The 122,300-nt window shown below is 45.4% G+C and overlaps 2 protein-coding genes across 5 annotated transcripts; both read right to left on the bottom strand.

Moving 5' to 3' along the window:
• Nucleotides 1-4,284: 4,284 nt before the first annotated feature.
• Nucleotides 4,285-45,238, bottom strand: PPP1R21 (protein phosphatase 1 regulatory subunit 21). 2 transcript variants are annotated; one of them, XM_035111081.2, is made up of 22 exons: nucleotides 44,851-45,238; nucleotides 40,392-40,460; nucleotides 38,406-38,552; nucleotides 36,587-36,685; nucleotides 32,830-32,994; nucleotides 32,416-32,474; nucleotides 31,956-32,050; nucleotides 29,590-29,642; nucleotides 27,680-27,829; nucleotides 26,831-26,932; nucleotides 26,652-26,740; nucleotides 24,750-24,886; nucleotides 23,656-23,748; nucleotides 22,378-22,505; nucleotides 19,485-19,637; nucleotides 17,967-18,059; nucleotides 15,834-16,082; nucleotides 14,684-14,716; nucleotides 13,598-13,714; nucleotides 12,895-12,993; nucleotides 11,481-11,609; nucleotides 4,285-7,205 (listed from the first exon to the last, which is right to left on the bottom strand). In XM_035111081.2, exons 1-22 carry the CDS (start codon nucleotides 44,908-44,910, stop codon nucleotides 7,176-7,178), a joined length of 2,349 nt encoding a protein of 782 aa, XP_034966972.1. In that variant the 5' UTR covers nucleotides 44,911-45,238; the 3' UTR covers nucleotides 4,285-7,175. The 2 variants fall into 2 exon arrangements, with proteins under 2 accessions (XP_034966972.1, XP_034966971.1); XM_035111080.2 differs by having other exon boundaries at nucleotides 4,289-7,205; nucleotides 36,587-36,688; nucleotides 44,851-45,235.
• A 16,465-nt stretch (nucleotides 45,239-61,703) lies between these two features.
• Nucleotides 61,704-109,234, bottom strand: FOXN2 (forkhead box N2). Of its 3 annotated transcripts, none has more exons than XM_035111073.2 (6): nucleotides 109,087-109,234; nucleotides 86,085-86,635; nucleotides 74,069-74,190; nucleotides 67,761-67,825; nucleotides 65,118-65,186; nucleotides 61,704-62,272 (listed from the first exon to the last, which is right to left on the bottom strand). In XM_035111073.2, the coding sequence occupies exons 2-6, from the start codon at nucleotides 86,619-86,621 to the stop codon at nucleotides 61,728-61,730; spliced, it is 1,338 nt and encodes a 445-aa protein (XP_034966964.2). In that variant the 5' UTR covers nucleotides 86,622-86,635; nucleotides 109,087-109,234; the 3' UTR covers nucleotides 61,704-61,727. The 3 variants fall into 3 exon arrangements, with proteins under 3 accessions (XP_034966964.2, XP_034966965.2, XP_034966966.2); XM_035111074.2 differs by lacking the exon at nucleotides 109,087-109,234 and adding an exon at nucleotides 87,946-98,062; XM_035111075.2 differs by lacking the exon at nucleotides 109,087-109,234 and adding an exon at nucleotides 90,520-98,062.
• Nucleotides 109,235-122,300: the final 13,066 nt, after the last annotated feature.

Here is a 122,300-nt window from a genome sequence, read left to right as displayed (position 1 = left end):
GAACCTAGTGAGTGTTGAACAAGCTTCTCTTCTAAACCAGCAAAGTGAATGGACTGTACATAGGGTCAATAAACCCTGCTGGGAAAAGATAATATTGAGGCTGCATTTTTCTAATTTGAGTTTCCACATGAAGCTTCTTATGCCTCAGAGAATTGTGCAGTATACATATATCACACACACACACACACACACACACACACACACACACACACACACAATTGGCCCTGCTTCCACAGGAGCAGGAATTGCAATGACATTTAGACACAAATCTTCAACTCTGCACAAAATGCTTCAAGATTCAAGAATGTGCGCTTCCCCCACAAACAGATATGGAACGCTGCTTCACTATGCTGAAAATGCCTTTATGGTCTCTACAAAACTGTCTGGATTATCTCGAGAAAAAAAGTTAAGCCACATGACATCCCATAATTTCTGAGTCCTGAGAGACAGACAAAGATTGAGTGGACAACACCAAGACAGAAGAAAGCCCAAGGACACACACTCTCTCTCACACACACACACACACACACACATAAAATGTAATGCAGGTGTTTGAATCCAAGGATGCTGGCTCTACAAGTGAAAGCCCAGGAGTCTACAAGTTCACCATAAGATGAACAATTAGGTAAATTATACTGATTTATGCAAATAATAAATCAGTTAATGGATCTAAGATCAATAACTTGAACAATTAGATCCATTAAAACCATTAACTGATTGACTACTTACCGTAGACCTTGGTCTATGTTCAAGATATTGGTACTAATGTACAGACGTAAAGGATCCTTTTCATCACTTTTATACCCGGCCAATCACTGCACTCTGCAGAAGTGCTCCTGCAGGTGCCTCTTCATGAGTGCTTTTCTGTCTGAGATAGGAACAAGGCCCCTTTTCTGGCAGAACCTGCCCTTTAGAATGCCCCCCCCATCTCAGAGAGCTGCCATCCCTAATGTCTTTTCAGCACCTTCCTTTTTCAACAAGCCTTTTACCTGGAGAATTTTATCCCAATCTGTATTTCTATTGGATTTGAAATTATATATATATTGCTGTTTTTTATTCTTAATAAAAAAATTCCTTCAGTAGCACCTTAAAGACCAACTAAGTTTTTATTTTGGTATGAGCTTTCGTGTGCATGCACACTTCTTCAGAACGCTTATTCTTAAAACGCTTTGGGATATTTCATACATACCAGCCCCACAGAGTTTTTGCTTTTTCAAACTTTCTATCGATAGCAATCCTTTTTCACAACAACTTTCCTGATAAGGAATTCCTGCATACTGGAGTTTTAGCTACTAAAATTACAGTAGTACTGAAGCCAGGACCTTCAAATGTGCATTTTTTGCAGGGCAGGTAGACATGCAGAGCCTCAATGCATGGATAAGATAGTGGTGTTGGGATGAGGGGTTTGGATTTGTTAGGCAAGATGGGTATATCTGGGGACAAGCTGGCCCTGTGCAAAATGATGAGCCATACTTGAACGTGGATGGAATCAGACAGTTGAAGTTTAAAATAAAAAATGTGGTAGAGCATCTTTTAGACCAATTGCAGAGGTGAAGTTGACAGGAGTTGAAGAGTGCCTAGTTTGGAATCAGAAAATATGTAAGAATATGACCTGGGATAGCTCAGTCAGTAGAGCACAAGACTCTTAATCTCAGGGTCATGGATTCAAGCCCCATGTTGGACAAAACATTCTAGCATCACAGGAGGTTGGACTAGATGACCCTTGTGGTCCCTTCCAACTCTACAATTCTATGATTCAGTTGTGGAAGAGCTATAACTAGGCACTGAGAGTGCAGTGGCACAGCCCTAGTAATTCAAAGAGGCCAACAATGCAGGGAAAATGCATGTGCTAGACACATTTGGAGAGAGACTCCACATAAAGATGTTCATATGCTAATGCTAGATGCATCTGAGCCAAGTTGGGGAAGCTGGAGTGCTTGGCCTTACTGCAGAGACATAGTGGGCACAACAGAAACTTGATTGTAACCACAAGGGCTGCTGCACTCAGGTCCTGCTTGCAGGCTTCTTCTCATAGGAATCTGGTTGGTCACTGTGAAAACAGGATCCTGAATTATGATGGCCACTGGCCTGATTCAGTAAGACTCTTATATTCTCATTCTCTCTCTCTCTCTCTCTCTCTCTCTCTCTCTCTCTCTCTCTCTCTCTCTCTCTCTCTCTCTCTCTCTCACACACACACACACACACACACACACACACACAAATATATTCCTTATATTCTTAATAAATCATATTAAAAGTACATAAGAGTTCTATATGGTTGCCCCTTTAGGAAGATGAAATGTTCATATGTACCTGGGCGTAGACAAATATTTTTTCCTATCAGGTGAGAGAGAAGATGCCGCCACACCCCACCCAGTTCAAAATACAAAAACTGATGAGACTGGCAGTTTAATCTTATAGCAATAGTTGCAATGAGACATCTTCCTCCACTGTACAGGAGGGCAGCTGGCTAACTTAAGAGGACACAGGGTAGGCTGTGTGGCTGCTACTCCCTGCCCTGTCCCCTACCCTCAGCTTTGTCACCTGAGGTGACCACCTGCCCAATAGTGGGGCCAGTCCTGAAATATGTCTTTAGGTTTTCATGATCTACTGTACATCTTAATGATTCATCAACTGATGGTTTTGTTGATTAATCTACCCTTAAGACTTGCAGACCTAATTTCTCTCACCTGGCCATAATAATTTCAAAATAAAATCACCAAGCACAAACCATTCTGCAAGCACCCATTTCTTACTTCCCAATTCCGAGCTATTTTCTAGACAAACAACTGATTTCTAATAACATTCCAAGCACACAGCTGAAGAATTCAGCCACTTTGCCTCTACTGGCCCAGATAAGAGGAGCACAAACAGTTCTGAGCACTTGCAGGGCAGCCAATTTGACAACAGTAGTTTCACAAAAGAGTAAGAAGAAACACTAATGCTAAAGTAAATGGATTAGGAAACAATTTAGGGCTCAGATTTTATCCCAGTACAGTACACAAGAGGTACACAAGTGGAGTACATGAAGGGGAAAAGGGGTCATTCCAGCAAGCTTAGGTCTTTTATCTAAGTAGCATTAAAGTTGTTTGAAATCCATGTGGTGGCTTAAATAATTCCAGAATTGCTAACCAACATCAGACTTATTGGATTGTACCAACAATGGTCAGTATACATCAATACATGTGTGTGACAGAGAATGGTAGAAAATTTGGACACTGACAAGGCTCAAGGCCAGTTAATTGCCCTCTGTACAATTCCATCCTAATTTCCATCTTTCACAAGCAGTATTTATCATGACCTCAAACTAAAGTTCAAGCACAATTACTCTGTTTCTGATCAGTTAATTTCAAGAATCACAAAGCGCTTTCATTAATGAATAAGCAAGAAAAGTGTGTATTCACGTATGTTGCAGCTTTAAAAAGTTAGAAACTAAAACAAGGGACATCTCAGGTCAGACAATTGGTCCATCTAGCTCAGTATTATCTGCACTGACTGGCAGCATTCTCCAGTCAGGGGTCTGTCCTAACTCTACGGTGGAGCTTGAGCCTACAACCAATGAGCACCAAGACCTTCTTTTACACTCACCCACCCCTATTTGCTTCCACCTAGCACTTCTTAGTGGCTACTTTTGCCTCTGGCCACATTGACTCCTGACATGTGGCCCTGCACACTTTCCCTTGAAAGGGATGTAGCTCTCAGGCTGAAAAAAAATCCCACAACCTGGCATAAGGAGGTTGTAAGACAGAGGCTGCAGGAGGCTCAGGGCCATGGCAACAAGGGGGAATACCCCTTTCCTTGAATCTTTCACTTTAAAGGCCTTTAGTACTTTCACCAACAGGGGCAAGTGACCTGAAACCTTCAGCCTCATTTTATGCAGCTCTCCTTTACGCTACTGCCCACTGTGCATCAATTTGCATAAACACAAATATATGCAAGAGCTTTTGGTGTGCCCATGTAAGAGAATTTGTGTGTGTGTGAACAAGGGCATGCAGCAGTAGAAGATGTAGAATGGATTGCTGGTGTGCTGCAAACAGAACTGTTGCTTCATTGCTGCTGTTTGTTAAGATTGCATGACTTTATTCATTCCTTATCATCTTGATAGCTCTGGCTAGACATATAAGAAATCCAGGAAAAAATAACATAGCACTCCTTATTTATCCACTGCATTTGTATATCACTTTTCAACCAAGGCAGGGACACAAAGAGGTGCCCTGTAAGTGTGCACCTTTAAAAGGGGGGGGGATCCTATATCTGCATGGAATTTTGCAAATTTTTGCAGCCAACTGCAACACTTCCTCCCTCCTCCCTTATGGTTTTGATTGGGGCCATTTTAAAATGAGGCTGCATTTTTTATATATATAAAAATTAAATCTGGATTGTATTTTAATCTGCATTTTAATTTATTTTCTTTCTTTTACGTTTTGTTGTGATCTTGTTGATGTCAGCCGCCCTGAGTCCGACTCTCACTGGGGAGGACGGGGTATAAATAAAATTTTATTATTATTATTATTATTATTATTATTATTATTATTATTATTATTATTAAAAGAGCTGTGTTCCAGGGTTTGGACACCATAACTCATAATGAAAGCTGAACTGGAAAAGGGGGGAAACAGGTATGTAACAGGAAATGAAAGAGGTCCCAACATTGCAGGTTCTGATAATGACTTAACATCATGCTGCCCAAATGGTCTGTACTTTTTACAAGTGCCACCTGGAGAGTGATGGACAAGGAGAGGTGGAGGACCTTCCAGAGATGAAGCTGCTGGCAACATCCGGTCTGTCCCTTCAAAAACCACCAGCTGACCCTGGAAACATTCCAATTATACTTCCTTTTCTAACGTAGATCAGCATATATCCAAAACTAAATAAATCCACACATAATGCATTCTTCATTAATTCTCCTCCACCAATTTTTTCTTTTAGCTCTGTCCTATCTTGATCTCTGAGCAGAGATGAGATGAGGAATTAGAAATGTAATATGAACAGTTACACAAATTGGAGTGTCAGTTGTAAAACTATCATTACCTTACAGTAGCTTGTATTTTTAATCACTTTTGAAATCAAATAAATCTAATGAATTTTCTTACATGCAACACCTTTATGCTTTTGAGTGGTTTGAGACTGGATTCTGCCTTTAAAAGATGTGGTTTAAAATTAACCATTGAGTGCAGTAATCTTTTTGAAAACACTGCATTTCAACATTCAGTCTTCCATTCTCCCACTAACCAGTGCTTAGTCATACAGTGGAACCTCTACTTACCACCATAATCTATTCCAGCGGCCTGTCCTTTAGGCAAAACGGGTTGCTGGTAGAAGCACTGTTATGCACATGTGCAGACGGTGGCAGCCGCTTCTGCGTGTACACAAATGGCAGAAGCCACTTCTGCATGTGCATGAATCTCGGCAAACCCGGTATTTACTTCTGGGTTTGCCGCAGTCGCGATTTGGATCGTGCCCAAGTAGAGGCGGTCATAAGTAGAGGTTCTACTGTATTATCTTAAACACTGCAGCTATAAATATTAAAAACCATTAAAAGTCAGGACACACAGACATGTCCAAAGGCAGTTTTGCTCAAAACCACATATAACGCAGGAGCACACAAACATAAAAGTCTGACAGCGAAAGTTTTGACTTGGCGGTATATTTATTCTATGCTCGTAATACACATTGACATGGTTGATACAATGAAGTAACCCTTGAACATAGGACAGCTACTATCCCTTACGGGGGTACAGAAATAGTTCATTGTGAAATATTCAGTAGTGGAGTTTCTTGTGAATGGCGAGGAACTCCCATGGAATACTGTGTTGAAAAGACCTCAGGTTAGTGTCAAAAATCTTCCCAAGGAAGAAAACTTGGAATGGGAATAATTTTTTAGAACACCAAGACATCATTTGGGCGATTCCAAAATGACACAGAACAATCTTCAGGAAGGGACTGGCTCAGACTTTGAAAGTGCCAAGATAAGCTTCAAGCAGCAAGGCATTGCTGCATTTCAGGAATTAAGAGCCTACATTGCCACATGGAAGTTGTAATGTGAAACTTGGGTGAGCGTGCGAAAGCATCTCCACTCCACCCCTCTAGAGAAAAAAGGAAGTTTTAAAAACGGTCAAATTACTATGTGGTTGAAGATGGGGAAGGCAGGCAGGCTTCCAAAGAACAGCACCACAGACCCATGTGAAGGTTTACATCAGTATTTGAACCAGGCCCTCTCTGCACAGCTTTGCTGATTCAGTGATTTCTTAGCCTGCTTCAATGCAACAAGCTGCGTTTGAAACAGAAATACTGATGGCCCATCATGCGTACTGTCCCACTCCTATTGAAATGAAAGGTCTTCGCAAGAAGCCACTTGTCAGCACTGTTTGTTATTCTCACATCTTCCTCCAGCTGTAGGCAGTCATTTCTCTATCACCGGCTTATGAGAAAAGTAACAAACAGAAACAGACAAAATATCACCCTTCAGCACAATTCAAGAACACCTTCTTTGGCCCACTTTCTGCACTTGATTAAAAAAAAAAAGACCACTACTGTACACTTTTAATAGTTCATTACAGTTAATATGAATAGTCACAGCCGCATTGAATGCTTCAATATAAATGTACTGAGATTGCCTCTCTAAGGCAATCTAAGCTAGTCTAGAAGAGAAGACCGGAATCAGTAGTATTTTTTTTTTACAATAACTGCACAGGTGGACATCACTGAAAAACACTGATAGCTCTGGGCTTTTCTTCTGCTTTTTAGTTCACAGAAAGGAATGGACGGGTAGGAATGACAACCTCTTAGGCAGAAAGAGACAAGTACCACACTGGTGTCAGATTTGTTCATCTCAATATGCACTCAAATATACAAAATCTTGGAAGTTTGTACAAGGAAACTAAAAGCAGTTACAAAGTGGTATGGTAAAAAGTTATGGTTCATTCCTATGCAAGTTATCCATGGAGTGCCTATTTTCCCCATCTGCTCTACTGAACACGCCAAGTCCAGTTTGCATTACACCGGCTGGTGAAATCTGGTGCTGTCTCAAATCCAAATGCAACACCAAATCAAACACTGGTAATCCCACCACTGCAGCCATGTCCAGTCCAAGAGGCATTTTGCCAGCTGAACATCAGTTTCAGCATCCGTGTTTCTGTGCATCAGCAACATCCAAGACAGTTGGACAACCAATACTATCGACTTTTGTTCTTCTTGGAATTTCCCTAGATCAGAAAGAGAACACAGGAGATCAGCAGAACATAGGATGCTGCCTGTTGCGGTCAGGCAATTTGCCCATCTAGCACAATTCTGACTACCGTAGTAGTCTTACTGACTGCAGCTCTTCAGGACCAAGCAGAGATCTTTCCCATTTCCCCATTACTTCATCTGTAAAAAAACAATAGATGTCCCTAGGACTGAAGGTGGATCACATTACCGTAAATAAGTCCCTCAAAGTAACAACTAAAATGCCAACGCCTCACACAAGAGACTTAGATCCTGAGTTCTCTTCCAATGAAGGGTGCATCCTGTGAGCAGCAGAATTCTACTTTCCCCCTGAAACAGCTTGTGCTGCTCCACCCAAAAGTTGGGGAACACTCAAACTTTCAAAGGAGGTACAGTACTACAAAGGGATTAGGAATTTGGGGGGTGGGGGGTGGGGTATTACAAACGGCCACACACATCCTACCACCAACCAGAATCCTCTGCTGGATTGTAGGCCCTTCTGAGAAGAGAAGGGGTCATTCCATTTATTAGATTTTCAAAGAATTTCAAAATACTTGTTTCTAACAGATTGCCTAATGCTTGTGGGTCACTGGGGTTCCTGTGAATAATTCCCTGGCCTGATCCAACAGCACCTGCATGCAGTGCATTCATTCAGTCCTACTTCCATTTCATATACCATTTGATTTTTAAAAATATCAAGGTGGTTTACAAAAAGGATCATGCATCACAGATAAGTTGGACATTAGTATTTTAGAGACCCTTAGTATGGACTCCTGCTTTGTACATTGTACACATTGTACATTGTGCTTTGTACACACATTGGTGAAATTCTAGTAAAACAGAATCTTATCTCTTCATGGAAAAAATGTCAGTTTTAAAAAGAAGAAAAGGCTTCTAACCAAGCCTCATGCAGGATAAGACAATCAAGGGTACCTGCACTGATGGAACGATCTGTTTAACACTACACTTAATACAACCCCAGGGTCCTACAATAGTAGTCAAGTGAAAAAGGGTAAACATAGGGGCTGCAGTAATGTAAAATATTTTGGTTCAGGGGGCAAAGCCAATCACGCCCTGCATCCCATGAGCCATAAACTGGGATGATAACAAACACATGCATGAACAAATCTGAGTTACTACAGATCAGAGAAGGGCAACTAATATAGAATGCTTTCTTGTAGTCAATAAACTCTTTCCGATCTGCAAATGCCCAGAGATCTACCAGTTGATTCTCCGCTCTACAGTCTGTCTGCCCTTAGTTTACAGTGCTTTGGCTGCATTTCAGTTTTGGGATGGGGGGGGGATTACAGGGGTAAAGACAAAGATTTCATGGAACAGAGGTGACGTTTGAGGAGGGGATTGAAGCTGGAAAGTGAATATTCTATCATGTAGGTAATGCACTCGCTGGCCATTTGTTATCAGGCAAGGTCCAAGATTTTTGTATTCATTTACAAGGTACTTCACTACTTGGGCCCAGGGTATCTGATCCCTTATATCCCAGCCCAATCACTGAGATTTGTGGGTGTTCCGCAAGGGAAGGGCTTTAGCTCAGTAGCAGAGCATCTGTTTTGCTTGCAGAAGGTCCCAGGTTGTATCTCTAGCTAGGCCTGAGAGAGTCTCCTGCCTAAAACCCCGGAGAGCTGCTGCCTGTCTGTGTAGGCAATATTAAGGCATGCTCCTGTATCTTGTTTCTATGTATGGGGCTCAAACCTTTTCCTGCATAGGCTCATCCATTGCTTCTTCCCCCAAGAATCTGATTTCCCACTGATCCGCCTGCAATCTGTTTCTGAGTGCTCTCCAACTGGTTGTGCTAGCCAAGGGCAAGGTCTTTTAACAACAGTCTGTCTCTCTCCCCCTCCACTCCATGTAAAAACTCATGACTCATGAATTGATTGCTCTATACAACAAGCTTCCTGCTCGTCATCAACAAGGCTTCAGCATTTCAGGAGGAGTCAGAGGGATAAAACAAATGCTTGTGTGGGCATTTGTGTGGGCTAGTTGAAACAAAATTTAAAAAATTCCTTCCAGTAGCACCTTAGAGACCAACTAAGTTTGTCATTGGTATGAGCTTTCGTGTGCATGCACACTTCTCCAGATACACGAAAGCTCATACCAATGACAAACTTAGCTGGTCTCTAAGGTGCTACTAGAAGGATTTTTTAAATTTTTGTTTCAACTACAGCAGACCAACACGGCTACCTACCTGTAACTTGTGTGGGCTAGAACAGCCTCCCGTCCATTAAGCCATTTCTGTTGCTTCGTCCAGATTTACTTCATCTGGAAAGCTTCCCTTGACCCTGAAAAGCCTATTCCATACCCTCTAACATCAGTTCCCATCCTATTGCCATAACGTCTGGCAATACTGTATCAAGTACTTGGGAAAGGGCAGCCTATAAATGTGTTTTTAAAACCTTTTAAAAAACCCAAAACCAAACTCTCATCCTTTCCATTTGCCTTTGGAGACTGAGGGGGCAGTCTCTGACTAAGTCTCTTCCACTAGCATATCGCTGCTGCATTCTAAGTGGCATCCAGAACAGTGCTGATACTAAACAGAAGCATCAAGCAGAAATACTGTTAGTGCATGCATGTGCAAAAACACTATACTTCACAAAGCCTGTACGAACTACTACTAATAGTAAACTGCTCCTTCCTAATATGGCACATAGGCCGAGTGAGGAAAGTGCACATGCCCCAAGGCTGTACTGCGAAGTATCAAGATGTGACTTCTATATCAAAAGGCCTTAAGAAGGGCCATAGCTAACCGGCAGAGCATCTGCTGGGAAAGCAGAAGGCCCCAAGTTCAATGTCCAGCACCCCCAGATAAGGCCAGGAGAGAACCCTGCCTGAAATCCTGGAGAACCTCTGCCAAGTCAGAGCAAGATGGACCAAAGGCCTGACTCAATATAAGGCAGCTTCCTATGCTCCTATGGCACTCTGCCTGCAGAAGGGTAAACTCAAAACCAGCAAAATCCATATTGGGCCGTGCCATCTCATTTCACACTTAGTTCCAATTGTGTGTATATCTTGCTGCAAAAAGTCACTACATGCTAGGAAAACTGGTTGTCAGAATCTAAATGAAGGAGGGGGGAAAGAGAAAAAGCTGGCAGGACAATCAGCATTTCCACTAACTGGATCGTGTGAATGTTTCCCTATTTGTGTCCCACTGTAAATCCACATGAACATACAAAGCTGCCATACCAGGCCAGGCCATTGGTCTATTTGCCCTTGTACAGTCTGGCTAACTGTGGCCTCTGCCCAAATGCTATGACTCACAACTGCAATACTCAATCAAAGCCATTTATCTATGCATTCCTCATTCAGTCCTCTTCCACTGCCAGCTCCAGTTCTCAACTTCTCCATCTCCTATGGTTTGATCTTTGCCAAGCCACTTCCCTCTCGGTACTCATGTGAATTCTCAAGGTCCAGCAACTTCTTTACCATTCATCCTTTTTTTATTCTTTATCCTAGATATCATTTCTTAACCTGTCCCCCCACAATCGCTGCCTTGTCTTCTAATAAAAACTGTATGACTTCTGAGTAGGGGACCTTCAATGTTCTGTATAACACTTTGGACACAGCTAGATATTAAGCAACAGCAGAGATGGACAGAGAATCCTTATTCTACAGACATCCCTCCACTCCCCAGGAGGAGTATTTTCCTCAGTCCACCAACAAAGAGCTCATACTTTGCTCTCCTCTCCCCAGCCCTTCTCTAAAAAGGGATTTAGTTAATTAGGCAGCATGTAGCTCTTAGTGTGATATTATACCAGAAATTGGCAAGCATGTTTGAAAGAACCTGTGAACAAACTACAAAAAAGAAGACATTTGTTGTATACGGCTTCATTGATTCAGAAACCCGTCTGATATAATCTCGCATTTGTTCCTTTTGGAAGCAATCCTTCAGAGGACATAGCCCAACACCCGGCACACCCAGTAATTATTTAAAATATATATAATATTATTATACTTTATAGCCAAGACCGTTTGCTTGTCAGGAAAAAAGAAAACAAGGAGTGAGGAAAGGAAAGGAAAAGGAAAATGGCATATGAGGGAGAAAAGAGGCAGCATAGCGCAAGAAAAGAATAGATTAAAAGGGAAAATATCATCGTTTACATTGTTATTCCAAAAATGTAAAAACAAGATTGGCATGGCCCCTGCACACACTCAGGAGTGTGTGTGTGTAAGTGTCCTATCCTAAGTGACCAAGAAAGGATAGGAAATACTAGCAACTTGCAGGAAACCTGGCCTGCAGCCCATGCAACAAGATTACTTACCTTACTAGCCAGCTTTAGTGTATCTATTTCCTCCCGTTGTTTGGATAATGTTTCGTTCATACTGCAGAGGTGGTCGCTCATCATGCTTAACTGATCCTCATAACTTCTCTTGGTCGTCGTCAACTCATCCTGAAAGGTCACAGACATAGTCTGTTTATTTATATCCCACAACTTCCACAAATACATTTGTAAATAAGCAAGTATAAATACAATAATAGTGCGTAATAAAAGTTAATAGCATGAGGTTTTCTCCGGTTTATTCAGACCTAGTTAGGAAGTTTCTTCCAAGGAGAACTCTGCAGAATGAAGGTCATCAGAGATATCTGGGAATGACATATCCAAAAGCACACCTTGGCCTTTAACTGAGTTGGCTCCTTTAATGCTTGGAACCATTCTAGTGGACATAGAAAATAACTACTCTGCAACATTATTATTATTATTATTATTATTATTATTATTATTATTTTGGGGGGGGGGGTTCCACGTAAATTTACTCACAGGTTCTCATAATATATACAGTGGTACCTTGGTTCTCAGATGCCTTGGTACTCAAGCAACATGGAACCCAAACACTGCAAACCCGGAAGTAACTGTTCCGGTTTGCAAACCATTTTCAGAAGCCAAATGTGCTCCATTTTGAGTGTTATACTTCTGATTAGAGTGCCACTCTTCCGTTTTGAGTGTTACGCTGAGGTCTGTCTGTTTCTGCTATTTTGTGTTTTTGTTTTTGTGGCTTTTTTGTTTTGTTTTTGTGACTGTGTGGAACCCAGTCCAGCTACTGATTGATTGATTGTGTGACTGTAGTACAGTACATTGTTTATTACTTTCATTTTATGGATCAAAGGTCTTGTTAGTAAAATTCATGTTAAATTGCTGTTTTAGGGGTTGTTTTAAGAAGTCTGGAATGGGTTAATCCATTTTGCATTACTTTCTATGGGAAAGCTCGCCTTGGTTCTGGAATGCTTTGGTTTTGGAACAGACTTCTGGAACGGATTTTAAAACCAAGATACCACTGAACACACTGGGGCTAACCATTCTGGCAGAATCCTGGATTCTGAACCAGGCAGCTTTGGGTTAACCCACAATTATGCCAGAGTGGGTTGAGGCAGGCCCAGACTGGATCAGGTCCACCCAGAGTGATCCAGGAATGTCAAAATGGGGTCATTCAGGCAACGATTAAGGGGGAAGAAGGAGATGTATAGGCAAGTGCCTGTGTCTCCTTCTCACCCCATCTTCCCATATATTTAGTCAGGGTCTTAAAAGTCTAATAAAACACTGTGAAATCTCCAGGGATTCAGTTCAAGTCCCAGATCTGGTGAGCCCTAGGATGTTCCAGGTTGGTTCAGGCCCCAGATCAAGGTGGCCGTGCACAACTCTAATGCACACACAGAGCCATGTGGTTAAACAAACTTACCTGCAACCTGGTGATGCTCTGTCTAGCTTGTCTCACCTCTTCCAGTGAGGATTCTTTAGATTTCTCAGTCAGAGCAAGTCGCTTTGCAAGTGCCCGGCACTGCCAATGCACACAAATAAGCAATGTTAGTTTATTTAGGCCGTCTTTTATGCTGGCAATTATTATTTCAAAATCAATAGCACCTTCACTCATACAGTGGGGGCTTTACTGCCCTTCACTCATTCATCACATTAGCCCGGTGCGGTAGGTTGTTTCCCCCATTTTACATATGGGACTCAGCGCTCCTCAAGGCCACATGGCAAATTTATGTCTGAACTGTTTTCTCTAAACACCTGGTCCAGCTAGCCCAGCAGCTCTTCAGGATTTCAAGCAGTGTCTTCTCCCAGCTCTAGCTGGAGCTGCCAGGTGGACTGAACTTGGGACCTTCTGCATGCAAAACAAGTGAGCTCTATGACTGAGCTGCAGCCATTCCTCAGTAAGATTACAGATCACATTATTGACTGAGCCACAATATCTTTATTCACTGTAGTATTTCCAAAACTAAGAGGGGATTGGCTGCTTGTAAAAGCTGAAGCTTCAAAAAGCCCTGCAGCCACAGATTGGTGGAATGAAGTCGCTTATCATATCCTCCAGTGCAAAAAGGGAACCTTCACTGTAAGACGAAGTTTGCATTTTTGAAGTAGGAAAGCACTCGCACACTCACCTCTGCGTGGAAATGTACAGACTTGCTGTCAGCCAGCTGCAACTGAGATGTAAGCTCCACTATTCTTGCCATGTAGTGGTTCTTTATCAAATCTTCCCGGGTGTCGGCTTCTGGAGCCTACAAAGGGTAACATAAGAATAGTTACTAGCTATTACAACTCATGTGCTGAAGCAGCACACATCTTAGTACTAGATGCAGGAAGCAAACACAAGAAGGTCATCATCTGCCTGCTTTGCCAGTGATATCTGTCTGGCCACTGTTGCAACATGGATACCAGATTAGATGGAGACTGCTCTGATCCATCAGCAGTTGGCCGTAGCGGGAGGAGAGATGGGGCAAGTTCTCCTATTCATAACTGGGACAGTGAACAACATTGCTGTCAAACTGCACTCCACCATTTCCTGGAGTATCACATGTTTCCATAATCATAGCAAGATAAGCTCCTGGCAGAATAGGAAATGTCATAAAATGTATTTATTCATTTCCTCATACATATATCCTGCCTCTTCTCCCAATGGCAGCACAGCAAGGGGACGTTAACAATATCATACAGCGCCAGAAAGAATGCTGATTACATTTCAAAGACTTGGGTAAACAACAAGGTTTTCACTTTGTGTCTAGGTGAGCTCAACATAGGGGATGGGGTGTGGGGAAAGGACCAGTGTAGAGATTTGCAGTTTGCAGTAATGTAATCGCCGCTGCCCCAGATAAACAGCCAGGAAGTGGAATTCTGCACCAAAATGTCAAGAAGCAAAGAAGATTAAGACCAAAAAAAATGGTGGGAAAGGGTACAGTTCATCCGACAAAGTAAACTGAACAGCAGCTACATCAGGGACAGGGAATCTTTGGCTCTGCATATCCTGTTGGACTACAACTCCCATCACTCACTACTCATTCACAATGCTGGCTAAACCTGACAAGAATTGGAAGTCCAAGCTCTGGAAGGCCCCATCCCAGAGGGATATTTTTACATTACAGTGTTTTGACCAGGAGCACACAGGTATAAAGAGGTCACTTTAGCACCACTCCACACAGTTTAGCTTAAAAATTATGCCAGCACGACTGTGTCATATTAAAAAAACATACCTCTTCATTTTCAGTGGTTATCAACATCCCGACCTAGAAAAATATTAGAATGACAGAATCAGCTCAAAGTATTAAATTCATTTTCTGATTCTAAAATTCATTTAAATGAAGTTGGTTTCAATGGCTCCAAAGTAAGTTTAACTGGCTTTTGCCCCAAAGTTTGAAAAAGGTAATCACATCTATTAAGCTCCACTAATCTTAATATGAAAGAGAAGTATATGCTCCCCCTTTCCTCACTGGAATCAATGGGGCTTCAACATGGGCAATTTAAACTTTGCCCATGGCATTTCCCCCTGATAAAAATGAAAACCTATTCAGTGGGATCAGCTTGCAAGTGTGTCAGTTCCAAACAAACACTGAATCCTAAAAGACACTCAGAAATGTCAGCATGCATAATTTCCAACTCTAAGGCCCATGTAAAATTACTTAGGTTTAATATATCAGATTACCAGGTATTTGACATGGGTAAGTTGGCCATAATAAACATTGACTGACTGACTGACTGATTGATTGATTGATTGATTGACGTGGGCAAGATCACAAATCCCACGCCTTAGCACCAAAAAGTTTAGCTCTGCTGCCGCATGGAAGCTTTATCAAGGTGAAATGAAGGTTCAAGATAAAGGGGACCAGGGTGGAATTTACCCTAATGAAGTCCTGGCTGAAAACATCAAACTCTGGGCAGAAAAAACCCCTTTTGAACACTGTCCAAAGTAACAGAGCCAGTGTGGTATCACAAAGGGACACCTGGGATCTGAATCCCTGCCATGAAACTCACTTGGTGACCTTAGGCAAGTGCATATTTCTCAATCTAGAATAAAATGGTGTTACTCCATTCATGTTGTGCTGAGCTTTTCAGTGGAAAGGGGGAAAACAAATCTGAGATAAAATCAAGACACGTTGGCCACATTTAGGTGTTTTGTTCAAGGCATCATGGATGAACATTGTGGCCACTACAGTGGGTTGGGGTGGTTGTTGTTGTTTTTTTAGGAGAGAATGAAGGCCCTGAGAGCTGTGTATATGAATATATGTGGTTTCTAGTGTCACTCACCTGAAAAATGTTAATTACAATGTTATTTTTAGATTTAGCTAGTATTGTAGTCAGTTGCCCAATTTCCAACCCACATCACTGGGAGTAAGGTGCACTTACAAGACTTGCAGTTTGAACTGGTTCCCGCAAAGCCTTCTCTGCAGCATCCTCCTTCTCCTGTTCATCTGCATTCAGTGTGAAGAGGCTTTCCTGGGTTGCCTCAATCCTCTGGTTGCCCACAGAGTTTCTGAGCTTATCGCTTACTCTTTTGTTCTCTTTTTCTAACCTAATTTTGGCCAGCTGGGCCTCCAGCATCCAGTGTTCTTTCTCCTGCTCCAGTTTCGTAATCTTCTCTAAGCTCTGCTGGACCTAGAGAAGAGCAAGAATTAGCACTATGAAGTGAACAAATGGGAAGTTAAAGTGTATCTAAAAGTGTGTGCATAGCAAGTTGAATCATTGCTTGAGCAGGTTGTATCTGGAGCAGAGAAGAGGCAACAAAAGCAACAACCTGTAGCTTTGACATACTTAAATGTGCGCCCTGCAGGCTCACAGCTTGCATTGAAAAGTTTCTGCCATCCGTAATGCCAAAAACTGCAAGCAAGGTTTCCATATGAGCGCTGCATTTCAGGCTATTTAAAAACAGGGAAAAAAACACAGGAGGGAATAGAAAAGAGACAGAGCGCAAGGAACCCATATGAAACTCAGGATGTGACAGGCAGCTCACATTTTTACGAACCTTTAAACAAATAATGTTTCCTTCACTTAAGAATGTAAACTTAAGATAGTGTAATGTGCAAGATGCACAGCTCAATATATGAACCCAACAAATTCATCTGCAGAATGGAGGAAACGGATGCCTGTGGTGACAGACCAGATAAAGTTTTACAAACTAAGGAGATATGGTTTATTTTTAAACACCCAAGAAAAGCATAGCCTTAGTCCATTAGACTGGCTTCCATGCAGCTGTGATAAGTTTGGCTAAATAGAATATTCGTCCTGGATAAGTGTTGTGGTTACATTATTCTCCAAAAGCCAGAGGAAGAAATAAATTTGGGGCTTCACATTATGTATTCCTATCTATTTACTAGCCATTTTATAGAACAGCTTGAATTAAATTCTAGCACAACATGAATTGGAGAGAATTAAGAACTACAAAAGGACCTCTCAGAGATCAACTTTGGGCTTTTAGCCACTAGCTCAACTGGCCATCTAGCTGGAAACCTGGTTCCTGAAGCCAAATTTCCAAGCTGGACAACATGTTTGGCAGCAAATAGACCTGACAACAGCACCATTTGTGTTAGAGGTTCTCTTCACTCACCCCACCAGCAATAAGATGACACAAAATAAACGGAGCATGCATGCCAATAAAAAAACGCTTTATGTTCATTCACCTTTTCTATCTGCTGAGTTCTGGTGGGGGGGAATGTCCAATTTCATACACATTTGACCTTCCTTTTTTTCTTTTTCTTTTTTACAATAAGAGGCCAAAGAAAGATGGAAGTGAAGTAGGACAGCAGATAATCAGAGATTTGATCCAAGCCTTCATGTGTAGAGAAGAAGAACCATATCCGACAGTGCTAGTGAGCTTTATGGCAGACTCACCTTTTCAGAGTCATACTGTCAATATGCCTGCCTGCTCTAGTCCCCTTGGTCTGCACTCAGACCAAGCCTGGATTGCACGTGGAAGTCTAGAGCCAAGCATAACCCTTTCACTAGTTAGACAAGGGATGCTTGAGATATTGAGCCTTTGCAAATTTTAATGCAAACTGAACCCAATGCACACTTTGCAAACTAACATCATTATCCTCCAGATTTCACACATCACAAATCTTGTGATGCATTTTTTGACTTGATAACTTATTCAAATTTGTTTTTAAAAACTCACATGTTTTAAAATAAAATGCATTTAGAAACTAATTTTTTACTAATATTTTGTTTATAGGTGCACACTTTGTGGAAAAAAATACATTAAAAGTAAGTATGTAAATACAAAATAATATTTTTTAAGTGTTGGAAGCTGCCCAGAGTGGCTGGTGAGGTATAATAATAATAATAATAATGTGTGGAACAGGCTTACAAAGGAACAAATGCAAAACTGTCACAGTCTGCAAACACTCACCCCATCAATTCCCTATTTAGAGATACATTGCCATGAGCATTAAATGACGTTAGGACAGTGAGACTATCAAATTTAATACAGTTTCAGCGAGCGCACTAAGCTTAGGAACAGCTACGTGTCGGACGATTGAATACCTGCTGTGCAAGGCCTTCTCTGCTCTCCGTGGAACTCAGAAGAACTCTGCGGTTGGCCAAGGCCTCTTCATAAGGCACTGAATCGCAACATGGCTGGAGCCAAAAGATATACATGACTTCAGTGAGTTGGGTTACATATGGGAAGAGTTAAGCTCCCCCGCCCGCTTGCCCTCCCTCGCTAGCAAAAGTATTTGTTGATGCTTTCCAGGCCCTTGGTGGCAGAGATCTGCGCCTGGTGTATTAAACTTTTGGAGGGGAGGGGGGCAGAGAACAAAGAGAAAACGCACAGCTGCAGCATTGCTCTGAAGTGCCTTGGGCAGAAAGCAACAGAGGAAGGCCACTGTGCATTCCATGCGTGGACCGGATCTCAAACAAAGAATGAAAACAGCTGCATGTCATTCGGATGGCAGGTTTTTCAGCTGGAAACACCATCAGAAGTTCTGTCATATAAGCAACAAAAGAGTTGTGGGAGATGCTGGCAGCATGCAGAAAGAAGGGGTGGGATTAGGATGGTGTGAAGAGTCAACAATAGTAAAAGAGAGGCTGAAACAGGGTGACAAGGGGTCAAATGGGATGCTATGGGAGTCAGCATGCAACAGGTCTGTCCTCAACTGAACTAAAATTTGGGAGCTGCCTCCACTGTCACTTTTCTTCCAGCTATAATCAAAAACTCCACCCACCCACACCCACAAGCAATCAACTAACTTACAACAGCTTGAGTTTTAAAATTTTCACCGCAATTCACATTTCATTAGTCTAGTTTGGGACTGAAAAAACACAAGTCAGCAGACTCATGTGATTTATTTGCCACTGGACCGCACCACTTCAGAGAAGAGGTGGAGTGAACTTTGTACAGTGTTTGAGTGCTCCTCTATATTTTGTTTCAAGTGTGGCGGGGTTCTGTGCAAGAAGGGTTCTAGTCCTACAAGACAAGTCTATGGCTTAGAGAACTACAGAAACTCTGAAGTCCCAAAGTAGCCCAGGTTGATATTTGTGGCATAATAAAAGATGCACTCATATCCCTCCCGCTCTCTGGTACCAGTGAGACAAGGAAGACAATAAGCCTGCAGTGGCCTCATCAAACTTTTCAACAGCTTTAGTTACACTAAACTTCTAATTAGTTCCATCCCCAAACCTTGGCCTATGCAAACATATCGAACCTGTCCAGCTAACAAATGTCCATCATCTCTACTCGACTACTAAGCTGTGAGACCACCCTGCCCAGATTTTTCCACGCAGACTAATAATGACATCCATTCAGCCTGCCCCACCCACCCATATTTCCATAAACAGAGAGCGCAAAGGCTGCTGTATACTGGTCTCCGCTCCACAATCTTTCCTGGAGCTCTGCCCCAAGCAAGTATACAGCTCGGGAACAAAAAATGATTTCATCAGCAACCAAGAACCACTTCCTTCATGGGCGGAGAGAATCCAATCCCACATCAAAAGGATTTTTAGAGCGTGTCCCAGGGATCCAAGTCACTGAGCTACAGCTATTGTTCTTGAACAGGCACAAACCTTCTTCAGCAATCTCATGTAAGCAGCTGCTTTCTTCTTGTACTGAAGCATGCACTCCGCCGAGAGGGGGTTGATAAACTCCATTCCTCCCTTAGGCCCATAGCTCAGCGATGCAGTGAAGCAGTCTAGGTTATTGCTGAAGAATGAAGCAACCTACACATACAAATGCAGAGAGTTAAAATACTTGGCAGAGTTTAGAGCTAGAAGAATTAGATGCAAAGAGAGCCCTGAGCTTATGTGTTCCCCTTCATCCTACTTCAGCAAAACCGTAAGAAGCTTGGAACCATTTGCTTACATTTTAGATCAGGGGTCCCCAAACTAAGGCCTGGGGGCCGGATGCAGCCCAATCGCCTTCTAAATCCGGCCCGCGGGACGGTCCGGGAATCAGCATGTTTTTACATAAGTAGAATGTGTACTTTTATTTAAAATGCATCTCTGGGTTATTTGTGTGGCATAGGAATTTGTTCATATTTTGTTTCAAAATATAATCCGGCCCCCCACAAGGTCTGAGGGACAGTGGACTGGCCCCCTGCTCAGGGGCATCGTAACGGGGGGCGGGCCACCCCGCACTCCACTCTGCAGGGGGCAGCACCCCCTGGCCCTTCCGTACTTCCACCAACGGCAGCCGCCGCAGCCGCCATCGCAAAGAGGCTGCCCCGATGCTGCTGGCGGCCATCCGCCACTCAACAGTGGCTGGCCAGGTGGGGCAGGGCCACACACGGAGGCGGAGCTTGCTGGGCCGGGGCTCCCGCCTCTGGCTCACAGCTGGGTGGCCTCGCCGCCGCTGTGCTGCTCCTGGCAGCAAAGCAATCCAGTGAAGAGCCTGACGGGGCAGCAGGAGCTGGAGAGTTTGTGTTGCCCACACACCATCGTTCCCAGCGAGGAGCCTGAGTGCAGGGCAGCAGGGCGCCTCGCCTAAAGCTTCGCCCGGCAGCTTCCAGCCAGCGCGGAGCACGGGAGCCCTTTCACGTTTCCAGCCCACGCTTAGAAAAAGCCAAGCCGGGGAGAAGAAGGCTTGAAAGACCGGTCAGCGGCGGGAAGGAACGCAATCCGTCTCCTCCATCTCTGATCTACAATGAGTGCCAAACAGAGCCGTCCTTCCCATTGGGTTTACTGGCGCTGGAGGGGGGGGAGCTTCGGTGTGTGAGGTAGAGCTTTGCAGAAACACACTGATGCACTTATGGGCATGAACTACATGCATGAACAAAAGGGTAAGTAGCATCAGTTTCCTTCTCCCACCCCCACCCCAAAATAAAGCAAAAATAAAGCGTATCTGGGTGTGTGTCCTGCACATTGCTCCCACTGTCGCCTCCTGCTTTTGAGAGGGAGAGGGGGCTGAGCTGGGTTCGCTTGGCTTGCCAGGGGTTAAAAGGAACTGAGCTAAGAGTCCTAGAGAGGATAGGAAATGAAATCCCCGGATAGGTCCTCCAGAGCACAAGCCGAGGTCTTTCCTGCAAGGAGAAGGCAGGTGGCTGTTGTCTCTCTGCTCTGCAAGTGCTGCCTCGGCGGCCCCTTCTGGGATCTGGTGAGCCTTCACTTTCTTCTTGATGGGGTGCATTGGGGAGAAGACTATAGCAGGCTATGCAGGGGGGGGACACCTCCAAGTCAGGGAGCAGAGGGTCCTACCCCACCCCTCTGCAAAGCCAGAGAGGGAACGAGTTTTTTAGGTCTGCAACTACTGGTGGAGGCGGACCACAGCTGGCAGCGTCCGTCCGTCGTCGTCCCCCCCCCCGTCAGACCATCCCCTCCAGCGCACCGCCGTAAAAGGACACAGGCTCCCATGTTGCCTTAAAAGGCTCCAACGTGGGAGCCTGTGTCACCTCCGCAGAGCGGAGCTTGCTGGGCTGGGGAGGTGCGGACTCCGTACGGGGTGCCGTGCAGGCTGCGCATGCACCCCGCCCCCTGCGGAAAAAGTTTGCTGACCCCTGTTTTAGATTAACAGCAGGTTGTAGCATTTGTGGCTTTTTACGTTTGTTTTTGTTTTTTTAAAGGTGAGTTGTGGGGACATGACAGAGGTGTGCAAGGTCATGCCTGCAGTGAAGGTTTCCTCCTTCTCATATAATACTAGAAAACTAGACCCATCTGAGTTGTGCGAGATTCGGGGGTGGGGGGGACATTTCAAAGCAGTGATGGTTACATTGGCTCCCAGTACGTTTCCGGGCACAATTCAAAGTGTTGGTGCTGACCTTTAAAGCCCTAAACTGCCTCAGCCCAGTATACCTGAAGGAGCGTCTCCACCCCCATCGTTCTGCCCGGACACTGAGGTCCAGCACTGAGGGCCTTCTGGCGGTTCCCTCACTGTGAGAAGCCAAGTTACCCAGGGAACCAGGCAGAGGGCCTTCTCACTAGTGGCACCCGCCCTGTGGAACGCCCTCCCACCAGATGTCAAAGAGAAAAACAACTACCAGATTTTTAGAAGACATCTGAAGGCAGCCCTGTTTAGGAAAGCTTTTAATGTTTGACGCACTATTGTATTTTAATATTTTGTTGAAATATTGGATGCAGTGTGTCTCTGAATACCAGTTGCTGGGAGTCACAACTGAGTGCTTCTGCACTCATGTCCTGCTTTGGGACTTCCCACAGGCATCTGGTTGGCCACTGTGAGAGGAATAAATGGGACACTGGCCTGATCCTGTGGGGCTCTTATGTCATTGTGTCCTTATGAAAATGCTTTCTGGCTGCATAAATTTATACCACCTAAGCTTTGCCCTCAAGGAATGCATCACAAGAACAACAACTTTCTCCTTTATGAATATTCCCAATTTGTGACAATAAAAGAGAACTTTTGCATGAATTTAGATATATATACATCATAGAGAGGCTGCAAGCTCATGTTAGTTTCACAATGCTGATTTAGGCTGCTGTGACGGCTTTGGGTAAGAAAAGAAGTTACCTTGCCGGCTCCGTTTGTTAATGCCACCACAGATGATAAGAGGCAGTCGTTGGTGTTGATGAGCTTCTGCGTGGCTGTGGGGAGCTCTTGCTCCAAAGCAGCTTTTTGACTATAATGCTTATAAATATCTGAAACCAGAAAAAATTAACTTGCATCAGGTGTGCACATTGCCCTCCGAACCTCTCATTCAGATCCAGCCCGAAAATCCCATTTCTTGCTAAATGTCATCTTTTCTACCTAGAAAAGCACTTTCAAAAGATAGATACGACTATCTGTGGAGACAATTCTACAGAGATTAAACTTTCTTGCATGCAAAGCATGCGCTCTAACTCTGAGCTAGCTATATTTTAAGCAAATCCCGATTGCCTGGCACACCTAGACAGCAGGAAAGAAGACTATAGTAGGAAGTAGCTAGAACCTTTTCATTATTGAGTATTGCCCTTAACGAAAATGGACTTCACACCTTCTGTTTCAGTGTAGTTAGGCAGAACCCTTTACATTATGCTAGCAGTACTTAATTTCACTATAAACCTTGTGCTTCAAACCTTATAGGATATTTTCTTGGAACACTTTCCCCTGATTTCAGTGGAGAGCCAGTACTGAGTAGTGGAGGGATCATTAGTATTCAACGAGAAAGACTCAGGTTCAAATTCACACTCCATGGTAAAAGTCAATGTAGGCCACCTCTGACCCATTTCACGGGGTTATTACAAAGATACATTACCAGTATTTATTGTTATTTTTGTATATACTGTAGTTGAAAACTTGTATCAGTAAAAAACAACACCACTGTATTTGAGTATACTGTAATTTGTTTCTCTCTTTTGCTGATGCACATACAGTGGTGCTTCGATTTACGAATTTAATCCATTCCGAAGGCACCTTCATAGGTTGAAAAATTTGTAAGTCGAAAAGCGCCATTGGAAACGCGATTTCCCATAGGAATGCATTGGAAATGAAAAAATTTGCAAGTTGAAGCAACCCCATCTAAAAATTCGGAAGCCGAAAAAACCCTATCTAAAACCGCCGCGGTTTCCGTTCGGATGTCGAGAAATTCGTAAGCGTGCGGCCATTTGCCCCATTCGTGAGTCAAAAAATTCGGTTGCCAAGTCGTTCGTAAGTCGAGGTACCACTGTACTAGGTAGGCCAACCATGCAAAGGCCATTAAATCTTTATGACATCCACCCACCACCCATAAAGTGTTAAGTGACCAGAGCGCTAATGTGTCTTCTTTTTTTTAATAATAATAAAAGCTATATATCCTTCAGCCAGTCTCACCTTTCATGACATCGTGAAATCCATTAAGGGTTGAAGCAATGTATGTGAGCAGAGAGCTGAAGTTTGTACGAAGCAGACGGTCTGGATTTGTGCCTGGAAGTTGCACAAAGAGCAGAAAATCCAAATGTAATGACAAGTGTCAAGGAGAAAAGGGGGCATTTGCCAAATAGAATAGTTCCCACTAGCAAAACAGTTTATAAGAGGCCTGGTTTCGTTAAAAGGATGGGGGCATTTCTGCATTGCAGTCGGCTGGACTAGATGACCCCTGGGTTCCCTTCCAACTCTACAATTCTATGAAGTTCATAAAGCAGCCTTCACAAACTTGGTGCCCTCCGGATGTTTTGAGCTGCAGCGCTCATCACCCCTAGCCAGAACGACCAACTGCAGGGCACTAGGTTGGCAAAGGCTGCCATAAAAGAGCTATATGTAATCAGCGGTTATCCAGCTTCCTCAGTCCAAAAAAGGGAAGATATCAGAGTCCCTTATTTTACTGAAGTTCACGTGAAGTTCAGATTCCTGATCAAGTGGAGAATTTGGGTGAGGTTGGGGAGGGAATCCTATAAATACTACTACCCATAATCAAATTATGGAGTATTCCAATAAAATCCCTTGAAGCATTTCTCGTCCGCTTTCTGTAAAATACAAGTCTCACTCTTAGTGTTGATTCCAACCTAAGTACACAGATAAAAACACTGTACCTACAATTTAAGGAAGTTTCATTAAAAAGAAATATATATATATATATATATATATATATATATATATATATATATATATATATATACTAGAGTCATATCTGGAAAAGCCCAGGAAAGGTACACGACTGGGGGATTGATCACTGGAGCATAATTCTTAAATATTTAGAGTCATACTACAGTAGTGACAAAAAGCTAACTGCTCACCATGAACTACAAATCCCTAGATACCCCAGATCCTTTCATACAATAAATGCAGGCAATGACATGCATGTAATTTGATGTCGGTGTGGCAAAAACAGAAACACCTACCCACCAGATTTAATACTTAGCCCACTGAATTTTGAAATTATAGATCCTGCAATATTTCAGCTGCCCTGGTCTGCTGCTGATACTTACTAGGTAAGGCAAGAAGATTAATGTAGGTGTGCAACTTCTCAAAGACTGCAGTCAGCTTCTTCATGTCTCTCTGCAGCTCCATGTTCCTGCCTCTTAACGCAGCTGTGCAAAGAGAAGATTCACACTCTTCTTCCAAACTAGGAACATATGAATTTATGTTTTTAAAAGTGAGTATTATGGTGGTAGTGGTTATTTTTTAAAAAATATATATACATGATATTCAGAAAAGATGAGATAAACATTGCGGGGCACTTTTCTGAACAAGCTGTTATTGAGGGTTTGTTCAAAATGTCAAAAAGGAACCCATATCAATGCTTCAATGATACATAAATTTAAGCAACTGGTTGAAATGCTGCTGTTTGCATTCCTTTCTCTTTACTATTTAATTGGTTTTAGGTATCTGAGTTCTTAGCATTGTACATTGCCTTTGACCAGGGGTCAGCAAACTTTTCAGCAGAGGGCCGGTCCACTGTCCCTCAGTCCTTGTGGGGGGCCGGACTATATTTTGGGGGGGAAATATGAATGAATTCCTATGCTCCACAAATAATCCAGAGATGCATTTTAAATAAAAGGACACATTTTACTCATGTAAAAACATGCTGATTCCTGGACCATCCGCGGGCCAGATTTAGAAGGCGATTGGGCCACATCCGGCCCCTGCGCCTTAGTTTGGGGACCCCTGCCTTTGACATTTTGTGTAGGAAAGGTGAGTTATATGTTTATAAATAAAATTTAAAAGGCAGTCAAAGAATCAGTTAAAATTATTAAACTGGCAAACAGTCCTGCTTTTAACTTTGTCAGGCGCCTTTATCACTTTCACCTGGCAGCATCCATTACAGCAGGCTATAGATAGGTAAGGAAGAGAGGAAACAAGGCCATTCTGTTGGCTCAGCTGAGAGACCAACAACTTCTGTTTCTGTCTCTGCTTGAAAAACGTTCTGCTGCAGTTGATTATTTTAAGAACTTCGTAACTACTGGTAAGCACTTGTGCTTGAGGTTTTTTTCCTTCTCCCTTCCAAAATATTTTTCCCCTTGTGCTAGGTATTTTTGATAGTAAGTCTGAGGATAGAGGATAGATCTCTGTAAGTCAGTCTTGCAACTTTTTTGGGTTAAAGAGTAGGGTAGAAAAAGGTAAAGGTAAAGGACCCCTGACAGTTAAGTCCAGTCACAAACGACTCTGGGGTTGCGGCGCTCATCTCACTTTACTGGCCGAGGGAGCCGACGTTTGTCCGCAGACAGTTTTTCCGGGTCATGTGGCCAGCATGACTAAGCCGCTTCTGACGAAACCAGAGCAGTGCATGGAAATGCCATTTACCTTCCCGCCGGAGCAGTACCTATTTATCTACTTGCACTTTGACGTGCTTTCGAACTGCTAGGTTGGCAGCAGCTGGGACCAAACAACAGAGGCTCACCCCATCACAGGGATTCGAACCACCAACCTTCCGATTGGCAAGCCCAAGGCTCAGTGGTTTACACCACAGCGCCAACCATGTCCCAAAAATATACACACAAATAAATATGAAGATGGTTGGCTCTCTAACAAGATGCATGGGGGAGAATGACATTTATACGAAAGCTGCTAAAACTCTGGGTGATATTCAGTGTTAGTCATAGAGTAGATCCATTGTAATCAATGTATGTACAAGAGATCCTGATTCACATTAAGAAATCTAACATTGGAAGCAATGCCCTCTCAGACAGATAATGACAGTTGCTATGATAAAATAAAGAAACTCCCCACCCTCCACTGCCACCTTTGAAACATTCATTGTCAACCATCATTATGAACATTCTCAAGAACCAGAGGTATGTTACCATGCTACTCTCAGACTCTTAACGTAATTTATGAGCAGCACACTGAATTATAGTTCCCATTGTGCGGATCAAAAAGGGGGGAAGTACCTTTTCAATTGATAAGGAAGAATCTTCCTGAGAAAGCAGACATAAGATGCTAAGTAATCAGAAAAGGATTTCAATTTCACAGTTGTCTCCTTTGAAGAGAAAAGAAGAAAATGTGTCTCAGGTATTTATTAGCAACCTGTCTCGGACACGGAATGTGACAATAAAGACAACCATATTACCAGAACTGTGACAGTGTCCTCAGTGATGCTCTCAAACAAGTGTAGCATTCCTTCTTCCAGGGGGCGAATGTAGGATGCGTTTTCATGAAGGTACTGCGAAAACTGAACCAAGAGACACCTGTCAGTGGTTCCAGCAGGCACTGCTTGCAAAGCAAGGGAACTATTTGGCATTAAAACAGATTACCAGCACTGCTTTTGAACTGCCGTATGCCAGGGGTGTGGGGGACAGATTATTTTGGGCTATGGGGCCTGGGAGGGGGAGAAAGTAAGAGGAAAAGGAACGTTCAGAAACCCTGAAGCAAAACTGTGCAGGCATTTTGACCAAGGGAAGATTTCTTTTATTTTATTTACAAAACCACATCCTGTGACTATTTAATTATAACCCACAGCTTCATCACTACAGAGTTCCCGAAGGCACCTTACTGTTAAATATTTTCAAAATAGAACACATATAAAAGCAATGCAGCAGCAAAAGCTCAGAACATTACTGCCCAACATCACATAACAATTTTTTAAAAAAAAGAATCTGGGAATTATTATTCTTATTCTTATTATTATTATTATCATCCTTCAACTGGCTTTCCAGCATCTTGGACAGAGAGAGAAGTGCTCTTTCAGCTGGAGGTGCCAGGGATCGAACCGGAAACCTTTGCATACAAAGCAGCCGTAGTGTTAACTTGGCAGAAATGTGTGGTGAGAAACTTTCACTCCATTCTGTACAATTTTGCATAAACAAAAAAGGAGCTGCATTCCATCCGCTGTAGAAAAATGTAGCAAGCTGGCACATAGCGTGCTTATCGTATGTCCACTTTAATCTCTTTACGTAAAGCTCACCCCAAGCCAGCTTACCTTCTGATTTAATGGCGATATTGCATCTGTGGCAGAATCAACAGGGAAAATCTGGACTCGCTGTTCTGTGTAGGTGTGGAAATTCAGAAGGGCCGTCACCAGATCTTGAACAAAGGCCAGCGCTTGGCCAGCAAGGTCACGCAGCTTCAACTGCAAGGTACAAAAAGCAGTGATGCAGCTCATTTTATTTTGATGGAGAGCAGTCTCTTTTACAAGAGGCCTTTCCCAGCACTGCTCCTAACTGAACAAACAGAAGAATAAAATATGACAGACCTCCTCCCTGCTGCAAAGGTTCTTCTGTTGAAGAAGCAGAATAAGAGCACTGTGATCTGATTGTATCAGGGCAAAATCTTGGTGCTTCTCATTCATTTTTCAGCAACAAAACCAGAATGCATTTTGTGGTGGGAATGAAAACCAATATACTTCACAAGTAGTATTCTACTAGGCATCCTTCTATTGTCTTAATGGTTTAGAAGACCACATGCAAAGACTCGGACAGCAGCAAGTTTTACCATATTAAAATCTGAACCTAGAGAGTTGGAGCAGTGCTGTACTTCCGTCCTCATCTACAGCACTAATGCCAAGTTCTTTTTCAGTCTTGGTGGGTGGGGCTGAGACAAATGAGTTTTTGCCGTCTCCAAGGAGCAGAATTCTGGGAGAGCCCGTTCTACCTCTGAAAACAGGTGGCTGCTCTTTTGACTCTTATGTCAAGTTGCCACCAACAGACCATCTTACACTGCTTTGACCTAAATCCCCCCTTTTGCAGTCATGAATACTTGGGAGGCATTAACCAAGATCTGGCAAGATGGGAAACCCCAGGCAAATGGCGATAAAGGGTGGGCAAGAAGCAAAGGACTTTGAAAAAAATGGGACAGAGCAGGAGTGGGGTGAGTGAGAATTGTACAAATGTTTATGGGCGGATAAAAAATGGTCTGAATTTGGAATGTATTAAGGAGCTGGCTGTAATCTCTCGAGACACCGATTCCAAGGAAAGGGGGTAGATTTAGTTTGGTAAGAGGGAATAAAAAGGGGGTAAAATAATTTTATAATTAAGATAGAGCAATTCTGGGTAAAAGGGCAGAGAACATTGGGTAACAAAGGCATTGTGAAGTATGAAGGGTTAATGGTTAAAAAGAAGTTATATTTGGGGAGAAAGAAAGGGTGGGTAGAAATGGAAACTGCAATAATTAATGAATTATTGAGAACTCAAGAAGGGGGTACGAGGAAGTCCGATGTGTTTAGAATCGAATTGAAGTTGAGAAGTATGATAATAATTTTTTTTCTTTCATATATATTTTTTGCTGTTCTTTTCATATAAGTGAGGAATATTGTTGTATTAATATTGAAGAAATAAGATTGTCGTATTATTTTCCTCTTTGTATTTTTCTTTGTGTAAAACCTAATAAAAATCATTTATATAAAAAAAAGAAAAAAATGCTTAATATCCAACATAAAAAAATTCCTTCAGTAGCACCTTAAAGACCAACTAAGTTTTTATTTAGTTGGTCTTTAAGGTGCTACTGAAGGAATTTTTTTATTTTACTTCGATCCAGACCAACACGGCTACCTACCTGTAACCAATATCCAACATGTTTCAGATCTCTCGGCTTCTTCATCAGGGAGTTTCAAATACAGAAATTTAATCTCTTGTATGATCTTCCACAGTATGAGGAAATTGGACACAGTATAACAAAAGACTAAACTTCAGTCCCTGGTGAGGTGCCTGAGAAGTCCGAAATGCATTGGATATTAAAATGTTCCTCCTCCCACTTTGCTTCTTACTTTTTTCCACCCATAGCTAAGAGAGAACCAGCATTCCAGCTTTCTATTATTTGCTCTGCACTGTCCCAAAGCCTTAAGCCAAAGATGTTGCAAAGTTTTTAGGTTAATAATTTAGGTTTATTACTCACCTGCCGCCTTCTGCTGTGTAATGGCACATTCAAAGCATTATACTGGCTGGACCCTACAAAAAGAATCAAAGTATTACAGCAATTATTTTCCCTCTCCAATCCTCCTGCATTGCCTTAGACTATTAAGCCATTCAAGAACAGAGAAGCGTCATTTTCAAGCTGAATGGCTGACTCCTAGAGCTAGTAAAGGCTAAAAATTCAAATAAATGAATAGGATATTGGCAGGTGCACATGTCATTACGGAATAACACATTTCAACCCTGATCACCTTAGGATTTCTAAGGTTCTTTTTCAACAATATAGTAGCATGATATTGTTAAAACTATATCCCACCTTTCTGTCTCAAATACCAGGTAGGTCAGGAATATCCGTATAAATAAATGGAAGGCCACCTTAAGGCTAGAAAGAACTGAAATTTGAATTGAGAACTTCCTAATTTACAGCTCAGGTTTTTTAGCAAATACAGTGCACTAATCCGTTTATATTAGGCACATGGATTTCTTAGTAAGCAATGCAAATGAGACACCTAAATTAATGGTAGGCATTAATCCGTAAGACAAGCATCTATTTCAGTAGTTCCACTTGGCAAACTTGCAACATTTGCCACACACCTTGTCACCGTAAGCTAATTATGTTTCTGGATGCTCAGGTGGTAACAATAAATTCAAGACAACTTATAAAACGCCCAGCCACGTCAAAACTAAATTGGGGAAATAAAAGACAATTAAACCTAAACACACAACTGGCTTAATTTCCAACAAACTAGCCTTAAAAAATCAACAACCCTACAACAAACAACACCCAAGCTTAGGAACTGCCTACCGCAGGGCTCCCCAAACTTACCTGGCTTTGGGCTGGTGCCCGCCACACTAATGGCGCGATGGGCCGGAGAGCGGGGGAGCACGGGGGAGCGCACACCTGTGTGCATGCGCTATTTCTGGTGCACTTCCGGCTTGAAAAAGCGCCAGAAGTAGCTTGTGTGCATGTCCATGGGCGTCCTCCGACCCGGAAGTGCACCGGAAATGACGCTTGTACATGCGCACAAGCTATTTCCAGCGCTTTTTCTGACCCAGAAGTCGGCAGCTGCGCCGTGCTGGTAAGAGCGGGCAGCAGCAGCGGGCGGTGGGGTCGTCGCGGGCTGGATAAAAGAGGCCTTCGGGCTGTATCCGGCCCCCGGGCCTTAAGTCTGGGGACCCCTGGTCTACCGGGACAGGAGAGTTCCATTGCAGAGGAGCATCTACCGTAAATACCTATCTAGGTGCCATTAACAACCTGAACTTAGAGCACAATAGCCAGTTTACAAGAGCATTCCTGACCCTAAGAGCAAGGGCAGGCAACTATTATGGGAATGGAGACTGCATTCCCTTGAGAAAAGTGATTGGGGGCTGCAAAAGCCAATGTTGACAGGAAAACCCCTTTTTCTCCCCTCTCTCATTCATACACATTCATCCCTCTCTCTCATTCATCCCCTTCCCCCCCCCCCAACCCAGCAGAGAGTCTACCTCTCTCCGGGATGTCTCCAGCCTCTCCCACTTATTTATATGCTCTCATAAACAGGAATACAACAAAGCAGTGGTTAACACAAAGCTGGGAAATACAGGGAAGACCTCTTCACCAAGTGGCCCATAGGTTGTCGGCCTGTGTCTTTAGAGGGTATATAGAAAGTGGCTGAGTCTTAGGTACAAAAAGCCCCAAGCAATGGATGGTTTCAGCTATTCAAGCAAGCCGCAGAGGATAAACAAGTGGCTCAGGACTTCTATCTGATGTGCCACCTGGAACTGCATCTCTTTTGGCATGGGAGGGGGACAGGAACAGGTGGCTCATTCTGTGGCCAGCAATTGTTTGATTATCCCCAGCCACCCTGCCCTAATAACAATGTTCACTGCATCATCCCTCATGTGATTGTATGTAGAATGTTACGGCATTCCCAGAAGACTATGCATGAGAGAGACAGTCTGTTACTAGGAGCACAGGGCAGCTGCCGTAAAGGGCAGCTATCTGTCGCCTTGCCCTGCCCATCACTTAACAGGTACCTGTACCTGTCTTGGTGCAATTACTGCGGACGTTTCACTACCCCTGTTCCATATTTGTTGGCATAGGCATAAAATTTGTGTAACTGCATTCATAGATTGGTTAAGTTGTACTGCACACTACAGAAACGGAGATGGGAATTTAACACAGCACTGCCATTTTCAGTGGCAGCCCTGTGTGCCTTATCAAGCATAATTCCAGCCAAAGTCTGGTTGGCGGACTGGGCAAAACTAAGTTCAATTATTTTTGATGAATTAGGATGGGGAACTCTCAGCTTTTCAGTTTTCTATAGTTTCTTTTTAGCACACAACAAAGGTAATCCATGCAGTACCTACTGGTATCATTGAAAGGAACTTTTTCACTGATGATGTTCAAGGACTCCCCCAATCTGCTGCTCAAGTCCGCATGAAGGTGCTTTAACTGCTGCTGGCTGGATGATAAAAATAAGGCAACAACATGAAGTATTGGGTGCTTACTTGAAGCTGGAAAAACCAAACATGGGTGCATACATGAAGCTTCACCAGTTATGTCAGCTGATGGGCAAGTGGGTATGGGAAAAATCCTGATGGGCCAAACTGGACCCCCTGGTAGGCAAAGATTTCCGCATCCTGGACCTATAGGGTACCTTAATTACTAACACCCGAGAACTGGTCTGACTCCATATAAGGTTGCTCCTTATGCTCATGCCCATGCTAAGATGACAACGAAGCAATAGTTGTTTTACAACACTACATGCCTCAATAAAATGGAATTCCTAATCAAGTCTTTATTTTTTAAAGAGGTCAAGAGCATTACCATTCTTCTGTTCGAACCCTGCAGTCCTTGGCCTCTCTCTCTAGCGTCTGAGATTTGATCTAAAAGGTAAGCAGGGAGAGCAGAGCTGTCAATAGCTATTTGCACAACCAACTCCACACAGAGATTCTGAGTATGCTTTAAGCATTTATGAACCACAGTTCTGCCCCAAAGAGCACATAAATCACTGTTGAATGACAACAAGAACAATCAAACAAAAAATGAGAAGTTACATCAGCACCAAGTAAAAGAATTTAAGAACACAAATATAATTAAAACAGTTACTCAACCTTCAAATAAAACATTGATTGAAAAAGGAAGCATTTTTCCCACTCCCAAAGAGGCCAACAACATGAGGTGGGTGGGCCTTGCTGCTCTGAGATCTAGGACAGGGAGACATACAGCTTTGATACTTACTTCTAACTTGGCTTTATCGCTTTGCAATTTCTCTATTGTATCCATGTACTTCCGAGTGAGGCCATCCACCACGGCTTGGTGCTGCGCAGCCTCCATCTCCAAGACCTCCAGCTTGCTTCTCAGCTCAGTTTCCAAAAGATTGTGTTTCTCATTGGCCTCAAAGAACTGAAACAAGAAGGGAGAGTCTGAAATTGTCACAGAGCATCACCCAGGGGAGGACTGGCGGCTCAGATCCAAGGCTACACTGGAACAAGCACATGCCCCTAGGGCTGCAGCTCATAAGTAATTTCTGGCAACATTGTTTCCAGAAACGTAATAGGCCGAAAACTCTTACTTTGCCAAAGTGGTACACTTCTACTAAACTGGTATTTTGGCTCTTGAATTGGGGGGGGGAACCAAGAGAGCGTCAAACTAGATGTGATGCAGGGCATTTGTGCTCAGATAAGTGACCCAGGCGGGGGGGGGGGGGGAGAAAACAGATAAGGATCAAGGAATTAATAATCCCTCTGAAGCTATATAAACATACATATACCACTACACCCCTGCTGCTTATACCCACTTTTGTAAAAACCACAGGAGCTCCTAATCACAAATTATCTAATGCTGACATCCTTCAAACACTGAATCCAATACTGAATCCTTCAAACACAGATTCTGCAAATTCACACAACTTTAATATCTGGTTTCTCACCTTCTTGGTTTTGTTTTCCACCCCCACCCCCCCAAACAAGTATAATGTTTGAGTACTTCCTCCACAGCTACCCAAAAGTCTAGCCTTGTCTGTCTTCAGAAGCTGGACAGGCACATACACTGAAAACATGGGGAAGCTTTGCTTCTGAATTAGCTCTCCTGCAGACAGGAAAAGTAGATTTTTCAAAATTATTTTTTAATGAAGAAGTTTGAAATACCAGTAATTATTAGAACCAGTGCTGAAAAGGAAAAACAAATCATATTCAGCAAAAAAAATTAATATTAAGAAATGTTTAATGTAAAGGGAGTGTCCTTGTGGTATTGGACATTTAACGGGAGAGCCAGATTCAAATTCAGCTCAACCATGAAGCTTTCTGGGCCAGTCACTACCTCACAGCCTTACAGCACAGGGTTGTTATGAAGAAAAAATGGGGGTATACCCCTCAAAAAGGACAGGGTGGACATTCAAGAAATTTAAACAACGAGGTACTGAGTTTGGGGAAACAGTAGCCATGCCCTTTCCCCCTTTTATTTCTACTTTAAGAGTTCCTAATGCATTTAAGTGCAAATACACATTTACACAAAAATAACTTTTATGTACAGCAGCAAGAGAAGAGTTATCTGGCTCCACTGAGACCACAGGTGCTAGTCTATAGGCACCTGCAACAAACACAGAAACCATCTTCTTGGAAGCCTTTGCTCCCTTTCTGCAGGGGAGAACTTAGCTTTAAGCTGGAAAAAGAGCAACCAAGGAGAAAAAAATACTACAGAAACAATTCTACCAGAATCTGGAAATGAGAAAGAATGAAAGAAGCTGCTGTGTGAATGGAGTAAGCTTAAATGTACATAGCTTTCTGAGCATTAAATTAGGAGGTATTTTGGTTATCACTAGACCAATGATGAGGAAGGAGAGGTAGCATGGCTAGTAAATGTGTCTAGTCAGGAAGACAGGGACCTATGCCAGGTGAAGGGGTTATGGTCATTGCAGATTACATAGGAACAGAAGCTGCCTAGCTTAGAATTGTGTTTTATGACTGGCAGGGGCTCTCCAGGGTTTCAGGCAAGAGTTTTCCCCAGCCCTACCTGAAGATGCCGAGGATTTAACATGGGACCTTTTACATTCAAGGCAGGTGCTCTACTATTAAGCTATGTGTACAGCAAAGGCTAGGGACCCAGGTGGCGCTGTGGGTTAAACCACAGAGTCTAGGGCTTGCTGATCAGAAGGTCAGCGGTTCGAATCCCTGCAATGGGGTGAGCTCCCGTTGCTCGGTCCCAGCTCCTGCCCACCTAGCAGTTCGAAAGCACATCAAAGTGCAAGTAGATAAATAGGGACCGCTCCAGCGGGAAGGTAAACAGCATTTCCGTGCGCTGCTCTGGTTCGCCAGAAGCAGCTTTGTCATGCTGGCCACATGACCCGGAAGCTGTCTGTGGACAAACGCTGGCTCCCTCGGCCTATAGAGCGAGATGAGCGCCGCAACCCCAGAGTCGGACACGACTGGACCTGATGGTCAGGGGCCCCTTTACCTTTACAGCAAAGGCTGGTCAGTGAATGAAAACTGAAAGATGATGTAGCCCAAGCCTCTCTCCAGAAGACAGGAGACCAGCCAGCCACAGATCAATCTATGCATTATCCAAACAGCAGAGACACCAACAGATGCATTTAGGGCAAGCGGCTTCAGTAACGCAGTGAAAGCCACATGTTATACATGCCACTTGTTAGCAACTAGTTTTACCAGTGAGCCTCCCTGCCCTCAAGCCAACATTTCGTCTCTACAAGGAATAGCCGGCAGCAGACAGAAGCGGCTCTGGCACTCATCTCAAGCTTTTCCCTGGGAAACTACTTGGAAAAAGGCAAGAGGGAAAGAGAAACGGGGACAAAACATATCCTTGTAAAATGCTGAGAGGTTTTTGCTTTGTTTTTGTTTTTACAATAAAGCAGTGTATAATTTTTGTTAGTGAAATAAAATGGCAAAATAGCCCCCCCCCCCGCCCCGGTCTTTCCTGCATCTCTTCCCTACCCTCCAAAGCAACAGAGAAATGTTTTATGACTCCAGAGGGGGGGTTGATGACCAGGGCAAGATGTCTCCCCCAGATGAAGCATAATGGGCTAGGGCTAGATCAGAAGTGTGGAATCTTTTTCAGCCAGAGGGTCACATTCTCTAAGAAGGACCTCAGGCAAACGTGGGCAGAGCAATGAATGTAAATTTTCACCTTGGTACAGTAGGCTAGTTTCTGCACACGCTCCTCTCTCTCTGTTCTCCACCCAGGCAACCAAGAGTCACTGTCAGAGTTCGAGAGCATGCAAAAGTGCTGGAGGTGGGTGTAAAGCAGGGTCAGGGAGGAGAGTGGCCTGGGGAGTCCAAGGGGCCAGACAGAGTGGCTTGGAGAGATCCATACGTAACCTCTGGGCCTCAGATTTATCACCCCTACATTAGAGGATACTGGATTTGTTCTGATTCTATGGTGTACCAAGTGTCTTGCATTCGCTTAGTACAAATTTGGCATTTTTTTGGATTCAAAGAAAGCCAGGCATCTTGAAACAGTCAAGTCAGGACACTGTGAGAAACAAAGTTCCAAAATGCAGACCTGGCACAAGACAGATGGGTCATTCTGTTGTTTAATGTTTCTTAGAAGTTATACATTTCTAGAGAGCACTGCTGCTTGTGGACTACCAGAGTACAAACCGAAGTATTTCAAAACACAAGAGAGTCACTGAACAAATTGGCCAATTTTACCTAAAGGACAGCCTTTGGTGATTTCTTCTAAAAGTCTTACCCACCAGGGTTCCTAACCTTTTTGGGTGGACACCTTTTCCAAACTGGGTAAACTGTTGTGGGCAACACACATCCACAAACACCATGGCCAAGTCCACAATGCAACCTATTTTATTTGCTACAATATGTTTCTTTCACGCCTAATTTTAGGGAGGGGGCAGGGGAGGGACTCCTGTGAGTGCCAGAGAAGGCCTCTGTGGGCACATGGGCATCACAATGGCACCCCCTCCTGTACAAGTTGCCATGGAATTTAAATAGCCATAGAATATATTGTGTACTACCAAATTACACACCTGAATATGCAGCCGCTCGTTCTCTTCTATTTTCTTCTGAAGGTCTTCATCAAATACGTTTTTCTGTTCTTGGCTTAACTGGGATGCGGGTTCGCCGGTCTTCTAAGAGAAAGCAAAAGCATTCCTGCTTACTGAATGTTCTTAAAAGACTACTCTATAGTCATAGCTCCTGTGGATAGTTAGTACAGCAAAATATTGGAACTGCTTACAGTTTTCATACATGGGATTTCTTTAGAGTTACTATAGAATGGACTAGAGGGTGAGTTTTCAACTTGGGATTTCCTGATCTGTAGCTCAGCTCCTCAGTCACGACACTAGCTCTTCCCTGAATAGGTTAGGCCAGGTATGGACAGCCTCTGGCCCTCCATATGTTGCGGGGCTACAGCTCCCAGCAGCCCCAGCAAGCATGACCAAAGTTGGGAGTTGTCGTTCAGCAACATCTGGAGGGCCACAGTTTCACGGAAGCAGTGAGCAACATGGACTCATGAACCCAGAGCTCCCCATTCCAGTTCTCTATGGCAGCACATCAACAACCTCTGAGGGCACCCCACTCTCCTAACTTTCCCTTTATCTATTTTGCTGTCTGCCCAGAAGGCCATAATTTTGTGCAATTTCTCACTTCCTCAATTGTACAATGGAGAGAATGCAGGCAATGTTTGGCTTGCTTCCTCCTCTTGCTTTTATTGAAGATCCTGCACCACGGGTTCTATAAAATGTGCTAGTCATAATGATTTAATGAGAAGCAGGAAATGAGCGACGAACTGGCTTCAACTAATCTGGCAACATCTGCTTTCAGAGATTGCATCAAATGGCAAGAAGGCACATTATGCAGTTTAGTTGCTCAAGCTAAGGGGGTCCAGTCCTGGGCACTGCCCAGATAAGTGCCTGGGAATCAAGCATAATATGGTACCTGTGGTTCCTCAGAGGAAGGGCGTGGTATAATTGTAATAAAAAACCAGTCCATTTTAGGACACATCAAATACTAAAATAGATAATACAGCTAGAAAGAAACCTCTTAGACCTCTGCAACCCAATGCACAATTATCTTGGAGCAATACCCAAAGAGCATAGTGGGGCTACCTTCAGAGTAAATATGCATTAAGATTGCATTATCAGTATCTAACAGGAAGAGCAGAGAAGACCAAGCAGTAACCGGGAATGCCAAACAGGGCAGGCGCCAGAGGCACCTGCTGAGGCCTAAATTTCAGCAGGGAGCCCAATGTTCAGAGTCCCTTGAATCTGACCATGGCAGCTCACTTGCTTATCCTCCTTCTCTTTCTGGCCTCAAGATGATAAGGGAGAAAAGGTTGGTGGTAGTAGTGAGGAGGAGCATCAGCTGCTGCTGATTACTTGTCAGATCTTTGCCTGGGAAACTCTGCTTTCAAGAAACACTTACTAGGTGACCTTGGACCAGCCACTTCAGCCTAGTGTACCAAAAGAAACTGATATATTCACAAAGCAATCCTACCCAAATTTACAGTATGTGCAATGGTGCTTACTCAAGCCTCGATAAATACAGACTTCTATGAGCCGACAGAACACATTCATAGAAGAGGTTCCCCGCTGCACCTCTGCATGAGTCATTTCCCTGCCTTGCCCTCCTTCAAACTAGCCCTCCAACTGCTGGAGGTGGGTAATTCTGCCATGTCACAGAGCCGGCCGTGCTCCCTGACGCAAACAACTGCTCATGAAGAAACTTAATTTTTGGATCCAAGAGAAAAGCCTGCTACTTCAGGGGGTTATACCTCAACCAACAGAAGGGGGGGAGAATGCTGCTTCACAAAAATACTTGCACAGGTTGATTCAGCTAGGTACCCACCTTATTCTTCTTGCCTTTAGATTCACTTAGGACAAGTTCATCCTGAAGCAGCTCTACCCTCTTTGCCAGCTGTTGGTTTCGAAAGCTCAGGCTGTCCATTTCCTGCTGCAGCTTTCTGAGCGACTGGTCCTTCATTTTCAGTTGTTCCTACATTTGGGAGAAGCAGTTTTGTCACAATAGATTCCAACAAGATTTTCTCTTTCTTCCTTTTTTACAAAGCAGGAAGCTGCCCTAATTTTTTAAAGAAAGAAAGAACACTTCCCATCCCCTGTCTTTACAGAGCATTCAATTCGCAGAGCACTTTCTCCATCCACCAGGATTTGCTTAGGAAAAGATAGAAGGGGATCTATGAGATCTTTAAGTGCTAATCAATTCCTTTCTGTGCTTTAACAACCCTTTTGCACTAACAATAGTAAAAGCAAATTCTTATCTACTCCTTCCATATAAATCTGTAGACCGTATACAGGGAAGAGATTACACACTGTGTTATGGGTTGGGAGAGGCATAGCAGATGCTATTTTCCTTAGCAATACTGGAATAAAAGACTGAAATTCTGAAATGAAAACCCAGCATAAGATTAGTTTAAAAGAGAAATGAATGAATTTGAATTCTTAACTAGTAGCATCTATTTTAAGCAACCTTAGGTATTTTGCTATTGCTATTTTAAGCAAGTCAGAGGTAGGGCATCTGCCTTGCATGCAGAAGGTTCAAGGTTCAAATTCTTGGTGTCCTCATGTAAAGTTGGGGAAAGCTCCCATCTGAAACTCTGGAAAGCCACTGACAGTCAGTGTAGACAATATTGAGCTAGATGGACTAAAGGCCTGGCAAAGTATAAAGCAGCTTCCTATGTTTCTTAATTCCTATGCTCGCTCCTGGGATTTTCCCAACCCTGTTAATCTGCTATTCAAAATAAAAGCAATCTTTTGGGTAAGCATGTTGATTCTGGCTGTACCATATATACACATTCAACCAGGCTGGCAGTACTGCAGGAGAGTTAGGCAGATGTCAAAAAAAAAATTCAGCCCCTCCAGAAGCTTTCTTGCACAGCTTCAGAGAGGGAGGCACATATACCACTTTACGAAAACCAGGTGGTGAACTATTTATCCACCCTTATAGCAGCAAGAGAAAGGAAGAAATACAATATATTTAACTAGGAGGATTGAATGCATTTCGTTCCTTATTCATATACTTATTGGATTTATACCAGCCTTTCCAACGGCACTTTCAATGAAGCTAACAACATTACCATTGCACAAGCCAGTTACAGTAATCTGGTAGAAAAGAGCGATATCCAACAAAGCAATTCCATTAGTGCAAGGGCTTCCATTTGCACAACTTCCACTCCTGGCACGATCTCCCCAAATCTGTTCTGCAGGGTTGGGGAGACCCCCCCAGAACAGATTTAGGGCACAGATAAAGAGGAGGGGCGGGAATTTCTGTTGCACAGCCAATAGTCCTTGCACTAATGGAACTACTTCAGTGAGTACCACCCAGACAAAAGAAATTGTATGATGATTCTTGAAGTAAACTTGGAGAACAGAATTTGGCAACTCCCTTGGGTGCTGTCAGTTAAGAGTTATGTTGATAACAGTCCTGGAAAGCAGACGTGGGATTCTGCCCCTCCCTCTGCATATGACAGTTAGTGGTTCTCTCTCCAGCAGCTGCAGTGGTGGAAAACAGAAGGCTGGCTTTCATTGGCCTCACCCTCACTTCCCAGCAGAGAGGCGTCTTCTGCAGAAGCAGCAGCAACAGATCTCTGTAAGATTCTATCAATACATGTTGTGGTGTGTGTTCTTCAAAAATCCAAGAGATGTTTGACACCTTATAAGTCAACAAAAAACAGCCTGGCCTTTGAATGTATGCTTGACATGGAGCTAGTGCCAACCATGTACAAACAAGGCAGATCTGCACAGAACTGTGTCATGTAAGCAAGCAGCAAATGCCAGAATCAAGCTCATTTTCACTTCATTATTTTAAAAAGCATACCTTCAGTGATGCTGAATTTGCTTGCTCATCCACCACACCCTTTTTCAGTACATGGTTCTGAGCTCGAAGCTGCAAAAGAGAGACAATGAGAAATCATTAACTCAATGATGAAGCAATGAGGTTGCATCGAGGTGATCATTAGCCAGCTGCAAAATCTTGCCTTTCTCTAGGAAAATATGAAGCACACTCAGAGGACCACAGAAAAAGCATAAACGTCATTTATAAGCTCGTAATATAGAATCTAAATTAAATTTTAGACTTGGGCAAGTCAATTTAGCCACCTAATTTTTTCCCCAAGATGCGAAGGGCATTGCCAAGTTGAAAACAGAGAACTTCCAGTGCAAATCTGATTGTGGTTGCTAAAGTACTTTTAGCTACAAAAGGTCTGGAGATATTGGCTCCATTGAGAATTTAATGGCATTGGTTCACAGTGTGTCTCAGTAGCCCAGTGATTTTTGAAGTAGCAGAATCAGCAGCTTTGAGGGTCTATTGGACTCAGAAGTGACAACCCCACAGAACTATCTGCAAACTATGTTCCAGGGAAGGTCTCCACCTCAGCAGAACACATGCTCTCCATGCAGAAGGTCCCATGTTCAATCCCTGCCATCCCCAGGTGGGGCTGGGCAAGTTTCTCTGTCTGAAACCATGAAGAGCCTTTAGCAGTGAGGATAGACAAAACTGAGCTGGACCGACAGGTCATCTGACTTGGAATAGGTCACTTCAGTTGCCTATCAATGGTTCCAAATCCCCAATTAGATGAATAATAGATTGCCTGCTGCAACTGGTCTTTCTCTTCAATATGAAGGTGCAGGGGAATGTTGTGCGGGGTGTGTTCTAAGTTCACATGTAACTATCACAAAATGCAGCAGGCCTGGGCATTGACACACATGGCGCTGACCTGAAAACTAGAAAATGTCCCTAGAATCCCCATCAACACACAGTGTTCTTCAGCAGACATTTAGGAGTTACTCGTTAACAAAGCTGATGTAGGAAACATTCAACGGCAGCAGTACATGGCACTTGCAATGTTTCATTTAAATTACAGTTTTAAAAATCATACCAACATTAAAACAGACTGTCCTTGCTCTTCAAAAAAATCAAACATTTTCTCCTTGGGGGACGGTGGCTGAAAGAGTCCAAATCCCACTTCACGCTTTTCAGAATGGGAGTGCATTTGATAGCCGATTGGGTAGTGTTTCTTTGTGTGCATATTTACACGACTAGGAAAATGAATGTTAGTGCTTATTTTGATAAAATGTTAATGACACTGGTGAACAGGGCATTTAAACAGTAAGTTACTTTCCCAATTGATGTGGCATGCAAAATATACTTTAAGCCATTAGCTGTGTGGTTTCATATTTCCACACTACAACACATAGTGGTGCTTCTTTACGTATACCAGGCATGTCCAACAGGTTGATCGCGATCTACTAGTCAATCATGTGTGTGTCCCTGGTCGATTGCGCCTGTGGGGTCCTTATTGATCCCAAAAAAAGCTCAAAAAGTTAGTCCTCCCCTAAAAAAACAAAAAAGCTCAACAATTATTCCTGGTAATGACAATGGGTAGATCACAGCCAGTTTTTTTATACTGGGAGTAGATCACAGTCTCCTGGAAACTGGACGAGCCTGATCTATAGGATTACCAGCGTATGTTTTGCTCCAAACAGGTTCATCTCTTCTCTTGGCATCCTTCTTGGGAGACCATGGAGGAGTATGCCTTTGGGGGTGAAATCAAAACTCTTCTAACCCATGTTATCTCTTACAGTGATGTCTCCCTATCACTGAATGGCCATAGTAGTCTCATGTACCTAGTAATTAGGTACAGTACTCAGGATATGGGGTCTTGATTCAGGCAAACCTGAGCTCTGTCTTTTTTCATTAGGGACTGTTAGAATCACTGCCATTATCTCTTCCTCTCAGCTGCTGTAGATAGAAGCCTTAAGGCAGAGTTTTCCAAACTGTGTCCGAGATAAGATAAGATATCTTTATTGTCATTGTCCCCTTGCGGGAACAACGAAATTACTCGGTTGCTACATCCACTCAGATAAAGCATTCCGCATAATCCAAAATTACAAAACCTAATTAAAAACAGTAAATATAATACAAAATAACAAGTAAAATTAAGATGACTTCCAAGTCCAGGCTTTCCATTTAAGGCCAAAATCGCTCTAGAGAAGAAACTGTTCCTGAGACCTACATATGTAGGTGTGTAATGTGAACGTTCCTTGTGCTCCTTCCGGGGCTGGAAAGAAGGGGTTAGTTTAACCTCCGGTTTGCTAGCAAAACTGAATTACTGCATCGCGAAACGATGCATGTCTAAAAAGTGTGTCACCAACATGAAAAGTTTGGAAAGCTCTGCCTATAGGAATATATCAGATGTGCTAGGGGAGGGGGGGGGGAGGGAAGACCAACTGAACATCTCACCAACACTAAAGACAGAGAAATTATGAAGGATAGCAATAATTCAGCAGCAGTGTTAAAAAGAAAAAAGAAAAAGTTGTATCTGGACAGGATAATCAAGAGATCCACATTATCTACAGCTGGTAACTTTCAGCACCAATGAGGGCATCACTATACTAATAAGAGACTGTATTACTCGTAAGTGCAAAGAATCAACTTCAAGTTGTTAGCCCTGTGTGCAGGGGACACTCTGTCTCAATATTAATAACAGAAGATGTTGAAAAGACAGGAAAAACAGATGGCACTTCAAAACTAGCACTATTGAAGTATATATACTTCCTCATGACGGAGAATCTCTATCACTACCAAGAGAGACTGGTAGCAGGAAGTATCTCATAACAAGTATTCATATGTGCATGTCTGCATCTCCTGAGAAACTGAACTATGAAAGCATGTGGCGTACCAATAGTGTAGACCTGCTGGTGTGGAATTAACACACGAATGCTGGTGTCAGAATTAGAAGTTGTCAGTCATATTATAAGAGGGAGATTGTTACATCAAATAGCTTCAGCATCAACCCTGTAAGAAGTGCCAGTATCACACATGAGACTTTTTAACACTTCAGACAATGTAAATTTACATCATAAAAACTGGTTAGTTTTTAAGATGCTACAAACCTTTTAAAATGCTTTTTATTAATATTTTCAAGCACACCCCTGCGTATGAAAGTGCCTAAGGATACAGAAATCACTTTGTTGTTGTTTTGCAGGACAAGCATCTGCTTTGTGAAAGGCAACAGCCCCAGCACTGTAGCAGCACTAAGGGCTAGTATGGACAGCTGCTGCATTAATATTCCCTAAGTCCACAAAACAGAAAACAACAGCCACCATCACAGTGAATGTAAGAAAGCAGCTGTGCAGATAGTATACTCTTTATTCAGCATCTAGCTGTCCCCCTGCAAGGAATGCAAAGATCTCAGGAGCCCATCTAATCCAGCATCCTATTCTCACAGTGGCCAACCGAATGCTTATGGAAAACCCACAGGCAGGACCTGAGTGCAACAGTGCTCTGCTCAGTTGCAATTTTCAGCACCTGCTTTTAAGAAACATACTCACCTCCAACAGTGAAGACAAAACATAGCTTTCCTGGCTAGTGGCTATTGACAGCCACATCATCCCTTTAAAAGTGGGGGGGGGGAGAGATGTGCATCTGCCATCCCCCTACCTACACTCTCCCTTCTGCCCTGGGTTAGTCATTGGGATGGGAAAATACCAACAGGCTGGATTTGATCCAGGAACCTTTAATTGCTGACCCCTGACTTCCCCCACCATGTTGATTTGCAGATACACACTCAGGAACCTCTTATACCCTTTTAAAATGTTGGGGGGGTTGGGGGGGTTATTGGGTTGTTGTTTTTATTTTGATTATATATTTTGTGGTTTTATATTTTGATTTTGCTCTGTGAACTGCCCTGAGACCTCCGGGTATAGGGCAGCGGTATATAAATATAATAATAATAATAATAATAATAATAATAACAACAACAATCTGCCATACTATTTGCCCATCTAGCCCAGTACCGCCTGCTACAATGTGCAGGAGCTCTCAAATACCAGCAGCTCCCGTTAATTAAAACAGCCACCTGGAACTGCCAAGGATTGAAGCCGGGCCCTATTGCACGCCAAGCATGTGCGCTGCAACTGAGCCGTGTTCTTTCACCCCCCAAATAAACAAAGGCACAAGTCATAATCTCTGCTTGCCCGAGGTAGCCCAACACTTCCCACGGGAGGAGAGACCTGTCATTCCGCGCCTGTCTCTGCCGGGCTGCAACAGGACTGAGGCAGGGAGGGAAGAAGCGGCGGACCCTGCCTCAGTCCTGGCTGAGCAAGGGCGGAGGCGAGCGGGGTCCGCGATAACTGACCCTGCGGGGCTCCCGTAACCAGCGAAGGGCACCCTTGCGAGGGTCCCCGCAGAATGAAGGGGGCCGAAGGCGACCTGGGGCGGGGGCGTCGCTACGAGGCGGCCTCCGCGTCGAGGGGGCGGCGGCGCGGCCCAATACCTTAGAATACTCCTGAGCCAGCTTCTGGTACTTCCCTTGCAGCTCGGCAGCCGCCGCCATGGCCGCTCACCACAGGCGCGGCTGAGGGACTGGGAAACCCGCTATCCGGAGAGACGCCCCGCCGCAGCCGCTCAGCCCACAGCGGGAGACGCACTTCCGGGTTCGGGCGGAGCTGGCGCGCTGACGTCACTGCGCAGCCTCGGCCTGGCACCCGCCGGTCCGCCATCTTTGATCCCGTACCCTACGAGCGGCGTTTGAAAAGAAGCAGAGAGAAAAAAAAGGGGAGCGGGGCGGGAGGGGGGAAGCAGGCGACGTGAAAGTGCCACTGCCGCAGTAGGCACTGCCGGGTGAGGGGAGCGGGGTTTGAATCATAAACGGCCGCTCCCCGTTTTCTCGTGGACGGCGGCCGGCCAACGGAAGTCGGGGCGGAACATGTGATCCCGAGCGTCCTCTGCGCGCGCGCCGCTACCGTCGCCATAGTAACCGGCGCCCTGGTTGCCGAGCGCGGGGCCGTCTTCCATGGTGGTTCGGCTCAGTGGCTACGGGGTCTCCCCCACGGGCCGCGGCTTCATCGCGGCTATGGACGACGCCTCCCAGAATGCAGCGGGGCGGCGTTGCCATGGCAGCCGTAGATCCTTTTCCCAGGGCTGGGAATACAAAAGGCCGGAGCTGGGGCTTCGCTGGCTGGGCTGATGCCTGGAGGGGAGGTCCTTTTATCCACGGGCTTAGGCTGCGAGCGACCCTTGAATTTGGCGGGCCTTGCTTCCCAGCAGGGAGGGTTAGGATCGCAGTACCTGTCGCACGAATTAGCCTCTCCATAGGGTTGGACAGTGGGCATCTTGAGAGGACACAAACCATAGAATCCTAGAGTTGGGAGGGACTCCTGAGGGTCATCTAGCCCAACCCCCTGCAATGCAGGCATAGGCAGATGTCCCATACGGGTATGGAACCTGCAGCCTTGGCATTATCAGCACCATGCTCTTACCAACTGGGCTATCCAGGCGCTTTATGGGGTCTTTGCTCCTGAGCACAGCATTATTGAGGACAAAGTGGTTTGGGTGGCCCCCGCCAAAGTGATGGCCAACATTTTGGGCGAATGAGGCAAATGCAGTGAGGTGCCAGTGCCTACCGCTATTCTCCCTGCATTCTTTGAGGCAGCGTACCTCTGAATGCCAATTGCTGAGAATGGCAGGGCTGCTATTCTTATTTATTTAAATAATTTATTTAAAATTTATTCTTATTTGCACACTACCATTTCTTGCAAAAAAGCTCAAGGTGATGACCCTTGGGGTCCCTTCCAACAACCTTGTGAGGTAGGTTGCGTTGGTAACTGGCCTAAGATAACCCAATGGGTTTCATGGCCAAGTCGGGATTTGAATCCTGGTCTCTCACTTCATAGTCCCAATGCTAATTCAGTGGTTCTCAAGTTTTTTTGCTCTGGACCGCAATTTCAAAATAAGAATTTGCTCACTCCACACTGAATTTTTAATTGATAAGAAATACATTGGAAAACAAAAAGAAAACTAGCAGTGGTTGATTTATAACGTAGACAACTACTTTTTCATATGATCATGGGGCAACCAAAAAGTATAAAACAATGCCGCTAAAAAAGAAAATGAATCATTCCCAAGATATATATGAGCCTTGTTACATATGTACCTTAAGTATGCATACAAACTCATGAGTGGTGTGAGCTTGCTGTCGCTGGGTAATCTTATTTATAGTAGGTCTAATCAAAACACTCAAATTAGACCTGTGCAAATAAGCCTTCCCCTTCTTTAATTTTTTTCAGAAAATATATTCTGCAAATAATAATAAAATCCTATACAGTACTACACTACACTTAAATGTTTAAATATTTCTTTGATTGTCCTTGAATCTTCCTGCCACACTGGCCATCCTCTCTTGCACAACAGTGTGGTGCACCACTGCTCTAACCATTACACCACACTGGCTCTGCTTTCAGGCTCCCCACAGTGGTTATCCCCTTGGCCACTGTGAGAAAACCAGGATGCTGGACCAGGTAGTCATTTGGCTGGATCCAGGATCAGGAGTGCTCTTCTAATACGGGTGGTCTCCCAATGACCACCCTGCGATTGGCAGACAACAAAGGCTGTGGCAAACAAGGCCCAGGATTAGTGGGGACTGCCAGGGCCCAATGACGTGCCCAAGGGTACCAGGTGCTAACACCTGCCATGCAGTTACCTGACCCTGTCATTGGAAGTGAGGTGGGTGGTGCCCTGGGACAGTCATTTTCGGATGTGGCACCCCAAGTTCCTAAATGATTCCCCCAGGAGGGCTTGCCTGGCATTGCGTTTGATGCCTTTTTGGCACAAGGTGAAAATCTTTTCAGTTGCTCGGGACTTTAGATCTTTTAATCCTGTTTGGTGGTGGATGTTTCATTTGAATATAATTTCAGTGCTGACATCTGTGCTGCACTACTATTATATTCCTAACTTAGAAGCCTCACTACTGCAGCAGAATGCCAAGTACAACAATGGTATGGAGGCAGAGTATGCAGTAGGAGCAACAGTGGTGTAAACCAAAGTATACAAAGTTTTAAAATCCCAGATAGCACAGAAAAAAATATGATAAAATGCATGTATCAACTAAGTCCAGGTCACAATGGGAATTTGAAGCTGCTGTTAGAGGTAGAAAAGGCTTAAACTTTGATAGACATTCCAGAGCTGCCTGTTAATTTTGAACTGTGCCTACAAAAGTTTCTGAAGATTTCAGTCCCTTCTCTGGATGCCAAAACCCAATTAATGTTTTACACATTCCCTGTGAATATACCAAATTGCTCTTTATATTGAAGTTCACTAGGGGGAGCTTTTTGTCTGTGGTTGGAACGTAAGCTCCACTTTTCTGTACTTTCAGAAATACTGTACTGTAAAACAGAAGCTCCCAATTCAACTTGATTGGTTGTGTGACTAAGGCCGAGACTAGACAAGTCACCACTTGTACAATTAGCAATTGTGTGAATGGCTTTTGAAAAGTAAATAGCAGATGTGTTGAGTGGTCTGTGTCTGGATGGGCACCCAAGTGGGGAAAGGGAGGATGGTTCCTCAATGTGGTCTCAGTTTGGACCCAGGCTCCACTTTGCAAGGAAGAAAACCTTTTATTATTTACTTAAAGTATTTCTACACACCCCTTGTCATCTGAAAAAGGTTCACAGAGCAGATTACAGAATTCTTGCTGGATCAGAGCAAGGGTCTATTCCCCGTACATTGTGTATCACCCAGGGCTGAGTGATGTATTGGTACATAGTCCAAAATTGGCAGGAAGTGATTCATAAATGAAACAATAACCAAAACAAAAATCCCCAAATGTCTCTGGAAACTCACAAGAAGGGGTTGACGCTTATGGTCATAGCCTGTATAGTTGTACCTTGGAAGTCAAATGGAATCCATTCCGGAAGTCCGTTCAACTTCCAAAATGTTTGAAAACCAAAGAGCAGCTTCTGATTGGCTGCAGGAATGTTCAGCTTCCAAAAATAGTTCCCAAACCGGAACAGTCACTTCCAGCTTTGCGGCGTTCGGGAGCCAAAACATTCGAGAACTAGGCTGTTTGAAAACCTAGGTACAACTGTAGGTTGTATCTGGCATCTAGTACTCAGTGCTACCTTGATTCTGTAAAGTGAAGGTTCAAGGTTTATTTTTTTAACCCATCCTAGCTTGGGTCCGTCACCAAATTTTACGATTGCAAACATCACAAGTTAATGCACCATGTAATAAGTTCTTCCTTCTGCCCAGTCATGTTCGTTTTCTGGGTTCAGAGAATTTCACTGCAGTTTTCTGTGAACTGGGGAGGGTGTGGGGAGACAACTAGAAATTGTTGGGAAACGGCCATTGTGAGTCATCCAAAGCCAGCAGCTCTAGCTGAACCCAGCCCCACAGAAATCGATGCTGCAATGTTCCAAACAGCTGTTTTGTTTCTGTTATCATAGCAACAGTAAGGCTGAGCAGCAAAATGTACATGCTTTCCCATGACAGTCTTGACAAATCTCTCTTGTAGGGGCAGTGCCTTTTAAATCTCTCCAAACCCAGTTATTCTTTACTTAGAAAACCAGGCCATGCACTTGGATGCATGAGGGGGAGAGCAGAATGTACAGACAGGTGTGTGCTTGGTTACACTTAAAATCCGTAAAATATTGTGATGCTGGTGAAGCATTATGGGCTGCTGGTGTTGCCACAGCAAGATCCCGTGTAAGGCAAATATAACCCTCTGTTCTGCACTTCTCTCCTAAGCTTATTTTAATCCTCCATACTTGCAAAAAAGCACTTTACTAATATGATATTGGGGTCAAATAAACCACATTACATCATTTTAAAATAGAGAGGGAGATGCATTTGACAATGACTCCAGTTTATTGTACATGTGTATGGTTTTCAGATCCTGTAATAACTTGGTTTAAGGCATCTCCCTTTATTCCTGATACGGGCCAAGTTACAATGACTTTTTGTAGCCACTATTCCAATGATATCTGCAAGCACAACCATTTGCTTGCTTGCATTATAAGCAAAGCATACGATCCAACATTTCTCCAGTGAAAATAGCGACGTCCTATTCAATTACTACTACTGCTACTACTACTACTACTACTAATAATAATAATAATAATAGTTGTTCTTGTTCTTGTTGTACTATTTATACCCCACCCATCTAACTGGCTTGTTCCAGCCAGCCAGAGCAGCTGCCAGCATATATAAAACATAGCAAAACATTAAACATTTTAAAAAAACTTCCCTATACAGTGCTGCCTTCAGATGGCTCAGGGATCGGGTAACTCCATGCCCTTCAACACTTATCCGATGAAAACAGGGACATCCTAAGGAGAAGCCGGACATTCCAGGATCAAATCAGAAACTGGGACGGCTTCTATAAATCCAGGACTGTCCCTGGAAAATAGAGGCACTTGGAGGGTCTGTAAATGGCTGCCTTCATCTCTTAGGAAGAAAAGTATATCACTCCCCTTTTGGGAGCAGATCTGGCCTCTGCCAAGTCTTCACTGACAAGGACATTGTAGAGGGCGGAAATGTGTCTCCATACTGAATTTGCCAGGGCATGTATGCAACAGTGGTTTCAGCCTGACTTCCCAGCCCTCCCAATGTAAGGGTAAATATTTCACTAGTGTACATTATTTAAATACAGAGCAAATGTTCTAATCCTCCCCGAAACCATTTCTTCAATAACAACAACATATCCACAAACAGCCCTCCCAGAAACCACTCTAGGTACGATGAATCTTGGCTCTTCTAGAGTTAAACCCTTTAAAATTAGGTCTTGCCGAAAGCTGGCTCAGTTGCCTAGCAACTGCAGCATGGGATGCTACTGTCATTCACGGGGTACTTCCCCTAGAGAGTCAACCTTCTGCTCACACAAAGCAGGTTATGATTGGGTGGAGATGACATCATACTGCTTGACAAGAGCTCCAAAAAATTTTCTTTTACAAAGAAAGGCAACTACTTTTGAAACAGGTTCCAGGGGAAATTCCCAAGGAAGGACCTTGCAGATTCCTAAGGCAGTTTTTCCAGGGCAAAGGAGACCCACAGATAGTCCTCCAAGCTTCGCTCTCTCTCTCTCTGGTCAGAAGAAGTACAAAGGGCTTCTGCAAGCCATAGACCCCACCAGGCAAAATGGTGCTGCCTCTCCCCACCCCAAGCCTTATTTACCTGGATGGACTCCAGAGATGTGAGGAGAAGCAGCATCAGCAGCAGAAAGGGCTCACAAGAGCTCAGCAAGATCTTGCTGGAAATGGCCACAGGGACACTGTCCCTGAGGATTCCGCCGCCTGAGGCAACTGCCCCAGACCACCTCATGGGCCGGCCAGCCCTGATTTCAGCACACACACAATGGAGAAACTAATGGAGGATACGGCTCTCATGGTTGGAGGCAATATCTTCCTGAAATTCAGTTGCTGCAAACCATGGGAGGAGTGTTAGTGTGCTTGGGTCCTGCTTGGTGTGGTGTAGTGGTTAAGAGCGGTAGACTTGTAATCTGGTGAACCAGGTTCGCTTCTCCGCTCCTCCACATGCAGCTCTGGGTGACCTTGGGCTAGTCACACTTCTTTGAAGTCTCTCAGCCCCACCCACCTTACAGAGTGTTTGCTGTGGAGGAGGAAGGGAAAGGAGAATGTTAGCCGCTTTGAGACTCCTTCGGGTAGTGATAAAGCGGGATATCGAATCCAAACTCGTCCTCTTCTTCTTCTTCTTCTTCCTCTTCTTCTTCTTCTTCTTCTTCTTCTTCTTCTTCTTCTTCTTCTTCTTCTTCTTCTTCTTCTTCTTCTTCTTCTTCTTCTTCTTCTTCTTCTTGCAGACTTTCCAAAGGTATCTAGTTGGCCACTCTGAGAGCAAGACCATAGACCAGATGAATCGTTGGCCTGATCCAGAAAGCTCTTATGTTCTTACTAGGCACCTCTTGACTTTGACATGGCTAAAAGGTAGCATTCTGCACAGATGTTAAGAGTCACATCTCTTCTTGTTCACTTCCTTTTCCCATGTTTGCCTCTGACTCCCGGCATACAGACCTTGGAAGTATACTTACGATGGAATGTGGTGGTCTGGCTGAAAAAAAACGACCCCCACTTCCGCTCTAAAGAGGAACAACTATCTTGTGATGCAACAATAAAACTGCGGGCACGTTTGCAAAGCAAAGCAGGGTCCGGTAGGGTTTCAAATTGGAGGAGGGAACCACGCATTGAGATTCCTGCATTGCAGGGGGTTGGCATACTTCCGTGTGTGACTGAGGATTTACACTAGAATTGTACTGTTCTGGGACAAGCAGATGGCAAGACCATTGAAGGGCAGGGAGCTGCCTGTTCCTTGACTAAGTGGAGATACCAGCATCAGCAGTGGTTTCAGCCTTGATCCCAATGTCATCAGCAAGCACACCAGCCCACATGCTTCCTTGAAGTTAAGCAGATGGCTGCCCCTCCCCTTTTCCTGAGAGGTTTTGAGAACTGAGAGCTAAGGGTTCAGACTGTCTCGCCAGAGTGGTGCATGCTCTAGTTATCTCCCGCTTGGACTACTGCAATGCGCTCTACATGGGGCTATCTTTGAAGGTGACCCGGAAACTACAACTAATCCAGAATGTAGCAGCTAGACTGGTGACTGGGAGCGGCTGCTGAGACCACATAACACCGGTCTTGAAAGATCTACATTGGCTCCCAGTACGTTTCCGAGCACAGTTCAAAGTGTTGGTGCTGACCTTTAAAGCCCTAAATGGCCTCGGTCCAGTATACATGAAGGAGCGTCTCCACCCCCATCGTTCTGAGGTCCAGTTCCGAGGGCCTTCTGGCGGTTCCCTCGTTGCGAGAAGCCAAGTTGCAGGGAACCAGGCAGAGGGCCTTCTCGGTGGTGGCGCCCACCCTGTGGAACGCCCTCCCATCAGATGTCAAAGAGAAAAACAGCTACCAGATTTTTAGAAGACATCTGAAGGCAGCCCTGTTCAGGGAGGCTTTTAATGTTTAATAGATTATTTTATTTCATTTTTCTGTTGGAAGCCGCCCAGAGTGGCTGGGGAAGCCCAGCCAGATGGGTGGGGTATAAATAATAATAATAATAATAATTATTATTATTATTATTATTATTATTATTTGTTCCAACGAAAAGGAGAATTAGGCAGAGGCGCATGGGAAAGAGAACTTTCTCTGAGCCTCTGCCTGATAAACAATGGACAGGCAAGGGGTTCCCCTTAGTTAATCGCTCCCTCGCTTAAATTTCTATCCTGCCTTCCATCCATCCATCCTGGAACCCAAAGCAGAAACCTCCTGCATTGCAGGTTGGACAAGATGTCCCTTGGGGGCCTCTTCCATCTCTGTGATCATATGATTCTGTGGTTCCCAGGACTCCCAGTCCCACACCATGGCCTAGTACAGTGGTACCTTGGAAGTTGAACGGAATCCATTCCGAAAGTCCGTTCAACTTCCAAAACGTTTGGAAACCAAGGTGCAGCTTCCTGCAGGCAAGCTCCTGCAGCCAATCGGAAGCCATAGAGGACGTTTGGGTTCCAAAAAACATTTGCAAACCGGAACAATCACTTTTGCGGCATTCAGGAGCCAAAACGTTCGAGTTGCAAGGCGTTCGTCAACCAAGGTATGACTGTAAATCAAAACGAGCAGCAAAGTGTCAAATATGCAGAATTAACAGGAACGAGTCTTCAAAAGTAGAAAGCTCTGCAATCTTGTCTATCCACAGTGTTATTTTAACTAGAAAAAGAGGTGCTGGAACTCACCATGAAAAACCTCCCTTGTTCTCTTGTAATGGCACCCACAAAATACATCACTCAAGAATGTTATAAAACAAAGTTTATTTTGAAATACTTTTATCATAATGAATTGCATCTCTTTGGTAAAAATAAACTCCATAAACATTTCAATTAATAGAGGTTAGCATACAAAAACTAAAATATCTGTAAAATTGTCTTTAAACCAGGCAAGCTACTCAACTGGGCTCAAGGTATAAAGGGGTTAGAACGGTGTTTTTAATCTACTGGCAGAGTTTTATTCTAAGTAAATTCTAAGAAAACAGGTGAATGGGGATCATTAGAAAGAACTCCAAGTTACTTTGATCCGAAAGCATTCATACAATTTCCACCTCTTCAATAAATAATAGTTACAATGAATTGGCAATTGTAAAGGGTTTCATATATCACTGTAAGATGGCAACATAATACTTTTTAAATTATGCACTTTTAAGTCTGGGGGGAAATGTACATTTCTAAAAACAGAGCTTTTATTGGCACTGGCAGTTAAGCTGTGGAGAATGCGATTTCCCCCCCAATAAATGGCAGGTACAATATTTTAAAAAATACTCTACTCTTCTTTTTCAATAAATATTTTGACTACACCATTATTAGCATGGCGGGGCATTCTTTGCTGTAACCAAAGCGCTTGATTTAGCCAAACAAAGAAGCTGCAAAAACCATACAAGTTCAAAAAGTTGGGCTTTTTTTTTTCTTTCTAGAAAGGATTGCCTGCAATTCTCCTGGAAGCTATAATTTAAGCACTGGAATATGAAAGAGCTAAAGATTTGCACAGCACAGCCGGCAGTTGTTATCTCAAGTAGGGGCGACCCTCTTCCAGAAACCTCTCCAGGGCAATCTTTAGCGGAACGTTTAACATCTCCCCCCTGCTGCTGCTGATTTGAACTCATTTACAAAGTTTAAAAAGCATGAAGGGGGGGGGGGAAGCAACCCGAAACTCCCCAAACCTATTGAACATCAGAACTATACTTGTACACTTGGCACGGAGTTGCCACGGCCAATGGCATTGCCTGTGAACTCCTCACCCCCAAATCATTATGCCACACAAATTTCCCTACTAGTGGCAACAAGGCAGTGGAGTCCAACAGAAGAGTGAGTGGTCCCATACATTGCATGGGAGTAGCTGAAATTGGGAGGCTCCTTTCACACAAACAGCCGGGTGCCACCCCTACTAACACACCATCAACGTACATCTTCATGTATGCTGCCATCGTCACTGTCAACGCTTTCGTGTCCCCACCGGGTAGCAGCTCTTTTCTCCCAAAAGATCTTGCCAATGCTGAACCACAAGATCTACCTGCTCCTGCCCTTACAGTGGCAACCAAACAAAACAAAACAAAACAAAAGGTTTCGTCCATCCTTTTGACTTGATAGGGCTAGATTAGCCTGTCTTATGAACTGACCAATAACAACAACAAAACAACAACAACAATAATAATAATAGCAACAATAAAAAAATCAAGGGTAATTAAAAGCTGAGCTACATGGACAGAAATAGTATATGGCACCATCATTCAGGGACTGCACACTGCAGAACATAAGGGGCGGGGGTGGCAGGATTTATTAATGACCTCTGCACAAACTCCCTGCATGCAGAAGGCTCACATGTCAAGGATAAAGGTTGTAGCCTAGCCTTCTCACAGACGAGCTGGTTTTCTATGAGCCAGATCCACACACATCTGCACTCTAAAGCGGTATAGTCTAAGGAGGACTGTTCCACGTTACTTCTTCTGAAGTCACCAATTAATTCTCATTCAAAACATTTATATTAAAAGGGCATGTCGTGTTGGCAAAATGAAGGCTTGTAAATCCAGGTGCAACCTGGGACTCAACTATTCTTGGAAGAGAAAGAGTAGGTGTAGAGAGGCACTCTGCCGTTGGCAGTATGCAAACCGGCGCCTTTTAATAGGCAGGAAAGGCCAAAATGACAAAGAGGAAGCACCACTGAACAATTAAAAAGGCATTAACATCCTTTCAAGGTGCATTTAGAGAACAACTGCCCTTAGTTTCATGCCCTGGCTAGCAATGTCAGCAGCACCTGCAAACGCACAGGTATGCAACCTGCCACTACAATGAGCGAGGGACCTGTGTCAATACTTTTTTTTTTTTACCAACGTTTGCTTCTGCCTTGTGGCCATTCTAACCTGTGTTGTTGGGAACAGCAGAGGGTCAAAGTCCCAGCCCTGCAGGGAAGGGGCAAATTTTCAAGGAAGGGATGTATGTTCAGAAATACCAGACGTCATTGGGTATTTCCCCGCTACGCCAGAGCTAACCGGATGCAAAGAAAGCGAGGACTTCGCCACAGAAAAGTGAGATGGGAAAGAGCTGAGATAGGGAAATGCTGGAAACTTTTCTCCGTTTTCTGGAACAGAGGTCTGTGTGGAGTCTTGCCATAGGAAGACACACAGGTTGACATCAGCCCACCAAGGGGGAAGGAAATGCACACAATCCCAGCTACAGTGGCAGACCGACAGGGTTCACGGACCCTCCAATGCTGAAAAATTGGGGAGCAAATACTTGTTCACACCACGTTTGCCCCAGGATGGCAGAGCTGTTGTGTACAAGCTGCTGTGGGAATCGGAGGGGTGCGAGTGTGGCAGTTTCTGTGTGTGTGTGTGTGTGTGATTTTTTTCCCCAAACCCCACCCACCCACCCACCAAATGAAAAAAGATTCGTGCGCATAGCATTATCAGGAAGAGGATTGTAAGAAACCTCTCTCTAAGGTGCTGACTTCCTACATGCAGGGAGCGGTGATTGTTTTAACGTGAACAAAACGAAACAAAAAAACCACTACTTCCCATCTGCAGGTTGGATGACACTGGTTGAAGTGATGGAATGCAGAATCCCATCCTTCCAGGGGCAGCATTCGGGTGCACCATGGACCATGGCTTACTGTGAGTAAGCAGAATGCTGAGACAGACTCCCAGTTCCTTGCTGCTACACCTTCCACTAGCTCAGGCAGCCCTGGGTCTTGGCATCCCATGGTGTCGACACCAGCGCCCATAGTATGATACTCCCAAACAAGGCGCTATCAGGAAGACAGCAAGAGCAGACCTTGGCTTCAGGCAATGGTTTGTTTGGAGAGAAACAACCCCTAAACAGCGTTTCAGACACCACACAGTAACAAGGCGGAACAAAACTGGGGAGCCTGCACTAGTCCACTGCTTGACTGCTGTAAAACATGGGTTATGGCATACAGGGTCATCCCAAATGCATCCCATCAGATCCCAAGCACCAGACGACGACATCATTACACTGCCACTAGTTTCAGCCCTTTAATTCGGACTCGCAGCGGAGGTTTTGTTCCTTCAACTTTTGTTCCCATGCCACGGGGACATGTTCCCGTGTTATTGCTCCGCCTTTGTCCGCGGGAAATCAAGAAAACCTAATTAATCAAACGGCTAACAAGTACAGCACATTTCCCGGCACAAAAGTGACACTAGATACTTCACTAATAAAGAGGGAGGGCGCAGGGGGGACAATTCTGCGCACACCAATATCTGGTAGGCAGGGAGGCAGGGGTTAAGGGAAGAAGAGAAAGATGGCAGACAGAAGAGGTCAGGTGTAAGAAGACAACAAGACTGATCCAACAAGTTCTAAGGGGAAAGGAGCCTCATTTGGAAATCTGGTCAATTTTAGCCGGAACTGAATTTAGTTCTTGCCGGCTTTCAAAAGATACACAAGAACGAAAGAAACACGTCCTTTTTATTATTTAAAAAATAAATAAAATCCAGCCCTATCGTTATCTGTATTAGTACAAAAAAACAAATTCCACATCACATAAGTTATTGAACACTTATTTTGGACGAATGTTAATGGGAGGGACACCTCTTTTCAGCACATACGACATACAGGGATTTAAAGATGTGCATTTGCACTTAATTTACAAGCTTGTCCATTTGCAATGAGTTCACATTCAACCCCCCATGTGGCAGGTGCTCAAGACCACTTAGTAGAACATCGTTTTTTCACTCAAGGAGGTGGGCTCACAAGTCACACCTGTGGCAAAAGCCATGACATGGGAAGGGTGTCCGTCTAGAGCCATTTGCAAGTTCAGACATGAGCATTTATTGGCCCCTTTCTTTCTCTGCATTTCTGCCAAATCTACAGCTCCGGTAGTTTCTACTGAGTGTAAAATATTTTGCAAATTACCGGTAATCCCACCCAATGACACATGAACTGATCGCAAAGCTCCCAATTGTTTTAGTTTCCATTCTGCTAAAATCTTCCAACAGACGTTATTCAAAACGACCTGTGGGCACCCTTGAAAGCATGGCAGTCAGAGTCTTCAAGCAGCCTCGGCTCAGCGTATCTGCTGGAAGACCTCCCCCCATATAAGCCACCCAAAGACCGGCAGGCAGGATTCTACTTTGAGTGTTGTTTTCTGGAGGTCAGATCTAGCAAAAGTTAGAGCAGAGCCTTTTTGGTTGTGGCACCACAACCTTAAGAACAGCCTGCACAAAGAGGTCCACTGAACACCTTCTTTGTACAGCGAATAAGAACTTCTAGAGATCACCATGTTGACTTCCCCACCAGAGGCCTTACCAAGCCAGGCTTCTGTTTTCTTTTGTTCTAGTGGATCTCTTAAAGATGTCCTTTGAGAGTATTCAATTTCTTTTTAAAACCTATAAACTTTTTAAAGAAATAAATCACAAAGCATCATGTCTGACTTGCAGGCAGACCCACTTGTAAACCCTTCCCATGTTTGACTTGTTGCGGTGAAGTTCTGGGAAGCAAAACAGCGACACAGGAAACGGCTCTAAAAGGGCTTTTCAGCAAGAAGATTGTTCTGGCCAATCCATCAGAACCTCTGGGGAGAAGAGAAGCAGCAGGCAACATACACGATGGGCACCATTGGTGTTTATAGACTTTTACATCAGGGAAAGTGGTGTACAAACAGGTGAGAGCGTGCAAACACCCATGCATTAGAGACTTTTTTTTTGTCTAGAAACTAGCAACATGATTACAGAGCAGAGCCATTTACAGTTTACTACCATTTGAACGAAAGATTTCCTCCGAAATTCCGGGAGGGGGTGGAATGCTACATAAATCCTTGCAAACGTAAGGCCTACGCTGGGAGAATCTCTTGACAAGATTATGCAGTTGAGAGTAGTTGGGATCCAGCAAACTACGTCAAGGTCTGGAGCTGGGAGAAAGCCTTGCTTTGGGTTCACTGGATTCCAGCCCAGGGCATTGAAAGTCCACAGCAAGGGTAGCCAATGGGATGCTTACTGGATCTTGTTGAGCTCCAGTTCCCATCAGCCACAGCCAATATGGCCAATGGTCAGGAGCAATGGAACTGGTAGCCCAAGACATACGGAAGGCGTGAAGGATGGGGGGGGGGGCGTCTACAGAATGGTTTCAAGAATTATTAAGCTGGCAGAGTTTATACCAGGTGTATAAGGCGGCTTGCGTTCATGAAGAGGCAGTGAAATTCGAACTCTTGACTACCTCTGGCTTAGTCACCAAGGAGCCAGAGAAGCTCTGCGGCATTAATAGAAGTTTAGCTTCCCGCCTTCGTTCTCTGCCAACCTGGAAGCGTTTTGCTAACGGGGGGCAAGGTTTGCTTAACCGGCCGCTCGTGACTGCTCGACACTCGGAAACATGGGAAACAAATTAAAAAATGGCACTTCAAGCTGACCCTCCATGCCAGGCAGAATGAGCTACGCTAATGCTTTGATCGCTGCAAAAGAACGCTCAAGGGGTTCTCGGAACCACAGGGCGCACTTCGCGGAAATGGTTCCTGTACAAGCATCCACCGAAAGGAACGGGAGTGGGGTAAGAGCTTGACTGTGCCTCCCTGGAGAGACTCAGGTGGGACTGACATGGGAGAGCTTTCCAGTGGCACCGTGACAATCCACTTCCAGGCTACCATTTCACTCCAGCCAGGGCCATTTCCCAACAGGACATGGGTGCAGGATCCATGGTGAGTATACATGTGGGTCCTTCCCTCCAACTCCAAAACTCATCATTACAAGTGCCAGGAACAGCAAAAGGTCTAGACAGGACTACACACCTGCCCCTGGATGGCAGACTGGCCACACCATTCAGGCATCGATGCCCCCAAGCTTCCTAACAGCAGCCAAACAAGACAGCAGCCGCCACAGAAGACCCAGGAGGACACAAACATCCCGTGTTATGGTTCGTGGGAATGGTAAAATACACAAAGGGTTCCCGTGGAAATGCATGCACTCAGAGCTTCACAGGCGCATTTTACCATTCCCACGTTACATTTTAAGCATGCGCTAGAATACTGTGTTGGCAGAAGAGCAAGCACAGAGCTCTTGGGCTTCCTTGACACTTGACAAGGGAGGGGATATTATTGCTGCAATAACAGATAAAAAGAAAGGTGCTGTTCTGGCTGCACGGACAGTGGCAAAATTCCCGCCGATTTTAACAGGAGTCGGGATTTCGCTCCAACGGTCACTGCTCCCCAAGGAAGATGGGACGGACCGCAAACCATCAACCGCAGGCATTTCCTAAGCTCCTCTCAGAGTCTTAAGGAGAGAGCGGGACTCTGCGCGCACGTTTAGAAAATGGTGCCCTTTAAGGCTGCGTATTATATACTGTCTTCTTGAGGGATGCTTGGTTAATACAGTGCAAAACTGAAGCACACAGTAGAAGAGAAGGGGGGAAAAGGCTGGTCTTCCAAGTCGAGTAAGAACGCATTCAAGAACCTAGTCCTCATTAAGGCTGCCAGCTCTGTTTGGACGGTTCTGCTTCTGACTGCAGGTGGGGGCTCACACAGTGTAAAGCTGCACCGCGATTTGAATTTGTACATTTAAAAGAACTCGATGTCAGGAAGAAAGCCGGGCTAGAGTCCTTCCCCTGGACATCTAGTTTTTTATTTGAGGTTTTCTGTTTCACGCAGAACAGTAATCAATTGTGTGTGCCCTCACCTGTAACCTAAAATGGTACAGTCCAGAACAAGCTTTTTCTCCTCAGTGAGAAGTAGGCCAGTATCAACCACAGTAACCTTAAAAAGAAAAGAAACCCATTTCATTATGCTTCACCTGAACATGTAACTACAAGTTCTCTGTGCAACAGTCATTTACAATTTTAGCAGTCAACATTTTTCACTCTATCTGGATATCGAGACCAAAAGACAATTGGGTTTGCAAATAAAGTGTGCGCTGAAGATCTAAAATATAATAACAGAAAGAAAGAAAGAAAGAAAGAAAGAAAGAAAGAAAGAAAGAAAGAAAGAAAGAAAGAGAAAGAAAGACAAGAAAGACAAGAAAAGGAACCAGCTCCTCCAGCTCCTTACTTTGTGCTGTTTCAAGGAAGGTGAGGACAAGAGTGGAGATTAACATTTCAAGATTAGAGTCTCAAAAACATCCATGTTTACATGTTGCATTCCCAACACCCTCCTTGTGTTATCATTGCAGAGATCAGTCAATCGATAACTGACCCACAATGGCAGTTGTCTAGTATCCAGGTTATTCCAGACCCTCGACTTGCACATGAGACAATTACGCAACAACGGAAGCCAAGCTGAAAGCTGACAGACCTTATCCTGCATTTTTCAATACTTAAATCAGAACATGTGAAGATGTCAGAACCAGCCACACAGCTTAGCTCAGGTCAGGGATAGTCAACTCCATGCCCTTCCGTTCTTGCTGGACTCCTAAGTCCCATCAGCCCCAACCAGCATGGACTTTGATCAAGGAGGGTGGGAGATGTAGTCCAAAACTGGAAGAGCACCATGTTGGCTCTAGAACCGGCAGAGACAGGAGCCCATGGGCACAGAGAGAGGGGGCAGGATTGCGCCTGCTTATTCTCCTGCTCCCAATGCACCTCCCTCCACTTTCAGCCCCACCTGGGATTTAGAATTGCATGTCAATCTGGAACAGGAGACAGTCCATGTATCCTTTTCCCGCTTGATCTCCACCGACTGATTTTGGAGGGCCAAAAATTATGCAGGCTGAGAACTACTTCTCTAAAAATTAGAGAAGGCTACACATTGGACTTTATGCGCCATAACATACAAACACCAGGCCTCACTGCAGAACAGGCGTGCTAGGAAGCAAGGCACAATTCTTCACTCCCATTGGAGGAAACGGGGAATGCGTGGCCCTCTAGATGCTGTTGGACTACAACTCCCATCAACCCCCTGCCAGTACAGCCAATGGTGAGCTGCAGTGGTGGGCTGCCCTGTTCTCTGCGCAGAGCCCTATGAACTCAGACAGGTCAAATGAACCCCCCAGGTTCCAAAGCCAAAGAGACGTACAAGGTATGAGATGATAGAGATAATGGCACCCACTCCTCCAATAAACTCAAATATTCAACTTTGCTAAAATGATCAGCGGGAAGGAACTGCTGTGTTGGTTGGTTGGTTGATTTGGTTTTCCCCCGCCCCACCTGTTCTGCACAATTGTAATCCGCTCTTCAATGCTTCAAAACCACCCCTTTTGCAATTAGAAAAAGAAACAAATTGCAAAACTATAATCTGTGAAAATAAAAATACATGAACAAAAAGTCCTTTTATGGCTTTGATCTCCCTTGTGAAGGGTAAAAAGTAGAGGAGTATTGCCACGCTAAAAAATAAAATATGCATTTATCTCTATTGATAGACGTATCTTCTCCCCACCCCACCCCACCCCCAAACACACTTCTCAGGCCGTGACGTCATTCTTTCTCCTTCGTTTCTGGCTATGGGTCTTTGCAGTACTTATGAGGGAGCCTAGACAGGGGCTCATCCCGGCTAGATGCAGCAGAGACCCGGCCGCCTCTTTCAGTTCCTCGTCGATTTCAAGGCAGAGCTCCTCCAGGGCTTTCTTGCGAGGCTGGGCCTTGTCCGAGGCGGCGAGGCACGGCTGCGAGGTGTAGCCGCTATCGGCCAGGGGGTCGTCCTCGTCCTCTTCGCGGTCGTCTCCGTCCGTGTCCACCTCGCTGTGGAATCCTTCGCTGCCCTCGCTCCCCACCCGGCTGGCCTCGGAGACAAACTCGTAGACCTCGTCGACGGACGACAGGGAAGACACACTCGAGGGGGACACGCAGCGCTGCGAGGCCACGCTGCTAGCACTGTAGTTATGGTCCTTGTTGGGGTCAATGTTGGGGACGGGGAAATCGCTCCCCCCTGGACTTGCCTTGCCGTGGCTTTGGAACGTGCTGACGTAATTCCTTTTCTTGGATAGCTTGAGTGGCTGCGGCTTCTTACCTGAGGAAAATAAAGTCTTGTCAGAAACGGGAGGGACCAGTGCCTCCCCACCCCACCCCACCCCACCCCACCCCACCCCACCCTGATGCCCTCCAGAGGTTTTGGGCAGGCTTTTCTGCAGCTGGCTATGTTTAGCCTGGAAAAGAGGAGACTGAGAGGAGATAACGAAAGCCACCTTCAAATATCTTAAGGGCTTTCCCATGGAAGAGGGAGCAAGCTTGTTTTCTCCTGCTCTGGAGGGTAGGACTCGAACCAACAGCTTCAAGCTACAAGATAGGAGATTCCGAGTAAACATCTGGAAAAACTATCCGACAGTAAGAGCTGTTCAGCAGTGGAATGGTGGACTCTCCTTTCTTGGAGGTTGGATGGCTGTCTGTCATGGATGCTTTAGCCGAGATTCCTGCATTACGGAGGGTTGGACTAGAGGACCCTTGGGGTCCCTTCCAAGTCTACAATTCTATGATTCCATGAAAGGGGTCAGGTTTCCAATACCAGCGTTTGGCAAGCTCCATCTTTTAGACCTGTGGTTCCCAAAGATTTCCGGGCCACTTAACTCCATTAACTCATCCCTATTGCCCTGTACCCTACAAAATGCATTATTCAGAATAGCGGTTTCCACGACCCACGAAGGAAAATAATAACATGGTAAAATTCAAAACAGTAACCCTTACTGTTGCACATTTATCCAAAATCCAGTTAAAACTATGTGCAGTGGTTTAATTAATTTTTTAAAAAATGGGTGAATTTGATCCAGTGATACCAGCTTTCCAAAGTCTGATAGTTATTTACACCTCCAGTGTCCCCCTGCCGCCTCCGCTGTGACCCCTTAGCACTCCCAGGCAATCCCACTTTGGGAAACACTGATTTAGACCCCTACTGAAAACTTTTCTGTTTTGGCAGGCCTGTCCAGAAACATGATTTTGTTACGATCTGTTGTTTTTAGATGCCACAAACCTTCTTTAAATACATCTTTACTTTATTTCTAATTGTGTTTTTATTTCAGATATGTTTGGTGCCCTCAGCTGCTTTCGAAGGAAGGACCTGCTGTAAGTTTAACAAACAGATATAAAAAGGTAAAGGACCCCTGACAGTTAAGTACAGTCACAGATGGCTCTGGGGTTGTGGCGCTCATCTCGCTTTACTGGCCAAGGGACCCGACGTTTGTCTGCAGACAGTTTTTCCGGGTCATGTGGCCAGCATCACAAAGCCTCTTCTGGTGAACCAGAGCAGCGCATGGAAACGCCGTTTACCTTCCCGTCGGAGCGGTACCTATTTATCTACTTGCACTTTGACGTGCTTTCGAACTGCTAGGTTGGCAGGAGCTGGGACCGAGCAACAGGAGCTCACCCCGTCACGGGGATTCACCCACGACCTTCTGATCAGCAAACCCAGAGGCTCAGTGGTTTAGACCACAGCGCCACCCCCGTCCCATTACAAACAGATATAATAATAAACAAATTTTGTTACTTTTGTAACTTTTATTGTCATTATCTAATTCCTAATATCTTTTTATTGCTGTATATATATTTTTTCTTCTGTTTTGTTGTTGTTGTCCTGATGTATCAATAAAATCATTATAAATAATAAATAAATTTAAAGACACCAGAAACTGGTGCACTTGGAACAGTCTAAGGCAAGAGCTTAATGATTTGTGGTTTTTGAATTTTTATGTTGTGGACTGCTTCGATATCTACAGATGAAAGGTGGTGCAAAAATTTAATAAAGAGATTAATAATAGCCACCACGGTGCCCTTCAGAATTTATTGGACCCTGTTGTTGAGAAATCCCATGCATTGTGTAAGGCATTCCCAACATTTGATTCCGAACGTACATTTATGTGGGAAGTTTTCTGTCTGGTCCGGCGGCAGTTGGTTTAACTGTGGCTGAACAGGGCCTTAACTGACAGCTGTGAGGAAGGGTTGGCGTTCAAATTCTCGGAATGCAAATGAAGGATAGAAGGTGTGCGTCTTTTGATTGGTGGGTGCAGGTTTAGAATTTTCAGTTACACCGCATGATTGGCCGGGGCTGGACCAGAGGAGTGTATATATAGCCGGGCACTGGTCAGCAGAGAGCCAGAAGAAGAAAAAAGCTGAAGGAGAGGATTGGGGAGGAAGGAGGAGGAGGAAGACCTGAGAGGCAGGAGGAGAGGCACAGTGACCAAAGACTTGCTGGGCCTTCTTGAACTAGCCAACCTAAGCTGAAAAGGCAGGGAGAAAAGGCCTGTCTGCAGCGCCAAGAGGAGAAGTGAGGAACATCTTTGAACGTTGACAGGTAGGAGGAGTATTACAGGGAATATTTCCATGGCATTGCTGCAGGACAAAAGCTCAGCAAAGGGTTGGAAAAGAGGCTTCTAGCAGAATCCCCAGTTATAGTGTAGATGAGGCTGAATGGGGGGGTGGGTTGGAGGGAATAAAAGCGTAATTTGGGTAAAGGATTTGAATAGAGTAACCAACTGCTTCGTTAAAACCGTCTTAGTTTAACATGAGCTGTCAGTATTTAAAATTATAGCTACAAATAAATCAGCCATATACGCATTCCAAGATGTGGTACTGTTTTAAAGTAACGAGATTTAGGCTTCTGCTGTAATCCTAAGGACCTTTACCTGCAAGTAAGTCCAACTGGACACAACAGGACTTTCTACCAAGCAAACCGGGTGCACATTATTTCATTTCAATATTCTAAGGGCTTTTTAAAACAAACAAACAAACAAACCAGAAATAAATGGCCTCAAGTGTTTTCTGTGAAACCATCAGCTGCTCTAACTAAAATTTTACGTTTGAAAAGGGATTTAATACAGCAGCAGCACTGAAAAACAGAAAGGCAGCAAAAACTTATTTTTACTTACAATCTAAAATGCCTTCTTCAATGGAAGTATTCAAGAGCATCATGGCAGTAGCAGCATCAATATCAGAGTCTGGAAAAGGAAAAGGAAACTGCCTCCCATTAGGTTTCATCTAGAGGAGCGAAGCATGACCATGCTTTTAAAAACACGCTTAGTTTAGGATAAGAAGTGAGAAAAGTGTCTTCTTGACCAAGGATACCTAGTGAGCTTCAGGGCCTAGCAATTGCCAAGCCCTGTCTGCCCACCCAATGCAGCATCCTGCCCTCGTATTGGCCAACCACATGCCCATGGGAAGCCTGCAATTCCTGCTTGTGATTCCCATCAACTGGCATTCAGAAGTATACTGCCCCTGACAGGGGGGGGGGCAGTGAAACATTGCCATACTGGTTAAGACTTCTCCTACTCTGGAGGGCAGGACTCGAACCAGTGGCTTCAAGTTGCAGGAAAGGAGATTCCGACTAAACATCAGGAAGAGCTTTCTGACAGTAAGAGCTGTTAAACAGTGGAACAGACTCTCTTGGGAGGTGGTGGACTCTCCTTCCTTGGAGGTTTTAAAGCAGAGGTTGGGTGGCCATCTGCCACGGATGCTTTAGCTGACATTCCTGCATTGCAGGGGGTTGGCCTAGATGACCCTTGGGGTCCCTTCCAACTCTACAATTCTATGATTCTATTCTCCCCCTATATAGGGAAGCTTTTTAATGTTTAATTTTTTCTTTTTTTATATATATATGGGAAGCCACCAAGAGTGCCTGGGGCAACCCAGACAGATGGGCAGGGTACAAATAATAAATTATTATTATTATTATTATTATTATTATTATTATTATTATTATTATCCTCCATGCATTTGTGTAATCCTCATTTAAAGCTATCACTGTGTCCTGTAGCAGCAAAGTTTCTCCTTTAACTACACACCATAGCTGCCAAGTTATCCCTTTTTAAAAGGGATTTTCCCTTATGCTGAATAGGCTTTCTCGCAAGAAAAGGGAAAACTTGGCAGCTATGCTACACACTGCAAGAAAAACTACTTTCTTCTGTCTGTCCTGACAAAATTATTATAATTATAATAATCTTCCAACATTCAACGTCATTGCATGCCCATGTGTTCTAGTATTATGAGAGAGGGAGAAAAACTTTTTTCTCCACAGCATAAATCATTTTATATACCTGCACCATGTGGTTGTGGCTTTCCCTGATAGGGCAGTTGCTCAATCCCCTTTGAACATTTTCGGTGCCTTTTCCTGAAACTTCTCAAGCTCTACAATGTCCTTTTTGAGGTGAGGCGACCAGAACTGCACACATTATTCCAAATGTGGTTGCACCATAGATTTCTTTGATACTACTGTGGTATCAGCACTTTAATTTTCAGTCCCATTCCTAAAGATCCCTAGCGTGGAATTTGCCTTTTCCACAGCTGACACAAGCTGGATTCCACCACTTTCATGCTGATAGGTGCCAACCACCCTGGTTCTCTGGATCATATCATTGCAACAACAATCAATTTAAAAATGGATTAACACAGATCTTGTTCAGCACCCCGGTCTCCTCCAAGTGCTTAATCAATTACAAAGTTGGAAGGAATAGCCAGCCAATCACTGAAGCCAAACAAGGGGCTGGGGCTGGCAGGGAGGGGTGAGAATTGAGAAGGAGAAAAGGGAAGACAAGTTGAGATGCTGAAAAACATCTAAATGATAAATGGAAAAGACAATTTAAGATTTAGAGGAGTCCTGATTGCAAATGCAGCTGTTAAAAAAGAAGATGGAATCGAGACTAAAGTTCAAATGAAACTGGTGCTTTAAGGCCCCATCTGCACTATGTATTCAAAACAGTATTGCACCACTCTAAACAGTCATGGCTTCCCCCACATAATTCCAGGTACTGTACTTTGTTGTGGGGATCAGGAGTTGTTAAGAGAGCCCTATTCTCCTCACAGAACTACATTTCCCAGAGTTCCCAGGGAAGAGGGATTTGATTGTTAAACCACTCTGAGAATTGCAGCTCTGTGATAGGAATAGGCATAGCTGCCAAGTTTTCCCTTTTCTCGCGAGGAAGCCTATTCAGCATAAGGGAAAATCCCTTTAAAAAAGGGATAACTTGGCAGCTATGGGAATAGGGCTCTCACAGAAATAGACATCCTCCACAAACTACACTACCCAGGATGCTTTGGGGGAAGAGGTGACTGTTGAAAGTTGTAAAGAGCTGCTTTAAAATGGATAGTGCAGATGAGGCCTTAGACTGGTCCAAGAAACTGGAATGGAAAATCTCAAGAGAGAAGACCTTTAACAGAACTTCTGGAAACAACCAAGCCGCGTTCAGATGCTGCAACTAAACCACATCTACAGATTTAAGCCATGGTTTGGGATGCAAACTGATAGGTTTGTGGTGGCCACAGTTTGCATGATTTGTGATCCAGTACAAATGTTGTGGCCAAATTATAGTTTGGCCATTGTGAACAGCCTTTGGGTTTGTGCGTTCCTGCCTCCCCTCATGTCCTCAAATCCCCAAGTCAGGAAGTGCAGGAAGGAATCTGTTGTTCATGATGACCAAACCATAATTTGGCCACAACACCTGTACCAGGCCACAGACTGAGTCTATAAAGCCACCCAAAGGAGAGCTAAAAGATGGGCAATGGATAGCACAACTTACCTTTGATAGATCGACCCTGATTCTGTTTCAAAACTGAGGTTAAGTAGTGAGGAGAAGGTGAACCACTGGAAGAGAGGAGAAAGAAGGTTTAGAGACCGTGCTGTACCAAGACAGAATTCACTTAGTCTAGCCATATTTGCACCTTCAATGATTTCAAAATGGCAGGATCTCTCCTGTACCAGAAGTGATGTCAACAAGGACTGCTGGCCTGGTGTGGGTCTTAAAGCTGGTGTATTACAGAGCTGACCTAATCTGTGATGTGGCTTTTCTGGAGAAGATTGAATTGGGAGATTTCCCTATGCAAATCCCTAGGGTGCCTTGCCTCTGAACATTTTCTGATGTCCCGCAAAGTGATCTAATCGAACAGGTTTATTTTGTGTGCATTTAGTTAACAAAGTCAAAAACTGCTAAGCTTGCCTATTATATTATATCCGCAACTGGCATTTTTGCGACTGAACTTAAGAAAACTCAGAAATAAAAGGACTGCATCTAAACCTACTGCCACATTTGACAGTTTGCCACAGACTGAGACCCTGTTCAGACTTACTTTTCAAAGATGTGAAACTAATGGGTTGTGGAGGGGAGCTTATATCTAAACCCGGACAGTGCGAACAAGACAGAGGTGTCTGAAAACACACCTCTATCATAATTGCTTGCTCATCAGGAGACTGATGGCAAATCCCTTTGAGAAGACACTTGATTGCAAACCCTGGCTGGCCGCTGTGGAATGTCAGACCATTTCCCCCAAACCACACCCAGCTATAGCACACCTGATGCCCTATACGTGTGGGGCATGCAGAGGCACAGGTAGTACAGAAAACAGGATCAAATCTCCTGCCCATCAACTAGCTCACAGGGACTTCAATCCCACATGGTGGGACCTGTTCAGCACCTGATATCATTATGATATCAGATGATTGACAAGTGAGTTGTCCTGACCACCTGTCAGTGTTAGCTGGTGGGGTGTTGGGATTTAAAGACCAAAACGTTTCTGCGTCCATAGGGGGCAGAGCTCGGTGATGGGCAATACTCTGCCTGCAGAATGTCTTGGGTTCCATCCCTGGCATCTCCTGTTAAAAATTACGTTGCAGGTGATGTGAAAAAACTTCTGCTACTTCCAGTGAGATAATACTGGGCTACGTGGGCAAATAGTTTGAACTGGTCTAAGGCAACTTACTACGTTTCTGGATTCCACCTTCAGGTTTCCATAATTCTGAGGACTTGAACCTCTGGCTAATGAGCAACCGTTTTGTGCTTTTTATCCTGACCCTGCGTCCTCGTGCCCTGCCATTTCTTTCTCAGAAAAAGAGTTTCCCTTGGCATTTCTTCCTGTCTTGTTTTAAACCTCAGTCTCTAGATTTGGCTTTACTCCAGGGCCCCAAACACTGAGCTCCAGCGCAGGCCTAGCAAATCCTGTTCTAAAGTGTGTGGGAAGTCTTCTCATGCCAAACACCACCACATATTTTTTAAGCTGTCTTTGTAAAGACTGCGCTCTCTCTCTCTCTCTCTCTCTCTCTCTCTCTCTCTCTCTCTCTCTCTCTCTCTCTCTCTCTCTCTCTTTCTCTCTCTCTGTGTGTGTGCTCCTTTAAAGATGATTTTCCCTAAGTGAGTTGGAGAATAAAGTCTGTAACAAGCATCTGTTAACAGGAGCCCTCCTGGCGAGAATTTCTACTGTGCTCTGGTCTATTTTGGGAAAGGGGGACTGGAAGTCATGCGTCCTTCCTGCAGTGGTGCACATAATCTACCTCAGGGACAACACTGCAGAACTTTTAGCTGCCCTGATGATTTTAAAAGGACCTCGTCTCCTCAGCAGCAGTATTTGTTAACCTAATGAAGGGCAGCCAGTGTGACACGACAGAACAGCAAATCTGCCCATTTCAGTTCCCCATGTTTCTACAGCAGTGTAGAATTTTCTTTTTGAAGTCCTTGTGAAAATTCATCCACATTTTTAAGGCAAATTTCTCCTAACGCAAACATTTTCATACGCAGTTTTACCACTAACATACACAATTTTTGCAAAGCAATTTTCCTTCAGGTAATGCATCTTTTGTATGTTGTTTTCATTTTTAGCCCAGCCTTGATCCTTGCCCATCCTGGCTTATAAAAGCTAGTCGGGAAGGGCTGGATGATGGGCTCTGTGGGGTGGTGAATGCTTCCCTCTGTGAGGGAGCATTCCCAGACCTGCTGAAAGAGGCAGTCATTAAACTGCTTCTTTAAAAAACATCTTTAGACCCGGCCAGTATGGCCAACTATCGCCCCGTCTCAAATCTTCCATTCTTGGGCAATGTGATTGAGCGAGTGGTTGCTGAAAGAGGTGGTTCTCAAACCGCTTCTTAAAAAAACCATCTTTAGATGCAGCCAATAGGGCCAACTATCGCCCAGTCTCAAATCTTCCATTCTTGGGCAAGGTGATTGAGCGAGTGGTTGCTGAACAACTCAAGGCATGCCTGGAGGATTCAGACCATTTGGATCCCTTCCAGTCGGGATTCAGGCCTGGTCGTGCTGGTCGATGATCTCTGGTGGGCTAGGGACAAAGGTGAGAGCAGTTTCTTAGTTCTGCTGGATCTCTTAGCGGCCCTTGATACAATCGACTATAACATCCTTCTGGACCATCTAGAGGAGCTGGGAGCTGCGGGCACTGTTATACAGTGGTTCCGCTCCTTCCTCCTGGGCCGTGTCCAGGAAGTGGTGGTGGGGATGAGTGTTCAGACCCCTGGGCTCTCACTTGTGGGGTGCCTCAGGTTTCCGTCCTCTCCCCCATGCTTTTTAACATCTACATGAAGCCACTGGGAGAGATCATCAGGGGGTTTGGACTGGGTGTCCATCAATATGTGGATGATACCCAGCTCTACCTCTCTTTTAATTGGAACCAGTGAAGGCAGTGAAGGTCCTGTGTGAGTGCCTAGAGGCGGTTGGAGGATGGATGGCGGCTAATGGATTGATGTTTAATCCTGACAAGACAGAAGTACTGTTCTTGGGGGACAGGAGGCGGGCTGGTGTGGAGGACTCCCTGGTCCTGAATGGGGCAACTGTGCCCCTGAAGGACCAGGTGTGCAGCATGGGAGTCATTTTGGACTCACAGCTGTCCATGGAGGTGCAGGTCAATTCTGTGTCCAAGACAGCTGTCTACCAGCTCCATCTGGTACGCAGGCTGAGACCCTACCTGCCCTCGGACTGTCTCGCCAGAGTGGTGCATGCTCTAGTTATCTCCCGCTTGGACTACAGCATTGTACTCTATGTGGGGCTACCTTTGAAGGTGACCCAGAAACTACAACTAATCCAGAATGCGGCAGCCAGACTGGTGACTGGGGGCGGCCACAGAGACCATATAACACCGGTCCTGAAAGATTCCCAGTACCTTTCCGAGCACAATTCCCTCGCTACGAGAAGCCAAGTTACAGGGAACCAGGCAGAGGGCCTTCTCGGTAGTGGTGCCCACCCTGTGGAACTCCCTCCCATCAGATATCAAAGAGATAAACAATTACCTGACATTTAGAAGACATCTGAAGGAAGCCCTGTCCAGGGAAGCTTTTAATGTGTGACATTTTAATGCATTTTTAATCTTTGTTGGAAGCCGCCCAGAGTGGCTGGGGAAACCCAGCCAGATGGACGGGGTACAAATTATTATTATTATTATTATTATTATTATTATTATTATTATTACTACTATGCATTTTTGTAAACACTGTTTGGTCCTGAAAAATTCAGAGAAGTGCCAATTTTGAAGGATGGCTGCGTGTTCGGATTGTGTCTTGTTTCAAAAGCTACAAGTTACATAGGTTTGCTTTCACATGCGAACTGAATTGAGTTTCTCCTCCACCCCTATCTGACATTCTGTCTGTAACAGGAAGTCCGTCTTGGGCCCTGGGATATCCAAATGAAAACTGACAAGGCATCTTCTAGTTATGACACTGCCGTTCACATTCAAAACACAGGCTGCAGTCCTGCACCCATGTTCAAGTGGAAAGCCTGGCCACAGTTGCTCATGAATAGGTTACTTAAAAGCTGGATTACTGCAATGCACTCTATGTGGGCCCTCCCTTGTGCCTGATCCAGAATCTGCAGTTAGTGCTGAAAGCTGCAGCACAACTGCAAACAGGAGTGAGACCTTGTCAGCGTTTAACACCTGTACCCCACCAACTTCAGTCTACTTGCAACCAGTCAGCGGGAGGCTCTGCTCAAGCGACAGTTGTCCTCTCTGACTTCCACTTTATCAATCCCAAAGGGTCCAGCCACCCTAGGGAGCTACCAAGCTCTGTGCTCCTACATAGGCAATGCTTCTGGCAGAAAGAAAAACAAAAGCAAAGCACGTCAGCTGTTTTTCAGTTCATGCCAGACATGGATACAGGCTCGACGTTTTGTTGTTAAGGGACTCCCAAAAATTTCATTTCAGCCTTGCCAGGAAGGCCTTTCCATCTTGGTTAGGTTAAAGATTTCTCCTAAAGTTGATTAGTTGTGTCGATTTTTACAGCGCATCTAACTCTTTCGTTAATTGGGCAGAGCGTCAGTTTTGCGTAAAACACCAATTGATATTTTCTCCGTTGGATTCATTGCTGGAATGGATTTCTCCTCGTTGCACGTCATTGAGGGGCAGCCTTGGCTGAAAGGCATTCCTGTGTTTGCAACGGGCAAACTGTCCCTACCGTAGGCTGGCGGTGGTGACCTGGGCTAAGAGCCAGCTACGAGCTCCATTTTCTCCCACCACAAGTCCATTTGCTTTCTGTCAGGCACAGTTGGCTCATCTTCTGAACTGGGAGCATAAATACCCCAAATCTCCTCCACTCATAACCCAAATGCGATCAGAAAATTAATTTTAGCTTGCAACTACTGTACTGTACAATCTTCAGAACACTTACTTGGAAGCAAGCCTAGTTGAAATCTATATGATCTCTTTATCAGAGGCAGACAACATGGTGGTCTTCAGATGTTGATAGTCTCCAGCTCCCATCAACTCCAGCCAATGTGCCTTATTGGTCAGGGATGATGGAAGGTGCAATTCAGCAACATCTGAAGACCACCATGTTGACTACCCTTGATCTCTATAATTTGTTATCAGTTCCTTAGTTTTAGTTTTTTGTGGTGGGCCTCCAGAGCTGACCGGGAGGGGATGAGCTGCAGTGGGTGGGGGAAGGAGAAGGAATTGCCAAAAATGACCTCCCACCCATTCTGGCCCTGTATGCTTTCTATCAGAGAAGGGATATCAAATGCAAACTGCCCATAACATTTAATCAATCACTGGGATATACAGATATACAGATTCCAGTAAGTGTCTCTCAGCTAACACAGAATAGCAAGGATAATCTAAAGAAAGTGGTCAACATGTGAAGCTGTCTTAGACCAAGGGATGGGTAAGTCTTATTTTCTCTGTGTGTGTATTTCTCGTTTTTTCTAGTCCTAAGCTCAGTTCTTCGCATGTTCAAATTAGTTTGCACTTTTTTAATATAAAAAAAAGAATTCATGAAAATTCATCAGTGTTTCAGTGCAACATCTCTCCCATTTTTTGTATATACCATAATTTTTGCCTGCTATACACTCTTCTTCTTCTTCTTTACTGTTTCCTCTTATATATGTGCTTGGTCGTTCTTCCCATCAATACGTTCATATTCCTGCAGACACACTTTACCCCAGTATAAGCATTTTTGTACACATTACAGAGGTTGGGTGGTCATCTGTCTTAGTTGAGATTCCTGTCTTGCAGGGGGTTGGACTAAATGGCCCTCAGGGTCCCTTCCCACTCTACAATTCTATGGCTCTACTTGGCTGGAGAAATGCACAGCAAAATTCACAGAAGTGCAAATTTTGAAGGGTGGCTGTTTTTCGCTTCATGCCTTGTCTCACAAAGGGCAGGCTGTGCAAGTTCGCCGTTCAATGAGAACTGAATCGCATTTCTCCTCTGCATCCTGCTCAGATGAACCTAGGGACCTTCTGAACACTAAGCCTGTGCCCTACCACCAGAGCTATGGCTGAGTCTCTCTTCTAGATACAGGAAGGTAGCCGTGTTGGTCTGACGTAGTCGAAACAAAATTTAAAAAATCCTTCCAGTAGCACCTTAGAGACCAACTAAGTTTGTCATTGGTATGAGCTTTCGTGTGCATGCCAATGACAAACTTAGTTGGTCTCTAAGGTGCTACTGGAAGGAATTTTTTTATTCTCTCTTCTAGACTTACCAAAACCAAAACTAATGTTCTTTTTTTTAAAAAAAAAAAAAAGTATCACCACCTGTGGGCAACAGTGATCTAGACGGAAATCTGCATTCCACCACCCACCCACCCCAGATTGCACTGTGTTTAGAGCAACAAGAGTCCTACCTCAGTGGTGATGCTGGTGGGGTATAAAAAAAGGCAGAGGGGAAAGGCTGCTTCTTCAGGGCTTGTATTAGGTTCGGTTTATATTCTGGGTCCACACACCACAAAGAACCTTTTCCATTCACCTAGGAAACAACAAAAGCACCCGTGCTTATTACGAAGAACTTCTCCCGTTTTGCGCATGTCCGCATCAGCCGTTTCAGAGGACAGGACCACCACTTCCACAACCGACTCGTTCCAGGATACCTCCTGTAGGGAACGGTCCTAAGGCAGTAGCATATCCAGTTTGCAAACGTGTGATGATGAGCTGCTAATTTTGGCACTTGAGAGAATGTGGCTCGTAGATGGAAATATGCTCACGGCAGGCTGGAGGCTGCTGAGACAGACTTGCACCCCAAGCCTGACAAATTGCACTTCAGAGTCTGCGCACCATTCCGTACATCAAGCTTCCTCAACTAAGGGGGCCTCCCAATGTTCAGGACTACAACTCCCATCAGCCCCAGTTGGAGGCAGTGTTAGAAACTCAGGTATCTCGGGTATATCAGCTAATCAACAAATGGCACCTTGAACCTGGGTTACGGTTGCCGCAATGGAATGTCTAGGCGCCTTTTTTCCTGTGGAATTTGCAAATATATATATAAATATAGGAATTTGCATATATTCTATGCCACTTAATATTTTAAAGAAAAAAATCTCAATGTGGTTTACAACACATTAAAACATCAAATAACACAATCCAGAATAAAACAAATACAAGCATCAAGGAAAATATTTCAGATCCTTCTCTAGGAGACATTTTGCTTTCCCTATATTTATTTATTTATTTACTTACCTACTTAATTTATAGAGCTGCCCCATAGCAGAAGGATTCTAGGAAGCCAGTGTGGTGTAGCGGTTAGAATGTCGGACTAGGACAGGCATAGGCAAACTCCGGCCCTCCAGATGTTTGGGACTACAATTCCCATCATCCCTAGCTAATAGGACCAGTGATCAGGGATGATGGGAATCGTAGTCCCAAACATCTGGAGGGCCGGAGTTTGCCTATGCATGGACTAGGACCTGGGAGATCAGAGTTCAAATCCCCACTCAGTCATGAAGCTCATTAGGTGACCTTGGGCCAATTGCAGCCTCTTAACCTGCCTCACAGGGTTGTTGTAGGGATTAACTGAGGAGGGGTGTGTGTGAATCATGCTCCTTGGGGGGGAAAGGTGGGCTATAAATGCAAAAAATTGTTGTGGCTGATGAAGAACGACGCAATGAGACAGGATGGTTTCCAACGGGAAGGCGACCTCGAGCCTTTTCGAGCGCTCCCTTTTATTGACAGTTCTACTTGACAGCTAATGATTAACCCATTAGTGCAACTTTTAACCAATGGTGGTAGCGCGACTCCATACAAGGTGATGTTCCTGTGCACGTCACTTCCCGGTGCCACCCCAAAATGTCTCCATTACCTACGTGCAGTTTTGCCATGCCCTCTGTCCATGCTCTTAGCACATGTCACTCAGTACACACCCCCTCCCTGTTGTATCCCATTGTCTTCCCTGACTTGTCCTGGCCCATCTGGTCCATCCCGTTCTATCCAGTTCTGTCCAGATCCAACATGTCCTTCCTTGCTTCTCCTAGTACTGTCATGACCTGTTGCCCTGCTGGCCCATGCCTCCCAACCTGTCCTGTTACACATGTCTTCTTTTCTGACGTTAGCCAGTATGCTGCGTTATTCTTTCTACTTTAGAGGATCGGCGTGGTGTGCCAGCGCCGATCCAATTGCAACCCCTACAAAAAATAAGCCCTCCTGCTTACCTGCTTAAAGCTGCAGGGGGCGGCCAGATGAAGATGCCAGTCAACCTGGCATCCAGAGATCTCCACATGGTAGCAACTGAACCTGCGCCAGTAACAAAATGTGCCTGGTCACCTGTCTTAATTTCTAACACTGCTAGGGGGTCATGGTCCAGCAATGTCTGGAGGGTACCAGGTTGAGCAAGGCTGCCATTCATTCACACACCAAGATTCTACCAAATCTCCTGCGACATCACAGCCATCCTATGTACTTAATGGGGCCAATGTGCAGGTTAACCTTTTAAAACATGGCGGCCACTCACTTCCAAGCACTTAAGACGGGGGTTTTTCAACAGCTTCTGCCTGGCAGAAAAAAAATGATCAGCCATACGCGGTTCCTTGGGACAGGGAAGGCCCTTCAGAAAGGCACAGGGACAGGTGTTGCCCTCCAGGTGTTTTTCTGGCTATGCTGGCGGGGTCTGAGGAAAGCTGCAGTCCCAACAACATCTGCACAGCACCAGATGTTGGGAAATAAGTGCTTGTTTGCAAACTCCAGCCCCAGCCCCCTACCCCAAGCACATTTCCATCAGATCCAGGAAGCAAGTTGAAAAGGCGGGAGGAGAAGGGTCAAGCTGCCAGCGCCGATAAACAAAGAGAACATCTCTCTTGACAGATTGACGGAAAACCTCGTACGTTTCATGGCATACTGAACATCCTATTCAACACCTGCCGCAGTATCAAGGCATGAAACCATCAGCAATCCTAATTCAAACTTTGAGGAAACACGGCTGTTATGAATGCAGTTCGATTTTACAGCAACAGAACCACGACGCTGCCTTACGCCAAGCTAGACAGCTGGTCCCTCTATATCAGTGTTGTCCCCACCTGGTGTAGAGAACCTCAAGCTCTCCAGATCTCTCCACCGGGCCCTCAGGACCCTCCCCAAATCACATACCTCCTCCAACCACTGCCCTCGCCAGAGCTGCTTTGCACCCTCTTCAAAAGCTTTTGCCAGGCTGGAACGTGGCCTTGAGCAGAGGTTGGACGGCCATCTGTCATGGATGCTTTTGCTGAGATCCTTGCATTGCAAGGGGTTGGACTAGGTGACCCCTGGGGCCCCTTCCAATTCTACATTTCTATGAAAGCCTCTTGCTCTCCAGGCTGGAGAATAGAGAAGGTATAGAGACTAGCCTGTGTCACGATGAGAAAACGGGACATCCGTTGCTGCACCCGCTTTTGCACCTGGTCCTGCCCACCATGGAATACGTGCTCCACTGCCCCGAAGCCAGGATAAACGAAAATTCTAACTTCTGTAACAGCAGGCTCTAAAAGAAATTATCTGATAGGTTTGGCATAGAATTTGCCTTTTCTCTCTCACACACACTCCCGGCAAACCCTTGTTAGAACACCATGTTCTTAACAGACATCCTAAACACAGAAAATAGAAAGCGTCAGGCCTGCCGAACTTTTCCATGAGTGAGTACACGGAGAAAGCCTTGCCCTGCCCTTGTTCCCAGACAACCTAAAATCAGGCAAAAATATGGCAAGTCTGCCGGGAGACTGTCCGCCCAAACGCTGGTTTTTCAGGAAGTTGTTCTGGCTGGTTTGGTGCTTATAGGTGGGGTCTGCAACGATGTGTTGCAGCGTGCAGTGCTCCTGTTCAGGGTTCCAGCAGGGATATTCCATCCCATTCCTCGCCCTCCACTTTTGAATCTACCCCTTTCCCCAAGAGACATGCTGCATTCTGCGTGCACCAGAAAAATACCAGTCCCCCTATGTAAAACAATGGTACTTATGGGTGACTTTATAGAGGATCAGACAAACTCATGGAAGCTAAGGCTATCAACAGCCTCTAGCCACGATGGCTGTGTTCCTCCCGCCACTGCTGGGGGATTGTGCCCCTGAACACAATTGCTGGGCATCAGAAGAGGGGAGATGGCTGTTGCCCCAGGTCTTGCTTGCGGGTTTCCCATAGGCATCTGGTTGGCCACTGTGAGAACAGGATGTTGGATGAGATGGGCCTTTGGCCTGATTGAGCGGGGCTTTTTGTACGACGATTCAGGAACCGAATAAATATATGAACCAAGCTTCATCCCCGTGATGAAGTTCAAGGCCGCAAGATAGTCATTTTTGGCTTGCCTGAGGCAGCCTCCTCCTTTTTACACAGGGGTAGAGCAACTACAAATGGAAAGCGCAATGCTGGTGGTCAACAAAAGACTCTCTCAAGGCAAATCTAAAAAAATGTAGTAGAAACACCGACAATTGGGAAACCCTGGCCTGCGAGTGTTCCAATTGGAGAACAGCCTTTACCAAAGGTGTCATGGGCATTGAAGATGTTCAGGACGAAAGGGAGAAAAGTGCTAAGAGGGAAAGCATGCTTGGCAAACCCTCACCATGATCAACTCCTGCCCAGAAACCAATGTCCCCACTGTGGAAGGATGTGTGGATCCAGAATTGGCCTCCACAGTCACTTACGGGCTCACTGTTAATGGAAGACAGTCTTACTCAACTATGAGTGAGCGAAGGAGGAGGAGGAGGAGGAGGAGGAGAAGGAGAAGGAGAAGGAGAAGGAGAAGGAGAAGGAGAAGGAGAAGAAGAAGAAGAAGAAGAAGAAGAAGAAGAAGAAGAAGAAGAAGAAGAAGAAGAAGCGGGGTTTACGTGCATAACTCAACCATTCTGCTTCAAAGCGCCTGCTGGAAGCAAACCATCGCTGAAAAACTAAGAAGGGTTGAAAGCAGTAATGGATACAATTAATAGCGTAATTTCTTAATAGCAGGTTTGCTTGCATTTCTAATGGTATCTCATTTGGAAAAGGGTGCTATGGGCTTCTTTCTCTTCAGGCAACAAATTAACGGAGCCTGTTTCAAAATAAGAAGCATTCGTTCCATTCGCATCTCGGTCTTTCTTCTGGGTGCTCGAGGCAGCTCTTATTTATTTAATTAACTGCATCCGCATCCCAAATTTCTTCTCCAAGGAGATCAAAGTGGTGTCCATTGTTCTTCCACACCTCCTTTAAACCCTGAAACAACCCTTAAAAATCGAAAAAGAGGAAGTCCCAACGAAAGAAGAATGGTGAACGAAGATGATTGAATACAGTGAGATGGCTAGACGTAACTGTGATAATTAAAGAACAAAATGAAGAAAAAATTATTGAAGAATGGAAATATTTTGAAAAAAATATCATGGTTATGCAGAATTTAAAGTATAGCAGCTGATAGTGGTAGTTTAATCATTTATGATTAACATATATAATGGGTAAAAATATAAGTAATATAGCAGCTTTCTAAGCTACGGAAAGAAAACAACGGAAGAGTGGCTGGGAAGTCAACTAATACGAGATACATGTTCTGATGGCTGTTTAAAGGAATTTATAAAGTTTGAAAAGCAACATTTCAATGTTGTTTTTTTAAAAATAAACCCTGCAACAACCCCATGTGCTCAATTAGGCTAGGAGGCAGTGGCTAAGGCCTAGGGCCATCTAGTGAGCTCCGTGGATTTGAACCCTGGTCTACAAGGTCCTAGTCTGACCCTGTAACCACTACCAAACACCAGCCAGCATCCATATTGTGCAATGGGAGTTTCAGCCCCTGGTGAGCACCAGGTTGGCCACCTTGGGATCAGTGGCAGATAATATGGCTTGTTTGCAGAAGATCCCAGGTTCAGACCCTGGGGTATCCAGGTTTTAGGTGGCTGACTAAGAAAGGCTATCACCTAAGACCCCGTCCTACTTGGTATGGAAGGCAACTTCATCTCCTGAAAGTATTATACCTTTATCCGATCGTCCTGGCCAGTCACTTCAGTTCATCATCACCAGAGGTGAAGCTGAAATCACTCCCCTGAATGTACTTCCTGGTGCAACTGGACTTCTCTGCAACCCTTCCCCTCTGCAGGGAGGTGGGACTGATTTGGATGGTCCGCCCCCGCTAATTAATGGATCCAAATGGTTTCCAGAGAGTGGTAGGGGATGTTTTATCCCATGTTGATGGCCTTTCAGCTGATTCCCTGGTGACCCGTTGGTATGTGGAGTTAACCAGGGCTATTGACTGTTTGGCTCCGAAGCGCCCTCTCCGATTGCATGGAGCCCGGACAGCCCTGTGGTTCTCCATGGATCTGTGGGCAATGAAACAATCGCTGAGACGGCTAGAGTGCCGGTAGCAGATAACTCATTCTGAATCTGACCGGACACGGGTTAGAGCTCAATGTCGAGCCTACCAAGTGCCGATAGCGATGGCGGAGAAGACCTTCTTCACCGCCTCTAATGCATCTGCGGAAAACAGCAGCAGGAGACTCTTTCAGGTGGTTCGCAATTAGCGGAACCACCTGCTCCATCGGGGCCCAGTACAGGGCACATGATCTCCTGCAATGATTTTGCAAAGTTTTTTGCAGATTAAGTCGCTCAGATTTGGGAAGAGGTTGACTCCACCGTGGGAGCAGGACCAGGGTGGGAGAGTGCTAGAGCCTTGTCTAGTCAAGCTGCGTGGGATCTATTCCAATCTGTTACCTCCAAGGGTGTGGACAGGCTGCTTGGATGAGTGAAACCAACCACCTGTCTCCTTGATCCTTGCCCATCCTGGCTTATAAAAGCTAGCTGGGAAGGGCTGGGTGATGGGCTTCACGGGGTGATGAATGCTTCTCTCTGTGAGGGAGCCTTCCCAGACCCACTGAAAGAGGTGGTTATCAAACAGCTTCTTAAAAAACCATCTTTAGATGCGGCCAATGTGGCCAACTATCACCCAGTCTCAAATCTTCCATTATTGGGCATGGTGATTGATTGAGTGGTTGCTGAACAACTCCAAGCATGCCTGGAGGATGCGGACCATTTGGATCCCTTCCAGTCAGGGTTCAGGCCTCACCATGGGACTGAAACTGCCTTGGTCGCACTGGTTGATGATCTCCGGCGGGCTAGGGACAAAGGTGAGAGCTGTTTCCTAGTCCTGCTAGGTTCCTAGTTCCTAGTCTCAGAGTCTTTTGACACCATCGACCATAACATCCTTCTGGGCCGTCTAGAGGGGTTGGGAGCTGGGGGCACTGTTATACAGTGGTTCCGCTCCTTCCTCCTGGGCCGTGTTCAGAAAGTGGGGGGGGATGAGTGTTCAGACCCCTGGGCTCTCACTTGTGGGGTGCCTCAGGGTTCTGTCGTCTCCCCCATGCTTTTCAACATCTACATGAAGCCACTGGGAGAGATTATCAGGGGGTTTGGGCTGGGTGTCCGTTAGTATGCGGATGATACCCAGGTCTACCTCTCTTTCAAATCAGAACCAGTGAAGGTAGTGAAGGTCCTGTGTGAGTGCCTGGAGGCGGTTGGAGGATGGATGGCGGCTAACAGATTGAGTTTGAATCCTGATAAGACAAAAGTACTGTTTTGGGGGGAAAGAGGCAGGCAGGTGTGGAGGACTCCCTGGTCCTGAATGGGGCAACTGTGCCCCTGAAGGACCAGGTGCGCAGCATGGGAGTCATTTTGGGCTCACAGCTGTCCATGGAGGCGCAGGTCAATTCTGTGTCCTGGGCAGCTGTTTACCAGCCCCATCTGGTACGCCAGCTGAGATCCTATCTGCCTGTGGACTGTCTTGCCAGAGTGGTGCATGCCCTGGTTATCACTTGCTTGGACTGCTGCAATGCACTCTATGTGGGGCTACCTTTGAAGGTGACCCCAAAACTACAACTAATCCAGAATGTGGCAGCTAGACTGGTGACTGGGAGCAGCTGCTGAGACCACATAACACTGGTCTTGAAAGACCTACATTGGATCCCAGTACGTTTCCGAGCACAATTCAAAGTGTTGGTGCTGACCTTTAAAGCCCTAAACGGCCTCGGTCCAGTATACCTGAAGGAGCGTCTCTTCCCCCATCATTCTGCCCGGACACTGAGGGCCAGCGCCGAGAGCCTCCTGGCGGTTCCCTCGCTACGAGAAGCCAAGTTACAGGGAACCAGGTAGAGGGACTTCTTGGTAGTGGCACCCACCCTGTGGAATGCCCTCCCACCAGAGGTCAAAGAGAACAACAATTACCAGACTTTTAGAAGACATCTGAAGGCAGCCCTGTTCAGGGAAGGTTTTAATGTTTGATGGATTACTGTATTTTAGTATTTTGTTGGAAGCTGCCCAGAGTGGCTGGTGTAAATAAATTGTTGTTGTTATCATCATTATCATTATTACTTCTTAGAACTCAGCTATTTGTTGCTGGACTGCAGCTCCCACAATTGCTAACTATTGGCCATGCTGATGGGGGCTGATGGGAGTTGGAGTCCAACAAACTTTGGAGGGCTGTAGGCTCCCTACCCCTGCTATAAAGGATCTCGCAGGTCAGCTCCTTGCCTAGGCGATCAGAAATAAGTCAGTCTACTTTCAGTGGCCATCATTTCTAAATACTGTATGCTTGGAAATAGCAGACTTTGTCTTGAAGGTAACATCTGTGTGTTACAAGGGAAGCCGACTTTGCAGCAGCTGCAATCCCAATCCCAAAATGTGATGCTTTGTCCAAGCAGACATTTTTGTAGCAGTGATGAGAATATAAACAGGGAGAGAAAACGTTCATGTTGACAAGATGAACTCCAAGGACCCTTCAGCTTCTAAAATTCTATGATTTTGAACAAGGCAGGCTAGCTAAATAAAATGAACTGCAGAAACACACTGCGTTGGGGAGTTCCCGAGTCACCCCTAGCATCTTCACATTGCCAAAAACAGAAAATAAAACCAACTTTTTTTTTCTTAAAGTGAGCATTTCTTGAACATCTGTCATACCCTGCCTCCACTCCATGGGAAAGCAAAATAAGTACCCGTATATTCCGGCGTATAAGACAACTGGGTGTATAAGACGACCCCCAACTTTTCTAGTTAAAATATAGAGTTTTGGATATACTCGCTGTATTAATAAAATGACCCGGCGTATAAGGCGACTCCCGACTTTTGAAAAGATTTTCCTGGGTTAAAAAGTAGTCTTATACGCAGGAATATACGGTACTGTAGGTTTTGCATCACTTGCACTATTTACTACTGGTCTTTTACAAATCATAGTTCCAAAAATGCAAAGACAGGCCTGGCAATTTTTAACCTGGAAGCCAATAGCAGCTCTCACCAGCTCCAAGAATAGCAGGGGAAGCAGAGGGAGCAATAAATAGGCTTGCTTTTAAGTTCAGATCTTGGCCACTTTTGCACCCCTATGTCCACACTTTTTTCTGCATGAGAGAGCAATGGGTCAGTGGTGGTAGTGATGATGATGATGATGATGATGATAGTACCTTGCTATCTGACTGGGTTGCCCCAACCACACTGGTAGGGCACCTGCTCAATCTATAGCATAGAGAGGGAACTCCTGCCTTTAAATACTAAAGAGCTAGACAATACTGAGCTAGATAGACCAACGGCCTGGCTCGTAGAAGGCAGCTTTCTATCTGCAGTTACGTTTGACCTGAAAACTGGGTACAATTTAGCAGAAGCACGGCCCTCAGGTGAGAAACACGCCCTGCTCCAGGCAGCTACCCTGGCTATATAACAAAGCCGAGCTGTGTTATTTCAGCAGATTTGATCTGCGCACGTATCCTGTTTCCATTGCATAAGCAGATCCTCTGTGAGGAACTCCAAAACCGGTTTTGCAGAGCAACTTAGAAAGAACAGCAGTGTTCTTCCCCTTTGATACTCCTGAGTTCGGGTTGCATCAACACGCACACGCGAACACGTGTGCCTTGTACGTGCCTTCGTGCTTGAACTAAATAAAATAAAAAAGACGGAGGAAAGAGAGGTTCCTCCCTCCCCCCCTCCTGCCCACCCCCACCCCCAGCAAATGGCACACCACCGGATCAGCAGGAACGCAACCTCTGCATCGTGGCGGCGGCAGCCTCTCGCAAGCCAGCCAAGCAAGAGGAAATGCTGCCATGGCAACACAAACCAGGCTGCTATTTGAGCCCATACTTCACACGCTAAGCTGTCTCTACCCACCCCCCACCCCCACCCCGCAAACAGCACAACTTTCAAATAACTAATCTCTTCCACTTTAGGAAGCGGGGCTGACACAACATGCAATTTCCAGCTGTTCTGAAACAACCACATCCTTCCCCAGGGCGCACAGGCTCTGAAAGGTACACCCAAAAGATCTGGCAAAGCCTGAGTCACCTGGGCAGGTACCAAAGCAAGGAAAGCAACAAGAGTGGGCAAGCAGGGCACCAATATTAACTTCTGCGGCATGTCTTGCGCTCGTGTGTAATTATTACTGAGTCATCAGTGTTCAGAAAGGGGGGGAGAGGGTGCCTGTCCACACCCTTGGTTACCAATACATAGACGCAGACACTGACGGCACCCGTTCCAATGATCTCAATTTACTAGAGACAGTCCCTTGTATCCTGATACCTGCCGCAGGCAGTGTTAGACACTGAGATATGAAAGCTAGAAGATAAATGGCACTTTCATCCTAGGTTATGGGCGCAACAATGGAATGTCCAGGCATGCTTTCTTTAATAACAAGGATACAAAGCTGAAAATGAATGAACTGCATCTAAAACATTATGTTCCGTTTTTCACAGGGTCTAGTCCTTCCCCTGCCCACCCCCCTAATATTCTTAAGAGGGTCTCTTCTCCAGTCTTCAGAGAGTAGCTGGATGTGGGGAGGCAGGAAAAGGTCCTCCTTTCCTCCCACTCTGCAGTTTTAATCTGGAATCTTAGGTGCAGAGCTCAGAAACGGCTCGCGCTAATGAAATTACGTGTCGCAAAATGCACCTAGGACAATGGGAGCTTCGAACACTGGCTGCGGGTAAGTTATCTTCCTTGCACGATGCTCTTTACCATTCATGGACAGACCTACGAGGGTCTCCGTAGGCCAACAAACTCTTCCAAAGTGGAATCTCTTTTTCTTCCCCTGAACTGCAAGATCCTTCCTTGAAACAAGGACACCTAGCAGAAGTCCTCCTCACGCCCTAGCTACGACAACACTCTTCTCCAACTTGATGCCATTGCACTCCAGCTCCGACCAGCCTCCAGTCAGCACGGCCAATGATCAGGAATGATGGGAGTTGTAGCCCAGAGACATCAAGAGGGCCCCATACTGAGGACGGCTGTGCTATAAAGACTCCCATCTGTTTCTGGGGAGCAAGATGAGCCTGAGTTTTGCTCCCAATACTGCAGCTACAAGCTGTGGAAAGGTGGGCAAAGTTAGGTGGAAGCCCAATTTGTTTTCAATTCTACCACGGCAAACTAAAACAACAGTTGCAAAAACAGACCAAATAAAACTATTGTTGCACATTGCTAACAAATGCTGAGATTCTGAAGCAATGCCTCTCAGCCTTCCTAGCTCTCATCCAGGCTCCCAGGCAAACTAAGATAACCCAACAAAGTCACACAACCAAGAGGATTCTTGCTGACATCAGCCTAGTCCTAGGTGGCTAGGGTGCTAGACGGGGGTCTAGGGGAAGTGATGGGTGGGCCGGATGTGGACCAACAAAATGAAACCAAATTCTGAAAAGACAGAGGTGTTATGTGTTCTAAGTTCTCCAGCCCAGGAGGTGAGAAGAAGGCCTGGTCAGGATGGGGCTGCACTCCCCTGGAAGGAAAGTGTCAGTCTTTTTGGACAGCGTCAAAATACTCTTTGTTGGTTTGACTGCAGGGAACTTGTGAGGGGGAAAGGGTACAGAGAGCCCCCCCCCATCCTGAGGAGTAGCTTCTCCACCAGCAGTAGCGTCATCGGGGAGGGGGAAGAGTCCAGTGAGGAAGGAGGAAGGAGGAGACGGGGCTCTAGCAGCATAGGAGAGCCCCTGCTGCACGTGGGACAGGAAGAGAGAGAGGGGGAAGAGGGGGAGAAGGAAAACATGGAAAGGAGACCCTTTTTCCCTCCGGTTCCGGAATTACGCAGGAGGAAACGCGGGAGGAGATTTGGGGTGCCCAGACTCTTATGTTGGAAGAGGACGCGGAGCGCGCCATTCCAGGGTTCTGGGTCAGACTGAGCGGATGTATCCTGTATAGCTCCAGCACTGTAAATAGCCTGCACTTAATAAAAGCATGAAAAGGCAAAGGTCTGGAGAGTCGTTACTCTAGAGTAGTCGCAACGCATCACCTGTGACAGAACTAAACAGGGCTACCCCCTCTCAAAATTGTAGGGCAGCAAAGACATGTTTTGTGTTTGTGTGTTCCAACAAAACATCTGAATCAAAGGAAGTTCCACCACATCTCCCCTTAAACCAACAAGCAAAGCAAACTGCTTACGGTTTTTGTTTTTTAAAAAAAGAACAAAAGGAAGAGCAATAAGCGCCCAGTTCTCACCTTGCCGTGGCTTCTCTCCACCTTCCGGAAACACTTGTTCAAGGAAAGATTATGCCGGACCGAGTTCTTCCAGCCAGTGGGGGCCGTGGCAAAATACGGGAAGCGCTCCAGGATCCAGCTGTAGATTTCTTTCACCGGCAAGCTCTTATTGGGCGAATGCTCTATCGCCATATAGATGAGGAGACTGAAGGAATAGGGGGGCTTCGATGTGGCAGATTTCTTCTCGGGGTTGGAGTAGCAGGAAGAAGGGTAGGATGGCACACTGTCGCCCTCGATGTCGTACAGGGGGCTAACCACCGGAAGACCCTCACTTCCGAGGCTGAAGTTTGTTAGGAGGTTCGTGCTTTCGTGAAGCCAGTTCAAGTTTGTGAGCTCGTCGTCGGCCAGTTCGCTATCCACGGCTGTGGCCTTTGGCCGAGCCGCGTCTACCGCCTCCGGCAAGCTCCCCATTCTTTGGATGTGCCGCAGCCCCGCGGATTTCTCTGCCCCTGGCGTTTCAGCTTTCTTGTCCGGAGTCATTCCAGTTACTGGACCCATTTAATCTTGTTGGCCTAAAAACAGGAGGAAAAAAAGGTTTTATAGAAGCGTAAGGAGAGCCTGATTATCAGGCCAGGGGCCCACCTGGTCCAGCATTCCGTTCTCACAGTGGCCAACCAGGTGCCTGCGGGAAGCCTGAACGCAGGATCCAATCACAGGAATTAATAGAATCAGAGAGTTGGAGGTGACCCTGAGGATCATATAGTCCAACCACCTGCAATGCAGGTGTCCCCATACGGGGATCGAACCTGCAACCTTGGTGTTATCTCTGCTCTCCTGTGGCTTCCAGCAACTGGCATTCAGAAACATACAGTGGAGACAGAGTATAGCCATCATGGTTTGAAGTAGAAAGCTGCCTTAGATGAAGCAAACTATTGGTCCGCCCAGCTGAGTATTATTTACAACAGCACCAGGGGTCTGGGAGAGAACCTCAGGTCCAGGGGTGGATTGCAGACCTCTTGGCCTCTCCATCTGGACCTCAGGACTCTCCCATGGTCACACTAACCCTGTTTTGTAGCCTCCTTTCTACCTGGGCTGGAACATGTCTTTGATCTCCTATGAGGCCTCTTGCTTGGAGGACAGAGAAGGATCTGATAGGGTATGCAGAAACTAGCCCGCTGTACAAGGTAGAAAATTACATCCCACCCTCTGCCCATTTTTGCGTCTAATTCCCCTGACCACTGCTATGTGGTCCCCAGAAGGCTGCCCAGAAGGGAATGCAGTCCTCAGGCTAAGTCAGGTTCCTCAATCCTAGTCGAAAGTAACTGGCAACAAGTCTCCAAGTGCCATGGACTGGTTGGACGAAGGCACCCGTCAGGGAACCTCCTGGGAAGAAGGCTCAGAGCCAAGGGGTTGGATGACTATGAGTGGTTAGAGGGAGAAGAGAGAGCAGGCTGGGGAGAGGTGGTGTCGGAAGCTGAAAAGGCAACAGGGTTTAGTGAGCAGGAAGAGGCCGTGGCAGAGAGCAGTTCAGACTCCAACTCGGAGGCTGGAGAGGAGGCTGGCCAAGAGGCAGAGTGGAGACAGGCTGCTAAGAATCCAGGGAGTCTCCTTCTTTGAGCAGCTCCCCTCTCCCTGGTTTCCCATAAAATGCAGAGAAATTAAGCAGGCAGAGCAGAGGATGATTGTGCGCAGACAGGGCCTGAGACTGTGTGGGAAAGGCCTTGGCAAGGTGGAGGCCTAGTGGCTACCGGGAAGGCAGGGACCTTCAGTCCTCACAACTGCTTCATTGGGACAAGACCTCCTAAGAAGTGTTGCTGAGACCACTAGGCCAGAGCTGTGGGTTGTTCCCTGGCGTGGAGTGATGCATTGCTTTGTTGCTCACCTACGCCTGATTCCGGCCCCGACACCAAGGTTTCCGGGAGGAGTCTTGAACCCAGAACTTCCTGTGTGCAGAGAGCACTGAGCCAAGGCCCTTTTCCTGAGAGGACAGCTCCGTGTTTTTTGGAGAATTAAAATGCATAATAAACTGCCAACCTGAAATTTAATATTTTTTATTATCACGGTGGGTGCATAAAAGGCGATACTGTTTGGGCCATCTTTGCTTGGCTCCCTTCCACCCACACACCCTTCGGCTTGCTTATTGGCAACTGCGGATTCATTCGCCTGCAGGCGCCAGTTAAGAGGAACAAGTCCTTTGCCGTCCTTTCTGTCCCTTGTATTAATATTTGATATGTTGCATCATAAACTGTTGCTCTCATAAACAGTATTAAAACCGTGGCTTGCTCTTAACCACCCCCCCTTTGGAGGTGGCTGAATCAGAGACGCCATTTCCCACTGGGGGGCATTTTCATGTCAAAAGCTCAACGTGAGCACTTTTGAGCTCATTGGAAGGCAGGAATATACAGAAAGTGTGGTATTGGCTGGCCTGCCATTTCTGAAGGAAATGCAATTTTGGGGTGCTCAGTGGCAACACACTCACTACTAGGGCATTGGCAGGTAAAGATGGACATCGTGGGTTGCGCTTTTTTTAAAATAAAAAAGAGAGGAGGACAAGATTCCAAGAGCTCTCGCTTTGTTTGCCACGTATTCAAGCTCTGGGAAAGAAAAACTCCTGCGAATCTGCAGTAGGGTTGGAAATGAAACGGAGGAGGAAGAAGCGTTCACCTAGCTGTGGAAGGCACCGACTGGATAGCATTCGTGACGTCACAGACACACAAATATCCAGAGCAGTTTTGCACTTGCAGGTGAATAAACCCACTATAATGGCTTCTGCTTCAAATTAACCACTTAAGTATTAAAACAGATAAAAAATATGATTAACAATTGAAAACATCCACACACACACAAATTTAAAACTCAACAGACCAAGAAGTTTTGTATGTAGTTTCAGGTGAAGAGGGGGTCATGAGTCACCAACAGTGCTTGTGGAACCACAATTATGTGCAGCATCCATCGACTCAACAACAACAACAACAACAACAACAACAACATTTAGACACACACTGCCATGAAAATGAAGTTTCTCTGTTGCAAGAGAAATTCTCTGGACTTCCAGTATTCTTCATGTCCTGAAGTCGGAAGACGCCTCCAAGAAAGATGGTTGGATCGCTAGCAACCACAAAGAAACCACCATGCAATTACTGCATTAAGAACGTCAACTAGCAAGGCCCAAATAAAGCTGAACCTTCAATATTGTTCAGACCCATCAAGGATGACTTGGCTTGCCTACACCGAATTATTCTGTAGGCACGAGGACAGATTGCTGCTCCCTGGAGAGATATAAACTCCCTGATATACAAGCTCTCTCTAAATTAAAATATTTCATAAAAAGGTTTACCGCTAATGTGTTAAACTTGCAGATTATGGTCCAAACACATATACACATAGAAAAAAGATACTTCTTTTTTTTACTATTTCCTGCAACTACTTTAATTAAATTCTGCATCAAAAACCACTTAAGCATTTTGTAAGCTATAAAGCAGCAGAATTTATATTCTCTGCGCATATATAAAAAGAAACCTGTCTTCATTTCACAGTGGGAACCCACAGCCATATCAGTGTGAATCAAACAGAGTTATGACATCTAATCAAGGGAAGGTTTCTATAGCAATGGCAAAGCGATTTCTTCAGACCTGGCTAACAGGCAGCTGATACGCAAACAGAGCACACAATGCCTTTACATGCCTTATAATATCTTGGGCATCCACAAAACAAAGCTGAAAACCTGAGAGGTACATTGATGTTTACTTTTATTTCATTTTTTTAAGAAAAAGATGGGGGACCAAGCTGAGGGTACAAGCAACTTTCCCAAAATCAGCCATAACCCACAACAGTGATAGAATTTTAACCCGGGCACCCAGTGCATTCCAATCTTTGCTATGCAGAATGGAGGCTGTGCAACTCGCAATCGCTTCTCCATAGGATTGAGAGAACTGCCTGAAAAGCATGGGGCTGCAGGATGAATGGGTTGAAATAGCATCCCCCTACTTTCTCGAGCAGGATCTTGCATTAGATCTCAGTTCCTCCATGAGGAGGAGGAGGAGCCCATCCATTCATAAAAGGGACACGTTGGGTACAACCCACCGTCCCAAACATCCAGAAATATCACATGCCACAACATCATCACCCCCATATATTGTTAAGGACTTGCATAGAATGTTGTTAAATATTAAGAGTATTTCACACACACTTCAGAAACACATACTGCAGATTTGGGTGGCGGTGGGGGGAGGCAAGATACACTGAGATTAAGAAATAGTGGCCCAGTTAAAACATCTTATTTCAATTTTCCCAACAGCCTTTGTACATTCTGCCCCACAAGTGGGGGTTCCCAACTCATTCCCAGGTTGCCCTACCCATGGTTTGCCATGACGCAAGGCCATTAAACGCTAGACCATGATCTGAAGAGGGCTGACGAACCCTAGTTTGGAGACTGGCTGACTTAGTTGGCACTAACCTCCATACTATGGTTTGCAAACCTGCCTCAAACCAGGATGTGAGTTGGGTGCTGACAGTAGCTTCCCTGGTGGGACAACGTGGTAGACTGTGGCTAGAGCACTTGGAAAAGGATGTGAGCTTCTGAGAACAAGAGGGAAAGAGGGAGCATGAAAGTTTGTGTCACATACCCAAGCTAAACCATTAGATCACATGAAGCTAATTTAGAATGGGCAAGATGACGTGCCTACCTAGCCCTGCCTTCCCGAAACCAGTACCCTCGAGATGTTGTCAGACTACAACTCTCGTCAGCCCAACCAGCATGGCCCCTCTTGAGCTATCAGGTTGAGAGAAGTTGATCAAGTCCTTCCCTTATATAGAGAGAGTGGCTGGGGAAATAATAAATGAATAATAATAGTTGTTGTTGCTATTATTATTATTATTATTATGAAAACAAAAACTGTTAACGTACTAATTTTTAGCACACTAAAAGAGATTTATCATTTATTTGTGCACGCTTGCTAGGGGAAGTCACCTGAAGTCAGGTGTTTGGAACTGCCCAAGCGGATGGATATTGAACCCGTTTACTGAGCTGCAAATTTATTTTATGAAATAAAATTTCACTGTGGAATTTCTCCCCAAAGGGGGGGGGGAAATCCCACTGCACAAGACGGCTCCGAGGACTGGGACCCTCGCAAATCCTTGGCTGTATAGGAGTCAAATCAGCCAGCGAGCGTGTTGGATAAAGGAGGGATAACTGAAGCAAGAGAACCCGCAGCATTCCTAAACAGAGCTTGTTCAGCACTGCACGTTCCAATCGGCCTCTGAACGGCTGGACTGTGGCCTCATTACGCCAGAACTTACAAGCTTTGGCAGTTAATACCAGAGTGCATGATGTTGCAATGCTCTTTAGGGTGTGTATCTGCATGAGAGTGTAGGTGGGGGCAAAGAATCAGGAGACGGAGGAGGGTTATTCCTAGACTTGTCATTATGATCTGACATCCCATAAAACCTGTTTTGCCTCCTGGGCAAAACAAGAGAGGAAGTCTGCGTAAAAACAGACGCTACTATTTTACGCTGCTGAAGAGCATTCAGCTTCAGTGCCATAGTTGGACATGCCCATCCCCTTGTCCCCTGCTTCTGAGTACCAGCGGCTCAAAATCACAGGAGCAGAGAGCGCTCTTTTGCTCGAATCCTGTTTATGGGTATCTTGCTGGCCACTGTGAGAATGGGATACTGGACTAGATGGGCCATTGGCCGGATCCTGCAGGCTCGTCCTATGTTCATGTTAGGTGGTATCATTTCATTTCTATGCCGCTTTATATTTTATAGAACAAACCTCAACACATTAAAACATCAAATAGAACAATCCAGAATAAAACAAATTCAAGCTTCAAGGGAAAATATTGCAGATCCTTCTCTAAGGGCCGTTTTGCACCCAGAGATCTGCTCCACATGGTTGCAATTGGACCAGCGCAAAACACGCCTAGCAACTGTCTAATTTCTAACACTGTTGGGTATGTAAGGGGTGAGACAATCTTTCCCGAGTGATATAACCAACAGACTTACTCAAGAGTAAGGTAACGGGACCCCTGACTGTTAGGTCCAGTCGTGAACGACTCTGGGGTTGCGGAGCTCATCTCGCGTTATTGGCCGAGGGAGATGAACTCCAGAGGTTGTGGGGTTTGCGGGGTAGTGTTTGACTTTGCTTTGTGGGTTGTGTAAAGGTAAAGGGACCTCTGACCATTAGGTCCAGTCGCGGATGACTCTGGGGTTGCGGCGCGCATCTTGCGTTATTGGCCGAGGGAGCCGGCGTACAGCTTCCAGGTCATGTGGCCAGCATGACAAAGCTGCTTCTGGCAAACCAGAGCAGCGCACGGAAACGCCGTTTACCTTCCCGCTGGAGCGGTACCTATTTATCTACTTGCACTTTGACGTGCTTTATAACTGCTAAGTTGGCATGAGTTGGGACCAAGCCCCGTTGCGGGGATTCGAACCACCAACCTTCTGATCGGCAAGTCCTAGGCTCTGTGGTTTAACCCACAGCGCCACCCGCGTCCCTTATTCAGGAATAAAAGGTAAAGGGTAAAGGGGCCCCTGACCATCAGGTCCAGTTGTGTCCGACTCTGGGGTTGCGGCGCTCATCTCGCTCTATAGGCCAAGGGAGCCGGCGTTTGTCCGCAGACAGCTTCTAGGTCATGTGGCCAGCATGACAAAGCTTCTGGCGAACCAGAGCAGCGCATGGAAACGCCGTTTACCTTCCCGCCGGCGCGGCCCCTATTTATCTACTTGCACTTTGATGTGCTTTCGAACTGCTAGGTGGGCAGGAGCTGGGACCGAACAACGGGAGCTCACCCCGTTGCAGGGATTCGAACCACCGACCTTCTGATCAGCAAGCCCTAGGCTCTGTGGTTTAACCCACAGCGCCACCCGCGCCCCTTATTCAAGAGTTGACCCACTCAATTCATGAACATGATTTAGTTTGCTCCATTCTTTTCAATGGGTCGACTCAAAAGTATAACTCGGTGGAATAAACACTTTTGAAACAGACTTTTCTTCCATGAACTTCTCTAAATTTCCTTTAAAGCAGTTGGGCAAACAGGATTGCAGTTTGTTTGTTTGTTTGTTTTAAAGGCTTTAGTATCACAACATTCTTACTCTACTAAATCACAATTATCATCCAAAGACCTTCTGGTATTTCACAACAAGGCATTCTGAATCTTTATTTTCTTCCCCAAGCGTCACAACCTCTAAACCAGGTGTGGGGATTCAGCTGGTGTCTGAACCTGGAACACAGAACAGGGGGCATGCAGATGAAGACCAAATCTCAGTCTGACATTTGACACAGATCTCACTACAACACCTGTGTGCTAGGGGTGAGGAAAGAAATATGTTTCAGTTCTCATTTAAAGATAAATCCATGCTTCTGAAACAACACAAGAAAAACTGAAGCACATCCACCCTTCAAAACTCACCATTCTTTGAATTTTGCAAGGCAGTTCTCTGGAGAAGTAATGCATACAAAAATTCATGCGCTGGGGTAAGGTGTCCAATAAAAGTCACATATTACTGAAAGCAACACCTGAAATTTAGGGGAAATTGCTCCACAAAATGTGTATATTAGGCAAATACACACATGTGTATTGGGAGAAATCTGTATTATAATGCTGATGAAAATATTATTTTTAATGCAAACTGATGGGGAAATGTGAAGAACTGAACTTAAAATCAGGGGGGAAAGGAAACTGGAAACCAAAATGGCCAGATTTGCCCATCCCAATCAAACACATAATTTCCGCTTCCGATTTGACAATGGGTGTAGCCTGTCGGGACGGCTCCTGAACTCAAACGCAGACTCTCCACCTGAACGCGGCACACCGAATTTCAACCCAACGTCTAAACGCTCCGATCGAGGCAGACCAACAAATAGGAGAGATTCGTTTGGCTCCGCCATCAGGCCCCCGAAACACTCATCCATTTAAAGCATATGTTCAAGCAAAACCCAAGAGGCGAGGAGCAAAAAAAGAGTTATCTTTGTTCCTTCTCTCCCTTTCCCTTTGTTCTCAGCAACTTCCACACATGTGCTACATTAGGCTGCCCATCTCACCAGAGCTGCTGTTGAGATCAGAGGTCAGATTTAAATCCCAAAATGCAACTACAGACGGCCTATATTTGATTACAATGCTACATACACCGCCGTGTATCCAAGACAACTGGAGCATTATGTTCTCCTTGGGGATAAAAAAGGAGGTGGGGGGGGGGAGAAGAAACCTGCCTCTTGGTCATAGTTAAGGCAAGCTGGCACATCCCTTAGCAGTCTCATCCCCGCTAGATGAGAAAGTGTGTGCAGCTGTAGTGTTCATAGCACAAACCACCTGCCTTCTCTTTGGCTGCGCTGATGACAGATCTAAGAATTGAATAACCAGTCCATCGCCCAAATAATAGGTGAGTTGCTTAGAGATGCTCTTGAAGACATCGTGGTCACTGGAGGTCCAGGTACCGGTAGCTGCAGCACCTAGAAGCATCTTTTACTAGCTGTGGCTGGTACATCAACGATGACTGTTCCTGGATCGATATATCACATGTCCACAGTGTCGAGATAAGACTGCTGTGATGCACTTTGTGTTGGGCTTCACCTAGGCTGTTTGGGAGCCGCAACTAGGTGCAGCGTACTGGTCCACCCTATCGCCTCTCCTTAAGGAGCCCCCCCCCCCGGTTGCCAATTTGCTACTGAGCAAAGTTTAAGGTTCTGCTGTTGACTTATAAAGCCGCATACACCTTGGGGCCTGGGATACTTGGAAGAACGCCTTCTCCCATACGAAACTGCCTCTGCAGTATGAGCTTCAGAGGTGGCCCTCTTGGTGATGGCATGGCTTCCTCCAGTCCACCAGGGATTAACCAGCAACTGGGGCTTTTTTTGTGCAGTGGTGCCTGCATTGTGGGACAGTCTTCCCACAGAGATCTGGCAGGCACCCTGAGCATGACGGCTCCACCGGTAATATAAAATGTTTCTGCTCATCCAGACAGCTGTAGATTGTGGAACGCATTTACTCTCTGTTCACTGGGTGCATTTTGCGACTTTCCCCCTGTATATTTTAAGTTGATTTTTAATGTAATATTGTTTTAATTATGTGGTGCACTGCGCTTGGGTACTCCGCCAGAATAGCAACATATAGAAATCCTTTTATAAATCAATCAACTGTGTATGCCCAGCTTTGCAACTTGCATTGCAGCAGGTTGAATGCTCTATCAACCACCAGTCTTGCCCTTCTTCTTATGCATCAGGTAGTGGGGATAGATAGATAGATAGATAGATAGATAGATAGATAGATAGATAGATAGATAGATAGATAGAGGGGTGGCCAACTCCGAAGAGACTGCAATCTACTCACAGAGTTAAAAACTGGCAGTGATCTACCCCCTTTTGGGGTGTTCATGTCAAAGTTGTTTAGGGAGGAGGAAAGCCCTGTTTTTTAGGGGTTCAGGTCTAAGTTGTTGAGATTTTTTAGGAAGGAGGAAGGCCCATTTTAGGGGTTCAGGTCATAGTTGTTGAGCTTCTCTGAGGTGGGAAGAAAGCCCTGTTTTTTTTGGGGGGGGGTGAAGGGCTAAAATGTTGAGCATTTTTAGGGGAGCCAAAGTTGTTGAACTTCTTTGGAGGGAGCCAGTGATCTACCAGTGATCTACCACAGACGTCCAGTGATCTACTGGTAGATCACGATCTACCTGTTGGACGTGCCTGATATAGCACATGTATGTTTATATACGTCCTTGCTTCATTGTATTCCACCAGCACTTCCCCCAGAATTAAAACACAATTGCAAAACTGCTCTGGGGATTCCAGGGTGGAAGTGTGAGGATGCTGTTTAGAGCATTAGCAAACTGACATCCTTCACATCTGGTTTTTCTCTAGTTCAAATCAGCCACAATGGAAACACGCAAACCTGTTTTTCTTCACAACTCCCTCCCAGGAAGAGGAAAAAGGGTACATTTTTACCCAACACAGTGTGTTGGCTTGGATTGTGGGGATATCTCCGAGTTAGCTTCAGATTGGCACACTCCCCCCTCCAATGCAGCCATGAAGAGGAGGTTGAAAACATTTGGTTCCTTTTTAGATTAACCACAGCTTGCCATGCCACCTGAACCCGACAACCTGTGATTAATCTTAAGTATGGTTTGTTGAAACAAGCCAAACTATAGTTTTGGAAGTTGGCTTTGTTTCAGCTAACCATACTTAAACTTAATCAGTTTGGGATTGGACGCCAAGCTGTGGTTCATCCGAAACAGAAGCAGAAATTTTCTATCTTGTCCTCATGTCTGTGCCAGAAGGAGAGGAGGGAGAGTTCAAGTCTGGGGTTCACTTTGGCTTGCTCTTGCAACGCTAAACCATGGTTTAGTGCCAGTATAAATCAGGCTACTGAGGACACTGTCCTACAATACACACTGGATATCGAAGACAGTACTCACACCAAATTAAAGGGCAGATTATGCCAAAGTAAAAAGAACACTACTGTGGCAATCAGGGAATTTAAGTTATGAACAGATATGCACAGGGTTGCTCTACAGATTGCACGTTCAGCTTACTGTTGGTCTAAAAATGGAAGCAAGACTTAAGCCCAATTCCATTCTTTTGATAGATACTGTTACGATGGGAGGGACGCTTTATCCACGCTGTGTGCTAGATCTCTCCATAAAAGAGCACATCTATCGCATAATTAGAGCGCAAATAGGAGCAACCAAACACAGGCACAACAATGCCTCTATTAATTAATCTGCCTTTATCCCCTTAAGCATTATTGTTCTCAAGCATTTTCCTAAGGGAAACCAACTGGATTTTCCCATTGTTGAGAACCATCTGTCTGCTACTACCTCCGGCAGGGTGGTTGAACGAGTGAAGCCACCCTGGATTGCCATGGTTTTTGGGAGAGGGGGGCTTTGGGGGGGGTCAGCGAGTCTTGTTTATGCAGCTCAATATCTTATGGGAAATCATCTGTACATCCATACAAACCTGCTCACTGGTTGGAAAGCCGCAAAGGGGTTGGAAGGCTTGGGAATTGGCAATGCCTGTAGCAGGGATCAACTTTTTAATTTAGCTACCTGGGCAAACTCCATATAGAATTGCCATTCACCGTCTGTGCATGCTTCAAGCTCAGAGCTGTACAAAGAGATCCTTTCTGTGCCTGCACCTTATCTCTAATTCCAACCACACTTTCATGTTCAAACTGCAAGGGCGCATGTAGATGGGCACTCAGATAGTCACAGCAGCTTCCCACATCACTGTGGAACATACAGTGTGAGGGGGGAGTATTTGATCCAGTGCTACATTTGCCCGTTTGCCCTCTGATGAAGAAATGACCTGTCCATAATTTTAATGGTAGGCTTATTGTAGCTGTGAGAGACAGAATAACAACAGGAAGTCTGTCTGAGGGACAGTGGACAGCTGGAAAAGTTTGCTGCTGAAAAAGTTTGCTGACCCCTGGCCTAGACGTTCCATTGTGGCGACCATCACTTCGGGTTTAAGGTGCCATCTGGCGATTATATTATATATCTGAGTTTCTAACGCTGCTTAAGAGCCAATCTATAGCTGCAAGGAAGTCATTTGGTGCTGAGCGCCTGGGATCGCACCATTTCATGGTGAGGCAGGTGCATGGCTGGGGGAGAAGCCATGTTGGAAACGCAGGTATGTAAGCCAGGCACCAAACAGCACCTCAAACCTAGGTTACGGTCACCACAACAGAATGTCTATTCGTCAGGGGCTTGAGCTAGACGTCCCTTTCCAGCGCTACAATACTACAGTTTTGTGATTCTATGATCTCAACTACATTGCTTGACTGTAGCTTGCTTGACACCAGCTAGACTGGTGACTGGGAGCGGCCGCCGAGACCACATAACACCGGTCCTGAAAGACCTACATTGGCTCCCAGTACGTTTCCGAGCACAATTCAAAGTGTTGGTGTTGACCTTTAAAGCCCTAAACGGCCTCGGTCCGGTATACCTGAAGGAGCGTCTCCACCCCCATCGTTCTGCCCGGACACTGAGGTCCAGCTCCGAGGGCCTTCTGGCGGTTCCCTCACTACGAGAAGCCAAGTTACAGGGAACCAGGCAGAGGGCCTTCTCGGTAGTGGCACCCACCCTGTGGAATGCCCTCCCACTAGAGGTCAAAGAGAACAACAATTACCAGACCTTTAGAAGGCATCTCAAGGCAGCCCTGTTTAGGGAAGCTTTTAATGTTTGATGGATTTCTGTATTTTAATGTTTGATGGATCTCTGTATTTTAGAATTTCTGTTTTGTTGGAAGCCGCCCAGAGTGGCTGGGGGAACCCGGCCAGATGGGCGGGGTATAAATAATAAATTATTATTATTATTATATGTAAAACAATTCACTTGTCCCTGTATGCAAGAAGGAGAAACCCACACAGCAGAAATGGACCAAAGTCAGAGGTTTTCAAACTGTGGTCTGTGAGTTCTGCTTGAGTAGCCTGTAGAAAGGCTGCAGCACAGTCGGAAATATCTGTACTCAGCCCTACACTTATTTTCCTTGATATGATGTCTGGAGGACTGAGATGCCCAGCAAGGGCTCCATGATCCGCTCAGCAGTGCAGAAGCACAATATGTGTGTCTTTTGCTATGCACAAGTCTGCTGGCTCGATGGAGGTGCTGGTCGCCAACCTGGCACCCAGAAATCTCCACCTAGTCGCAATTGGACCCGCCCCAGGAGCAAAACGTGCCCAGCGGCCAGGGAATTTCAAACACTGGGGATAAGTTGGGTATCATTTTCTTAAATGCTCCATTAAAAAAAAAAGCTTGGCATAGAGAAGCCTAGTCCCAGAAACAAGACCCCCTCTCTGCCTTTCCAGGGGCAGAGAAATTTCTATATGGAAGTGCAGCCCCAAAATTCCCTCCTTTGCCATTTCTCTCAGACCTCCGAGATTTTCAAAGCACATATATATATATATCTACACCTTTTGGAAGACGGCAAGGCTTTTCTATACGGAGAAAGGTTCAGCCGACAGAAGGCTGGGGTTTTTAATATTTATGTTTTTAATCTAGATGTTGATAGAACTGTAAATATATATTGGTGCTTGTTAGTCTGTTACTACTGCGCCTTCCGGGCCACCCATAACTGGGCGAGCTCCAAATGCAAATACTGTACTGTAAAAATAAGCAGCACAAGCCAGGCTATTTTAGCCAGGCTATTCCTTTAACATTTTACTCAGGTGGATTCATGTAAGTAAAAGCAGCGGAACACAATGAGGCCTCACGCCTTCCTCGAGAAACCAGGTTAGGATTACAAGGAACGGCACCACGGTCACCATAGCTGAAATGGTTCTGCGTGGGTGTGTTTGTTTTCTTAATTTACTGCTTCAGGAAATGGCTACTTGAAGAGCCGAAGTCCACTATATTTAAACATGCTGGAATGAGGGGTGGGGAGAGAGCAAATCATGGCACAGAGCATTCCGACATGATTTCTGGAGATATGTTTTTTTATAACAATAATGGAGATTTCTTACCTGCCTTCCCTCCCACCATGGATTCCTCAGACAGGTTACAACCATTTGGAACACATGTCTTAAAATGTTGAAACAGGTTGCGATCAAGAGAATAGGGTGGGTCTTAAGATAAATCTATCTCAGGTGCCCAAGGTCAGAGGAAGAAGAGGGGTACCTCCTGCCGTGTGATGAATACAAAGAATATGCAATACAAAGGATATGCCAAATGATGCCACAGAGGCCTGTTCTCTGCCTGCCACCTCCCAAATTTCTGAAGGCAACAGGTCTACCAAGAGGAACCACTCTGATGAGTTTAACATCCAAGAAGGCCTGAGGAAAGGAGGTGACATTTCATATTTGGGACCTAAGTCATTTTAGGGCTTTAAAGGGTAAGGTAAAGGTACCCCTGACTATTAGGTCCAGTCGCGGATAACTCTGGGGTTGTGGCACTCATCTCGCTCTATAGGCCGAGGGAGCCGCCATTTGTCCGCAGACAGCTTCCGGGTCATGTGGCCAGCATGACTAAGCAGCTCCTGGCGAACCAGAGCAGCGCACAGAAACGCAGTTTACCTTCCCACTTGAGCGGTACCTATTTATCTACTTGCACTGGTGTGCTTTCAAACTGCTAGGTGGGCAGGAACTGGGACCGAACAACAGGAGCTCACCCCGTTGTGGGGATTCGAACCGTCAACCTTCCGGTCGGCAAGCCCTAGGCTCTGAGTTGTAGGAAGCTACTGCTGTAGCTGTTTAAATATTGCTTAAAGCCCTAAAGCTCTAAATCACAGAGCTTAGGGCTTTAAGCACTATTTAAACAGCCACAGCAGCAGCTTCCTACAACTCGTATCTATCTAGCCCAGGCATCCCCAAACTGCAGCCCTCCAGATGTTTTGGCCTACAACTCCCATGATCCCTAGCTAACAGGACCGGTGGTCGGGGAAGATGGGAATTGTAGTCCAAAACATCTGGAGGGCCAAAGTTTGGGGATGCCTGATCTAGCCCCAGAGAGGCTTGGTGTGGTTGTATCCCATTGAGCTCGGACTGAGGAGACCCCAGGGGAATCTGGAATTTAAAAAACATCTGCTTTAATCTGCGTTTTTTATCTTATTTTTAAAAATAATTAAAACAGCAATAAGGCAACAGCAGATTTTAAACCGTTTTAAATAGCTGCTTTTAACTGTTTTTACGGATAGTTTTGTCATTCAAGCCATTTTGTAAGATGCTTTGAGAGGTTTTAAAAAATAAAATAAGTGGTGTAAATAAATTTTATGGATCAGTAGGAAGTCTAAGTTCCAATCTGGTCAATTCCAAAATTCGCTCCAGAGCCCAAACGGATTACAGGTTACCAAGTCAGGAAACACGGCAGAGCTGTAGAGCACAAGTCTCGGAAGAAGCTAAGATGCTGACGCAACATTCGGTACACCCCCTGGACTCTCCTTTTGAAGAGCAGGGTGGGCACCATCACTTGACATTGGCATCCCAAGGCTCAGGACTGAGCAAGCAAGCCCTCCTCCAAGTGGGCTGAGCCTAGGAAGATACAGTGGTACCTCTGGTTGCAAATGGGATCCGTTCCAGAGGCCCGTTCGCAACATGAAAAGGCCGCATCCTGAAGCACCGCACCTGCGCACAAGCGTGACGCAATTCAGCACTTTTGCGCATGCACAAAGCGTGGTTTAGTGCTTCTGCGCAAGCGCGTGCACCGAACCCAGAAGTTACCCTTTCCGGGACTTCCAGGTTCGACGCGTCCGTAACCTGAAAAGACGTCACCCGCAGCAGACGTAACATGAGGTATGACTGTAGTTCGAACCAGCTCTTGTCAGATTTATTGCACTGTGCCTCCTGAGGCGGTCAGTACCACATTGACCAGCTGAGACATGATGCCTGGGCAAGGCACTTGGCCCTTTCCATGAGTCCTGATTGCTTCCCAATCCACCAGGCCCCACTGTAGGGTTGGCGTCTTCTGACAATGGCCACTTTCCACTCCCTTGGACCCCTCTCCTGGGTCAAACCCCTCCAGTTCTATCTCTTTCCACACCAGACCACTCTCACCAAGTCATCTCCACGGGGCTCATGACAATGAGTTCTAGTATAATAATGGGGGGACGGACTGTTCTATCAGCTTTCTTTATACACCTTTAGCATGTCCCCTCTTCCTTGCTTTCCCCCCTAAACTAGGAAGTCGCAATACACTGCAAATTGTGTTGCTCTAGCCCCCTATCAAAATATATTGTCGCCCCCCCCCCAACAAAGTGTTTTAAGCAGGCAAACTCGGCCCTCCAATTCGGACTACAATTCCCATCATCCCTGACCACTGGCCCTGTTAGCTAGGGATGATGGGAGTTTTAGTCCCAAAGCATCTGGAGGGCTGAGTTTGCCTATGCCTGGTTTTAAGAGCCTGCTTCCCCGCCCCCCTAATTCTTCCTACTTTTTATATCCTTGTGACATGGGCATTCCTGGGTGTATGAAGAGCGTGAAACTGAAGTATTATTGAATAATCCCTTAATGAGGCAAAAGCTACTTCTATTACAGGGATGAGGAATCTGTGGGGCCTTCCGATGCAGCTGAACTTCAACCCGCGACATCAACTCTGTTAGCCAAGCAGGTTATGGCAGCTGGAAATTGGACTCCAAAACCTGCTAGAGGGACACAAGTTTCCCCAGCCTCCATTCAACACAAGCCCCACGATGCAAATGAGCAGCATTCGAAATTAGCCAGGGGCCAGGCGCATTTTGCACCTGTCTATCAGCCACCTGCGACCAAGTGAAGATGCTCGGGCGCCAGGATGACGCCTGACGTCCCCACCACCTGGAGGTGCATGCCTGGGGATCCTTGGATCTTGACTGTTTTCACACAATAATACCACATCCTGTAGAATTATATCAATTATAGTTCATCTGCACAATCAGAATGAATTTCAGGAACCACAAAGTCGTATTGAAAAAGACGACTTTCAAGCTGTCTGGTCCCCAAATGGCAACTAGGCACTCCATTTTGGCGACTGCAATCCTGGTTTAAAGAGCCATTTGTCGCTTAGCTTATATATCTTAGTTTCTAGCACCGCAAAATTGGTAGAAGTGCTGAACTGAGAAAACCTGACAGCCTCCCCAAATACTAAAAAAAAAAGGGTGCTATCATCTAGCTAGCACGTTTTTTATCCCAGTCCAACCAATATATTGACCCTTTATAACCTCATGCAACAGTTTTGCTTGTGGCCTGGAACGAAAACACCATCATTTTGCCAGTAAAATACTATTACCCCTGCAGGAAAAGATAACGTTGGCTGTGGAAAGGCAGAAGATCCTATCAAGGTGCTCAACACAATATAGGTAGACCAGAATAATGTAATTCACATGCATCCAATGCACTGAGGAAGCTGCCTGCTAGTTTACCTTTTCTGTCTAGACTGAGCTGCAAGATCAGACAACATGAAGCTGAGAGAGAAGGAATTCTGATGCAAGGTCACATGATAAGACTTCTGGTATAGCACTTCCCATGCTCTGAATTCTAGTTGCTTTTTAAAAAGGATATCCTGTACAAGTCATTTTCGCCACAAGAGACACACAGCTAGTTTAGCATTGCGACAATACAGCTATTCCTGCTCCACATTTCAGACATTTTATATACGGTACTTAAGATATAACAAGCGAAAGGGTTCGTAAAGTTATGGAACAATGGAAAAAAAGATGCCTGAAGACGGTTCACCATAATGGCTTTTGCCGGGCAACACATATTTTGCGGACAAAGCTATCAGTCACGACTTGCAACCCACACTTGCCCAAAGTCCTGAAGGCCCCAAATATCGATTTGCCTTTGGGGAAGAGAGAGATGATGTGGGGAAAGGCAAAAGGCAAGCCTGCTCCCGTTTACTTGGGAGCAAGTCTCATTTAATTCAAAGGGGTCTACTTCTGAGAAGACATGTCTAGAACTGCATGGTAAATAGGCGAAAACCCAGCACTGCGGCCCTCGCTTGCCCCTCATGGGTTTTGCATCAACTACATGGAACCTGACTGAAGCTCACGGACCACAGTTTGGGACCCCGTGACTTAGAGGACAGGAGGCACAACGCTTTGCTAGAACCAGGTCTGCATGCGCCTATCTGAGCCACGAAATCATTTCTGCTTGTGCCATTTGTGTTGCTTGCTGCCTATTCCATACCACAAACTACAGTGGTACCTGGGGTTACAGACGCTTCAGGTTACACACTCTGCTAACCCAGAAATAGTACCTTGGGTTAAGAACTTTGCTTCAGGGTGAGAACAGAAATCGCGCGGTGGCAACACGGCAGCAGCGGGAGGCCCCATTAGCTAAAGTGGTACCTCAGGTTAAGAACAGTTTCAGGTTAAGAACGGACCTCCAGAACGAATTAAGTTCTTAACCCCAAGGTACCACTGTAATTGATGGCTACAATGGAGGAGCTGAGTTTGCGCTTGTATCTCAACCTGCAGCATGCGCTGACATCATCTTTACTCCCTATTGGTCCCCACCCCACTCAGCAAGATCACACCCAAGATGGACACTTTCTTGATCAGGAAGGAAATATCCCCTCTTGCACTTGCTGGCAGGGATCGTGGCCACTTTTACAAAGGGAGAAACCTCACTGCGGATGGGAATGAAATCGAGAGCTCTTTAAAAGCACATCTTCTCTCTTGTAGTGGGCAGGACTGGAAGTCAAGAAGGTGTCATAAGCTTAACAAGCCTCCTTTAAAATTTTGCAAATACGGTCTTCTCCACTGGGAAGAGGCGGGGGGGGAGAGATTGGCTCTTAATTCCCCCCCCCCAAGTTTCCACCCACCCATTTAAATAAGCTAACCTGTAGCATATAAAATAAAAAAATTCCTTCAGTAGCACCTTAAAGACCAACTAAGTTTTTATTTTGGTATGAGCTTTCGTGTGCATGCACACTTCTTCAGATTGGTATCTGAAGAAGTGTGCATGCACACGAAAGCTCATACCAAAATAAAAACTTAGTTGGTCTTTAAGGTGCTACTGAAGGAATTTTTTTATTTTACTTCGATCCAGACCAACACGGCTACCTACCTGTAACTGTAGCATATAGACAGACGTGATCTGGTTGACACAGTGCACTTAGATGCTCGAAAAGCTTTCAATGGAGTAGCTCACCAGAAACACCTGAGTGGGAGTCATGGGATAAGAAGAGAGGTCCTCTCCGTGGACCAAGAACTGGTTATATAGCAAGAGAGTAGGAATAAATGGACAGCTCTCCTGATGGAAGGATGTAGAAAGTTAGGGTTGCCATATGCCCCAAAGCGAAAAGTTGAGTTGATTATTATTATTATTATTATTATTATTATTATTATTATTTTGGTTTTGCTGAAAGTTGTTGGCCTTTTTTTGAATGATTAAAAAAATATATTAACCCCCCCTTGCCATAGGTCCGGGTTTCCCCAGACATTTTGCCAATTTGCCGAAAATCCGCCCGGACGCCATTTTCCTGCCCAGTTCCCAGACATATGGCAGCCCTAAGAAAGTAGAGTCCCCCAAGAATCAGTATTGGGACCTATGTTTGATAACTTGTTCATAAACCATCTAGAGTTAGGCAAGAGCAATGAGGTAGCCAAGTTCGTTGATGATATGAGTTGACAGAAAACAAAAAGAGATTGGGAAGAGCTCAAAAGGCATCTCTCCAAACTGAGTGAACGAGCAGCAAAAAGGTGAATGCAATTCAATGTAAACAAGTGTAAAGTGATGCGTGTCCAGAGGGGGGGGGTCTAAATTTCACATATACGCTCACGGGGTTATGAATTGGCAGTGGCTGACCAAAAAAAGTGTCGGCCCAGATCATTAGCATACCTGCCAAGTTTTCCCTTTTCTCATGAGGAAGCCTATTCAGCATAAGGGAATTTCCCTTAAAAAAAGGGAGAACTTGGCAGCTATGATCATTAGGAAAGGAAAATAAAACCACCGTTAACATAATGCTATTATTACACAGATCTATGGCGGAATCGCATTTGGTGTACAATGTACAGTTCTGGTCACCTCACCTCAAAAAGGAGTTGGAAAGGGCTGAGAAAAGGGCAAGCAAAAGGCTCAAGGGACAGTAGCTTCTTGAGTTCAAGGAAAAGACGAGTAAGAGGAGCCAGGATGGAAGCTTAGAAAATTGTGTGGCACTAAGAAAGTGGATAGAGAAAATATCTTCTCCCACTCTCATAACACTAGGAAGTCATGGGCATCCCAAGAAGCTGGAAGATTCAGGACAGGTAATAGAAAGTACTTCTCATGCAGATCATAATTAAACTGTGGAACCCGCTCCCCCAGGAGGCAGTGAGGGCCACCAGCTTGGATGGCTTTAAAAGAGGATTTTGGAGGAGAAGGCTATCGATGTCTACCAGCCACAATGTCCATGCTCTGCTTCTGTGGTTAGAGGCAACATGTTTCTGAATTCCAGCTGAAGAAAATTGGGTCCTGCTTGTGGGTTTCCTACAAGCATCTGGTTGGCCACTGTGAGAACAGGATGCTGGACTAGATGGGCCGTTGGCCTAATCCAGAAGGTACTTCTTATGTTGTTAAGAAGTTTAACTTTTTAAAAAAATCTGTATTATGTACCATGGGCAAGAGGCAGTCAGAACTGATTTTGCATCCCACCGATTTCATTGGGGGAGTTTCGCGTCTTGAACTCTCCCCTACTGAAATCTGCGGGAACTGAAGGAGTTTAATTTCAGTTGCAACCCTAAACACACATTTACCTGGGAGTCAGGTCCCACAGAACTTAGAACAGGCATCCCCAAACTCCGGCCCTCTAGATGTTTTGGACTACAATTCCCATCACCCCTGGCCACTGGTCCTGTTAGCTAGGGATCATGGGAGTTGTAGGCCAAAATTCTGGAGGGCCGCAGTTTAGGGATTCCTGACTTAGAATAATAGAACTGTAGAGTTTGAAGAGATCCCAAGGCCAGGCTTGGTTTTCAGCCCCTCAATCATCTGGGTTGCCCTCCTGGGTTGGCACTACCCCTAAGCACAAATTCCCTTATTTGCAAAGGGCGAAAAAGCAATTTTTTTACCTCCGCAGAAAATAAACGAGAAAGGAAATATTTTTTAAAAGCCACTCATTGCCCTTGTGATACATTAGAACAAAACAAAGACCACCATAAATGCATTTCATGTTTTCTACGGGGTTTGCTCACAACCCTCCCATTTATTAAAATATCTCAGCCACCTTCCCGTGGGCATATGACCCTCAAAGCAGCTTACAACCATCCAACCAAAAGGTGCAATTAGCCACAGTCAAAAAACAACAACAACAAACACCACTTAAGGTATACAATTTGTAACGTTAACAAATACCTTTAAAAAATAAACACACAAGTCTACCAAAGTTAAAAACCCAGTGGGAGGAGCAACAGAACCAGCACCCTCCCCCTCAAAGCAATGCAACTTATTCTCATTTGTAGGAAGCACTGCACAGGATTTCTGCAAACCAGGAGTTCCCAAGTGTTAGGGCTGTTAACTAAGGAGAGAAGAGAGAAGAGTGTTGATTGTTGCCTCCCTAACCCTTTCACAGCGCATGCATTTGGGGGGGGGGGGTTGACACATACTGAAGTGTGTTTAAAATTCTCTGCGTGCTGTCCCCCTATTCTCTCTATGCCTGCATATATTTAGGCGTTGGGGGGCGGGGCGGGGAGTGTACTCCCAATTGTGCCAGTTACAGAACGGGAGGCTTTGGGAGGAGGGGGGGAGGTTAATGTTATTTAGTGCGGCTTGATCGATCCCATACAAAAGGGTCCAAGTTTTTTCAAAGGATGGTGGGGTTTTTTTTTTCTTTTCTCCGTTGGCTTGAATCTCTTGCGTTTGCATTGAGCGTTCGGAGAGTTTGCATTTTCTAAGCAGGAGGGGGGAAGAGAGGGGGGAGGCAGGACTAAAGCGCAGAGGGGGGCACCTTTTCTTACGCTTGCATGCAAGAGGAGGAGGGGGCGGCGTTGCAGACTTCGCGCCGGGCTTTGTGCCGGGCTGCTAACGCGCAGCCACCCACACGCTCGCGGAGTCGCCCGGGTGACCCCGTGGCCGCCTTTCCCCGGCGAGAGGCTTTGCCAACCACGTGGCTGTCACAATCCTGAACCAAAATGGGGGAGGCTCGAGAAGGGAGGGACGGAGCAAGCCGGCGGAGAGGCAGAAGCGACGCGGGGGGGGGGGAGTCTCTCTTTCTTTTCTAAGGGGTATAATGGGGAGAAGGAAAGAATTTTTAGAAACTTCCAAAGCAGGTGAACTTTTTTTGTGTGCGCGCGGGGATGTCTTGTTCCCTTCCAACTTTGTGACGACGGAAAGAAAGATCGAGCCAGTCACTCTCACCCGGAAGCGGGGAAGCTTTATTAAAAGAAGACGGGCAGCAAAAGGGTACACAACGTCTTAGCAATAGCCCAAGCGCGCACGCATCGTATTTGGGGGGGGGGGCTGGTGGTGCAACCGCACAAGCAGCGCTTCAGGATGAAGCAAAGTCCAAAAGGAGGCGAAAGGGCGCGTGCACAACGGCAAAGCTACCTGGTTAAAGGGGTGTGTGTGTGTTTGTGGCATGAGTCTAGGGCAGGAAGAGGAACAAGGGTCAGAGGAAAGCAGGGACTGATGGGGGAGGAGATCAGAGTCCCTCCCGTGAAACGCCACCCTCGCCTGCTTGCCCCAGATGCCACTTTCGTCTCTCCACCCCCCTAGGGAGCCCGGACCACTTCATTGAAGGAGGAGCACCTTATATCAGAACACACAGCTCTAAAGTGGTCAGTAGGTAGGGTTAAAAAAATCAGATTTGGGTCCCATTAAGTCCACCTATCTCTCGAGGGGCGTATTTAGAGACTCAGGTCCGACAAAAAGAGCGCGCGCAACCTTCTCATTCCATTCACTCCTCCCAACGCCCCACATAAGCAGGTCAGACACAGATTTGGCAGTCAAGCTTTCTATACATTTACGAACACGACTGGCTTGGACAGAAACCCTTTTTCACCACCCACAAGAAAACCCCTCGTTCTCCTCTCCAATGTCTTCCTCTCCAGTTTCGAGCATTTATATTCCCTTTTCCAAGTCACACACCCCTGACTCCGGAACACGAATGTCTGTATACACACACGCACACACCCCAACTTACAGGTTCTGACACCAGTTCTGACACCAACTCAAACCTCCTCACCTTTCCTCTGATCTCCAGCCGCCCTAGATCCAACCTCGCCATATATCTTGAAGCCAAGGGAACTCAGCTGGAGGCGCGCGCACACACATATGCCCACAATATCTCTGTGTGTGTGTGTGTGTGTGTGTGTGTGTGTACACACAATACACACACAGCGCAATTTAAGCCTCCGCGCTGCACAGACACACACCAGACGTCAAGAGAGGGAGAGAATGAAAACAGAAATACACCAGCAAAACGCAACTGGAAGTAGACGCTGCTGAAATCAGGAGGGGAAGACAAGTGAGAATTAAAAAGCTAGAAGTAGAAAAAGAAAAAGAAATCGGAAGGAGTGGGGAGGGGAGAGAAACCCAGGGGTTGGAAAGAATAAATTTAAGAAGAGAGGTGTATGTATCTCTTAGCCGCCCCCCCCGCTCCCCACCCCAGCCGCATCCCTCGACCCGAGATAGTTAATAAAGGAGAGATTCCGACTCACTGTACGCATGAAGCTCGCGCAAAGGGGGAGGGGGCAGCAATATGGCAGCGAGGGGGGGGAATGTGTCAGGAATCAGCAGCTGCTGGTGCCGCCGCCGCCGCCGCCGCTGCCTCTGGCTTCCCTTGCCCTGCGCAGCAGCAGCAGCAGCAGCAGCAGCAGCGACGCCGCCCCCTCCCTCGCCGTCTCCCCATAGCAACAAGGCGCCCCGGCCGCCGACGGCTCCTCCTCTCGCTCCGCCCGCCTGCACAGCCTCCGGGCGCGCAACCGGCCCCCTTTTCCCCTCCCCTCGCGGCGATCGCGCCGCCCCGTACTGCCACCGCCCCCTTCGCAAGGCGGCCGAGTCCATTGTAAGCGGAGGGGGTGGGCCGGCGCGAAGTTGGGGGGGTGGGGTGTTCGGAGGGCAGGGGTCGCCGCTGGTGCGCGCGGGGCACATGGCACGCTGGAGCTCGCTGCAAAAAAAGAGGGTGGGGAGGAAGGGTTTGGTTTTTAGCCTTCGAAGTTCCCACGCGCGCTGGCTTGACTCTTCCCCGCAGGTTAAGGGGACGGCGGTCGCCCGTGGAGTCTGCCCGGGCATCGGAGTGGGGGGAGCACGTGGCTGGGGAGCTGGGTGGCACAAAAGAGGGATGCGGTGCCGGCTTCAATTGCGGAGATGGTTGTAGAACCGTAGAGTTGGAAGGGTCATCTAGTCCAACCCCCTACAACGCAGGGGTCTTTTGCGCACCGTGGGGCTCGAACCCGCGACACTTGAGATGGTGTACTGACTGAGCTGTCTCAACCATTTAAACAAAAGAAGAAGAAGTGTGCATGCACACGAAAGCTCATACCAATGACAAACTTAGTTGGTCTCTAAGGTGCTACTGGAAGGAATTTTTTTAATTTTTTGTTTCAACTACGTCAGACCAACACGGCTACCTACCTGTAACTCAACCATTTAAATTTGCAGTGACGCTTTCTGGACGATCTCCAAGCGCTTGGCGCTCCACATCCAGAGGGCCTGCAGGCTTGCTTAGAACCAGATCCCGCCCATAGCCTAGGTGAGGGTGCTGGGGATTGCAGACATAGGGCAAGCCGTATAATTTCCCCCAGAGTTCTGTTTGATGAAACGGATGGTAGACCGATGGCGGCTGGAACCCACCCAGGGTGACAAAGCATCATTTATTTCTACTTTTAAAAATAAATTACGGTCAGTAGGTAGGTGACCAGGCCAGCATAAGCATATACATGGTTACGGTGCTCGTGTTATTATTTTTACTTTTAAAACTATGTGGTTGTCACAGCAGGCGCAGCAACCGACCAGCAGCTTGACCTCACCCCCAAAGGTGCACTTCCATCATCTCCCGAGACAGATGGATGCCAGCCTTTTCTCTCTTTTTTTAACTATAAAATGGTGCTTATTTTGATAATAGAATTTTAAAGTTGGAAGGGGACACAAGGGTCATCCAGTCCAACCCTCTGCAATACAGGAATATTTTGCCTAGCCTGGGGTTCAAAACCCATGACCCCGAGATTAAAAGTCTCATGCTGTACCAACTGAGCTAGTATCAGGGCAGCAGAAGCAAGCTCCATTTTATTTATTTGTGGTGGTGATATGATTTAAGTGAGCTTAAAATGTGAAATCAGGAGTGCTCACATTATTTCCTTTTTATGTGTAAGTAGAAAATCAGGGTTGCCCACCTTGTTTAATAATAATAATAATAATATCTAACAAAGCAGGAATGTAGAAGCAGCTATAAACCGTTGAATGGGGTGAGCCCTGTAAGTCCATTAACTGCTGGGTCTAAAATTAGCTACACCCCTGCAAGACTTGATAACCACCGTTGCTTCTTTCTTTCTTTAATTCAAGGGTATGTTGTTTTTGTTTCTCTTACACATCTCGCAAGAAGAGTTTTATCAGATGAACCCTCAGGTAACCTGCAGTGATATATCACTGACACTGGTACAGATGGGAAAAGGAGAAACACCATCAAGTTCCATCCTCATAAACTCTCATCAAAATCTCCATCACTTACGTAAATATGCCCTGAAAGGATGGGGGCCAACTCCTGTTAACCATCCTAGGAAGGGAAGAGACAAGCGAGATCAGACCAAATGCCCATCTAGTCCAGCCTCCTGTTTTCTCCAGTGAACAACTAGATGCCTCTGGGAAGGCCACACGCTCCTAAATATTTGCTCAGAAGTACGACCTTCTGATCTCAGTGGGACTTATTTCCATATACTGTGGTGCCTCGCAAGACGAATTTAATTCGTTCCGCGAGTCAATTCGTTTTGCGAAAAATTCGTCTTGCAAATCGCGGTTTCCCATAGGAATGCATTTAAATTTCTTTTTTTTTTGTCCATAGGAACGCATTAATTAAATTTCAATGCATTCCTATGGGAAACCGCAATTCGCAAGATTAATTTTTTGCAAAACAAATTCGTCTTGCGAGTCACCATCAAATCGCAAGACACATTCGTCTTGCGAAAAATTAATCTTGCAAGGCATTCGTCTTGCGAGGTACCACTGTAAGTGTGTTTACAGTGGCAGCCAAAGAATCTGCAGTGGCATCCTAAAGACCGACAAATTGGGTTATGGCATGAACTACGGACGGTATATTCATGGCTGAAAAGAGATTTTTATCAGGTGCATCAAGTAGTCTCCTAAACTGATGGATTTAAATTCACACAGATAACCCGAGAAAGTATGGTAAGCAGTGGCAAAGCTGCATGCTCCGGCACCGGGCATGGAGAGCAGGCAGGGGCATGGCGTGCGTCCTGGGGGTGTCGCGTGCCACCCGCAGGGACATGGCACCCGGCGCGGTGGAGGTTCGCGGTGCATGTCCAGGGGGACAGCCACAATGGTACCCCCCTCCCCGATGGTGCCGGGGGCGGTGCACTCCCCCCCCCCCGTTCCTCCACCAGTGATTGTGAGGCCCAAGTGACAAAACCAGGTTCCAGAAAAGTTTGACTTACAATTCATACTCAAGATGGCCCGGGGAGCATTGGTGTCCGCGCACTTTTTGCACCTAGAAACAAAATGCAGGAACAAAGGAGGGTGCACATGAAAAAAACAACTACAACTAGGTTTTCCATGTTTTTAAGTTGCAATTCTTGCCAAAGACGTAAGCCAGTCTTTACTTTTTATAAAGCATCTTGTCTCTTGTGTGGTGGCAAAATCAGCTCCAAATTCATATCCACATGTTTATGTTACTTTTGGAGAGCTGCAGGAGGTCCTTCTTATGGATTCATTATTCGTAATAGAATATGTCACTTTATCATAAAATAAGAAACACACTGGGTAATATTCAGTATTAGTCATATGCACAGTAGATCTACTGAAATCATTGGATTTATGTAAGTGATTTGATTTCAAAGGATCTGCTCCCAAGTACGTCTAATATTTGATATAACCCTTTATGTTTAACAACCTATAAACCATAACATCTACCCCAGATTATATGGGCCTGGGAAAGTAATGAAATAATGGGTGTCTTTTATGGACTTTTGAAATGTACTGTCTTAAGAATGTTTAAACCTGGGTCATAATTTTTAAATTGGAATAACAGATCTGTAGACTTCATCCTTAAAAACACAGGTGACATATCTGCAGTGTAGGTGTTGCTTAGATTTTATTTCCTGAATTTTAAGTAAATTAACCATGGTTTTATGGGTCAAGGACAGCGACAAAAACCCCATAAGGTTTCTGTTTGTAAAGCCTGACTGCTCAGATGTTTGTTTTGCGTTGTCCCACATCTTGTACCGTGTTTCCCCCTTTTTAAGACACCGTCTTATAACTTTTTTTCCTCAAAAAAACACAGGGTGGCTTACTTTCGGTGGGATGTCTTATTTTTTTAATTACTGGTACGGTTTTTACGGCTCAGGGCGCTGGCTCAGGGCGCTGCTGTGCTCTCTTGAGTGCTCAGCACTGCAGCAGCCACCGGTTCCGGGCGGCGGGGCAGCAGGCGTCCTTGGCCAGGCCAGGCGGAGGCCACTGGCTCAGGCGCTCCCCCTGCCACTGCAGGGTGCTCCAAGCTCCTTGGCTGGGCCAGGCAAGGAAGAAGCAGTGAGCCCAGCGATGGTGGCAAGCGGAGCACGGGGATGCAGCCAGCAAGGCGGGAGCGCGATCAGCTGTTAAGCAGAGCTCTTGGCCGCATGGAGTGACTCTGTGAGTGGAGGTGCCTGTGGGGGTTGGTTTCCATGGCGCGGAAGTATGGCTTATTTTGGGGGTATGTCTTATATTTCTCAAATGCTTAAAAACCCTGCCATGGCTTACTTTATGACTATGTATTAAAAAGGGGGAAACAGGGTATCCTGATAGTTTTAGCTTCATAAGCTCCTCTGGCCAAGAACTTTGGTATTTGTTCAGCTCAGTGTTCTGTGTGCTGTGTTTACACTGAAGAGTTCTGCTGCATGATATGGGATTTGGGGGATAGCATTCACATCTAAACATTGCAGCAATTTGGTACAGTCAGTCTAGTCAGGTAGAAACAGCTCTGAGAAGTAATCTTGCCCAATATGTTGTCTAGGGTATAAAAGATAGCGGCGGCAGGGGGGGGGGGCTCTTCCCCAATCAATCAAATTGTGCCTGAACTGCATTTTTAACTTCATCACAAGGCTTGGGAACCAGTGGCTCTTCAGACATTAGTTACAGGTAGGTAGCCGTGTTGGTCTGCCGTAGTCGAAACAGAAACAAAAAAAAATCCTTCCAGTAGCACCTTAGAGACCAACTAAGTTTGTCATTGATATGAGCTTTCGTGTGCATGCACACTTCTTCAGATACACTGAAACAGAAGTCACCAGACCCTTATATATAGTGAGAGGGTGGGGAGGGGTATTACTCAGAAGGGTGGTGGGAAAGGGTGATTGGCTGATAGGTGTGGTAAACCTGTTGACGACTGTTAACAACTGCAATTGGTCTTACACCCCTTGCTTTTTCCTCTAGTCTAAGACCAATTGCAGTCGTTAACAGTCGTCAACACCTTGCCAATACCTTCCCTTGCCCCCCCCCCCCCGTGGACTAACCAAGTGACCGGAAGGCATTTTGATTTCCCTGGACCTGAAATTGTGCTGAAATGGCTGTCACCTCTGCCAGGTAAGCCAAGGCCCCAGCAAATTATTTTTATTATGTATGTTGTGTTTTTATGTTGTGTGGTTTTTTTAATGTTGTAACTGCCCTGAGACCTGCGAGTATAGAGCGGTATACAAATTTAATAAATGACAAAAAAATTAAAAAAATTAAAATTTAAAAAATAAAGAGAGCACCTCAAGATTTGAATTGTTTCTTATTCTGTATCTCCCAAGTTGCTCAATGTGCCACACGCGACTCTCCACCTATCAAACTTCCCCTCACAACAATAGTGTGTAGGCGTGGGGTGGTATTTGACTAATCTTTACTCAAAACAGATCCATTGAAGTTAATGGACTGCCTGTAGTCATTTTCATTCATTTCCATGGGTCTGCTTTTGAACACCACCCTAAGAGACCATTGACTGGCCCAACATTGTTGATGGAGTGAGCTTTGTGGCTGAGGGAGGATTTGAACCCTGATCTCCCAGGTCCGGCCCTCTAACCACTATGCCACACTCTCCAGGGTCTGCTCTCTACTTATGCGGAGCAAAGGTTGGGGGACCAAATAGACTTGGCCAACAGCCCTCATGAATGGAAACACTTTCCCAGAATTCAGTGCTCTGGTTCCGCTGCAAACCCGCAGGGCTTCCTCTAGTGGCTGTGGAAAGGGTTCCCTGGAAGCTGGTTTCTATAGCAACTGCAGCTAGAACCTGCACAGGCCAGGACATTCTCAGTAAAGCCAAGACAGTTGTTTTTTGCTGAGCCCAAACAGAAAGGTGGGCTCATGACAGGAGAGGCAGCCTGCTCTGCGGTCTCCCCGGCTGAATTACCCAGATAGGCTTTGTTTTGAAGAGGGTATAGAGATTCTTCAGGTTTAATTGCCAATAAATCAGCATGACCTCCCCTCGCCGGCACCTTTTAGAAACACTGATCTTTTCAGCCGGAGAATGGAGAGCAATTTTTACAGTGTGTGCAAACTGTCTACGGTAAGATAACAGAAATGACACACGCTGTTTGCTCCATTAAAGGCGACGTTAGATAATGAAGGACTCCATTAAAAGCGTGTCCTATTTGTTTTCTGGTTATGTTCATATTGTATTACTGTGTGCGTCTGCTGCGTTTTAAACAATCGTGCTCCGAGTCTGATGACTTGGTATTTTACCAGTTGTTGAGAAATTATTTGACTGCGCTTTCAAGATACCTGTTCTAGAAAAAAAGGGTGTCCCGTTTCAAAGCTGATGGGCGTGTAAGTAATTTTCTGCCAGAGGAAAAATACCACAAAAATTACTGTGTTTTTTTTACCAGTGTGGTGAGATTATATGAGAGAATTTTAGCTATAGCAGGTGATGGAGAATAGAAGTCAGTTTTCTCTCCCATTTTAGAGGGTCATGCCACTATTGTAAGACCCCAGACTCCCTGCAGTTCCTCCTGTGTCTGAAAATAGTGCATAATGGACAGGTAATGAGCCTCTTCTCCTCTGCGGGACTCTCATTATTTAGGGTTGCATTGACTGGTTCAAAGGATACAACGCAAGGTGGTTTAAAATCACAAAACCATCAGGCGCAGGAACTGCTTAGTTATTAATTTATCATATTGCACACCCCAAAGTCGTCCCAAAGCACCCCAAAGGAAGCATACAAACATACTCGATAAATAACAAACTGACTTCAATCAGTTATAAAAAAACCTGCAAAACAAAACGGCAGCGTGAAAAATAAAAAAAACACCCTGGCACATGAGAAATATTATTTATATATAGCAGTAGGCTATTAACTTGCCACAAAGGCCTGCAAAAACATGTATTTCATTGCTAAGCAACAGCTGAGCCAGGTGCCAAATGAGGGTGATGCCTCAGGTGTAGACATGAGCACCACACAGATATACAGAGGTGTGAGGAGATGGTCCTTCCGATGGGCTGGTCCCAGATCAATTAGAGGCCACATGTTTTGTATATCTTACAGGCAGCCTCTTGATTTATGACTGCATCAGAGTTGCTAACAGCATTGCAAAAATCCCGCTACCTGGTGAAAACCACCGGGGGCTCAAACCTAACAGATTCTGGCAGAGCAACATGGAAGAATTTGTCAGACAAGTGCTATACAGTGGTAACTCGGTTTAAGTACACAATTGGTTCTGGAAGTCCGTACTTAACCTAAAGGGTACTTAACCTGAAGCAAACTTTCCCATTGAAAGTAATGGAAAGTGGATTAATCTGTTCCAGCCGGGTCCGCGGAGTACTCAACCTGAAGCATACTTAACCCGAAGTATGAGTGTAATTGGTTCTGGAAGTCCGTACTTAACCTGAAGCGTACTTAACCTGAAGCGAACTTTCCCATTGAAAGTAATGGAAAGTGGATTAATCCGATCCAGACGGGTCTGCGGAGTACTTAAACTGAAAGTACTCAAACCGAAGTGTACTTAAACCGAGGTATGACTGTATCATCACTAACTCCCCCCGCCTCCCCAGCCTTTGGCCAGGCTGCCTTCTTCAGCTCATCAGAGGCTGCTTATACACTACAACGTTAAAGCATATTCTTTCAAAGAATTCTGGGCCCTGTAATTTACCACTCACAGAGTGATCATTCACAAACTACAGTGCCCAGAATTCTTTGAGGAGGAAAATGTGCTTCAACTGTGATTTAAATGTATAATTTGTTCCTCGGCAGAGTCTCCAGGCACCCATGGGTTGGAATGCCACCCCACGGCACTTGAGACTTCATTTAAGCCAAGGATGTGGAGTTTGTGACCATCCACACGATGGACAACAGGTCCTATCATCCCTGACCATTGTCTATACTGGCTGTGGCTGATGGGATTTGGAGTCTAACAACATCTGATTTCTCCTTTAGTTGTTTTAATTTGCTGCATTAATGTGCATTATATTAGATTCCTCTTGTTATATTGTACTTTTCTGTTCCTTCCTATTCTGTTAGCCACTCTAGGAGCACACATTTATAGTCAAGGTGTGGGATATAAATTATGCAACTCAATAAATACACAGCAGGATACGAACTATCATGTTAGTGGCTGAAGCTGAAGGCATGTGGTGTTTCTGAAGGCGAGCATTTTTCAGGAAGGTACCCAAAGAGAGAAACCAGATATTGGCCTTTAATTGTTTGTGGCTCTTTCTTGCAAAATCCAGAATCAGGTTTCTCATAGAATCATAGAGTTGGAAGAGACCACAAGGGCTATCCAGTCCAACCCCCTGCCAAGCTGGAAACACCATCAAAGCATTCCTGACAGATGGCTGTCAAGCCTCCGCTTAAAGTCCTCCAAAGAAGGAGACTCCACCACACTCCTTGGCAGCAAATTCCACTGTCGAACAGCTCTTACTGTACTGTCAGGAAGTTCTTCCTAATGTTTAGGTGGAATCTTCTTTCTTGTAGCTTGAATCCATTGCTCTGTGTCTGCTTCTCTAGAGCAGCAGAAAACAACCTTTCTCCCTCCTCTATATGACATCCTTTGATATATTTGAACATGGCCATCATATCAGCCCTTAACCTTCTCTTCTCCAGGCTAAACATACCCAGCTCCCTAAGCCGTTCCTCATAAGGCATCGTTTCCAGGCCTTTGACCATTTTGGTTGCCCTCCTCTGGACACGTTCCAGCTTGTCGTTATCCTTCTTGAACTGTGGTGCCCAGAACTGGACACAGTATTCCAGGTGAGGTCTGACCAGAGTGGAATACAGTGGTAGGCTACTATTACTTCCCTTGATCTACCAAGACTCCTAGATCCTTTTCACATGCACTGCTCTCAAGCCAGGTGTCTCCCATCCTGTATTTGTGCCTTTCATATATTTTTTTTGTCCAAGTGTAGTACTTTACATTTCTCCTTGTTAAAATTCATCTTGTTTGCTTTGGCTCAGTTGCCTAATCTGTTAAGGTCATTTTGAAGTGTGATCCTGTCCTCTGAGGTATTAGCCACCCCTCCCAATTTGGTGTCATCTGCAAACTTGCTCAGGATGCCCTCAAGCCCATCATCCAAGCCATTGATAAAGATGACTGGAATTCTGTAGAACTTCCTGGTCCAGTTCTGGAATCCTTTGAAAATGGAGGTCAGAGTGGCTGGGAGGCCTAGTCATATATGCATTAACCCACATCCCTGCGCAATGTCCTGGAGACTCTTGTATCTGTGGATACAGCCGCTGGTGTATCAAGCAGTGCCATGATGGCGCCATGGCATCACAGTGCAACTAACCTACCTGGGCAGGGGTGGGGGGAGAGATGCTTGCAGCCTTGCGCAACTCCCATGTGCTTCCTATTGATGTCGTAAGCTGGCCTTCCTGCAGTTTCTTCTGCAGAATGGCATGGGGCGTTTCTTTGGCACAGGACACACCAAAGCTTGAGAAGTGTACAAATGAAAGCACGGTCACATGACGACACAGCGCAACTAACTTGTGCTCAGGCAGAGGGAACTGGAGACGGAATAATGGAATGGGCACAGTTGAAGTATGAAGCCAAGTACATGGGAATATTAGGAATTCATTGCAGATGTGATAAAATGATAAAAGTTAGGCTTGCCATGTTTCAAAAAGTGAAAATGCGGACACAAAAGTTGTTGAGTTTTTAATAAGATGATTGAAGCCTGATATAGAAATTTGTTAGTTAAGGTAATAATAAGATAAGTGAAGTATGATATAGCAATTATTAAGGATGATATATAATGAAAAGCAGAAAGGAGGGACTCGAGGAAGTCAACAATGTTAGGATATATGAGTGATGAAAATTGTTGTTATTGTTTCTTTTGTTTTTTGTATTTTTGTGTTTTATATGTTTTTTCAGTTTTATAAAATCAATAAATATTTTTTTAAAAAAACAAAGGTTGTTGAGTTTTTCTTAGCTGTTGACTTTTTGTGTGCAAAATCTCAAAAAAAATGTTTGTTTGTTTTTTGAAGTTTTTGAGCTATTTTAAAGGAAATTCACCAAAATCTATACTTCTGACATGGGTTGCCTTATGTCCGGATTTTCCTGGACAAGTGTTTTCTGCCTAGGTGTTGTTCCTGGCAGCCAAATCCTGGCCATGTCCAGGAAATTCTGGATGAACGGCAACCCTAGATAAAGTAAGGTTATGTATAGATGGTCCACTGCAAATCCGCTTCAAATGTGCTATTTATGTGCCATAAAACAGCAGTCTGGAAAGGCCCCAGGATATCTTTAAAAAGAAAGAGTTCTTGCATACCAGCTGCTGCTGGTGTAACAGCTCCTGGTTAGCCTGTGGTAACATTCCTTGGACAGCTTCGCTCATCATTGCTCTAGTTGTTGTCAGGTCTCTGGCTTGGCTAGACCACTCCCTTGCTTTGCCTGGAAGATCGGGAACAGAGCAGTCTGCCACGAAAACAGCCAGGGGACAAGCATAGGCTGTGAATGCATGGCTTGCACCCGCTGAATCTCCTAAAAACAACACAAAACGTTTAGACACACTTTTAATTGTGAGATTCCGGGCGCTGCCGGTCCTCCAGTTCGATCCTTCCCGGGCAGCAGGAGGTCTACTGGCCCTTAGCTACAGGCAGACGGAGCGGGGCATGTCCTCCTGTAAATCTTTTTACCACTGTAAAGGGGGAGCAAAATGTGGGCAGAGCTTCCATTTAGATAATCTCCCTTTGTATATGTTGTATAAACACAAACTATTCATTGCTCACAGCTGCTCTCTGCAACATAGTAATTGGTGTGAATAGAATTAATACTTTCTTTCTATAATGAACATGTCTGCACTAATCTGAGCTGGTCTAATTCTTTGCATTTTGCCCAGCAAAGGGAACCGAGACAAGGGATTCATGGAGCAAATTGGGGGGTGGGGGTGTTAACCACTCCATCAGTTTACTTGTTTGTGTTTTCTCCCTCTTCCCCAAAGAGTAAGGGCTGGAGACAGACATGTAGCATAATTTAGCAGTCTCAGCAGGGTCTTCATCCAGAGCAGCTGGTGGCACAAAAGTACTTGTTGGCAAGTCAAGCACAGGATCAATGAGGGCGTCTCACTCCCACCCTTGTGTGTCAGGTGGGCTAGAGGCTCCTTTATCCTACACCTCACTTAAAAAAAAACCAGCAACATAAACCTGCTTTCCTAGTGGGAAAGTGTTCTGAGGAAGATGACACGGGTGCTAGCCAATACGCCCTTGCCAGGGCTATAGAGTTTTCAACACAGTTTGCAGTATGCTGTGAGCTCCCCTGAGAACTTCAGATGATCGGTGGTATACATAACTAAGAAACAAACAAGAACCCTGGTTTATCAGAGCTTGCAAAAGACTATAAAAGGGACTGTGTTTAATGGCTGAGAGAAGCGTTATCAAAATAACATCTAGCACTCTTAAATTTGAAGATGGAGGAGAGGAGGAAGGAGAAGAGGAAGAAGTTTCTTCTGTCTTCATCCTAAGATGATCAGCCTTTCCAGGGTTACATTTTGTGATAGCACAGAAAATTGCTGGGTCCCAGGAATGAACAAACTCAGATGTATTTGAATACACAAGATAAGATCAGGCTTCCCCATTTTGGTGCCTTCCAGATTTTTGGACTACACCATCATTCATCTCTGGCTGTCAGCTTGTGGGAGTTGGAGTTCAGAACATCTGAAGGCCACCAGATTGGGGAATGCTCCTCAAGGTTATGTTTATTTATTTTATACATCAATTTCTATCCTGCTAAATCAAGGGGGAAATGTTCTCAAAGCTGTGTCAGTAATGAAACCAACATAAGGCAATAAAATCAAAGGGGAAAGCATAAACCAGGCAAACATCACAAAAATGTAAAACTGCGGCACATGGCAGGGCAAGCTTGTGTAAATGAAAACATTTTAAGATGGAGTCTAAAACCAGACAGAAAATGCCAGACTAATGAGCAGGTGCAATGAATCCCACCATACAGGTGTTTCTACGCTGAATGTCACATTTATTGTGGATGCCAAATGGATTTGGGACACTTAGGAAGGCTTCTGCAGCAGATGTCCAAGAATTGGCAGGAAGGTGTGGAGAAAGATGATCCTTCAGGTTGGCTGGTACTAAGTTTTTCAAGGATTTATGGTAAAGGTAAAGGACCCCTGGATCATAGAATCATAGAGTTGGAAGAGACCACAAGGGCCATCCAGTCCAACCCCCTGCCAAGCAGGAAACACCATCAAAGCATTCTTGACATATGCCTGTCAAGTCTCTGCTTAAAGACCTCCAAAGAAGGAGACTCCACCACACTTCTTGGCAGCAAATTCCACTGTCAAACAGCTCTTACTGTCAGGAAGTTCTTCCTAATGTTTAGGTGGAATCTTCCTTGTAGATTGAATCCATTGCTCTGTGTCCGCTTGGTTAAGTCCAGCAAAAGGTTAAGTCCAGCAAAAGGCGACTATGGGGTTGCAATGCTCATTTCGCTTTCAGGCCCAGGGAGCTGGCGTTTGTCCACAGACAGCTTTCCGGGTTATGTGGCCAGCATGACTAAACCACTTTTGGTGCAACAGGACACTGTGACAGAAACCAGAGCACACAGAAATGCCATTTGTCTTCCCGCCACAGCAATACCTATTTATTTACTTGCACTGGTGTGCTTTCGAACTGCTAGGTTGGCAGGAGCTGGGACAGAGCAACCTGTCGCACGGATTCGAACCACCAACCTTCTGATTGGCAAGCCCAAGAGGCTCCGTGGTTTAGACCACAGTGCCACCCTCTCCCTTTCAGGGATTTAAGTACTAGCACTGACAACATAAATTTTATCCAGTACCATTCTGTCAGCAGTGGTCTCATCTGCTGGCAGAGGTTGCAGTTATCATTGCTAACATAGCTGCCCTCGCATTGGAGCCACTTGCAGAAACAGCCACGTCTCAAAAATCTGTAATTCAGGCAGAAAATGAAAAGGCAGGAACTTGCCGTACCCTGAGCAAGCATTCAGGCAAGCACCGCTTGATTGGCAATAGGTATCATCTAGTCATTTCAGATAATTAAGGTAGCTTGTAACAATCCATTAGCACATCAAACCGTTGGAAGACAGTGGAGGATGAAACACCAGGGGGTTACATGCTAGTGCCCTGAGTCACAAAGGGAGGGTCTCTAATAACTCATAACCGTTGCTGCTGGGGAACAGAGCTGCGTTACCTCTGAGAGTTGTGGGTTTCGATTCTCATATCTCTCTGGTGCATCCAGTCAATGAGCTTCTTGCACAACCTGTTCTTGAGATTCAGGTGAGAAGCTAACGCA

The sequence above is a fragment of the Zootoca vivipara genome, chromosome 3, assembly GCF_963506605.1.
Source record: "Zootoca vivipara chromosome 3, rZooViv1.1, whole genome shotgun sequence".
Lineage (NCBI taxonomy): Eukaryota > Metazoa > Chordata > Lepidosauria > Squamata > Lacertidae > Zootoca > Zootoca vivipara.
The sequence above is the reverse complement of the archived record's forward strand: the minus strand, read 5'-3'. Positions and strand labels throughout refer to the sequence as shown.

Bases quoted from the DNA above. Each gene is read 5' to 3' on its own strand.
- PPP1R21 (XM_035111080.2), bottom strand. From the start codon at position 44,910: ATGGCGGCGGCTGCCGAGCTGCAAGGGAAGTACCAGAAGCTGGCTCAG. The intron at 29,643-31,955 runs GTAGGTACTGCA...TTCTTTTTGTAG, and splicing joins AGTTCCTTTCAATGATACCA to GGTCCAGCCAGTATAATGCT. The intron at 23,749-24,749 runs GTAAGTATCAGC...TGCAACTTCCAG, and splicing joins TAATCTTCTTGCCTTACCTA to GCACAAATCCAGACCGTCTG.
- FOXN2 (XM_035111073.2), bottom strand. From the start codon at position 86,621: ATGGGTCCAGTAACTGGAATGACTCCGGACAAGAAAGCTGAAACGCCA. The intron at 67,826-74,068 runs GTAGGACTCTTG...CCTCTCTTCCAG, and splicing joins CCACCAGCATCACCACTGAG to TGGTTCACCTTCTCCTCACT. The intron at 62,273-65,117 runs GTAAGTAAAAAT...TATTTTCCTCAG, and splicing joins TGAAGAAGGCATTTTAGATT to GTAAGAAGCCGCAGCCACTC.